The sequence below is a fragment of the Mercenaria mercenaria genome, chromosome 11 (assembly GCF_021730395.1).
Source record: "Mercenaria mercenaria strain notata chromosome 11, MADL_Memer_1, whole genome shotgun sequence".
In the NCBI taxonomy this organism is placed as follows: Eukaryota; Metazoa; Mollusca; class Bivalvia; order Venerida; family Veneridae; genus Mercenaria; species Mercenaria mercenaria.
In genome coordinates, this window is record NC_069371.1 from 62,916,270 (window position 1) to 63,060,448 (window position 144,179).

The 144,179-nt window shown below is 34.2% G+C and overlaps 5 protein-coding genes across 8 annotated transcripts in view; 3 read left to right on the forward strand and 2 right to left on the reverse strand.

The window, feature by feature from the left end:
* LOC123532512 (dentin sialophosphoprotein-like) overlaps window positions 1–4,991 on the reverse strand; it is a 17,543-nt gene extending 12,552 nt beyond the window's left edge. The window contains exon 1 of the mRNA XM_045313968.2: window positions 4,844–4,991. Coding sequence (XP_045169903.2) covers window positions 4,844–4,913 — 70 coding nt within the window. The 5' untranslated portion in view covers window positions 4,914–4,991. The remainder of the gene's footprint in view (window positions 1–4,843) is intronic.
* Window positions 4,992–13,452: 8,461 nt separating this feature from the next.
* On the forward strand, window positions 13,453–52,170 carry LOC123532073 (heat shock 70 kDa protein 12A-like). 4 transcript variants are annotated; one of them, XM_053517566.1, is made up of 6 exons: window positions 13,453–13,689; window positions 42,214–42,319; window positions 42,644–42,863; window positions 44,724–44,942; window positions 45,347–45,506; window positions 46,676–52,170. In XM_053517566.1, the coding sequence occupies exons 2-6, from the start codon at window positions 42,225–42,227 to the stop codon at window positions 46,882–46,884; spliced, it is 903 nt and encodes a 300-aa protein (XP_053373541.1). In that variant the 5' UTR covers window positions 13,453–13,689; window positions 42,214–42,224; the 3' UTR covers window positions 46,885–52,170. The 4 variants fall into 4 exon arrangements, with proteins under 4 accessions (XP_053373541.1, XP_053373540.1, XP_053373542.1 ...); XM_053517565.1 differs by lacking the exon at window positions 13,453–13,689 and adding an exon at window positions 29,867–30,285; XM_053517567.1 differs by lacking the exon at window positions 13,453–13,689 and adding an exon at window positions 32,791–32,924.
* LOC128546795 (uncharacterized) lies at window positions 46,920–47,762 on the forward strand. The gene has a single exon (XM_053518142.1). The coding sequence runs from the start codon at window positions 46,920–46,922 to the stop codon at window positions 47,760–47,762; it is 843 nt and encodes a 280-aa protein (XP_053374117.1).
* A 2,724-nt stretch (window positions 52,171–54,894) lies between the features above and the next one.
* On the forward strand, window positions 54,895–75,485 carry LOC123531033 (uncharacterized). The gene is made up of 6 exons (XM_045311813.2): window positions 54,895–55,266; window positions 56,272–56,466; window positions 56,629–56,904; window positions 72,860–73,249; window positions 73,875–74,069; window positions 74,240–75,485. The coding sequence occupies exons 1-6, from the start codon at window positions 55,093–55,095 to the stop codon at window positions 74,612–74,614; spliced, it is 1,605 nt and encodes a 534-aa protein (XP_045167748.2). The 5' UTR covers window positions 54,895–55,092; the 3' UTR covers window positions 74,615–75,485.
* An 875-nt stretch (window positions 75,486–76,360) lies between these two features.
* LOC123531035 (G-protein coupled receptor GRL101-like) lies at window positions 76,361–96,183 on the reverse strand. Its single transcript, XM_045311815.2, has 17 exons — window positions 96,150–96,183; window positions 94,921–95,085; window positions 93,401–93,511; window positions 91,785–91,901; window positions 91,390–91,572; window positions 90,840–91,018; window positions 90,375–90,490; window positions 88,887–89,038; window positions 85,863–86,012; window positions 85,234–85,350; window positions 83,624–84,175; window positions 81,521–82,568; window positions 80,499–81,028; window positions 79,780–79,907; window positions 78,328–78,376; window positions 77,799–78,034; window positions 76,361–77,269 (listed from the first exon to the last, which is right to left on the reverse strand). Exons 1-17 carry the CDS (start codon window positions 96,181–96,183, stop codon window positions 77,057–77,059), a joined length of 4,080 nt encoding a protein of 1,359 aa, XP_045167750.2. The 3' UTR covers window positions 76,361–77,056.
* Window positions 96,184–144,179: the final 47,996 nt, after the last annotated feature.

Consider the following 144,179-nt stretch of genomic DNA (forward strand, 5'->3'; position numbering starts at 1 on the left):
TTCGCACGCACTAATTTCACGTTTACAAAAAATGCAACAGATACATTCTGTCACTGACAGTGGATGTACAATTTACAAAACTATAAACTGTAATTTTGGACATTTCAAATCTGTTATATTCTAAGATCGAATATTTCAATGACACGTGGTTGAGACAATTTACATTTTTTGACTGTAACAATGACACATGACTGACTTTCACCGAAATACACAGTAATTTTTGACACCATTTTCTTCTCTTTTTTAAAAAATAAAATAAACGATATGTAACGCAAAATGGGATAAAGGCAATATTTTATCTTTTATTTTTAAAACAATCAGCCAAAAAACTTAAGCTTTACAATGGTATCTTATCAGCTAACCGAACATAACTCGGACATTTTGGGCAGAGTGGCTAAAGTGCAATTTTAGCCGTTTTTAAATGCAAATGGAAGCAAGATGCTATTGAATTACTTTGAATATTTTTATATCATCATTTTGTTTGTTTGTTATACTTTCACGTCATAACAGTGATAAAATTTGTTCCAGAGGAGAAACAGTATTAAATGTCTTTTAAAGTAAGCGAAAAACGTGTTTTGCTTGCATTTTATATAGGCTATATAGGGAAATGCTATGGTTGGTTTCAAATGAAATTGGAAGCAAGAAGAAATAGTGTTACATTTATAAAAAATACACCAGTGGAAAGATAAGAAAATGAATTGTATGGTAGGAACAGTGATAAATTTAAATATCAGAACAGGAAATAAGAATGGTGGAAACAAAATTTAATCCTTCTATATTTCAATGTAAAACTTAGGTCTGTCTGATATCGGAATGTCTCTGCGGCGGCTGTTCTCGCACCCCGCTGCGGATGGCTTGATAAGACGCCTAAGAAGAAAAAAGTTGGGTATGCGAAATTCAAAGGACTGACGACCAGAAGCAATCATTTGCACTTGCAAAACCCGAGGTGAAATTACTTTCTGTGGTAGCCCGGAGGCACCGGCTGGCAAAATGGCAATATGTACTATATTGCTTCGGTGTAACTGCAAAAATATATGATTGGCTTTCGCATGGTGGAAAAATGGCAAGAACGCGTGAACTAGGTTAAAATTCAGCCCGGGTGTGAAGGAATATAGTCCTAAAGACTCTTGAAGTGAAAGTGCCATTTTAAAAAATAATTACGTTTCTGTCAAATCACTGCCAGTAATACTTTTTACATACAAAAGTATTCAAAATCATCGGAGTTAACGGATAGTCTATAAATGTTAACATCCGAGTTCAACGACATCACTAGCGGGCGTTTCGACAGTCTTTTTTTCTCGACCATGCCTATTTAAAGCGGCATTATGCACATCTAATACTGCATATAGTGTGTTTTGGTTGAGTGTTCTATAAAAGCAATTTTCGGTTGCTGTGCAATTAGATGTTTTAAATTAACGATAATGCCGCATTAGTATTCGAAGTTGATGCTTTAAAAATAAAGAAATCGAACGGATAAAATAATAGATATTTTTTCAGTCTTCTGCGCAATGATCTCCCTTACCTGAAAATGGAAATTTCTGAAGTAGAAGGGAAGCAACTCCTGCTTGCAGTTTGACGTTTTTTTAAAAAGACTGCCCCAGTCAAAATAAGAAAAGTCATATTTGGAAATTCATTATTTTGTAACAGTAAGAGTTTGGTATGTTAGGTTAAAAGCTATAATTTCCTCCATCCTTTTTACATGCACATCTATTTCAGCTTGATTTTTACTTGAAAAATGCATATAATTCCACTTTAAACAAATGACTGAAATTTAAATAAAACATAAACTTGTTTTACAAGCGAGACAACTCGTCAGATGAAGAGCATTGAACCTGATTTGCTATTACGTAAAGCAATTTGCAGTAGTTTTGCAATGACTTTAGGTGTTATTCAATGTAAAATGTATGCGTGACTAATATTGTTTTCATTTCAATCACATCTTGCCTTATTTTTATCATTTAAATAACAAAAAATTAGTTCCGCACCTAGAGTATTATTGAAATATTGCCCTCGATGAACGTTAAACGTGACGATATGTATACATTGATAATATAAATGCATGGGTATTTATAACTCAATACAGTTAACACCCATATGACGAGCTTTTATACTGAAAAGTAAATAGGTTGTACCACAATTTTTAAAATGAATTGGAAAAGAAAGTAGAACAAAATGACGTCACCAACGATGACACTCATACGATATGAAATTTGCACGTCAATAGGAAAAAACATTGATGACTTGGAATGTAATTGTGATACACTACTTTGATTATTATTATTATACCGGATTTATATAGTGCCCTTTTCATGATAAACACGTTCAAAGGCGTTTTACATATAGCAAACGCAGTCACACAGGGCGCAAAATTTATCCTCTACTAGTACAGACACAGAGCAATCTGACCAGAGAAACAGAGTGAGATAAAGCCCCCCGAAACAGACAGAAATAACAGAGAGAGATACAGGCCTGTTCCGCTAACTTAGCCTAGCTCTTTCTGAAAAGGTAGTCTGGCTCTTTAACGGGCCCGGTGTATAGAACCGATACACGAGAAGCCGTCTTTCCTGGGAAGAACAAGTACAGGCCTCGTAGTCCGGTGGAAGCCACTCAAGAGCATCTCAGAAATTTCCAGTTCCTGGACCGGGATCCGAACCCCGGACCTCTGGATTGGCAGTCAAGTGTACCGCCGGCCCGCCTAACATAATTTTAGCGCAGGCATCTTTACACAGCTTCCCAGCATATTTTGAAATTGAATAAATGTAACACAATACTTTGACAGTTTTCAGAAAAAAAAACAACATTGATTCAGATGGAAACATTTTACTGATTATAGATCATCTGATTTTTTTTCATAGTATTCATGACTTCAAAGAACATATTTTGCTGCTGAAGATGTTCCGTAATTATTAGCAAAGTTGAATGTAAAATCGTCATGTAGGTATTTGAAAATTAATTATCTTCAAACAAGATGCAGTATTATGATATTATCATGGTTATATGTGCAATTCATTAATGCACAGTAAAGTCTTTTCATCTAGCAAAATATTCAAAGCAGAAATGGAAATGATTCACGCCATTAGAAAACCAACATAGTGACTTTGCGACCAGCATGGATCCCGACCAGCCCGCGCATCTGCGCAGTCTGGTCAGGATCCATGCTGTTCGCTAACGGTTTCTCTAATTGCAGTAGGCTTTAAAAGTGAACACCATGGATCCTGACCAGACCGCGCGGACGCGCAGGCAGGTCTGGATCCATGCTGGTCGCAAAGCCACTATGTTGATTTTTCCATGGCACGGCTCATTAATAAAGATAATATTGAGCGCAATTTTCAACTTCTATCAATCTATAATGTAACGAAATATGCTTTCTATTAAACGAGTGATTGAAAAGGAGATAGAATGGTTTAAAAACACGAAAAATATTCTATATCTTCCTGATTATACACTACAATTACAGTTAATCTCATAATTATGACTGTTTAGGTAGCAGGGTACACTTCGAATTTTGGCCCACGTCAGTATTTGTAATAATTAGAACTTCGTGAGTTTGGATGTCTGTAAATTAAGGTGAGAGATAATGATTGTTAATTCTTTAGAAAGTTTATACAGCCGACACATGAAAAATTCTGATGTCAGTTGTAAAACTAACTGCTGGTAGCTTTGTATGAATCAATGAGGCACCTTTTCGCCGAAAATTCAAATCAAGAGAGGGTTCTGTGCTCTTTGATTGATACTCAGGAACATTTTCGCTATTTTGTGAAAACACGAGCTGGATGCTCCTCCTCCCGCTCCCCCTCCCCCACCCCGCCCAGCACATTCCGTTTATATCCTGAAGTTCAGTAAGGACTATTAAATTGAGAAATGAGGACTATTAAATTGAGAAATGCACTAAAATTGGGCATTGTTCTTGCAGCGGGATCATTACAGGCTGTTCATTAAGTGCAAAATTGATGATTCTGGCATGCTATTTTTCATGGATGGTGTAAAACTTTCGTTTTGATAACTTTCTTTATTTCATGTTTCTTTATTCTTGTATGAGAATTCTGATCTTGCCATTAATTAAAAGCACAAACCATGCACGCAACTTATAAAATGGCCACCCTGATTCTGCTCATAAGGGAAGTGCAATATTGCGACTCGCTACATGTAAGACTGTCCGTGCCCAAAATTTTCGAATCTAAAAGTAGCCTGCTACCTTAAATCTTAATATTACTGCCCATACATTACTTTTCTGCTCTTAAGCAAATGTAAGCGTAATTCGAGGTGGTAACATTACATATTTAGTTTAATCATATTTTATTGTACATATATACAGAAACACAAACAACAATCACATACATTAAAAATGTCATATATACAAATGGGTTGGGCCAAAAGTTATTACAACATTATCGAGGGCCCTTCCCAGTATTATATATGCTACGTTGCTGTCTCTGTTAGACCAAAGACTTCGTGTTGTCGGATAGTTTGATAGCAAAGAACACACACAATGTGACTAGAACTTGAGAAACTCGAATAGTTAATTTGTGTTTTACCAGAGGAAAATGCAGACGTACATCCCTTGATGTAAGAATACATAAGTTTAATATGTTTGCACACAGATTTATCCTTATAGATTCTCGGCCCAATTCAAAATACGATTTAAACAACTAAAAAACCAATCATAGTTTGTTTGTTTTTACATGTGTGTCGGTTTCTAACTTTTGAACGTTACTTTTCATTTATAGACAGACACATTTTTATATTTGTCTTTTTTTCTTTTTTTTCCCTTTTATTTAGTTGTTGTTTTTTTTTATATATATCTGAACAAATTTAAATGCAGATTAATAAGGCAAATACTAACCTCTGCTATGAGATTCCTTAAAGAAACACGGAAATATTACAAAAAGTAACCCGATAAATCGAACATCCATTTTCCTCTGCTAACGTTTTAAAATATGTATGATATAAGACTGAGGTTCTGTTAAGTTGAGCGTTTTCGTGTGGGTACTGGGCTTATATATAACGGATGACATAAATCAACAGATACGTGTCAGATGGTCCGTTTACCATAGGCTGATACCCACTCGTGCTTGTCCTATTACTGGGCGTATTTTGATTACGTCAGGTGTTTACTGATTATCAAAATTTTAAATCTTTAAAAGTCGAAATAAATTTTGTATGAAATTTATATATCAAGTAAGGTTTTCTACCAAATTTTCATTAAGGGAGTCTTGCAATACGTTTGAATTCATTCCATCCAGCCTTTTTATTATCAAGTTCTTTATGTTTTAAATATATAATTTCATTTCATTTTATCTTCTATTTTGTAAACCTCTGCAACAAATTAAACGGTATGAGTACATTCAGTAATGCAGTTATGAATTAAAACTATTTAGAGATCCTTTGGATACATAGAATGTAATCAGCCCAGCCTGGTTTGATTGAGTCAGTTAATCTCCATTTCAGACCTTAATTGAGACTTTGAACAAATCTAATACTAGTATGTTATGAAAGTTTAAAGTTAGAAAAAGAGTGTACATAAGACATCATGCTCGACTTTTCTGAATCAGAGCTTTGTCAGTAAAAAGGGGCACAATAGTCAGAAGCTTTGAAAATAACAGAGCTATTGGTCATTATATAAAACTTAAATAAAAATATCCTATGTTAAAAAGAGACATAAATCTGTTTAGAGTCAGATTCAAGAGTATTGGTTTTCCTGGTGTAGGCTTTGACAGTAAATAACTATTCAAGTTTCAAACCTACTTTGATGGCAATTTTCAAGGGGGTAGGGGGGGGGGGGGGGGGGGGGGGGCGTAGGTTCAAGCCCCACTGGGACCAATTTTTCTCTCCATATTTTTCTTTTTTCTAGTAAGTTTTTACTTCTTTCAAGACTTATTATGGATGTATAGTACAAACGTGGGAAATTTTCATTTTTTAAGCAATTTCTTGCTGTTCAAAGTGAATTTACCTCTAAATCAGGAGGGGAAGAGTTAGACATCTTTGAAAATACTGAGTTACATGCAGTAAAAGTTCTCTATTTTGCCTTCATTCTTTAGATGACATATTGTGGAAGAAATGCAAGTAGGTTTTACTTCTGCTCCAAGGTTATTTTTGAATGAAGTGAGCAAAATTCAAAACAGACCCGCAAGGTTTGACCTTAATGTTTCAATGGTGGAGTTAGAATCTGTTTCATTAAATTTGTTTACTTGAGGCACCCTAAAATATGATATTTGCAGTTTTATTTTATGTTTTGTAATTGTTTAACAGTAGTTTGATGTTTCTTTTATCAAAAATTAATGCTGTAATGAATTCTCTGCAAACGTTTTAGATAGTGGCTATCACATTGAAATTCGTTCCTACTTGAGCTTGAGGAAATACCATAAATTATACAAAATTTACAAAAAACGGCACGGTAAAAGTTGTTTAAAATTTGCAACACAGTGCGAAACATGGTCAACTTTAAGAATATACCAAGCAAATGCCATTTTTATAACATTACTATTAGGGGTCCAATACCTTAATAGGTCTAGTAACGTTTACAGAGATATTTAAAACTTTTGTAAAGTCAGCTAAAAATGCTACATTTTCACAGCAGTAAATATTCAAGTCACATATCAATGTGATAAGTATGGTTTAACGTTATGCATTGTTGTTTATTACATATTTTCTATCAGCATTTTCAAAAGCATAAATTATTTGATTACAGTGTACTGTATGCCAGTGTTATTACCTTTTTCACGAGTTTGCTTTATTGTGCATCTGCAAGTCAGATTTTCTCAATCCCTGTGGAATTATTTTTTGATGTAAAGGGGCTATACATTCTATTTTAAGGTTTTTATTAGTCAGTCGAAAGCCAAATGAAAACAAAGATATTTCTTCGCTCTTCGCTCGCTCCTGATTTTCTCAAAAACCAAAAAAAAAAAAAAAAAAAAAAATTAAATAATTTTTCCGCTCGACGCCTCATTTATTTTCAGGAAAAAAAATCAATTAACAGCTTTGCAATTTGGTGTGGCCCAAGTGTATCATCAATCATCTTGTACTGATCAAAATTGAGGAATAAAGATTGACATGCACAAACCCAGTTTTTCCTGTAGATTAAATCTTAGAATTAGAACATCACTATTACAAAATGAAAATTGATCATAAACAGAAATTTAAGACATTCATTATATTCATTATATTCGTTACATTAGAAAACCCCTTTTAAAACCCAATGATGCAAATTATCTTTTAACTTTATAACGCCCTTACTAAGTAATAGGTAGAAAAAAATGATTCATTAAAGGAAACTGGAGCATAATGTGACAAAATTAGTTTGCTATATATTCTATCGCTCTATTGCACATACATTTCCATAATTGGTACAGCGTTTGTACTTAATGTTTTAAAAATACAGTATAGTGTTTGTTTCATCAAGAGAACATGCTGAAGCAATCTAAACAATGTTAGATTGATGGAGATATGAGAAAGAAATTACTACAACTCATATTTTGCAAATAACCTCGGTTTTTTTAACCATGTGTAGGTTTGACATTAAACGGTTGCATATTGTTCTCAAAGTTCTAACTAAAAGTAAACATGACTATTCAAAATGGCAAAATCTATTTTTGACATCGGATCTTTACAGCATTTTTTTTCTTTAATTCTTTAATCTCTGTTCGAATGATACAAATCTTTTTTTAAAACTAAAAGAGTCAATTTCATACAAGCATATTATGGGAAAACGGGGAAATTCTTTGAAATATGGGCAAAGTCTACATACCAAATCTTTATTTTGTCAAGGACTTATTCCTTTGTTTCATCACTGAATTTTTGCTGCCTTTTTATCAGTTTGTTTGTGTTTGTGTGAAACTGTTTTAAGTATCATGAAACAAAACAAATGCAAAAAAAAAGTGAGTGGCAAACGTATGACTTTACTTATGATCTTAATACACACAATGGACCTTGAAATATATATATATATATATATATATATATATATATATATATATATATATATATATATATATATATATATATAATGCCGTACGCTTGAGATAAGATGTCGAGCGCGCGCGGGAGATAAGATGTCGTGCGCGCTCAAGATAAGATGTCGTTAGTACTATATAAGATGTCGTGCGCACGAGATAAGATGCAAAGAGCTCGAGATCGTGCACTCGAGATAAGATGCCGTGTGCACAAGATTAGATGTCGAGCGCTCGAGATAAGATGTCGTGCACTGAAATCAAGATGTCGTGCGCACAAGAGGATTTAATCTTTAAAAAAAAATGAATGCATGTCCTAAATATACCACCGTAAAACATAATTACAGCACAGACATCTTTTACACAGTTATCCAGAGTCTGTGAAATTGGTTTAAACTTTATTTCAGCAAGTTTGACATACATGGTATACAACAATAAATACATGAAATTAATGGATCGGAAAACAAGTTATTTAAAACTTATATAAATTCCTCTCCTCTGAAATTGAATAAACGTACAAAATTAATCTGACAATTTTCAAAAACACATATTGGTACAGATGGAAATATTTTATTGATCATAAATCATCGAATCATCAGCCAAGTTTTAGCAAAATTGAACACATCGTCATGCAGGTATAGATGCTGTATTATGCATTGTCATGATGATAAACGCATTGTTTATGCATAGTGCGATTCATTACATGAAAAAAAATTCATCTGGCAAAATGTTCAATACAGAAATGGATTTAAAAATATAGATCTATCTAGACAGGTCATCGATTAACAATGTTTGACACATTATATTTCTGAGAGGTTTATATATAGCATCTTTTTGAACTTTTCAATGGGAGATAACATCAATTTGTTTTCAGTTTTGACATTTTAATACAAACTTGTTCATACAATATTTTGGCAAATCTAAGGCAACTTAATAATTTATTGTTTTTTAGACTTATTCTTTAGAAGTTTGATAGTTCAGATATCAGCAAAACGTTTCAAAACGTTTTATTTACAACTCATTGTCAAGCTATATTTTGTTGTATATTTGGAAGGCTCTGTTTGTAATCATAGCTTGAGGGTACATGTGTATGGTGATAGAATACAATTAGTTATACGTTTCAAAGGGTGTCGATTGATAATTGTTTTCTAAATTCACAGTCGCGGGCCACTTTTTGTTAGTAAAATTCTGCGTACATTATAACTACTGTAAAAAGGGTATACATTGTTTTCATTACTCGTTGTATAAGAGACATTTAATGTAAAAATGAAATTCGTCACCAAACACATTACAAATACATCATTTTGTATTCAGATTGGTTTATCTCTTATTTTCTAATCTATGCGATGAGTCTTGTAATCTTCTAGACGAAAGCAATATATATAATATGTTGGAAGTCTAATTAATCAGTATTTTTGTAAGTAAAACCCTGCTTGAACCACTTCTTCTACAATGCTCTAATGAAACGTTCAGATAGTCCTTGTTCATTTTCGTATAATAATGATCTATCAAAGTGACGTCAGAGTCATTTATTTGGAAAACATGAAATGCTCGTGTATTCCTTTTTGTCAAGACTAATGTCACCCGTTTGATACCGACAAATTTGGTTCTATCGGCATCCCAGTTTCTTCTTCTTTTAACATAAGGGAAATAAATCATACAAAATAGAAATGAAAAGCGACTATGTTAATTCCCTTGTCTAGCTGTTATTTTGGACTTCCATGACTTTCATGCCATTTCGGTATTTCCTTTTGTCGTAGCAAAACAACAAACAAACGTCGTCATGGCACCTAGCCGGACATGGGTGGGTTCGAGTCCTGGTCAGAGCTTAAATATTTGCATTCTATTACAGCATTATCAGACTACTCCAGATATTCTATATTTTAGCTAACAGTACTATAATGTATAATTGTTAAGCAATCCAGGTCACTGTTGGATGTAAAATGAAATACACCGAAATAGAAAATATTTAACTTCATACCTATGTTCTGAAAACATTATAGTAACGGTTACTATCTTTAAATAACTACTACTAGTATTGTTAATACATGCATTCGTGACATGGGAATTTAACAGTTCCGAGGCTTTGTTTCAGAGGAGTTAAAATAATCAGTTTTAGCGTGCACGCCCGTTGTTGACCAAGTCATTGTACGCTTTATTTTAGCTGAATACAGGACACATTCCCCCAAAAAGAAATAAATCCAGCAGGAAAAGCTAGCGTACCAAAAAAAAACGCTGCAGCCCCAAAGCTAAACCCGCAGCACGCGGACATACTAGTAGTAACCTTTTTATTATGTAGTTCAACGTTTAAACTTTTGTTTCCTATACTTGTACTTTTACTTCTCATTACATAAATAAAAAGTTCATACCCTTCTCGCTGGGATATTTAGTTGATGATCCGAGTTAAAACTATGACTATGCCATTTAAAAGAATTTCAGTTTGTTTAACTTATTCACAGATGTGCGTAAAATCGTGCAGATGATATGTAATGGTACTCAATGTACAACTATTTTCTATCAATTCATTTATTGCGGCAACACTTTAGTTTTATTGGATATAGTTACAAGACTCCAGGTAAAAGTAATTTGTGCAGCTGGGTTAAGTTGGAAAAGCGTTTTAACAAATAATATTACTGTACATACATCCTGTTTTTTTCTCGACAGTTCCAAAAACATGCTTTATGAATTCAGATCCGTCAAATCATAACGTTGTGCTGTCTCCAGGCAATAAATCTGCAAAAGCACAGCAAAATCGGACAGTTCGTTGCGATGTCACAAAAATACAAAAAAAAGTACAATGTCCGCATGAATGTTTTGTTTGTATTAAAGGAGCAGTAGATCATTTTATCATGACTTTTATGCCTTGTAAAAAAAAAGAGACATTTATGTCTATTTCGTAGCTATTTGAAATTGAGTTGTGGTCGTTAAATGCAGTATAGTGTATGACCACTCTGCTTGATTTTATTGAAATTTTGATGTATGATTATTTATGCTCGTTCTAAATGTGGCTAAAACTTTAAACGTATACATGTATTCCTTTTAAAAACATAGGTAAAATATCAAACGTTGCGTTAGGAATCTGTTCAAATCGATACTCAGATAGTTTTCAAGAAATTAGATTTTATGATTTATAATGTCTCCCACCTCACAGTGGTGTGGGATGCATATTGATTCACTCCAGTCTGTGTGTCTGTATGTTTGTCAGTTTGTCTGTCACAAAGCTTTTCCGCACTCTAAGTCGAACATTACTCATCCGATCTTCTCCAAACTTGAACAAAATGTATTTGACCATTAGACATCGGCCAAACTAGCCTAAATCCGCATAGGCACTTTAGAATTATACTTGATTGGATCCACTCGTCCCAGACCATCTAATTGGACCCACTCGTCTAGACCATGCTGAGAAACTAGGCACTTTTGATAGGAACCATTCTTCTGAACAATCCAGACAAACAAGGCAGTTGTCGGAGACATGCGCTTTTCTCAAAAACATCTCTAGTTTATTTTGTTTTCCTGAATTACTTAAACGAAACGGAAAGAGACCGTTTTGTTGAACTAAATACTACTGTGGTAGTCACTACATGACAATATTTTGAAGTATCAAAGACATATGACAATCGTCCATTCATGAACTCGATATCAGGCTCTGGTTATAAATAGTTCCATAGTTCTAGTGGACTATCAAAACAAGGTTGATATCAATTTTTAATGAATTTTTGGTGAATTTTTGTTCTGTAGAATAATCTTTTGTCTTTAAATCCTATTTAAGACAAAATTATAAGATGAATATTTAGAACAGCGTATATCTGCTCTCAGTCTTTGTGTACAAAACGGGGATACTTCAAGACAGAACTGAATTGCAAAATATGTCTGAGTGAAATTTAAGATGAGTTTCATATCTTTAAAATTGACTTTGTTGCCAAAAAAATTTAAATTGCTATGTTTTTTTTTATTTCTTTTGTCATAGTGAAATTGTTGAAAGATTATCTAAGCTTTCTGAAAGAGATATCATTAAAATTGATACGTTAACCAACATAACTGTGCAAGACAATTAAGATTTTCCACATTTACACTTATTATTACATGCACTTTATATACTTTGTTAATTTTGTGTTTAAACTTTACTATATTAAACCAGTAGAAATTACGTAGGTTATTTGTATCTGATAATCCATTAACACCTTTTTAAAAGTATGATTGACTCTATGTTGTCACTATATACCCTAAAGGAGAGATTACAAATAGTAAAGTAAAACATATATACCTTGATGGTGGGTTATAAAACGTTGCCGAAACGTTTCGATGTTTTTTCGAATTTTAAAAAGTCTGAAAAAAATCACTTTTGAAAACAATAAAATCATTCAGCAACATAATTGCTAAACAATTGTATAAACAATTTTGTTTTCATAAGCTGAAACTAAAAACAAATTGACATTGATTCCTAACAAAATGTCATCGAGGGTTTGGTATATAGACCCTTGAAAAAAAAAATCTGGTGTCATATATTGTTAATCAATATCCTGGCCCTTGTAAGGGCTAAGGTAGATTGACAAAATTGGTCGCCCCTTTTCGGCATGGAAGGGGGCGTGCTTCTGACGCGTGTATGTGGTCGCACGGTCAAATTTATTTTGGAAAGTCCTTTTTTAGGTGTGAGAGAGAGGGGGGAGGGACAGGATGAGAGGGAGGAGAGGGACATGGCAGAGGGAGGAGAGGGACATGGCAGAGGGTGAGGTGGAGAGAGAGGGAATGAGAGAAGGAGAGAGAGAGGGGACAGGGGAGGGAGGAGGAGAGAGAGAGGGGAAGGACAGAGGGAGAGAGAGGAGGGACAGAGGGAGAGGGGGAAGAGATAGGGGAGGTGGACGGAGTGAGTGAGGTTGACAGGGGACTGAGGGACAGAGAAATAGCACCCACTGCCACATTGCTTCAACGAAAAAAATCATTCTGTACACTTTAACCACAGTCCTAGCTCATATAGGCGTAAAAAATGTATGTTTCCGGTATCCCGACCTACCCTAAATTTTTGGCCCGACCCTAAATGGTCTTGGAGATTTTTTTTCTCAACTTCTTAACAAAAGTTGCTAAACAGCACTTTTTATGCTTTAAACAAGGCCAGTAATGTTAGAAAGCAACTTACTGATGCTCTTAAGAGATAACTCCCTTGTCTGTATTCATTTTTTGACATAAAAATAATTTCCGAAAAATCTCTCTTAATAAAAAAACTAAAAAAAAAAAAAAAAAAAAAAAAATCCAACCTACCTACTTACACACTATTTTTTTTGAGCATGCTACCGGAAACAAAGACCTTTTAGGCCTAAACGAAGCTTGCAAATTGGGAATGATATTGAAACAAAATTTTAACTGTAGTATAAAATATAACCAAATTTATAATATTATGCTCTAATAAATTTACACAATTTTACGCTTTTATATACGGCCGTAGTATCTATATTTGTCCTCGTATTTACATACAGGTTTAAATGTATATACAAATGGTACACTTTTTTACATAATATGTGTATTTCAAATCTGGAATTTTATGACAGAAAACCGTACCTGTGGCATACTTTCGTTTTCAGGTCATAAATATAATGGTGTAATTCTAAGGCATTGACACAAACCGATTACTTTTATTTCATCTAACAAAAACAACTGATTAGGATTTAAGCTAAATACCCGAAATGTGTGATGTGGACAAAATTGTATTCTATGATTATATAATGCAGGATATCTTATAAGTAGTTTTGTAAGTATCATTTCTTTCATATTACCAAACGTATAACAAAGTTCGATTTTAGCTCACCCGAGGGTGAAGTATTAGTATAGATGACCCCTTTAGGGGCCAGCTAAAAATAGAACAAAACCTTTAAACGACTTCTTATGATCTTCACAAAACTTAGTAAATGCATGGATCTCTCTTGTTCAAATCGTTCTGCTTGTCCTTTTAGGGACCACTGGAGTTCAAAAAAGAGCAATGCTATAAACAATTTATTCTCATGAACCTCTGGATTGACCGTCATAAAATAAGTTCCACGGAAATATTCGGTGACATTCTTTTGAACAAAATGATAATTCATTTTCAAACAATTTAATTCAATATATATGTTAAATATACTGGTATATATTTTTCAGTTACCGCTTATAAATTTTGAAACATTTTCAGTGTGCGTAGGTGTCAGGATACTGGTTATATGACCCAGGGAAGAGCCTACGCCTTTAGTATCTTGAACAATGGTTTGGGTCCAATCGCTAAGGTGACTATGTCTTAGACTAGCTGACAAACGATGTAGATTGTCCTTTGTTAAAACGTAGAGCTGGTGAGACCAAATATCTCAGATATAGAATTTTCCTCTGGCTACCTTGCCTAAATGATTCGTGTACCAATGATTCGTAAATGATTTTAATTTTGAGCTAGACAATTTCAGGATCAGGCAAATCACTAAATGTTTCAAACTAACAATTTTCAATTAGCTCAAACTCCTATAGGCTGGAGACTCTATACTTGACTGGTCTTTTTGCTGAAGTTCCCGTCAGACAATGTCTTTGAATCAACAACATACGAGTCCTATCGCATAGATGCTCGGCCTCTGTCCTCTCAACTCTGTATGAATGCCCTGATTCCTGGATGCTCAGCGCCTATATGCTATCATATGTAGCATTCAACTACCATATAGGTATATACCCGATGCCTTGGCTGTACTTCGCCAATAATGCTGAATCGTCTATAAGCTGGAACCCTCCTACTATCTCAGTAGATTACTAAACTCTGGTCTCTGTCTCAGCTTCCCGATGCTCAGCCTATATATGCTATGGTTCTATAGCATTCAATTACCTTTAAGGTAAAACTCCTATGCGCTGGCCCTATAGCTCGAAAACCTTATCGAAATTCTGCTACTCTTATTTAGTCTAAGAACTTCCAAAGTCTTCTTTTTAATAATTTATCCGCCCTGACAGGGTGACTGCAATAGTCTCCTTCTCAAGGTACTGGGATAAATTATTAGTTGAATCCTCGATGTGTCTTCTTCAACCGCTGGATACTGAATGAGCTCTCTATCATCCATCTACCTATTTATACCCCAGCAGACGTGCTATTTTTAGAACTTGTTTCTGATTGGTCCAAATTTAAACATAACGTTTTACAACGAGTACTTGCTCTGTCAAATATCTGGTTCCCTATAACTTTTGTATATGACATAATGTGTGATGCTGGGATCCGGCTATCTATATAATGAACCCAAATCAGCGACAAATGACCCAAATTCTATTAATTACAGCAATTCAACAATAATTATAGCAATGACAACATGAAAAGGGAGTCAAGCACTATCTGTGCTTATGTGTTACGTTATCAATATATTAAATATACAAATTATTCTGACAAATAGCCCCCTTCTCAAGAAATACTTTCAGTTTTCATAAACATGAAGAATAATTTGTAAACACATCTCTTTTTCTTTTACTATTTCTTGATTGATTTTTTTTTAAAGATCTGTTACACCTAACGTATATAACCCTTTATTGTCTACTTAAATAATCAGCACATACATTTTCTGTTCCTTTGATAGATTCTATCTTGAATCTGTAACACTGCAAAAACAATGCCCATCTCATAATTCTTGAGCTTTCTACTTTACATTTCTGTATGTAACTCAATGGGGCATGATCAGTCTGTAGGATGAACTCACTGCCGTACAAATACTTCTGAAATTTCTTAACACCAAAAACTATTGACAAACATTCCCTTTCAATTACCGAATAGTTCCTCTCTCTTTGGAGCAATTTTTTACTGGCATATGCTATGGGAAATTGTCCATCTTCATACCTCTGAAGAAGTGCTGCTCCAACCCCAGTATCTGAAGCATCACACTGTAATATAAAGGTCGTGAAAAATCTGGTAACCGTAAAATAGGTGCTTGTGTAAGCAAGGTTTTCAAAGTATGAAAAGCTTTGGCATGTTGTTCTTCCCATACTACAGTATTAGGTTTCCTTTCTTGATTAAGTCGGTCAGTGGTGCTGCAACTTCGGAGTATGATGCTATAAATTTTCTATAATAACCAGTTAGGCCGAGGAAACTCCGTACTTGTCTCTTAGTCTTAGGTTCTTCTGCATTCTTTATACGCTCTAATTTATCATCTTCCATCTCCAGCTGATCATTTCCGACCTTATGCCCAGTGAATGAAATATTATCATATCCTATGAGACATTTTGATGGTTTTAGTGTAAGCTTTGCATCTCTAACCCTCTTAAAAATATTTTGTAGCATTGAGACATGTGTGTCCCACGTTATGGTGTGACCTAAAATATCGTCCACATAATTGTCTGCATGTTTGCATCCTATCAATAATTTTCGCATCATTTTATTAAATGTAGCACCAGAATTTATCATACCAAATGGCATTTTTCGGAACTGGAAACATCCCTCAGATGTTGTGAAGGCTGTCAAGTGCCTAGATTGCTTCTCGACAGGAATCTGCCAGTAACCTTTGCTGAGGTCTAATTTTGTGAAGAATTTATCTCCATGAAGTTTTGACCGAATATCTTCATCATTTCCCATAGGCTCCGTATCAAATTTAGTTATAGAATTCAACCGCCTAAAATCAATACAAAATCTGTTTGTATTATCTTTCTTTTTCACCATAACGATAGGGGAGTTGTATGCAGAGGTGGCAGGTTCAATAATTCCAGCATTTAACATGTGTTGAACCTCCTGGTTAACCTCATTACGTTTCGCATATGGTATGGGGTATTGTTTGACTCTAACAGGTTCTGTGGTTGTGAGTTCGACCTTATGTTCTACAAGATTCGTCGTTCCAGGACTTTCTGTAAAAATGTCTTGATATTGTTTTATAAGCGACTTAATTTCAGTAATTTGGCTTTCAGACAAATGAGGATTAATTTGTACATTTTCATATGTTTCTGACCCTCCTATTCTGACCAGGTCGAGCAAATTTTCGTCATCAACTACCCCAGTCTCTGTGCTAACATCGGCTTCGATCACGGCGACACTTCCTGCAAAAATATCTTGTCTTTCTTCGTACCTTTTGAGTAAATTGATATGGTAAAGCCCTATCTTTTCACCGACTTTAACTTTAAAATCCATTTTGTTGACCACATCAACTACTTCATAAGGTCCTTTCCACTGAAGCATTAACTTATTGTGGTTAGTTTGGTAAAGTAACAGCACTTTAATCCCCGACCTTTAAATTTCTGTTTCTGGCACTCTTGTCGTAATGGTGTTTGTACGTTTCTTGTGCTGAATTAAGATTTTCTCTAGCTATTTTACATGTTTCCTCCAGCCTATTCCGTAAGTCTAATACATATTCATATGTGTTTCTTGTTTCTGGTGTTTCAGCTTCAGTCCAAAGTTCTTTAAGTACTTGCATAGGTCCTCTGACTGTCCTGCCATAGAGTAGTTCAAATGGTGAGAATCCTGTACTTGCCTGTGGAACCTCTCGATATGCAAACAATACGGCTGACAAATATCTGTCCCAGTCTTTTGGTTTTTCTTGACACATCTTTTTCAACATACTCTTTAAAATACCATTCATACGCTCACAAAAACCATTGCACTTTGGGTTATACGGAGTTGTGAACATTTGCTTCAGACTGATCAGCCTACAAACTTCTTCCATCAGCTGTGAGGTAAACTGACTTCCTCTGTCACTCAAAATTTCGGATGGAAATCCTACTCTAGAAAATATATCTAGCAGAGCCTCAGCTACCCGTTCTGTCTCAATCCTAGGTAATGCAACTGCCTCAGGATATCTTGTGGCATAGTCGACCACGGTAAGAATATACCGATTTCCTTTTTCTGAAACAGGAGCAATAGGTCCTATTAAATCCACAGCCACCCGATGAAATGGTGTCTCCATTATTGGCATATCTCCTAATGGAACCTTTCTAACTTTTCCTTTTGGAATCATTTTCTGACATATATCACACGACCTACAAAACCTTGTGACATCACTAGTTAACCCTGGCCAGTAAAAACTTGTTTGTATCCTATCAACTGTCTTTCTTATTGATAGGTGTCCTCCAACTATTGATTCATGAGCTAAAGACATAACTCTCTTTCTGAAATGAGTTGGAACTACAATTTGCTTTATTTCTTTGATAATACTGCCTCTCTTTTCTTCGAAGGTTCTATACAATACATCCTTCTTGACTTCGTACATAAATGTATAACCACTCTTTGTCTTCATTTTCTTCTTATCAGAGGCATACGTCCACAGCTTTCCTAAGGTATTGTCCTCCTTCTGAGCTTGTTTTAAAACGTTCGACATTAAGTTCATCCTGTTTAGGTTCTGTGACCTTCAAAGGTGTTATTGACTGTTTTTCTTTCTCAGCCTGTGCTCTCGTTACCACAGCTGCAACAATATTTTCTTTTGATGGAGACTGTTTTCCATCCCTACTACTCCAGTTAATGTCTGGTCTATCAGAAGCCCCTTTGATATTTCCAATAACTAAATCGCAGATTAAAGTTGTCAAAACCATGACTTCAACTTCTCCTGTATAATATGGTGTGTCAACTTGTATCTTTGCTGAAGGAACTATCCTTGTTCGTCCATCAATTGCAACCATAAGATACTTCTTATCTAACATCTGATTCTCTGATACGAAATCTTTCCTAACAGCTGCCAACCACAACCTGTATCTCTCAAAACTTGAACTTCTTTATCCCCTATATATCCTGTCTTCAACACCAAGTTTCTTTCACCGGTTGTTGAATCAATGGTACAGGTGCTTGCTATGACCGAAACAGATTGTCCATCTCCTAACTTAAGCCATCCATCTTTTATGTTGTCTTTTACCTTTCTGTCATCTAATGACACAGCTATGCATGAAGCTGACACTTTCCTGTTTTCATACTGTCTGTCTTTCTGGGCTTGGCCTTCCTTTCTCCAATCTATAGGTGTAGAATCTTGCGTTCCATGCCTATTTCTCTGTCTTTCCTCATAGGATTCCCTACTAGCTAAAGCAGCACCGCTTTTTTTTTCTTGGATAGGTCTCTGCATTCTCTAGCTATATGACCTTCCTTGTGGCATACAAAGCATACAGGCTTTTTAAAAGCTGGCCTTTCTCTTTGTTGGGGCTGAGAGGAAGGTGTCATACTTAGTCGTTTGTGGTGGCCTATTGGATGAGGAATTATTTTTCAAAACCCTGTTCGAGGTTATAGAACCACCATGCGCTTCAATGTACTGTTCTGCTAGCTGCGTGATCTCAGCTCTCGATTTTGCAACTCTTTCCTTTAAGAACAAAGCAAGGTCTGTGGAACATGTTTGGATGAACTGTTCTCTGATCATAAGGTCTTTCAGCATTTCAAACGTATTGTCAACTTCTGCCATCTCTGTCCATCGACTGAAATACCTGTCCAGCTTGCCATAAATTGAAAAACAGTTTCACCACGCTCTGGCTTGCATTCCTGAACTTCAATCTAAAACCTTCTTCTGTTAACTGATAACGCTTCAGAACTGCTTTCTTCAATGCAGTAATAGTCACTTGCTTGGTCTGGAGGCATGCTTGTATATACGTCCAGGCCTTTTCCTGTAAGTAATGAGCTGAGGCTTACAGCCCATGTCTCTTCCTTCCATCCCTGGCTTTTTGCAAACCGTTCAAATCGCTCGAGGTATGCATCCATATCATCTTTACTTTCCTCGAACTTCGGAAGCTTGGCCGCAATGTTTTACTGCTCAAGGGCTCAGCACCTTTATCAGCTCCTAAGGCCCCAGCCTCAGCTTTTATTTTAAGCAATTCCAGCTCATGCTCTTTCAAAGCTAAGTCTTGCTCCTTTAAAGTTCTTTCCTTTTCCAAACGTTCCAACTCAAATAACCTTTTCTTCTCAGACTGTTCAAGCTCAAACAGTCGTTTCTTCTCAGTTTCCTGAGCCTCAAACCTCCGCCTGTCTTCATCTCGTCTCAACATACGTTCCTCTCGTTCAGTATACTCCTTCTCTTTCCTATCCACAAACTCTATGAGCTCTGAGCCTGAGAGACCCATACGTTCTCCCATCGAAACCCATTTATCATAATCCATCTTGAACCCTTAAGCTCGAAGTACCTCTGAAACTCAACTGTATGTAGTTCAGACTACCTGCTGTCACAGCGCCTTCTGGTACACCAACAGAACGTCAAAACCACTAGTCTCTGTACCTCCTTGGATATAGATCCCGGACGAGCCCCCAAATTGTCAGGATACTGGTTATATGACCCAGGGAAGAGCCTACGCCTTTAGTATCTTGAACAATGGTTTGGGTCCAATCGCTAAGGTGACTATGTCTTAGACTAGCTGACAAACGATGTAGATTGTCCTTTGTTAAAACGTAGAGCTGGTGAGACCAAATATCTCAGATATAGAATTTTCCTCTGGCTACCTTGCCTAAATGATTCGTGTACCAATGATTCGTAAATGATTTTAATTTTGAGCTAGACAATTTCAGGGATCAGGCAAATCACTAAATGTTTCAAACTAACAATTTTCAATTAGCTCAAACTCCTATAGGCTGGAGACTCTATACTTGACTGGTCTTTTTGCTGAAGTTCCCGTCAGACAATGTCTTTGAATCAACAACATACGAGTCCTATCGCATAGATGCTCGGCCTCTGTCCTCTCAACTCTATATGAATGCCCTGATTCCTGGATGCTCAGCGCCTATATGCTATCATATGTAGCATTCAACTACCATATAGGTATATACCCGATGCCTTGGCTGTACTTCGCCAATAATGCTGAATCGTCTATAAGCTGGAACCCTCCTACTATCTCAGTAGATTACTAAACTCTGGGTCTCTGTCTCAGCTTCCCGATGCTCAGCCTATATATGCTATGGTCTATAGCATTCAATTACCTTTAAGGTAAAACTCCTATGCGCTGGCCCTATAGCTCGAAACCTTATCGAAATTCTGCTACTCTTATTTAGTCTAAGAACTTCAAAGTCTTCTTTTTAATAATTTATCCGCCCTGACAGGGTGACTGCAATAGTCTCCTTCTCAAGGTACTGGGATAAATTATTAGTTGAATCCTCGATGTGTCTTCTTCAACCACTGGATACTGAATGAGCTCTCTATCATCCATCTACCTATTTATACCCCAGCAGACGTGCTATTTTTAGAACTTGTTTCTGATTGGTCCAAATTTAAACATAACGTTTTACAACGAGTACTTGCTCTGTCAAATATCTGGTTCCCTATAACTTTTGTATATGACATAATGTGTGATGCTGGGATCCGGCTATCTATATAATGAACCCAAATCAGCGACAAATGACCCAAATTCTATTAATTACAGCAATTCAACAATAATTATAGCAATGACAACATGAAAAGGGAGTCAAGCACTATCTGTGCTTATGTGTTACGTTATCAATATATTAAATATACAAATTATTCTGACAGTAGGTCATAAAAGGCTTAAAGAAACTTATCCTTTGGTATGCACATAAAACAGTTTTTGAAGTCGACCAAATATAACGATTTTAATGAAATTAGTCTCGTAATTACTTTCCGGGAGATTACGGTAATACAATGAGCGTAGATGTCAAGTAAAGCTTTATAATACATGTTCCTGAACGAATTGCTAAATGTATGTGTTTTTGTGTGAAAGTCTTAAACCTATCTTAGTTAACTAGGAAAACCAGATGCTATATTTAGATTTTGGGTTTTCGTTTTAATATTGCGCTGCCTATTTGCCACCCACTGTCTATTCGTTGATTGCTGGTGCTGACCCATTATATAAAAAAGCTATCTAATAATCGCTGTCATTACTCTGCTCCTGAGCTCTCGCCGCGTGCACGTCGCGGAGCAGGCATGCGGCTCTACCGGAAGTGGTCATAACTATATTGAGGACAGCCGGTAGAGTCACAACAAAGGGCGAGGGCAGTGGCCCTAAGAAGGATTGTTTTACCACCTCTTTGTATTGTCATCTTCCACGCTGAACGCTGAGATTGGTACTCCGCAAGGACTACGAGGGACAGCATGACAAGACGCCCGCTGACGCTCTAGGATGGACAGTGAAGGCGCGAATATTTTCGCTCATATGGGACTCCCGGCACCGAGTATAAATAAAACTACACAACACGCTGTCATTACGCCTAAGGAAAATCAAGAAGATGTACACGAACATGCCCATTTTCTGTTATAACTAATTTACCCTTAGAGCCATTGCATCCGATAACTTTTAGCTATATGAATTTTCGCGAAAAAAAAACACAAATATTTTTTTACTGTCAATCGTATAATTAGCGATTTTTCTACATGTACACTGCAATGATTATTGAAATTCAGTGACCAATAAGCCGCATTAGGACGGGTATTGATTTGATCCGATTTCTACATAAATTTGTACAGCATCTGTTTATTTTGTACCTGTCACTATAATAAACAATAAGTATTTGATGTGTGACTGAACTCTTTCGTATCTATATATATATGGCATAAAGCTTAACCTTGAATTATGACAAAAAATTTGACAAAGTTCACATTGTGAAGAGTCTACTGAATCATTCACAATCCTTTCAAATTTGTGTCAACATCATGATTATACTAGTTGAATCTATGCCATTCAAATATCTCACGGTCAATAGGCATAGGCAAGTGATCGGTATACTAACCTGTTTACTAACCATTAAAGAGAGTGTTACTTAAACCTTTTGATATAAACACGTCTAGTATCAAATTTTGATATAAGTTTACCAACTGCATCTCAAAAAAATGTTACATTATATTTGCAAGAACGATAATTGCTTTCGTTCGTATCAGTTCTAAATAATATGCTACATTTTCCTACTCGATGTGTATTTCGATTTTAAATGATAAACTTGCTCAACTGCCACATTAGGATTCCTAAATGTATTGCGGTTTTAAATAATTAACTTGCTCTACTGCAGCGTGTTCCTGAATGGTCTGTATTGCGATTTTAAATAATTAACTTGCTCAACTGCCACATTTTTCTCAATTATCTGTATTTCGATTAATAAACTGCCACATGTTCCTGAATGGTCTGTATTTGAAATAATAAACTTGCTCAGCTACCACATTCCCTAAATGATCTGTACTTCGATTTGAAATAACAAACTTGATCAGCTGCCACATTTTCCTTAATGATCTGTACTTCGATTTTAAATAAAAAAACTTCTTGCTCAACTGCCACATTTTCCTAAATGATCTGTACTTCGATTTAAAAACACTTACTCAAATGCCTTATTTTCCATAATGATCTGTACTTCGATTTTAAATAATAAATTTGTACAACTGCCACATTGTCCTAAATAATCTGTACTTCGGTTTTAAATAATAAACTTGCTCAACTGCCTCATTTTCCTAAATGATCTGTACTTCAATCAGTGGGTTATATATTTTGTCTTTTTTCCTTCTTATTGACAATTCAAAAAGATGTTTCGACAAAACAAATTGAGATAAGTTTTCTGAAGTACAGTCGAGATTAAGTAACGTTTATTGTGCGTTCAATGAGTGACAGGTCTTTTGAAATTTGATTTTAAAGAATATATAACACTTGTATGGCAAATGTTTATCGCATTATTTATTTTGTGTAATTATTTATATTATGATATTTTGGATAAAGTGATTTAATACTGTCTTAGGTGTTTCTCCGAGGTAAGCTGTTTTAATGTGAGACCAACTTTAATATAGGCCAGTTGATGAGACACAATGTTAAATGAATTGTTTCGAGTTTCTTTAATTAGCTATTTACTATTTCTGTGAACTTAAGTTGTCTTGAATATGTAATATTTCTTTTCTGTGAGTTTCTGTAAAAACAAGACGCAAAATGACCAATACAGCATAGGTATTACTATTTTGAAAGCTGCAGGTTTCCAGTCTGAGTCCAGCTTTATGTTAAATTTTTTCGAAATTTTGAAAATACCTTCTGTTGTTAGTTATTAGAAAGATATTTTAAGTCGTTCAGTTCGTTTTGTGAACTTGTTATCTCCAATAACACTTTTTTAGTCAATTTAATTTGGGCAAAAAACAAAAACAAAAGTGTTAGTCACGCTATGAAATTTGATATAAAATAGGAGAAATTTAGCTATTTTGGTGTCATTCAGTCACATTAAACTATCTGTTCAAACAATAATTGTTAAACATTTTCGACATTTAATTTCAATTGCGTTCTGCTTAGAAATTACCATTTTTAATGTTGACCTTGGGGTATTTTCCTTTGAAATGTTATTTAAATGTTTGGTATCGGTCGACGGGTATTCATCCAAACTTTCAAACGAAATCGGTCTTGACATACATCTATCGAGCCAGTCTAGTATAAGGGACCTGTATTTCTAGCAGTATTCACCTCCAGCGATACAAAACATACTGATGGTATCATATAAAGTAACGCGGGAAGTTACTTACATTTTAATAAGTTTTATTAAAGATCGGTTTACGTATTCATGATTTTAAAACAGATATTTCGGTTTTCAATTGAATGTTTCGGTTGCATACATCACACGATATGTCTATGCCAGAATATCTCGCTAAAAGTTATACCGGAGATTTTTTTTTTCATAAGGCGTAAAAAATGTTTGTTTCCGGTATCCCGACCTACATTAAATTTTTGGCCCGACCCTAAATGTTTTTATGGCCTTGGAGAATAATTTTTTCAACTGCAAAACTGCACTTTTTATGCTATAAACATGGTAAGTGATGTTAGAAATCAACTTACTGATGCTCTAAAGGCATAACCCCCCTATCTGTATTCATTTTTCCCTTAATAAAAAATAATCAAATATTTTTTTCCGACCTACCTAATTTTTTTCAGCATGTTACCGGAAACAAAGAATATTTTTAGGCCTAAGTAACCATTATACTTGAAAAGTGCAAACATGCATTGTTTATTCCAATAACAAGTGAAACGAACATTACAGATATGAATATAAATATATTTGATCCCTATATGAACTTTACGTGCTTTGATCTTCCACTACAATTTATGATTGTAAAGTATTTTATAGTATCTGAAGATAAAGTAAATATATTAATACACCGAATGTCTATTTTTAGCTCAATTGACATTCTAATGGATTGGGTTACAAAGAGGAATAGTATCGTATGTATATGTAATGTCCTCCTCTGAAAAAGTGGAATCCCGATAGGCCTGGCATGTTTTTTCCCCACAAAAATACGGAAATGCCCGCGTGATTTCCACTTTTGTATACTGGAATTCTGGTACTTGCAACCTCGTTATTTTTACATACTCGTGTTTTGACAGATAGATTATTTGAACCGGCAGATTGAAGAGCACAAATCGGTAACTGCACAAAAAAAGAAAAAGTGACGCATTAATATATTATGTATCGCGGGAACAAAGTGGAATACCGATTCGGGAGGTGGGTTTTCCGCATGAAAACGTAAATAATTATAGGTTATTACCTTTGTATCGGGAAATATGCACGAGTTCTTCAGCGGAAATATTGCGCGACTCTAGGCAATATTCTTCCGCTGATGAACGAGTGCATATTTCCCGATGCAAAGATAATAACCTTTTTATTACATACGCACGGGGGAGGAAGTGTTACACGAAGGATGGAGTTCTTCTGATAACCTGTCATGTTTTCCTCTGATAACTGTTACGGAGTTCCTGGAAAACGTTACAGAGTTCTTCTGATATCTGTATGACAAAACATGGAATCGGTCGGAAAAATGGTAATTATCAATCTTTAAAAAGAGAGAATGTGGTGTAAAACTAAAGTTTGATGATCAAGGTTGCTCATGTTTTGTGCAATGTGTCAGAAAAAACTGTTTAGTCTAATAATCATCGCCACTTTTTTGAAATCAAGACATTTTGAGTAAAATATCGAAATCGTTTGCTTATTCATACATATTAATCTACTCATTCACGTTCTTCATCCTCACCACACGCAATAGCCTAATTTTAGTGCAAAGCTGCAAACATAAACCACTGTCTAACAATTTCATGCCCGATTTTTCTAATGTTACGGAGTTCAGGTGATAACTCTGAAGATGTCACAGTGTTCTTATGATAACTTTTGTTACTGCCAGGGTGTTTCTTGAGCTATGTTAAGATACTTTTTAGCTAATTTTATTATTTAGAAAGGGTGTTAATCATGTTCTAATGTAAGATATTTATCCAAGGCACAGTATTGTGGTTATATGATGTATGGTATGTGTGTTTTTGAGTTCCATTGATAACGTTTCAGTGTTATATTTTTAATTCTAACTAGATATTACTTTTAAAGGGACTGTGTACGCTCATAATGATGATCTATTAACTATTCCTTTTACTTTTCCAACTAAACTCAAAATGTACTCATAATCGTCTTATAGCATTTTGGCAAATGCAAAGGTCGTTTCTGGCGAAGGATTGATATAGACATCACTTTAAAATTCACATTAATATGCATTATGATATTCTTTAAGACAAATAGTATATGCATGTATGAGGATGACAAGCCCCTTTTTGGTACGCAGTATTCAGCGCATTTAAAATTATATGCATTCTGTAAGATGTTATGATAATACCAATTAAGTTTTATCGTAGAATTTACGCCAGTCACATTTAAATTCACTCTCTGTATAATGTCGCATTGTGACTGTATTTTTTTCAGTGTCAAATTTTAAAATTCTACTAAATGAATGATTAGAAGAATTATGATGGTAAAGTTATAATTATATTACTGATAATATATAGCATTATTATTATCATCATTATTACATTCCTTATGAAAATCTATTGATATGAATACAACTGTATACATAGTATGCGAAAGCGTTCGGATTAAGGTTAAATGTTTTGGGTCTATAACTTAATGAAAATGGTCATGCGATAAACATTAACAAAATCACATACACACAATTATCCTTGAAAAATTATATGTATATTCTCATGTACATCTGAAGCTATAATTTTGGTGTGTTTTAGTATAATTTCTTGTCGCCGTTTACGTATATTAATTAGTTTTTGTACGAGTTTTGTTGATTATGGAGTATAATCTAGTGTCGCGTGGCAAATTCTGGTCCCTAATCAACAAATATCATACAATAACAATTTTAATTTAGAATCATTTCCTTCTTGTCATAGCATGGTCACGCATGGTTTAATTTTGTCACACGGCCTCAATGTTGTAATCGCGACTTTTTCAACATGTTCATTTCCACCAAGTTTGGCATAGAATGTATATATATGATACTGAAAAATTATAACGTGGGTGAAAATAAAAGTTAGATATTGGTAAAAATGCATGAATAATTTTAAATTTAAATTAAAAAAATTCTGCATTATTCCTAAAGCGTTGCAACAGTTTACTACCTTCTGCACAATAAATTTGGTTATCTATAAGAATATCTTGCAAGAAGTTTGTACCACTAGTCAACTTCAGAGTACTCACTTTTTATAGATATTTTAGAGAAAATATTTTTCGCCTAAAATTTGTGGGTTGGTCCCTTTAAATTATTTGAAACTGAACTTCAGTTTAAGTGATACAGATTCTTAACTCATAACATTAAAGTCTAGGATAATAGACACGTAATATGTGGCAATTAGCATAAACTATTTCACATTAAGCGTTTGACACTTAGCAATAAGTATATATAGTAAAATAATGGAAGCCGGTACGCCACGATTGATGCTAAATACAAAGTGCCAAATACTTATTTCTAAATGCTAAATAAAATATGCCATATACTTGTAGTTTTATTTTTGCCAGTTTTGCTGGCAATGATTTTTGCAAATACTTACAGCTTCTTACGAGTTTTAAACTACCTGATTTTACTAAACAAAGTTTATAACTCAACTGATATCATCTTATTTTCATAAAGATGTCAAAATGTTTGTAACTGAAAAATTGAAGAGAAAAGAAAAAAGGCCACCTCCGAATAAAATGCTGCTACTATAACACCTGTTTACAAAGATCGCTACTTTCTCTTTCGTTTAGCCATTATTACATGTTGCGTTCATGGAAATATGTTTGGTCAGTATGATAAAAGAGTGCGGGGGTGGCGGAGGGGATGGAGGGCGAGGTGTTTTCTGAGTCACCATATTTCATACTGACCACACATTTCCGTGGAGGTTCACTTACAAAGCCAGCAACTAATTTGACATATCGACCACTTATTTTTAGCCTTACCCAACATGAACATGTACCGTCCCTCCACATATACACAGAGGTCAACATGTGACCACCTTTTAACCAATGAAAGTACTATTGAACCTTGCGGGAGGTAAAACAAAAAAAAAAAAAGGTATCAATTGACATATGTTGAGAACAAAGATCACTTTTTTTCCATTTCTCAGGGGTAGTATTTACAGACAGGATCGGGTGTGTACCGTCCTCACAATTAGTATATTATATACAAATATTCCGACGATGTTTTGTAAATCAATAATTATGCACTTTATAAAACTTTGGCAGTACTTTTCATATTGCTGAAAGTAAATTCATAAAATTTGTTATATCTTGTTAATAAAATCGAGTAACGCATTGATTTTATTTATAACAATAATCATTTTAAGAGTTTAACTTCAAAATGTCACAAAAATACAAAAAAAAAAAAAAAAAAAATGTACAATGCACGCATGAATGTTTTGTTTGTATTAAAGGAGCAGTAGATTTTATTATGACTTTTGTGCCTTGTAAAAAAAGAGACATTTTTGTCTATTTCGTGGCTATTTAAAATTGAGTTGTGGTCGTTAAATGCATAATAGTATATGACCACTCTGCTTGATTTTACTGAAATGTTGATGTATGATTATTTATACTCGTTCTAAATGTGGCTAAAACTTTAAACGTATACATGTATTCCTTTTAAAAACATAGGTCAAATATCAAACGTTGCGTTAGGAATCTGTTCAAATCGATACTCAGGTAGTTTTCAAGAAATTAGATTTATGATTTATTTATTTTGTTTTCCAGAATTACTTTAACGAAACGGAAAGAGAGACCGTTTTGTTGAACTAAATACTACTGTGGTAGTCACTACATGCCAATATTTTGAAGTATCAAAGACATATGACCATCGTCCATTCATGAACTTGATATCAGGTTCTGGTTATAAATAGTTCCATAGTTCTAGTGGACTATCAAAACAAGGTTAATATCAATTTTTAATGAATTTTTAATGAATTTTTGTTCTGTAGAATAATCTTTTGTCTTTAAATCTTATTTAAGACAAAATTATATCATGAATACTTAGAACAGCGTTAAATAAATCACGTATATCTGCTCACCGTCTTTGTGTACAAAACGGGGATACTTCAAGACAGAACTGAATTGCAAAATATGCCTGAATGAAATTTAAGATGAGTTTCATTTATTTAAAATTGACTTTGTAGCCAAAATAAATTCAAATTGCTATGGTTTTATTTAATTTCTTTTGTCATAGTGAAATTATTAAAAGATTATCTATGCTTACCGAAAGAGATATCCCTATCTGGCGGACGGAGAGAGAGAGAGAGAGAGAGAGCGAGAGAGTAGAGTAGGGAGACAGAGTGAGTGAGGTTGACAGGGGACTGAGGGACAGAGAAAGAGCACATACTGCCACATTTCTTCAACGAAGAAAAAAAGTGTCTCTGTACACTTTACCCAGTCTTAGTTCATAAGGCGTAAAAAATTGTTTGTTTCCAGTATCCCGACCTACCCTAAATTTTTGACCCGACCCTAAATGCTTTTATGGCCTTGGGGAATATTTTTTTCAACTTTTTAACAAAAAGTTGCAAAACTGCATTTTTATGCTTTAAACAAGGCCAGTAATGTTAGAAATTAACTTACTGATGCTCTAAACCCCCTTATCTGTATTCATTTTTGACACAAAAATAATTTCCGAAAAGTCTCCTTTAATAATAATAAAAAAAAAAATATCAAAAAAAAAAAAAAAAAAAAAAATCCGAGCTACCTACCCTATTTTTTTTTTTGCATGTTACCGGAAACAAATAATTTTTTTTAGGCCTAAACGAAGCCTGCAAATTGGGAATGATATTGAAACAAAATTTTAACTGTAGTATAAAATATAACCAAATTTGTAATAGTATGCTCTAATAAATTTACACAATTTTACGATTTTATATACGGCCGTATAGTACCTATATTTGTCCTCATATATACACACAGGTTTAAATTTATATACAAATAGTACACTTTTCCACATAATATGTGTATTTTAAATCTGGAATTTTATGAAAGAAAACCGTACCTGTGGCATACTTTCGTGTTCAGGTCATGAATATAATGGTGTAATTCTAAGACATTGACACAAACCGCTTACTTTTTATTTCATCTAACAAAAACAACTGATTAGGATTAAAGCTAAATACCCGAAATGTGCGATATGGACAAAATTGTATTCTATAATCATATAATGCAGGATAACTTATAAGTAGTTTTGTAAGTATCATTTCTTTCATATAACCAAACGTATAACAAAAGTTCGATATTAGCTCACCCGAGGGTGAAGTATTAGTATAGATGACCCTTTAAGGGGTCAGCTAAAAATAGAACAAAACCTTTAAACGACTTCTTATGATCTTCACAAAACTTAGTAAATGTATGGATCTCTCTTGTTCAAATCGTTCTGCTTGTCCTTTTAGGGACCACTGGAGTTCAAAAAAGAGCAATGCTATAAACAATTTATTCTCATGAACCTCTGGATTGACCGTCATAAAATAAGTTCCACGGAAACATTCGGTGACATTCTTTTGAACAAAATGATAATTCATTTTCAAACAATTTAATTCAATATATATGTTAAATATTCTGGTATATATTTTTCAGTTACCGCTTTTAAATTTTGAAACATTTTCAGTGTGCGTAGGTCATAAAAGGCTTAAAGAAACTTATCCTTTGGTATGCACATAAAACAGTTTTTGAAGTCGACCAAATATAACGATTTTAATGAAATTAGTCTCGTAATTACTTTCCGGGAGATTACGGTAATACAATGGGCGTAGATGTCAAGTAAGCTTTATAATACATGTTCCTGAACGAATTGCTAAATGTATGTGTTTTGGTGTGAAAGTCTTAAACCTATCTTAGTTAACTAGGAAAACCAGATGCTATATTTAGATTTTGGGTTTTCGTTTTAATATTGCGCTGCCTATTTGCCACCCACTGTCTATTCGTTGATTGCTGGTGCTGACCCATTATATAAAAAAGCTATCTAATAATCGCTGTCATTACTCTGCTCCTGAGCTCTCGCCGCGTGCACGTCGCGGAGCAGGCATGCGGCTCTACCGGAAGTGGTCATAACTATTTTGAGGACAGCCGGTAGAGTCACAACAAAGGGCGAGGGCAGTGGCCCTAAGAAGGATTGTTTTACCACCTCTTTGTATTGTCATCTTCCACGCTGAACGCTGAGATTGGTACTCCGCAAGGACTACGAGGGACAGCATGACAAGATGCCCGCTGACGCTCTAGGATGGACAGTGAAGGCGCGAATATTCTCGCTCATATGGGACTCCCGGCAGCGAGTATAAATAAAACTACACAACAACACGCTGTCATTACGCCTAAGGAAAATCAAGAAGATGTACACGAACATGCCCATTTTCTGTTATAACTAATTTACCCTTAGAGCCATTGCACCCGATAACTTTTAGCTATATGAATTTTCGCGAAAAAAAAACACAAATATTTTTTTACTGTCAATCGTATAATTAGCGATTTTTCTACATGTACACTGCAATGTTTATTGAAATTCAGTGACCAATAAGCCACATTAGGACGGGTATTGATTTGATCCGATTTCTACATAAATTTGTACAGCATCTGTTTATTTTGTACCTGTCACTATAAACAATAAGTATTTGATGTGTGACTGACCTCTTTCGTATCTATATATATATGGCATAAAGCTTAACCTTGAATTATGACAAAAAATTTGACAAAGTTCACATTGTGAAGAGTCTACTGAATCATTCACAATCCTTTCAAATTTGTGTCAAGATCATGATTATACTAGTTGAATCTATGCCATTCAAATATCTCACGGTCAATAGGCATAGGCAAGTGATCGGTATACTAACCTGTTTACTAACCATTAAAGAGAGTGTTACTTAAACCTTTTGATATAAACACGTCTAGTATCAAATTTTGATATAAGTTTACCAACTGCATCTCAAAAAATGTTACATTATATTTGCAAGAACGATAATTGCTTTCGTTCGTATCAGTTTTAAATAATATGCTACATTTTCCTACTCGATGTGTATTTCGATTTTAAATGATAAACTTGCTCAACTGCCACATTAGGATTCCTAAATGTATTGCGGTTTTAAATAATTAACTTGCTCTACTGCAACTTGTTCCTGAATGGTCTGTATTGCGATTTTAAATAATTAAATTGCTCGACTGCCACATTTTTCTCAATTATCTGTATTTCGATTAATAAACTGCCACATGTTCCTGAATGGTCTGTATTTGAAATAATAAACTTGCTCAGCTACCACATTCCCTAAATGATCTGTACTTCGATTTGAAATAACAAACTTGATCAGCTGCCACATTTTCCTTAATGATCTGTACTTCGATTTTAAATAAAAAAACTTCTTGCTCAACTGCCACATTTTCCTAAATGATCTGTACTTCGATTTAAAAACACTTACTCAAATGCCTTATTTTCCATAATGATCTGTACTTCGATTTTAAATAATAAATTTGTACAACTGCCACATTGTCCTAAATAATCTGTACTTCGGTTTTAAATAATAAATTTGCTCAACTGCCTCATTTTCCTAAATGATCTGTACTTCAATCAGTGGGTTATATATTTTGTCGTTTTTCCTTCTTATTGACAATTCAAAAAGATGTTTCGACAAAACAAATTGAGATAAGTTTTCTGAAGTACAGTCGAGATTAAGTATCGTTTATTGTGCGTTCAATGAGTGACAGGTCTTTTGAAATTTGATTTTAAAGAATATATAACACTTGTATGGCAAATGTTTATCGCATTATTTATTTTGTGTAATTATTTATATTATGATATTTTGGATAAAGTGATTTAATACTGTCTTAGGTGTTTCTCCGAGGTAAGCTGTTTTAATGTGAGACCAACTTTAATATAGGCCAGTTGATGAGACACAATGTTAAATGAATTGTTTCGAGTTTCTTTAATTAGCTATTTACTATTTCTGTGAACTTAAGTTGTCTTGACTATGTAATATTTCTTTTCTGTGAGTTTCTGTAAAAACAAGACGCAAAATGACCAATACAGCATTGGTATTACTATTTTGAAATCTGTAGGTCCCCAGACTGAGTCCAGCTTTATGTTAAATTTTACGAAATTTTGAAAATACCTTCTGTTGTTATTTAGTAGAAAGATATTATAAGTTGTTCAGTTCGTTTTGTTAACTTGTTATCTCCAATAACACCTTTTTAGTCAATAAAATATGGAAAACAAAAACAAAAACAAAAGTGTTAGTCACGCTATGAAAGTTGATATAAAATAGGAGAAATTTAGCTAATTTGGTGTCATTCAGTCACATTAAACTACCTGTTCAAACAATAATTGTTAAACATTTTCGACATTTAATTTCAATTGCGTTCTGCTTAAAAATTATTCATCCAAACTTTCAAACAAAACCGGCCTTGACATACATCTATCGAGCCAGTCTAGTAAAAGAGACCTATATTTCTAGCAGTATTCACCTCCAGCGATACAAAACATACTGATGGTATCATACAAAGTAACGCGGGAAGTAATTTACATTTTATTAAGTTTTATTAAAGATCGGGTTACGTATTCGTGATTTTAAAACAGATATTTCGGTTTTCAATTTAATGTTTCGGTTGCATATACCCATACCGAAGAATATTCGACACGATATGTCTATGCCAGAATATCTCGCTAAAAGTTATACCGGAGATTTTTTTTTTTCATAAGGCGTAAAAAATGTTTGTTTCCGGTATCCCGACCTACCCTAAATTTTTGGCCCGACCCTAAATGTTTTTATGGCCTTGGCTTGGAGAATAATTTTTTCAACTGCAAAACTGCACTTTTTATGCTATAAACATGGTCAGTGATGTTAGAAATCAACTTACTGATGCTCTAAAGGCATAACCCCCCTATCTGTATTCATTTTTCCCTTAATAAAAAAATAATCAAATATTTTTTTCCAACCTACCTAATTTTTTTTCAGCATGTTACCGGAAACAAAGAATATTTTTAGGCCTAAGTAACCATTATACTTGAAAAGTGCAACCATGCATTGTTTATTCCAATTACAAGTAAAACGAACATTACAGATATGAATATAAATATATTTGATCCCTATATGAACTTTACGTGCTTTGATCTTCCACTACAATTTATGATTGTAAAGTATTTTATGGTATCTGAAGATAAAGTAAATATATTAATACACCGAATGTCTATTTTTAGCTCCATTGACATTCTAATGGATTGGGTTACAAAGAGGAATAGTATCGTATGTATATGTAATGTCCTCCTCGGAAAAAGTGGAATCCCGATAGGCCTGGCATGTTTTTTTCCCCACAAAAATACGGAAATGCCCGCGTGATTTCCACTTTTGTATACTGGAATTCTGGTACTTGCAATGTCGTTATTTTTACATACTCATGTGTTTTGACAGATAGATTATTTGAACCGGCAGATTGAAGAGCACAAATCGGTAACTGCACAAAAAAAAAAAAAGTGACGCATTAATATATTATGTATCGCGGGAACAAAGTGGAATACCGATTCGCGAGGTGGGTTTTCCGCACGAAAACGTAAATAATTATAGGTTATTAGCTTTGTATCGGGAAATATGCACGAGTTCTTCAGCGGAAATATTGCGCGACTTCTGATAACCTGTCATGTTTTCTTCTGATAACTGTTACGGAGTGCCCGGAAAACGTTACAGAGTTCTTCTGATATCTGTATGACAAAACAAGGAATCGGTCGGAAAAATGGTAATTATCAACCTTTAAAAAGAGAGAATTGGGTGTAAAACTAAAGTTTGATGATCAAGGTTGCCTCATGTTTTGTGCAATGTGTCAGAAAAAACTGTTTAGTCTAATAATCATCCCCATTTTTTTGAAATCAAGACATTTTGAGTAAAATATCGAAATCGTTTGCTTATTCATACATATTAATCTACTCATTCACGTTCTTCATCCTCACCACACGCAATATCCTAATTTTAGTGCAAAGCTGCAAACACAAACCACTGTCTAACAATTTTATGCCCGATTTTTCTAATGTTACGGAGTTCAGGTGATAACTCTGAAGATGACACAGTGTTCTTATGATAACTTTTGTTACTGCCAGGGTGTTTCTTGAGCTATGTTAAGATACTTCTTAGCTAATTTTATTATTTAGAAAGGGTGTTAATCATGTTCTAATGTAAGATATTTATGCAAGGCACAGTATTGTGGTTTTATGATGTATGGTATGTGTGTTTTTGAGTTCCAATGATAACGTTTCAGTGTTATATTTTTAATTCTAACTAGATATTACTTTTAAAGGGACTGTGTACGCCCATAGTGATGATCTATCAGCTATTCCTTTTACTTTTCCAACTAAACTCAAAATGTACTCATAATCGTCTTATAGCATTTTGGCAAATGCAAAGGTCGTTTCTGGTGAAGGATTGATATAGACAGCACTTTAAAATTCACATTAATATGCATTATGATATTCTTTAAGACAAATAATATATGCATGTATGAGGATGACAAGCCCCTTTTTGGTACGCAGTATTCAGCGCATTTAAAATTATATGCATTCTGTAAGATGTTATGATAATACCAATTAAGTTTTATCGTAGAATTTACGCCAGTCACATTTAAATTCACTCTCTGTATAATGTCGCATTGTGACTGTATTTTTTTCAGTGTCAAATTTTAAAATTCTACTATATGAATGATTAGAAGAATTATGATGGTAAAGTTATAATTATATTACTGATAACATATAGCATTATTATTATCATTATTACATTCTTTATGAAAATCTATTGATATGAATACAACTGTATACATAGTATGCGAAAGCGTTCGGATTAAGGTTAAATGTTTTGGGTCTATAACTTAATGAAAATGGCCATGCGATAAACATTAACAAAATCGCATACACACAATTATCCTTGAAAAATTATATGTATATTCTCATGTACATCTGAAGCTATAATTTTGGTGTGTTTTAGTATAATTTCTTGTCGCCGTTTACGTATATTAATTAGTTTTTGTACGAGTTTTGTTGATTATGGTGTATAATCTAGTGTCGCGTGGCAAATTATGGTCCCTAATCAACAAATATCATACAATAACAATTTTAATTTAGAATCATTTCCTTCTTGTCATAGCATGGTCACGCATGGTTTAATTTTGCCACACGGCCTCAATGTTGTAATCGCGACTTTCCTTTCAGAATGAATATTTACAACATGAGCAACTGCTTCAGACTGTGTCAGGAATGTTTTGTGACAGTATTTACATCTGACTGTCGCATCTGGAAAAAAGGACAATTGAGCCGCGCCATGAGAAAACCAACATAGTGGCTTTGCGACCAGCATGAATCCAGACCAGCCTGCGCATCCGCACAGTCTGGTCAGGGTCCATGCTGTTCGCTAACGATTTCTCTAATTCCAATAGACAATGCTAGTGAACAGCATGGATCCTGACCAGACTGCGCAGATGCGCAGGTTGGTCTGGATCCATGCTGGTCGCTAACGATTTCTCTAATTCCAATAGACAATGAAAGTGAACAGCATGGATACTGACCAGACTGCGCGGATGCGCAGGCTGGTCTGGATCCATGCTGGTCACAAAGCCATTATGTTGGTCTTCCCATGGCACGGCTCAATTATCTAAAGCTTTACCTAGCATATTGGCCTTTTCAACCTACCACATATCAATTCAACGTAAAGGTCATGATATGAATATGCATAACAAGATACGCAATTGAATCGCATGAGATGACAACAGCAGTCGTACATAGTAATGCAAATAAACCACTTCAGAAAAAAAAAAAACAGCTTCTGCATCTTCAGCATTTAGATATACCCTAAATTATGGATAAAGGATTTGATTTTAATTCAGTGATCAATCCAAACGGAATCCACTAAACCGTTGTTCACAAACATTAGCACATCCATTGATAAAACGAACAATACAATTTACTGCATTTTTTACCTATTCGTATTTTACTATATATAATCAGTCATTATACTGCACATAGTTTTAAACTTTACAAAAGATTCATATCATACATTATATAACCACAATACTGTGCCGTGGATAAATATCTTATATTAGAACATGATTAACACCCTCACTAAATAATAAAATTAGCTAAAAAGTATCTTAACATAGCTCAAGAAACACCCTGGCAGTAACAAAAGTTATCATAAGAACTCTGTGACATCTTCAGAGTTATCACCTGAACTCCGTAACATTAGAAAAATCGGGTATAAAATTGTTAGACAGTGGTTTATGTTTGCAGCTTTGCACTAAAATTAGGATATTGCGTGTGGTGAGGATGAAGAACGTGAATGAGTAGATTAATATGTTTGAATAAGCAAACGATTTCGATATTTTACTCAAAATGTCTTGATTTCAAAGAAATGGGGATGATTATTAGACTAAACAGTTTTTTCTGACACATTGCACAAAACATGAGGCAACCTTGATCATCAAACTTTAGTTTTACACCACATTCTCTCTTTTTAAATATTGATAATTACCATTTTTCCGACCGATTCCTTGTTTTTTCATACAGATATCAGAAGAACTCTGTAACGTTTTCAAGGAACTCCGTAACAGTTATCAGAAGAAAACATGACAGGTTATCAGAAGAACTCCATCCTTCGTGTAACACTTCCTCCCCCGTGATACGCATCTTCACGTATAAATATTATGTAAATAGCACAAATATGTGCAATAGCCTGAATAGGATTGACAATACTTAACTAATTTAAAATAGAAACTAGAATGTGTCTGTAGGACACAGGATGTGCCCCCCACTGGTACATTTGTCATAAATGAGGGCCAATAATTCAAATGTTTGCAGTCTTAATGGGGTATAGCCTCAACAATCATTTTATGAAAAGGATTCATTATTCTAGGCCCTTTACTTTTTGAGCTATGAGCATCACAAACAAAAAATCCACTATTTTGGTTATTTCACGGGCCATAACTCTGTAATAAGAGCTAAGATTCTCAAGAGGAATGTCAAGTGTGCAAGTTCACATCACGATAAAGACTCCAGCAAGGTTCCCTGAATTTACATCTGATACTTTTTGAGCTAGGCACATAATTAGGTGAAAAAGTGCATTTTTTTTACTATTTCAGGGGCCATAACTTTAACAATAGGGGGTGGAGCCAGCTAAAAAATTAGAGTTGTGCAAGTTTATATCATGATAAAGACTTACACAAGTTTTCAACCATTTATATTAAATGCTTTTTGAGCTAGGTGCATCAAAAGGTGAAAATGTGTATTTTTGACTATTTAAGGGGCTATAACTCTAAAAATAGGGGGCGGACCCATATGAAAAATAGGAGATGCGCATGTTAATATCATGATTAAGACTCATGCAAGTTTTTCATGAATCTATATCAAATACTTTTTGAGCTAGGCATGTCACAAGGTGAAAATGTGCATTTTTGACTATTTCAGGGGCCATAACTCTGAAAATAGGGGGCCGACCGAAATGAAAAATAGGAGGTGCGCAAGTTCATATCATGATTAAGACTCATGCAAGGTTTCATGAATCTATATCAAACACTTTTTGAGCTAGGCGTGTCACAAGGTGCAAATGTGCATTTTTTACTATTTCAGGGGCCATAACTCTGAAAATAGGGGGCGAAGCCAGATGAACAAGAGCTGTCCGTAAGACAGCGCGCTCGACTTTTCTCAGTGCTTGACTCTGAATTAGAGCTTTGCCATTAAAAAAAATCAAATTTAAAAAGGGACATAACTCTGTCAAAATTCAATCAGGGTTATGGGAATTGTGTCTCCTGGTGTAGACTTTGATAGCAAATAACTGTTTTGAGTTTCAAGTCAAAAGCTTTAATAGTAACAGAGATATTTGACTTTATAAAAAAAAATAACAAAAATTCTATGTTGAAAAGGCGCATAATTCTGTCAAAATTCAAATCAGAGTTATGGGGATTGTTTCCACTGGTGTAGACTTTGATGGTAAATAAGTATTTCAAGTTTTAAGTCAAAAGCTTTGATAGTAACAGAGATATTTGACTTTATCAAAAACTTTAATAAAAAGTTCAAAATGTTAAAAAGTAGCATAATTCTGTCAAAATTCAAATCAGAGTAATGGAAATTGTGTCTCCTGGTGTAGACTTTGATAGTAAATACCTGTTTTGAGTTTCAAGTCAAAAGCTTTAATAATAACAGAGATAATTGACTTTATCAAAAATTTTAACAAAAAATTCTAAGTTAAAAAGGGGCATAATTCTGTCAAAATTCAAATCAAAGTTATGGGGATTGTTTCTCCTGGTATAGACTTTGATAGTAAATAACTATTTTAAGTTTCAAGTCAATAGCTTTGATAGTAACAGAGATATTTGACTTTATCAAAAACTTTAACCAACGGCGACGCCGACGCCGACACCGATGCCGACGCCGGGGCGAGTGCAATAGCTCTACTTTTTCTTCGAAAAGTCGAGCTAAAAATAGGAGGTGTGCAAGTTCATATCATAACCAAGACTCATGCAAGGTTTCATGTATCTAATTCAAATACTTTTTGAGCTAGGCATGTCACAAGGTGAAAATGTGCATTTTTGACTATTTCAGGGGCTATAACTCTAAAAATAGGGGGCGGACCCAAATGAAAAATAGGAGGTGCCCAAGTTCCTATCATGATTAAGACTCCTGCAAGGTTTCATCAATTTATGTCGAATACTTTTTAGCTAGGCGTGTCACAAGGTGAAAATGTGCATTTTTGACTATTTCAGGGGCCATAACTCTGAAAATAGGGGGCGGAGCCTGACGAAAAATAGGAGGTGCGGAAGTTCATATCATGATAAACACTCATGCAAGGTTTCATCAATTTGTATCAAATACTTTTCGAGCTAGGCGCGTCACGAACTTCGGACGGACGGACGGACGCACGGATGCACGGACAAGACCAAATCTATATGTCCCCACCACTCATGGGGGTGGGGGGGGGGGGCACAAAAATAGTGCAACAACACACACTGAATTACGTCACGCACCCGATATGAAATTCAGGCGTCAGTGAATGGAAAAATATTGACGTTTCCGGTACCAGTGTTACTTAACGGGAAATAGAACGAGTATGTAATAACCTCAATAACATTTCAACACATGCCAACTAATTGTGTTTTGATAGATTTGTTTTGCATAATAATCCATTTGATACAGCTCATTGATGTTGCCATTTATTCATCAAATCAGCTTATTATCTCACCTGTCAGAAAGATTGTTTTCTGGTTATAATTTCTTATACTGAAAGGTTCCTTCTAGCACATATGCAATGCTTTGTCTTTTAAGAAAATCTGATTTTAGCATCATACTACAGATATTTAATATAACAGTGATAAAAGTCTGTTAGTTTACTTTTATGTTCAGTATTAAAATCTTCGAAATTCTGTGCAGAAATAGCACTCCCCCGTATGTGTTCGTCACGTGATCAACACATGCGAGCCCCTTCGTATTATATACAATTCATTTACGAAACGCGAGAAAATGATAAGACAGGTTAAAAAATGAAAACCTGAACTACAGCATTTGCAAATTGCACAGATATATCTGAAGCTATAAAACATCGCATTTCATATAAACATGATTATTAGGCAGGAGTCTAATTTTTAATTTTTAGATCATTTATTTCATAACATACTGTAAAATCTGGTAAATAAGCGTATACGCTTATAATAATTTTAGTGACACTTTTATGCGCCAGTTTTTGATATGCGCTTATACTTAAGCCAAAACTATGCGCTTATATTTGATATGCGCTTATAGACAAGCCGTGTGCGTCTATTTTTGATATATTTTAGAAGACTATTGACAGTGCTTACCTTGGTTGAGAAAACGAATGTAAAACATGGTAAAGGTTCAAGTCTCAAGGTTTATTCGACAAATTCGGCATTACACATGCCTTTGGCCATTAACAAATATAATAGGAACATGGAATATCAACAATTGATACAAATACATTTATACATATACAGTTCAAAAAAGTAAAAGTGTATGCATACAATAAACAAACGTATAAATTACAGAAGAAAAAAGAATGTTAGGAAACATCTAAACACACAAAACATATATAATAATCTACGTTACATTATGTAGTATTGTTTTAAGTGTATCAACATGGTCATGGACGTGCGCAGTGAACTACCTCCTTTTATTTCATACATTATAAAGACACAATGAAATCATAATGAATACATATCTGCAAATAATGTTCAATCTCTCGGACCATTCAATAATTGTTCAACACTAAGATTGTAGCATTTTATCTATATTCTTTTCACAGATTTACAAAAGAATGGCAAACAAACAACTTATCTGTTATTCAAACTTCATTTACTGAAACAATTTTCTATTCAAAAAGCATGATTATCGTAAACAATTATCGTTTTATGACACCATAGACGTTAAAATCTTTTAACACCTATCGGCTATTCAACAGGTAAAAACACTTGTCGTCTGTATTTATGATAAACAATTATCACGGTATAATACCGTTAATTACGTCTTTGTGCTGCATCTGTTATTTGTTTACCAGTAATCGGATATGCGTCTACTTTCGAGACAAAATTATGGTAAGGGCCTGACATGCGCTTATTATCCCATACGGAATAACGGTAAGGCCGTATGCGCTTACTTTTGATATGCGCTTATATTCGAATATGCGCTTATTTACCAGATTCTACAGTATGATTATTTGGCAGTTGTCTATTTTTAGATCATTCATATTCATTTATATCAAATCTATTCTTCTGTATCAAATATTCAATGCACGGTTTAGTACTCTATACGAATTACTGTCCCTTGTCAGCCTGCTGTTAATAACGTGCATTTCACAATAGATTTACGTCAAGACGTACGAACATACACTGGCATAGAGGCTATTTGTAATGAATATGTATTAGTCCAAGATGGTGGCGCCCTAGTGGTTTTCGGATGCCTTTAACAGTACCCGTGTATCAATTACATGCTCAGTCAAATGTGAAATGTTGACCTAAATGTTCCTTCTCAAGTGAAGGAACAATAATGTCAGCCTTGTAACTTGATAAGTTGAATTGTTATTAACTATTCAACTTTTATAACCACATGAATAGAATAGTTATATGGTATCTATTACAACACATTGAATATATTTACAGAACAGTAAAACATGGCTGTATCGAAAGAGACGTATCCACCGGGTATAGTTGTATCTGCTGCTATTGATCTTGGAACCACATTCTCTGGTTATGCGTTTGCTTTCAGGTACATGTGTACTATCTTGTATACAGAATAATCAAACACACCATTTGTCAATATTTTCATAGCAAGGATGAGAGTTATCTTCATTTTTTAATCGAAATTATTTCAAATAAATGCAAAAAATACTAGCAAACAATAATACCCTCTCTCTCTTAAAGCGATTTATAATTGTTTACTCTTAAAAAATGGAAGTTTTCAGTTACAAAAACAATCAACCATAATAAACTGGATATATCTTTTAATTGCGCGTACAGTCTTTAAGTTAGATGATCAGAATGTTGTCCTGCTTTTTCTTTTATAATAAACTGTAATTTTCTGTAAATGCAGAGACGAGCCTTATAGAGTTTATGCAAGCACTTGGCATTCGAAAACTACAGCTTACTTGGTAGCTAACAAAGCCCCTACAACAGTGCTCCTTCGCCCAGACAAGCAGTTCTACGCTTTTGGTTTAGACGCAGAGGAAAAGTATTCGGAACTGACAGACGAGGAAGCTCATCAGGGCTGGTACTACTTTCAGAATTTCAAAATGGAGCTGTATCGTCATGAGGTAATTTCTTTTATTTTTTTTCATGTATTGGATTGTTTTTTGTTCCTTCACAGTTGCCGGACTGGGTGTGTTTGTCATCTCTTAACTTTAGTCACAATTAATACCTCTTTGTTGAATTAAAGTATATGTAAAAATCACTGGCACCAGATCAGAAAGAAAATGCCCCTGTACATGTTATACCCTACCGCTAGGTATACTACATGGGCGTAGGAGCGAGTTTAACTTTGGGGGGGGGGGGGGGGCAAACCTTTTCGACCGGCGGTTTGTGGGTGGGGGGGGGGGGGGGGGTTAGCGGCAAGGTATCCTCAGTGCATTATTCATGACAAAGCCTCAAAGCCTTGTACAGGGATTAATTGGGCCATAGGCCCCTCAAACCTTTATGTTTTAGCAATCATTGAGTTATTCTGATGATACACATACGACTAGGCACTGAACTGTCATAATCAGTCATATTATGTATTGTTCTAATTAAGTGTGCCATTTTTTTACATTTTTTAAACAGGCTTAATAGTTAGGCCTACATTGATTTTGCAGACGCTCAAACCGGAACTGTAGTGATTGCGCTCAATGATGTATTATTTTTATAAAATGTAAACGATTCTTGGCGTGGCGCGTACAGATTTCAGTACTCACACTACGGAAAGAGACATTTTTAGTCAGAATACAAGGGAAGGCCAAATGCAAATCAGAAATCAGGTTGAAAAGAATTATATGGGTGCTAAGTAATTGTTATATTAGACTGCAATTATATCTCTTTTCCAAATATTCGGGGGGCCAAACTATACTTTGGCCCCCCCCCCCTCTCCTAGCTTTGGCGGGGCCTGGCCCCCGCTGCCCCCCCCCCTGCTCCTACGCCTATGTACTATAAGAACCATGGTCATGAACGGGAAAATATATATTTCATACCTTAAACGCGCAGTTCGGTAAAAGTGTAATATGGATATTGAACAAGTGGTAATTTATCTTCCATTGTGTACAGGTCTTAATTCTTCAACATTTCTTATCTTAGAAAAACAACGCGTAGTTTATAGTTTTTTTCAACTTTGCACAAAAAACTTGGTTGAACTTCCCTAGTGAAGTTCCGATCTAGATTACAAAACAATTCTGATTGGCTGGTGTGAAAATGTATGTCAGCCGTCGTTTAACTGCACGTGAACGCTAAAATGTGTATATGCAGCATAAATGTGCAATATGAATTAAATAAACAGTACAGATGTATATCAATGTATGGCTTTAAATTCAAAATCATATATCTAAGATGAATTACATTCATCATCTCCAGTTTTATTGTAAAACTGTGAATATTTTGCATTCTGTTTTTTGTTTGTTTACATTTCACCTAAACATGTGCACACTGCTGTGACCTCTAGACCGGATGTTCATTAGGGAAGTTTACGCACGTTTTTACTGTAACGTTGGCGAAAACATTAAATATGTGGAGTATCTCTGCAATATGAAATATTGAGACAATGTGACTGGGGCACGATGGAAGATAAATTACCTCTTGTTCAATATGCTTGCTACCCATTCACCGAACTGCACGTTTTAGGTGAGAAATGTACGATTGAAATGGGTTAGTATATTTTCCCGTTCATGACCATGGTTCTTATAGTATACCTAGGGGTAGGTTATAACATGTATAGAGCCATTTTCTTTCTGATCTGGTGCCATTGGTAAAAATAACCCTTTATATTTGCTATGTATATAAAATGCATGCTTATGGAAATTGATAAGCTACTCAACCCACTGTCAATTTATGTGCCAATTATAATAATAAGTAAATAATATACATATGTCTAAAGATATTTTGGAAGCATTCCTTTGAGAATTTGTATTGACACTGAAATTTGACTTTTACAGAAACTGTCACGTGAAGCTAAGCTTAAGGACATTGAAGGGAAGGAAATGTCAGCAATGACGATATTTACCTTGGTTATAAAATATCTTCGAGATAAATTGATTGAGCAAGTACGGCGCAGCAAGACTGGTATTGAAGAGCACGAGATTTTCTGGGTGTTAACAGTTCCCGCTATTTGGTCGGACGCTGCAAAGCAATTTATGAGAGAAGCGGCTACAAAGGTATACATATGAAATTACTAGAGTGATATCAGTCCAAGTGTGCGATGTTCCATAGTTTAAGAAAATTACAAAAAAAAAACAATTATGGGTACAGAATAATATGTCATTAATAGAACAACCACCTACTTCGTAAATTACTTACCAAAAATTACGTGTTATCACGCTGGACACTATTGATTCTGCCTTTGCGACCAGTGTAGACCATGATCAGCCTGCACATGCGTGCAGTCTGATCATGATCTGCACTGTTGGCCATTCAGTCAGTATCTTTTTGGTATGCACCCCTTAACAGTTAATGGTGCTGTCCAAACTGAAAGTTGAACAAGTTCAATATAGAATTTTAGCAAGGTAAGGGTTAAGAAGCATCGTCACACACAACTGAAAGAAAAATAATGTTATTACAGGCGGGTATAAACAATACACAGCTGAAGCTTGTTCTTGAACCGGAAGCAGCTAGTTTATTTGGCCAGGCCAACTATACACAGCGAGATGTTCAAGCTGGTGGTATTGCCGAGCTAAAACACTTCCGCGCTGGTCAAAAATATATAATTGCAGATCTTGGAGGTATGTATTTTACATCTGGTTACTTCGTATTTGATAATTTATTAATACAATACGTATTGTAACAAATAGTTTTGCTAGAGATAAACGTCATTCTTCAAACACTGTTAGAGGATATTTTAACTTACCGGTGTCAAATGTTTTATATATGTTATTAGTAATAGGTCGTCGACACTTTACTTTAAACAACCAATAGATAGAACTTCACCAAACTTGGTCTGCAGTGTCCTTACGTCAACAGTTCTATTGTTATGATCTGCTGTTAACTGATTGTCTGCAGAGCTGAAATCAGCGAAAACTCTCGACTTCCATGTACCGCTCGATGAGTTGCCGCCAAACTTGGTTGTCAAGCAGCATTTATGCGTTTTAAATGTGTAATACATGTACATTGTTTGTATTATTCCGCTCCATTCTCATAAAAGTTGCGAACACAGAAAAAACATTTTTAAGATTTTATCGGGTAAACTGATGGATGGATCTTCAAAATTTTGTAATACAGCATTGTAACATGGACACTGACAAATGTTGTGGAATTCCATCGTTTTATTGTAGACATGGGTGGCCAAAATTATAACAACTTGTCTTTTATGGGCTCCGTCTAATGATCAACAGGAGCTACCTTTAAACTTCTTACTCTAGTGAACAACGTCATAAATCTTCACAAAACTTAGTTCGTAGTTTCCTGATTGACTTTACTTTCATTGATTTAATCGGTTCCGCTTCACTGCTCATGTTATCAATTAAGTTAAGTGAGCACTTCTTTCTCATGTTATAACAAATATTCCAATCCATTCATTCTTTAAACAGTACTGTAGCCCGCCCGCTTAGCTCAAAAGGTAGAACACAGATCTATGGATTGCGGGGTCGTAAGTTTGATTCCCGAGCAAGGCGTATGTTCTTCGTGACGATTTGATAAAAGACATTTTATCTGAAGTCACTCGTCGTCCACCTCTGATTCACGTAGGGAAGTTGACAGTTACTGGCGTAGAACAGGTTTGTACTGGTACTGAATCCAGGAACACTGGTTAGGATAACTGCCCGCTATTACATAACTAAAATACTGTTGAAATACGGCGTTAAACCCAAACAAACATAAAACAAACATTAAACAGTACTGTACTAAATCAAAGAAAATTATATGATAAAGATTCAGCTTTTATGGTTGATTTCAGGTGGAACAGCAGACATAGCTACCCACGAAGTTCTTCCGGACGGAACTCTAAGAGAGATATATCGTGCAACAGGGGACGAATTAGGTGGTAACAGAGTGAATTTGGCTTTTCTGAGATTCCTAGATAATCTAGTTTCAAAAGAAGTTATGGACTACTTCAGACATTCCGCAAGGGGACACTATTTAGAATTTATGAGAGAATTGAAATGAAAAAGGGAAGGGTAAGTGCAAATGAGCCTTCATCTATGGTTTTGAAATGCCCAGCCACATTTGAAGAATGTCTTAAGGAGAAAAGAAATAAGACGTTACAGGAGTGTGTAAGAGAAGAAAGATTATCCAACGTCGTCGAGGTTAAAAGAGGCAATATCAGGCTTCGCCCCGAGCTTGTGAGAATATTCTTCAACGAACCAGTTGAAGAAATTATAAAAAAGTTACGAGAGATAATTCAAAGCGGGAAATTTGAAATAGACAAGCTGTTATTAGTTGGAGGTTTCTCCGATTCTCCATACGTTCGAGAATCAGTGATAAGAGAACTCAAGAGAGAATTTGAGAGGCTTGATATCGTCAAGCCTGAGGAAGCATGTTTACATGTGTTAAAAGGTGCTGTATTGACTATTTGTAGACCAAGCCATATCAGCGAGAGAATTTCAAAATACAGTTATGGATTTAGAGTAGCAGTTCCTTTTAATGCCGAGGTGCATCCAGCTAAATTGAGGGAGAGGCGTCAGTCTGGTGAAGAATATTGTTCTGACATATTTCATAAATGTATTGAAGTTGGACAATGCTTGAAGTATGGTGAAAAGATAAGGATCGAGTTTGCCGGGAACAGGCATGACGTAAGAAGTAAATTTGAAGCATGCAGTACGGAGTTATACCGGTCCTCGGAAGCAGAGCCAAAGTATTGCACCGTAGAAGAAAGCTGCGAACGGGTTGGAAAAATGATTCATTATCCGCCGAGGGAAGGATGGGGCAATATAGTCATGTTTACGGCAGAAATAGAGATCGGTGAAGCAGAATTCAAAATTTCTGTAATAAATGCAACTACACAGGAAATATTCGAGACTACAGTTGACTTTCTAGATGATTAGATCTTCAATGAAGAAAACGAAGCAGACATTACACTTTAGATAATGTGACTAATCAATCATATTTTGTTTAGATACTGATACTATTAGAAAAAGGATAGGGCGAGGAGATTTCTGTCTAAGACATACAAAGTCATATAACATGTTACACGTTTGTACTCAGAACATTTGTTTACAGATGTGCTGTTTGTGATGATTCAATAGTTTTTTCTTTCTATTTCAAACTTTGTTTGATAGTTGGATGAACGAAAAACCATGGCTTAATCCAAGAGAAAATCGTTGTTACTTATATTCTAACATGATATCCAGTATTTATATCTACATTCTTGACAACGTCCACTAAATCTTAGACTGTTTTGTGTCGTATTCATTTCATACATTTATATGATCTAATAATTTTGACGAACCGATGATGATTTAATTCTATTATGTTTGTCTTTGTTGAAACACGCTTATAATAGAATGACGCCACGTTAACGTGCGGTGACGTCAAAGTTTTTGTTGCGACCAAGAAAGAGCGCTACTTTATTTTATCTACTGTTTTAAATTTAAGGCATATTAGAATTGGAATAATGTATAGCAAAACTGTTTTTAGCACTATTTATACACTCGGGTGGTAAGACGTCGTACAAATAATTTCACTCGGGCTGCGCCCTCGTGAAATTTTTTCGTCCGACGTATAACCGCCCGACGTATAACCGCATAAATAGTGTTAAAGCACTCTTTTGCTATAAATTTTTTCTTAATTTAACAAATAATTTATTGCAAAACTGTGTTTTAACACTGTTTACACACGTTGGGCGTATCTCGTACGACGTATAATCGCCCGAGTGTGTAAATAGTGTCCAAACACGGTTTTACTATATACTATTTCGATTATTGTAAAATTTAGATCAAGTAAGATAGAATTGTTTATTGCGCATTTTTGGCGCTAAATGGTAGAACGTTACGCTCCTTTGTTTGTACACATCAGAACCGGAAATGGAAATTCTTCTTGCGGAATAATTCCATTAGGGCGTGAACGATGGCGCATTATTCTGACAAACTAATAACCAACTCCGTGTGTGTGTGTGTTGTGTAAATTAATTAAGACAGTTATGCTATGTTACATTTCGTTTTAAACATATTTATAAGTAAAATATTTGATAAAATTTGATCGCGCTATTTCTCGATGCGTAAATGGCGCTAAATATCACGTCGACGTGACGTCAACATAATATCGTTGTGATGATTTAAGCATTGCTAGTTAGATTAGAATGAATATTCTAACACGACTTGATTCATTCAACAAAGAAGGCTGAAAGTTGTGTGTTATTTTACAACAATATACTGTTCTGACGTCACAATTATTACGTTATAGAGTAAAATGGCATAGCGGCGCGTTGGAAAAGAAACCAACAAACTATTTAATGGACGTCGTCAAAGATATACTTAAAACAACCTTGGTAACGTGTTAGAATCGAAATAATATATATCATTTAGCGATTGCTCTTGAATAAGCTGCGCCCTCAAGATATAATTCCTTCGCAACTGAACTCCAAACAATGATTTTATTCAACGATGAGATATATTATTTCTTAAATAACGTCACAGTTACGGCTTTCTTTGTTACAGGCTAACAAATAGGATAGTGTTAGAGTATTTTTGATGTGCAGCTATATTCATATTTCAACATCAGTGTATGATAATTTTAACATTGATTTCTAGAACTACCTCAAAATTGGCCACCTTATTTTACAAAAGTATATGATCATCCATTCAAGTTCAGTCACTTATCAAATTATAATTGATGTTCTTATCAATGATAAAGCGGTCAGCATCTTATTCACTTGACCGCTGTCTCATCTTCGTAAAGGACAAATTATTTTATTAAAGTTCATCCCTTATTTACCAAAACATGTTATTTTAAGTCTGAAATCATGCTCAATTGTTGTTCATCATACCGTATTTTGAGATTATGTGCAACTCGTTCCAATATTGGAAGAAAACGCTTAGAATTATGCAATAACTTATGCACAGAGAAAATGAAGTAAGGAATAATAAGTGATAATTAAAATAGATATATATCTGCGAAACTCCTTTTGGTCTTGAAAATAGGAATTCATACCATAAAGTGATATTTCATATACAAATGGTATTTGTAAGAAAGAACATTATATAATAATCCGTATACTATCTTATTTTCAAAATTTGTGAACGAGTCTTTAAAAATGTTTTGACCAATAAATGTTTCTATTTTTTCGTAGTTGCAATATGGTTATTCAGGTGAACTCTAATTCTAATAATTTCTTTTAATTATCAATGGAGTGTTCATTCGTGCATTTTAAGCTTTTCTAGCGTATATGTTTCTCTATGTAAACACCTTTTAATGCATAATTATGACATTATTAGTGTTTATGCTAATTTCATGGAAATGATCCAGCTGTTTTTGTAGTTAAAGACTCAGGATAAAAGCAAACGTATTCTTTATTGTTTCAGTGGTGGTAATTATGCATGATTTGCTTAGGAAATAGATAAAAACAATTATTCACAACTAAAGTAGAAGCCAATTTAGTATTTGTACTAAATTAAAAGTCAACGTGATAAAAAGATTTAAAGCCCTATCTGGCTGATAAAGTTGCAAAAATGAAATAACTAAACTGAATGGAACGTTCTCGTCACATAATGGCATCGCCGCAGCATAGCCATTTTACAAAGACCAAGAAGAAATGTATGTAGTCCTCAGTATTAAATCATTTGCCAATGGGCCATCTTCTGAGAAAATCACTTTTCGTAAAATAATCTTGACAATATATATTTACTGTATAATGATAATTGTATTTTGTTATTTATCATATTTTGTGTTAGTGATGTTTTACCTACTTTATTTTTTATACTTATTTTTTCTTCAGTGACCATACTTTTTCTTTTATCTCAAACATATATTTCTATAATTGTTTTGTCGAATGGACAACTCATATATTTTTGAAGTAGGGAAAACACCATAAAAGATTCTCTGAATAGGGTGTTTCATCGACGTAATATTTTACAAGTTTAGCTCAGTATAGTAAACTTACTATGCAATATAATTATGCTCAAACACTATTATCGTACTTAAGGTTCTTTTGCACGCTCTGATCATTTTTTTTCTACAATGTTGAATATGATTACATCCTGATTTTTCGCAACTTCAGAATACGTTAAGGGAATTCGGCAGATAAAAATGATAGCATCGTGTGCTTGCTGTTTTAATTTTGCCTGACGGGTTTGAAAAAAATAATTGGAACTTACACATGTTTTCACCATGAAAGTCTGTTGGCAAATCATAATTTTGATATCATTTTCCAAAACAGAACTTTGTCTACAATTATGACTTAAATGAAACTTCTCACTGTTGTAAAGAAACATAATGGTTCATAATATGGTTAAATGAAATGAATAGGTCTTCTGGTTATTTTTGCGATATTTGCTCTCAATAACGAGATCCGCACATTTCAAGCTGGTTTTAAGATGGTATTTGGAATTATTTTATGTGTGACATGTTTTAATATCAAATTTTATCTTAAAAGTATAGTAAAGTTGCCGTTATGATAAATTTACTCACGGGTTGCCATTAATTCATAAAATGATATTCGTTTCCGTATTCCGAGTCCAGGGGTCGTATTCATAAAGCATCTTAAGTATAAGTATAAGATATTGATTATTTACTTAAGTATTACTTAAGTAATGAATTTGTTTTACTTAAGTATATTTGTTATTCATAAAACAACTTAATAAGTAATTCTTGGCTTTTATTGTGGTCGAAAACATTTTAAAAAACATCATTAATTTCAGACAGATACAAGATACACAATTATGTTTAAAGTGCTTTTATCTGAAAAACAACACTTTAATCGTACCCACGGCGCCATTTTGTTTTCTGACTTAAGTCATTTCTTACGTATCTTAAGTTTAAGCTGTTTTTTTGAATAGAACTTATGTTTTTACATAGACTTAAGCTGAAATCACCACAAACTTAAGTAAAATTTTCAACTTAAGTCAAAACTTATACTTAAGATGCTTTATGAATACGGCCCCAGGCTTTATTCTACGTTATCCTGATAAATGACGTTGCACTAGTACTTCCGATTTATCAAACGTGCAGGACTGCGTTACAGTAAATAACTGTCTTTCTCCTATAATTTTTGCACTATTTCAACTTGCGTTTTATTAAAAATTGTGCTAATCTATATTTTATAATTGCAAAAATTCTACTTGCATTCTGAGAGAAAATAACATTTATTTTACAAATTGTCGAAATGACATTTACTCGAAAACCAAAAAAGAAAAAAAAATGATAGAGTAGGATAATTAATACTCAGAAATGGTTAAAAGTCAAAATGTTTATATATGTAACACACGAGTATTTTGATAAATAAATTGTGTAACACTCGCTCAATCTTCCTTTTTACTGTTTATTTTACAATAACTTTGATATACATGTGAAGAATTGTCCCTTTAAATCTGTGTCTACAAGGAGGTTTGAAACGTGTTCGATCATACATTCTGATATAGTAAAATCTCCAGCTTGGCTTGTTGGTGGCTTCTGTTTACAGGATGCAAGAAGCCATCAACAAGCTTTCAGCTTGGGCTGAAGATTGGTGTGTATCGATCAATACAGAGAAATCGCCCACCACACTTTTCTCCCTGTCGTCAAAGCAGAGGGCGGGTAAAATCAAGATGGGAAATACTTCGTTAATTGAAGCAGACGAGGCAAAATACCTCGGAGGGACCTTTGACAAACGACTAACCTGGAAGCCCCACATTAGTCAAGCAGAAGGGAAGGCCCGTAGGAAGCTTGCCATGATGCGCAAACTTGCTGGAACAACGTGGGGAGCAAATACTCAAGACAGTATATCAGGGAACAGTGAGACCCCATTTAGAGTATAGCTCAACTGCCTGGTCCACTACTGCCAAAACTAACCAACATGCTTTAGACAAGGTTCAGAACCAAGCATTGCGGATCATGACAGGTGCTACAAAGTCTACACCAATCTCCTTCATGGAGAAGCTAACAGGCACACAGCCGTTACAACACAGAATACATGCAAAGGTTCTGCTTCAATCAGAGAAGTTTAGGTCTTTTCAAGACCATCTCATGAAAGCCAAGCTAGATGGCTACACAAAGAATCGGCTCAAACGTAGCAGCTTCGTACATGAGGCAAAGAAACTCAACAGAGAGTTCAAAACTGAGCTGAGCATACCAACGACTCCCCTAGGTAGTGAAAACATTATAAACCCACTAGCGAATGATCTGTCCTCAGTGACTGTGAGACTTGCTGTTCCTCGTCTTGACCGCGGGAAGCAAGAGGATGAAGGCATTCGGAAGAGCCTCACACTTGCTATGATCAATGACGACTATCCTCCGGAATCATTGACTCATGTCTATACAGACGGAGCAGCCACATGCGCCGTCAAAGATGGAGGAGCAGGAGTTTTCATTCAATACACATCCGGCAAGAGAGAAACACTACATGCAGCCACAGGAAAACACTGCAACAATTACAAGGCAGAGACTGAAGCACTCATGAAGGTCGTCTCAATGGTTGAAGACTCGGCAGAAGAAAGCTCCTCAGTCGTCTTTCTCACAGATGCACTGTCTGTCATGGAAGTTCTGATCAACAATAAAGCTCCTCAGCTAGCCAGGAGAATGCAGAGCCTGAGTATAACCTGCAAAAAAGCACTTCAGTGGATTCCATCACATTGTGGACTTGCAGGCAATGAAGAGGCAGACAAACTGGCTAAGCTAGGAGCTCAGTCAGAAACCAACAGAACCTGTTAGTTACAAGGAGAAAGTCCCCATCATCAAGGCACTAACGAGACCAAGGATGGAGGAAGATGCTTTTCATCTCCTTGATCGGTCTGAACAAGTGATGATGGTGAGGCTCCGCTCAGGGCACAACAAGCTCAATGCTCACATGTACAAGAAATACAGACTGACATCATCGCCAACTTGTCCATGTGGTGAAGAAGATCAGACTGCGGAGCATATACTTCAGAAATGTAAAAGGCATGACCAGGACCGAGCGGCGACTTGGTCGATAGATACCTCAATCCATCAGAAACTGTATGGAGTCATTGAGGATCTGCGGCAAACCACAAGTTTCATCGAGGCTACTGGTCTGACAGTGTAGTCGCGAACGACAAGAAGAAGAAGAAATCTCCAGAATCTTATTTTGTTGACAAACAATAACAGCCGCCTATATAATAATAATGTATAAGGTCAGTTAATGAAAGTGGTCGTATTTAGCACATCTCAAAAAAACTGTGGATTGCTGTTATCATGAACGTGCAGCTGCGGTTATCAAGCATAACTTAGTGTGTTTCATGTATACCTTCTATTTGTCAATCGATAAACCATTACTTCGTTCAGTTTTGCCAGCTGAGCGTTTAACATAAACTAATGAAGCAAAAACTGACTACAGAGTGTTTAGAAAGTATGTTGTAGACATTTTGAAAATAAAAGCAAACTTATAGCGTAATAGCAGCGTTACATAGGCAATAACAATGGCAGTTGTATTTGCAAGCGGAGTTTGCTTGAAAATATGTCAAGTGTTAAGATACGCCATAAACTTTGAATGTGAACAAAGAAATCTTGAAAGCCGAGTGAAAAACGTATTTAAGAAAGAAAAGATAGAAGTGTGTGATAGTGTTTCCCGAGATACAAATCCGAAGGACAATCTGCCAAGTATTTCCACCCGCTAGTCTAATTATAGACCGCATTATACCAAGATCATAAAAATGGAGCATGCTTAGCACTAAAAGGTATACTGTCATCTTGCCCCATACCCTCATAGCGTTGGTTTCATCTGAAATGAGGTGTAGGGAGCAATTCATTTAAGTTGTAGAATTTATTTCACAATTTTTCATAAGCTATATCTTTACCAGAATCTCCCGTAAAAGTCCCATAAACTCCATTATGACCTGTCTACATTTAATTTTGCAATTTTCCAGGCAGAGTGTTTGGTAAACGCTTTCATTGTGTCTTGAAAGGCTTGATGTATTTCTATATTTTATCAATGAACTGGTAGTTTACGAACATTTCTAACACCCTGTGCATTAATTTTCATCCACCAATAAGTTTATACTGATCATTTTACATGCAACGTTCAAAAAGGATTACAGGAAAAACCATGAGGTTTAAAATCATTTACCAAAAATGTGTATATTTATTACCGTGTGTGTTATTATGGGTTTTGTATTATTCATTGCATTATTCTTCAGACCAGAAGAAGACACTTGTCTTACCTGAAACGAATGAGCTTGTGTCAAATCTCACAATATACAGGACATTAATTTTGACTACAAAAACGCAATGGCGAGTTTAAATGCAGCGAAAGTTGAAGCCGACAACTCAAAACTAATTGAAATAATACGGAATCATTTCATTGACGCTCCGTCTCGCCTTCCGTATGGATTAAATCATCCTGAAGTCAGAGATCCTTCTCAGGGTCAGTCAGCATTTGTTGATAAAATATTGAATCAATCGGTAAGATTTTATTTCATTTATAATTCTAAAGGAAATATATTTTTTACTATTTGAAGCTTATCTTAAGAAACTAGAGCTATCACTAAAGGTGGATATTTTTCATGAATTTTCCCCTGGCTCTGTTTGTGGTGCTCTGTGCTTCTGGAAAATCTACAATAACCTTTTGATTTTTTTTTTCAATATTGCAAGATCATGATATTGGGTATCGTACTTCAGTTTAAAAGCTATTCTTGCATAAAACGGCTGTTCGTTTGTCACTTTTCTCGAGGGTGGGTGTGGGGGCATGTTAACAAGAAAGAAAACGTGTGTTAACAGAGAGAATCTCCCGCTAATGTACTGTAAAACACCTTTTTATATATGCGCTTTCCGTCGCATTGCTTAAACGTATTACGTCCCCAAAACGGATAATTCAAAAGGAAATAGCGTCAAAGTAATAAAGCAACTCAGACATTCCCGTGCATTTCATGAAAATGTAATGACGTTGAGTGTCGGGCACAAACTAATCCCTCAGGATTCTGCAAATGTTATAAAACAAAAATTAAAACATGCATTATTCCTACATTCGAGTCGGTAATTCCTCAGTATGACTGATGATATATAAATTGTATTATCATGGAGAGTTAAGGAGAACCCATTTTAAACAGTGGAAAATAAAAAAAACCAGCAGCAGAAGTTGTTGTTTCATAAACTGAAACAACTCCTAGGGAGTGTTTGTCATCATCTCAATATGTTTTTTCGACATTATGACTTCCTATAGAATCATATATAAAACGCATTCAATATTGATGTGCAGTCGTTAGAAACGGTTATCAATAATGTTATAACCGTTTTTATAAATGACGTTCACAGTTAAAAAGGGTTGTAAAGGGACAAACCTCTGGAGTTTAGGGTTGTAAAAGGACAAACCTCCCTCTCGAATTCATACATTCAGGGCATAACTATTTGTTCAATTAATGCAATCGTACTGATATACATTGCTGTAATGCATATTATATTGTTTTACAGGGAGGTGGATTTTTTGTAGACTGTGGCGCCCACGCCGGAGAGACATTCTCAAACACTTTGTTTCTTGAAAGGTTTCGTAACTGGACAGGCATATTAATAGAAGCCAACCCGACAGTCTACAAGGAACTAAAGACGAAAAACAGAAAAGCATTTACCTTGAACGCATGTCTTTATGGGAAGTCTTATCCATCCGTGGTAATGTTTTAGCTTTTTCGAAATAGTTGAATAATAAACATTAACCAGATACTGTATTTAATAAATAAATAAATAGTAATAATTTTTAATTGCTACATGGAACGATGCATACCCAAAGAGTCATCACAAGTAAAATAGGTATTAATAAATATTGTTTTTCAGGTGTCATTTTTGGAAAACTCCTGGTGGGGAAAAATTTTTGAGGGAAATTACTCAAAGGCATACAGAGGAATAGGCGGCAAAGGTCGTTACGTTCATGTCCAGTGCTTCCCTTTGTATTCCATTCTTCTAGCGTTAAATCAAACCAGAGTTGATTACTTCAGTTTGGACGTTGAAGGTGCGGAAGAAGACGTGCTCGATAGCATACCATGGGACAAAGTTGATATCAGGATGATGTCTATTGAATATGATAAATGGCCTGGAGGAAATTGTCTGCTTTGAAATTGTACATGGAGAAAAGAGGATACAAATATATGACCGACATAAAGGCAAGGGCTGCAGCTGATATCATAGTGTTAAAAGATGATCAAAGACTTTAAAACTCGTTTGAAATTTTGTTTATACCATTAATTTATTCTAATTTAGTTTGTGTTGATTGTTGATTATATTAATCACCCTCGACGGAATCTAGCGCCACTAGAGAAGTAAAGTAATTTTCCTTTTCAATGCTGAGCGCAAAGTAAGGGAACTACTGGTACCATTTTCACGTCTTTGGTATGATGCGGCTGAGGATCAAACCTACGACCTCCTGTACTGGAAGCGGAAGCTTAAGCCCGAGGTTATCGGGGCGGTATTAAAATCATTCATTCTACATTCACGGCATCATTTGAAAATAATGTTTTTTCTAAAGAGGTCATATTCAAGCTGCAATTTTTAGAATAAAATTAACTTATGATTAATGCTGATAAAGTTTATATGATAGCATTTTCATTCTCCGAGAATATATTCGATCGTTTTTTTTTTTAATTATTTTTGCAAGTTAAAAAGAAAAATGGATGTCTAAACATAAATAAAATACACATTGCATTGTTTTCCCAGGAACATTGGCATTAATGGATGTGTATGGAACATAAAAGAATCAAACCATTCAAATCAATATATAAAGAAAATTAAAGGTCCGATCATTTTAATGCTACGAATCTTGCGATTTATTTGCTGAAATTCGTACAAGTAAGTTTTATTAAATGAGGCTTTTCAATGGCAATTCATTAACCTTGTTTGGGCAGCTTAAGAATAAATTTACTTGCTGTACTTATTTACTCTGAAATGACGAAAGCAGCAGGTATTGATGAAAGATGTAGTGACGAAAATGCTTTGTTGCAGCTGTCATTTTTCATCGCAACGCATTAAATGTTAAAATAGATGAAAACGTACTTTATTTAAACCCGTGACTCATTCGTTTATTAACATAACAAATTATGCAGGTCTTAAATTGACCTGAAACAGACTGCTGTAGTCTGGATAATTATTTAGCGGCGCAAAGGGAGCTGTACATTATTCACCTGAGTAGGATTGACTTGCAAATTCGATTTGAAGCATATAATAAATGATCTGAACGGCACTTGGGGATTACATTGAGAAAACAACATGCGCCCGTGCTACAGCAAAGAGAAGGTGTTGACCACCATGGATATTATAGCGTTAAAATGCTATATTTAAGCATTTTGTAACTTCATCACAGGCCGAAATTTAATGTGTACGTTATTCATCATCCCCATCTTTTTCACACCAGTGACATAGAACACGAACAGTTTAAACAATTCTGTCTATTCAGATTTTTTTACAGAAACGTTTTGAAACCATGGATTCGCATCAAAATAATTTTAATGAATTTACTGAGGAATCATGCAATCATTACGTCATTAAGAACAAATCTAATTTATCTTTAAATTTAATAATATCAAGAATATAGTTGCAAATGTTTGCAGCTAAAAGTAATTCTGCTATTTACCAACAAACAAAATATATAAAGAACAGTTTATTTTATGGTTTTGGAAACGACAAAAAGAAAATCACAAAGTCAAAGTCAAATGTTTTATTGGCATTAACACAGTCATATAATGTTCATCTCCATGTACACAACGTGGCCGTTTGACATAATGGTATAGTGCACAGTCAGAAAAGCATGATATTTCTTACGAATAGTAATTTCATACCGCGTGTACATACAACATTCAATTCTTAAATAGTAAAAACATCTTTACCAGTGTATACAAATTAAAAATATATGTAATACATGAGAATTTAAAAGAATGTATGATTAAATATTGACACGGTAGTGTTATGCCTTTTAAAAATGGAAGCATTGTGTAAAACAAATTAACATGATTATGGTGATACTGTAAATTTAATATCTGAGCACTTTCTATTCTATTTCGGTGCTTCATAAATATTTGTCTAAGGTCTATATTAATGTTCGATACATTCTTATTTATTTCAGTATTCATGTACATTTGTAAACAATTATATATAATGTGCAATGTATTTCAAATGATCTAAAACAAATTTTCACAAAAAACATATGTACATTCATTTCCTTGTAGTCTATTTTCATGCATACATACTGTGTAAAAAGTATGTTAACAACTTATTTACTGTCCTTTGCACAATTTCCATGCTTTCAGTGCATAAAAGTTCATTTAGTTCAATGTATATGTATAATATAACTGTTATAAATCTGAATATAGGCTATTAATATAACTGACTCTTTAAAGAGTTTTGAACGCCCCTCACCGATGTGGATTCGAGGCTCGGGTCAGTGAATTCTTCATGTAAGCAAGCTTTCCAGCTGGCTTACAGTAGGTTAGTAGTTCTACCCAGGTGCTCGCCCGTGATGAAACAATGCTCACAGTGTACCTGGGGTCTTCCTCCAAAATCCATTAAAAGCTGGAAAGTAACCATATGACCTATAATTATGTCGATGTGACGTTTAACCAAACAAAAACAAAATATAGAGTTTAGATTAAGAACCTGTCTATTGTAGATAGCCGTCAGTGTGTACATGAAAGGGTTCAAAGCGGAATTAATGGGTAAGACAAACACTGCAGTCCAAGCATACACTTCTCCTGGTATTGTGTAGCCTGACAACGCTAAAATACCTATAAAAATCCAAAAGGAATATTTGTAAATTGTTCTTTTTTATAGTATAAAAAGCGTGGACATTATGCAATTCCATATTATAGCTATGACCGTGCAGTTATATCAAAACGCTGTACATGGTACGTAGCTCACATTCATTCTAAACAAATTTAAACTCGTGTAATAAAATGAATAACAACCAGAAAAGATACCTTTAGATGTTTGTATAGCTATGTAAACGTTAACTAAGGAAATATCTTATACTTTAAAGTCTTTGAGAGATTAGGTTTCAAAAAGGTTACCCTAAATATTTATCAAGTACTCTCAGTCAAGACGTTACAGAGAGATACATTATACTACAATTGATAAAGAAGTCCATTTAATAAAAAACAAAGACAAATATCAAACAGGGAACGCCACGCACCAAAAACGCAGCCTCCTCAAAACGAAACCCCCAGCACGCAGACGCGTGCACCACACACACACACACAAGGACAAAAAGAACAAACCATGGAACACGCAGACGCGTGCACCACACACACACACACACGCACACACACGCGCGCACACACACACACATACAAAGCCAACACATAAGGACAAAACAAACAAACAATGGAACACAGCGCGGCAGTTTTGTTACTTAACCTCAAAAAGAAATTTTCATATAAATCATTTTCTTTAATTTTTAACTTCAACAAAGCAAAGTTTAGTGTTCAACCACATATTTATGTAAGGCTGCATGTAGTAGAAGTCAGCAATTGTGTCTAGGTTTGGGACAGAGTGCTAAGGTTGTCCAAGAGTCAATGATAATCCAACTCTTTTACTTACCCATTGTGCCAATCAGAAACCAATACAAGAAGTCTGTCCTCACTACAAGCAGTAGATTTCTTGGGACTTTCAAATCGTTTGTGCGTGTCACATTAAGTTATTTCTGCATTGATGTGTGCTTTTAAATTTCTGCATAGATGAGTAATTGACCGACAGCAATTAAGATGAAGGTAATCATATTGAATCCTATGAAGAGTAAGATTGAATAAAGCCATCATGGTGGGCGATCACATGTCAGAGGCAAAGCTAGACAAACCCCAGATTTGCTGTAAAACTTGCCCTCAAAGTAGTCTGTATAAATCAATGGCACAAGTGATATTATAAAAACAAATAGCCAGGTTCCAGTTACAGCATATATGGCAGACTTAACTGTGATGCGCACCTGTCCGAAAGGCACAAGAAAGACTGGCTTCAGAAGACACCGTTGATAAAACTCCAGCCAGTTGGCACCATACACTGTTTTTCCAGTAGTCATCTATTTCAATGTATCTGCAATATAAATCCTTACATCTCTCAATTTATATTATATTTCTATAGAATTATGAACATTCATCTACAATCAACTATTTCTCTTTAAGCCGTACTCTATCAATTTGCATTTGCAAAAAAGTCTATCTCAATCGAACAGAAGAATACCACTGCAATCCTGTTGAGCGGAACATAATAAGAAAAGAAAAACAAAAAACGCAAGCCAAGCTATTACAAATAAACTTAAGTTAAAACTACCTTTAAATTTTTCTATAAATATTGATTTTATATCTATGCGCTACGCTCAGTCTTTAAAGCTCATTTTTTCTAAATTTCAATGTTACAAAACAAATGACAAAAACTGTTAATATTTCGTTATGCAAGCAAATGAGAAGATTTACCTGTTTCAAAAGATTTTATTAGCTATAGCAATTATCAGCATGTAGACTTCCATAAGTAGATCAGCTATTGCCAAGTTGGTAACAAATATACCATAACCAAGTTTCAATCTTTTCCTGTCATATAAAAGCCTAAAAAAGATATCATATTTCCAATCAGAGCTAAGATCCCAATGACCCACATTTGAAATTGAAGAGTAGAATTTCTCATCAAATCTGCGTAAGATGAAAACTGGAAGGCAGTCGTCTTCAGGAAAAGAGTATGGTCGTATGCAGCAATATTTGAAGGCAGGGGTCTTAAGTTTCTTAACACCAGTAACACCAGCGAACATGTTTTTTGTAAACTATTTTATAGGATTTCCCCGTATGTCAATGGAATCTGTCGTTACATGATTAAAAGCCATATTGTTTACTAACAGAATGCGACTATACGATAAATCAAGATTGTTCAAATGAAGTCCTTTTAAAGAATTTGTTGATAATGTTCTTACTGAAGTATAACTAAGGTCAAAGAATTTATTAAAATACCATTGAATGCTTCTGGTTCTAACTCTTTCAGCTGCTGATTTCCGTGTATATTCAGATAACGTAAAGCTTTCAAGTCGTTGAAACCAGTTTCCGGAATCTTTCTAAATTTATTGAAAGTGATGTCAAGAACCCGAATATAGCTCAAATACGTAAATGAAGAGTTTGACAGAAACCTAATATCACACCTGGACATATTAAGGGAAATCAATAATGAAAACATTCGTCTTGTCTCTGCATTTTCAAGAAGATCTCTACAAATTAAGGTGGAATTGCTTATGTCTAAAACGCGTGTGGGGGAAGATGCGCTAAAGTTAACATTAGCGTTATAAATATTAGAACAATCAATAACTAATGGACGACAAGAGCAATTTGCAAGGCATTCGAAGTCATAATGGTGTTCGTCGTCTCCGTGTGGACATTGTTTTCTGCTGTCGCATAACTCTTTGAATGGTATGCAAACTTTACTGGAAATAGATCGATATCTGCCATTGCAAGACAACATATTCCCTGAAAAACACACTGGCGCCACACCAGAAAGAAAATGCCTCTGCACATGTTATACCCTACCCCTAGGTATTCGATAAGAACCATGGTCATGAAGGGGAAAATATACTAACCCGTTTCAATCGCGCATTTCATACCTAAGCACGCAGTTCGGTAAATGTGTACTATGGATATCAAACAAGTGGTAACTTACCTTCCATTGTGTACCGGTCACATTTCTTCAATACTTCTTATCTTACAAAAACAACGCGTAGTTTATAGTTTTTTTTCAACGTTACACAAAAAAACTTGCTTGACCTTCCCTAGTGAAGTTCCGTTCAAAATTACAAAACAATTCTGATTGGCTCTTGTGAAAATGTCCGTCAATCGTCATTTTGCTACACGTGTTCGCTAATATGTGAAAATGCAGCATAAATGTGCAAAATGAATAAAATAAACAGAACAGATGTAGACCAATGTATGATTTCAAATTAAAAATCATAAACAAGATGAATTTCATACATCATTTCGAGTTTTAGTGTAAAATTGTGATTTTTTTTAAAATTCTGTTTTTGTCTGTTTACGTTTCGCCTAACATGTGCACACTGCTGTGACCTCTAGACCGGATGTTCATTAGGGAAAGTCGCGCAAGTTGTTTCTGTAACGTTGACGAAAGCATAAAATATGTTGATAATCTCAGCAATATGGAATATTGAAACAATATGACTGGTGCACGTTGGAAGATGAATTATCGCTTGTTCAATATACTAGGTACCCATTCACCGAACTGCGCGTTTATACCACAGTCACACATACGGCGCAAATAGCTACGTCGAGCTACGGATAGAAACGTAGTAACCCGTATCGATCCGTTCCTGAACCGTACGAATTGGTACGAATTGATACGGCTTACTACATTAAGGTACGTCTCAGGTACGTTTCAATACGGGTCGATACGGATTACTACGTTTTTATCCGTGGCTAGACGTGGCTTTCCGCGCCGTATGTGTGACTGGGGTATTAAGTTGAGAAATGTACGATTGAAACGCGTTAGTATATTTTCTCGTTCATGACCATGGTTCTTATAGAATACCTAGGGGTAGGGTATAACATGTACAGATGCATTTTCTTTCTGGTCTGGCGCCAGTGGAAAAACATATAAAATTATAAAAGTCTTTATAATCTGAAAACGCATGTAAACGTTCTAAATCGTGCTCGAATTGTGAAACGTTTTGCAGGCTATGCCTTGAGTTACATATAATAAGCCGTTTTTATATGAATGTAGGATTTTGCATGAAAGAATTTGTTTCGTCTAACCTCAATATAACATTGACTCCTTGCATATTAAAACTGAACTCACAGTAAGTGTAAATAAATTGTTTTTGAAATAGAAACATGTCGCCCAACACGACATAAACGAAAATGTTGCAGGCTCGGTTTTAGTCCATCCTTTCCGTATAGTTTTTTGATTAACGCTAATTTAAAAACAAAATTCCATATCAGAAAAAGTTTTCATTGCGAATGAGGTTTCATTTTTTTAAACGTATCAAGTTTGATCATGTCAATGTATTCAGGTATATTTTAACCGAAAAACAACTGATGTCTTGTTTATTTCTACATGTACTTGTACTTTCCAAATCAGATTAGGACAGTTTAGGTACTTAATAATTCGTTTAAAGTAATTCATTGGCATATACTGCATTGTTCCTTTGGTCACCACTCTCATCCATTATCGTTTTATTCATAAGAAATTAAGCGAAATAAAAACTTTATTAATATGTTACCTATGTGTGTTTTTCCTTTTTTGAACACTAGTGCATCGTCGACCTGAAAATAAATTAGTCGTTAGAAATCTTACCTGTACACACTTTTGGAAAAAGCTGTGCTCCAATCGTTCCAAGGATTTCAGAATTTCTTACTTTTATTTCTTGTAGAGAAGACTTAGCATTCACTAACAATTCTGTTTGCAAGTGTTTCTCAATTTCTAAACGATATTTAATGAATACATTAGATGAGTTATTCTCGATACGTTCAAGCTTAGAAAAGATAAAGTATTCTGAACCAGTGTGCTAGCCTGAGTTTGATAACCAAATTATACCAAATTGTTGGAATGTTCCATTAAACATATCTTCAAAGAAATTTTTGTTTTCGTATAAATTAAGATAATATCTTTTATACGCTTTATTTAAAAGTTCACTGTGTGACAAAACATCAGTGATCTCCATTATTACTTCGATTCTAATTCCCGATTGTGGTAATCAACACCTAATATCTGTACTGTGTTTTTATCCGAAAAGAGGAATCCTGCGAGTCGGGTCGAAATTTCATAACGTTTCTTGGAGTCTTCAGAACTTCCGACGGACAACCAAGGAAGCATGATAATAATTTTGTTCTGTATGGGTTCACAGCCTAAAATGAATAAATATATAACACCAAAAACGAGAGATGGTAATTTCATTTCAAACTAAAATGACCCAGCAAAAACGTATCATGCTTTTGTCACTTCAGCATTCAATATTTAAAGCTATTTACAGCATACCATAGTTTTTTATCTACTCTCTCTTTATATAAGGCAAGTTGATTGGTGTCAAGACTGACACGGTTTTTATATTGCAATTATATATACCGATATTTTTAATGGACAAACGCCAAACGGGCTACTTGAGAGTGATTGAGATGGTCACAACATATTCTATAACCTGAAGTAATTAAGACAGGAAATGCTCCAAATTAAGGAATCTTCCAGATTTATTCAAAGTTTTAAAACAAATAAAGAAGTACTACACACGAATTAAAAAAATAACTGCAGACTTTTAATACAATATATATCACGGGTATTTCCTACACATAAACATCCTGTACAATAACAGTTACACTACGAATATTTCCTACACAATTTTTACTCTTCAAGATGCAAAACCAATACAGTTATTTATATACTATGCATACTTCCTACATATTTTTACTTCAACAAAATAATTTTACATACAGTGCATATTTCATACCAATTTGCACTCTTCAAAATGCAAGTCTAATATAATACATGCTACGAATATTTCCTACATAACCTTTACTCTCCGCGATGCAAGTCCAATACAATAATTTATATACTGCGCATATTTTCTATTTTCACTTTTCAAGTGCAAGTCAAATGAAATAATTTATATTCAACGCATATTTCTTCAAATTCACAGTCTTCAAAATGCAATTCCAATGTAATATATACTGACACATTTTTTTTCTACAAAAGTTTCCCTCTTGAAATGAAGTCCAACAAAATAATATATACTACGCATATTTCCTACACAATATACTCTTCATAATTATGCAAATGTACAGTTCCTATTGACTTTCCAGTCAAATTACTTTGAATTCTGATCATCGCTTTTACAGAAGTTTTGTGCAGGTTTTCAAGGTACAAAGCCCCATCTACTTGGTTGAGGGATCAATGTCACCAGACAATAATTCCTTAGTAATTGTTTTCTATTTTGATTTCAATTACTGATTTGGTGTTTCAAGCGTTAATTCATTGTGCATAGTTTAATGTTAAGGAGTATATCATCAAAACACAGAAATATTCGATAAACGATCGACATCTTTACCAACAATCTACCTGACTATTACATGTTCTGCCGTACTGTCACGTTCGACGGTTACTTAAGATATTCTGAAAAAAAATTGTCCCTCTTCAAATGAATACCATTTGTAAAGAAATAGAAATGAATAATTGCTGGAATCTTTATTCTCCCTAGTTATGTGAAATTTCGGCGTTATTGCAAATGCATCAAAACGAACAGTTCTGTGAAAATAGTGAGTTTTCAAAGGCACTGAACTGTCCAAAAGTGTGGCCTTATTACTCAGTCCTTTTCCAAAAATCATTAAACAATATACAGACAACTGATTTATAGGTTAATTTACATGTTTTATATGCTGTTCATTTTTCATGTGAAACAACCCTTTCTTTCTATGATTTGGAGTTGTTGTTTTTTCAAGTTTTCATGTTAGGCTAAGCGTTAATGTTTCAAGCAGTTATTCATAGTGCATCTATACACTTTCCTGATTAGGCTTTTACACATGTTCTACTTAATAGTGTATAAGAAGATATTTATGGATACGCTTTACGGATTCAGAGTTTCATTCATTAGATAACAGTCGAAAAGTTATCACTGATTCGTAGTTTATGCAGTAGTTTACTGTGGATAATAAAATATTTACGAGCACAAGTCAATGATTTAGTGTTTGAAACGGAAGTTCACAATGAATTTCTTTCTGTTTTTTTATTCGGGTGTTACTTACAGGAGTTGCTACGGCATTCGACATGACCAATTTTACTCTGTTTTCAAAAGAGTCAAAATGTTTAAAGCGTAGCAAGATAGAAGTTGTCAAAAGCAGAGCTATCTGCATTGCTGAACGGAGTCTTTTCTAGCTGGAATGATCCCTGGTATTTGCTGAAAATACAAAATAGCATTCGCATTTTGTGGTGAAATACCGCAGTTACATAAATAGCAATTTAAAGATTGTAGCTATTACCGTCTTAGGTGATTATGCGAGTCTATTTACCCCTTCGATTTAAGTATTATAAAAGTGAACAGAAAAAATCACAATGCTTTACACAGAAAAGTAAATAGTAATACAAAGCGGGAAAAATACATCAAACTATTGTAAAGAACTTAATGATATTCATCTTCTGTTTCATTACCTAAAACAAGTTTACATTATTATATAGTTTCTGTCTACTTAGAAACGTACATTTCATATTTTGTTGCCACATACAGTCATGATTAATTGAATACTTTTACTTTCACGATACCATGACGTGCGTGCTCATTTTTTTCATGACATTATCTGTTTCTGATCTAGGCAAAATATCACCGGCAACTTTCTAAATAATGATGTGTCTTTTTACTTTTTAGCACCTTTCACATCTAGGAATGTAGGCCATTTGTTACGATCTGCGTTTATTGATTTGTGAGCAAAGTGACACAGATTTCGGGATGAATTCGAAATGTAACGGTTTTGTGAAGTGTAGTTTTGACTTATGCAAACAAAATCTTGCGTTTATAGTAAATTTGTTTTGAATGTATTATTTCGCAGGCGACGCCTCAAATTCCGATAAACGCCAAACAGCTATCTTTGTAACTGCCTAACGTTTGAGTGTGTGTTCGAGTTTAGCGTCTTTTTTCAACAATGTTTCAGCCAGCAAGCGCAATGTCAACTTTATAGTGCTGCCTCCCTCACTGTAATATCAAGCCATTGACACGTGACATCATACCCTACCCAGTCACATCATACTGACAATGGGCTGACCGGTCCTAGTTCTATCCTTTTAATGCTGAGGGCCTACCAAGCGATGCAGCTACATTATTTTAATATCATTGTACAAATATCTGATACGATGCGGCCATGGAGCGAACTTGCTAAGTAGGATCTCCTGCAGTCGAAACTGGCAGTCTACCATTACCAAGGCCGTTATCATACGTTTTTGAAAAATACGAATAATTACTTGATAAAACTTGTTTTAGACTTCACATGATGCTTCACATTACCTATACTAAAACATTATAATATGTATTATTACTATAACAGAAATGATTGCAACTTCAAGATGTATCGGATTTCAGAACAAAGTGTAATCGATATTGAGTCGCGTGTGAACAGCGAGCTTATCTAAAATACGGTATCAATATGAGAATATAACCCTAAATACTTATGCAAATGCTATCGCGCAACATACTTAAAACACAGTATCTCGACCCTGTATCTCAAAACTAGATCTCAAACGCCTCGGTAGCCTAGTGGTAGAGCGTCCGCTTCGAGTGCGGGAGGTCGTGGGTTCGATCCCCGGCCGCGTCATACCAAAGACGTAAAAATGGTACTAGTAGTTTCCTTGCTTGGCACACAGCATTAAGAGGGTAGTGCTAGGACTGGTCAGCCCGGTGTCAGTATAATGTGACTGGGTGGGGTATCATGTCACGTGTCTAAGGCGTGATATTCCAGTGAGGCAGTACTATAAAATTGGGCACTGTGCTCACTGCTACAAGTAGACACCGTCGTTTATATGACTGAAAACTTGTTGAAAAAGACGTTAAACCCAAACACACACACAAAACTAGATCTCAAAACAACTTCGCAGTCTGACTGCACGTCATAAAGATATCTGAAAACCTTATCTCTGTCAGAACTTTATTTCAAAACCTTGTCTCTTGCTTCCTTGCGGTTTTTTTTAGCATTTTCTGAGCTTCCGTACTTTTTAAAGTCGCGAACATTTCTGTAACTACAAAGTAACCTAATGTCAAACTTCATATAGGACTAAAAAAAGTATCCGGATTCAGTTTTGATCAATTAATGCCCTAGATTTTTTTTGTAATTTAATTTACCTTTTGAGTGCATATATCATATCTGCTATCGAATACAACGTTGGAAATTCCAATAGTTTCAATACCAAACTTATTCTGCACAAGGTATTTTGGACAAAACGTGTAATCGAATTGTTTGACATCTCGACTGTATTTGAAGTAGGGAAAACACCATAAAAGTTTCTTTGAATTGAGCGTTTCTTACAAGTTTAGCTCACTAAGCATACTATACTAGTAAATATAATTATACCCAAATACTATAATCGTTTTTAAGGTTTTTCTGCATGCTCGGAACGACTTTTTTTCTAAAATGTAGAACTTGATTAAACCCTGAGTTTTCTAAACTTCGGAATACATTAAGGGAAATCAGCAAATAAAAAGAAAGGATCGTGCGCTTTCTGTTTCTTTCCTTTTGTTTGCCTGACTAATTTGAAAAGAATTGGAACTCTCACCGTCGGAGACTAATTGAAACTTACAATTTTGATATCATTTTTCAAACAGAAATTTCTCCGCAGATTTTAATGTAGCGTCTCGATATTGTAAACAAACATATGGTTTATAATATGGAGAAATGAAATGAATAGGTTTTCTGGTTATTTTTGAGATAATTGCTGCTCTAATTAGCGATATAAGCTGGTTTTAAGGTAGTATTTGGAATTATTTCAAGTGTGATATGTTTTAATTATATCAAATTTTATCTTAAAAGTATAGTAAAGTTGTTGTTTTAATAAATTCATTACGGGCCGCCATGAACTTATAAACCGATTTTCATTTCCATATTCCGAGCCCAGGCTTTATTCTTAGTTATAAGATAAACTTCTTTTCGCCACTACTCTCGGTTTATGAAACGTGCAGAACTACCCTACAGTTATTAAATGTCTTCCTTTACTTTTCACTATTTCAACATGCGTTTTATTAAAGATTGTGCTAACCTATATTTGATAAATGCCAAACTAAATTCTACCCGCATTCTGAGAGAAAATAGCATTTATTTTACAAAAAGTCGAGATTTACTCGAAAACCAAAAAAGAAAAAAAGGAAGGAGTAAGATAATTAACACTCAGAAATGGTTTAAAGTCACAATATTTATATATGTACATGAAACACACACCAGTATTTTGATAAATAAATTGTGTAGAACTCATTCAATTTTCTTTTTTTTACCGTTTATGCTACTGTAACTAAGTGGTGAAAGCACTTTTGATATAAAGCAAAATTTAATATACCTGTGACGACATGTCCCTTTATCTCTGTGTCTACAAGGAGGTTTGAAACGTGTTTGATCATGCATTCTGATAGAGTAAAATTTCAATAACTTTATTTTGTTGACAAACAATAACAGCCGCCTATATATATCATAATAATGAAAAGGGTCAATAAATGAAAGTGATGGTATTTTTACATTTACATACAGCACTTCTAAAAAAACTGTGAATTGCTTTTATCATTCATGTACGTGAACCACTGTTATCGGGATATAGCATACCTGGATATGCTTCATATATACCTTCTATTTGCCAATCAATAAACAATAAAACCTGGCACCATGACTTCGTTACGTTTTGTCAGCTTAGCGTTTAAAATAAAACTGACTACAGGGTGTAAAGAAAGTATGTTTTAGACATGTTGAAAATAAAAGCCAAATTTTAGCGTAATAGCAGCGTAACGTAGGCAATAACAATGGTAGCTGTATTGGCAAGCGGAGTTCGCTTGAAAATCTGCCAAGTGTTAAGATACGCCATAATCCTTGAAAGTAAGTAAATAGAGACTTTTGTTTGCTGAGTGAAAAACGCGTAACAGAAAGGAAAGATATGAGTGTGAGATATTAAAGCGAACTTGGTATCAAAATGGTTTCAATGAGGAGAAATTAAAAGATTGACTATCAAATACAAGGCAGATGAATCCATCCTGAAATAAATGCGGAATGTGCTAACATTGATATAATTTCACGTATCTTAGTTCATTTATACATTGAAATATATATGAACCGTTTTCAAGTGTAAGCAAAGCACCGTTTTCTAGAGACCGTACCATAGCTCTTCGCATACTTTGATTTTTCAAACTAAAGTGATTTTTACAAGTGCGCCGGTTACGATAAAAATGTAAACAACGGACTCTGTCTATGAAACTTTGAAATGAATGAATGACAGTCGATCTCAGTCATAATACCGATTGACAGTGAATGCTAATGACTCCATGTGTTGCAGAAAGGTATTTAGTTTGTAACTTTAATTTCCCATCAATTGAAATCCTCTCAAAACTGGTAAAATAATTACTTATATTTGGACAAATCTCATCGTCTTTGCCGTTCGGCAGCTGCAAAAAGGGCAAATATAAAAGATTCAGTGTAAGTAATATTCCACTGGTACTGCCAGTTAGTAAGTTCATACTCTGAACAACACGTCAGAGAAATTTGGGCAGATTTGACCAATTATGACGTTGGCAGCATTAGATTATATTTTTTCTTTACACAAAAATTGCCGTTAGGTAACAAAGCGAATACGCCGATAATCCGGAGTTCACCGATTATTGTTCCAGTTCACGCAATGTAATCCAGCAATTAAACTGCATAGCTATTAGCTACTGCTGTTATAGGGAAGTGGTAGAGTGTCTGCCTTAGGGGTGAGAGGTCCTGGGTTCAAGTCCCAGTTAGAGCTTAACTCTATTTAGATTCTGCTAAAGCATAGTTTTGCTGTTAATAGACTGTTCCAGATGTTCTAAATTTTTAGCACACAGTATCATCGATCAGTATTAAGCAATCCAGATCAAAGTTGAATGTTAAATCAAATGCACCCAATTAGAAAATATTGACTATATTATGTCCCTTTGATGTTTATGCTCTCCATGTTCAAGAAGAGTTACATTTCCTTGATCACAAAATTTTCGTTATCATGAAAATATTAAATGCTCATAACTCCGCACTTCTGGTTAAAATATTGTCTATATTTCTGTTTTTGAGAAATATATGGACATTTCTCTTCATTTCAAAGCTTTTTAACTTCAAACCTATGATTTGAAAAACTTAGGTACTATCTCTACGTTTTCTTCAAATTCAACGCCAAAGAGGAAGCAACTTACATTCGCACAAATGTATGGTTGCGTTTGTGCTCATTATTCTCGTATAAATCGAGGATATTACATGAGTGTCTTTTCGTACTGAATTTATCTAACGAGTTGAAACAAATATATCAATTGTATTCAACGACATTAACAAATTCAATGTGGAAAATGACAAATGTAATATTCTTTTTTATCACATGCTAGCTTTTCCTGCCAAAACATAAAAATCTATTTTCTTCAACTATTACAAAGATGTCAATTTGACCAACGTTACCGATACTTTAAACGACGTCGACGTCAAAGCTTTTATTACACTAGAGTATATAGAATGGCATTATTTTACACATGCGATTAATGTATAAAAATGTTCTTCTTATGTAACAGTGCGGGGTTCTCCAAATGCGAAAAGTACTACCCCTACTACCAGTAAACAGGGCTAATAATATCATATCGGTTATAATGGGCACGTATGGTCTAGCAATCTTATACATGTACGTTGTACAATGAAAGTTTCAAAAACTACTAAAGCCAGCTCTTGAAATACATTGTTAATATTGATTAAACAAGACCTGCTCTACATCAGCAAGAAGTTGCTTTTTGAGTTGGCCATTGTACCTCAAAGGAATTACATGATTGGCCTGAAATGGACAATTCAAACTTGGACAGTTGGACAAGTGTTTCTCGCGACAAGAATCAGCTGGACAATCTGCCGAGTATTTTTGACCCGCTAGCATTTTTAGAGCGTTTGCTTGGGTCTACGAAGGGACTGTCAAAGTCATAAAAATGGAGCTAGTAGCTCCCTAGCTTCGCACTCAGCATTAAAAAGTAAACAAGCCCAATTTCTTATACCCCCATATGTATTGAGGTATCGAAGACAAATGATAGCTGTAGAACTTGTTCCACGATTGATCTAAAGGAATTTGTTATTAGTTATATTTTCATCATGGACATTTACGAAGATCATATATCAGCTCCATTATGAACAGTCTGCATCGAAGTTGGACTGTCTGGCAAACACTTGCATATCTTTTTAACAGCTGAAGTATTGAAAGGCTTGGTGCATTTCTGTATATTATTGGATAAATTGGTAGTTTACAAGTATTTTTAACACCCTGTACTTCGTCGATTCTTTATCTAAACTTTCAACAATCAATAAGCTTTACTAATCATTTACTTGAATCGTTGAAAAAGGACTACAGTAAAAAAAAAAAAGACATCATGAAGTTTAACATTATTTACCAGAAATTTATATATTTATTGCCGTGTGTATTATTATGGGTTCTGTATCATTCATTACATTATTATTCTTCAAGTGAGAAGATGACACTTGTCGTACCTGAAACGAAGAAGACAGTTGTAAAATCCAGGAATATACAGAAGGATATTCATTTTGACTACAAAAACGCAATGGCGAGTTTAAATGCAGCACAAGTTGAAGTAGACAACTCAAAACTTATTGAAATGATTAGGAATCATTTCATTGACGATCCGTCTCGCCTTCCGTATAAATTAAATCATCCTGAAGTCAGAGATCCTTCTCAGGGTCAAACGGCATTTGTTGATAAAACATTGAATCAAGCGGTAAGATTTCGTTTTATTTATAATTCTGAAGGAAATATTAATAGGCATTTTCACTATTTGAGGCTTAAGAAACTACAGTTATCACTTAAGGTGGATATTTTTCGCAATTTTCTCCCTAGCTGTGTTAGGGTTGCGCTGTTGTTCCGGGAAATGTACTCTTACTTTTTGATATTTTAAGATCATGAAATCAGATACCGTGTTTCATTTCAAAAATATTCAAGTTAGAAATTCTTCAAAATGATATATATGCTATGAATTGTAATACCATCAATTCAAAGCGAGTAAAGGGCCACATTTACGAAAATGGAGAATCAGAAAGTGAAAATTGACAACTAGCAGCATTAGTTGTTGTTTTATAGACTAAACAACAGCTCCTAGGGATTAGGATTATTTGTCATCATTCCAATACGTTTTCCGTCATCATATCTTGCTATTAGAATCAGATTTAAACGCCGTCAGTATTGATGGAGTCTTTCAATAATGTTATTACCGTTTCACAAAAGACGTTCACATACATAATTGAAAGGGTTTTAAAAGGACAAACCTCCCTCTGGAATTCATACATTCAATCAATACATCAGTACAAGTATAGATTGCTGTCATGCATATTACATTGATTTTACAGGAAGGTGGATTTTTTATAGACTGTGGCGCTCACGCAGGAGAGACATTCTCCAATACTTTGTTTCTTGAAAGGTATCGAAACTGGACAGGCATATTAATAGAAACCAACCCGACTGTCTACAAGCAACTAAAGATGAAAAACAGAAAAGCTTTTACCCTGAACTCGTGTCTTCATGGGAAGTCTTATCCATCTATGGTATTGCTTCAGCTTTTTACCGAAATAATTAAATACTAAACGTCAACCAGATACTGTATTTAAGAAATAAATCAAATGAATGCTAATAATTTCAGATTGCTACATTGAACAATGCATACAGAAAGGAGTCATAACACATAAAATAACGACAAATAAATGCTGTTTTCCAGGTGTCATTTTTGGAAGACTCTTGGTGGGGAAAAGTTTTTGAGGGAAATTTCTCAAAGGCATACAGAGGAATAGGCGGCAAAGGTCGTTACGTTCATATCCAGTGTTTTCCTTTGTATTCCATTCTTCTAGCGTTAAATCAAACCAGAGTTGATTACTTCAGTTTGGACGTTGAAGGTGCGGAAGAAGGCGTGCTCGATAGTATACCCTGGGACAAAGTTGATATCAGGATGATGTCTATTGAATATAATAAATGGCCAGGAGGAAAATCTGCTTTAAAATCTTACATGGAGAAAAGAGGATACAAATACATGACCGACATAAAGGCAATGGCTGCAGCTGATATCATAGTGTTAAAAGATGATCAAAGACTTTAAAACTCATCTGAATTTTTGTTTATATCATTAATTTATTCTAATTTGGTTTGTGTTGAATGTTGATTATATTAATCACCCTCGACGGACTCAATCGCAACGATGGTATGAGAGAAGTAAAGTAAGTTTCCCTTTCAATGCTGGGCGCAAAGCAAGGGAACTACTGGTACCATTTGGTCTTTGGTATGATGCGGCCGTGTATCAAACATACGACCTCCTGCACTCAAAGCGGAAGCTTTAGCTCGAAAATATCGGGGCGGTATTAAAATAACTTATTCTATATTCACGGCATCATTATTTTGAAAACAATGTTTTTCATTTTCTGACAATATGTCCGTCCGTTTTCATTATTTTTGTAACTTAAAAAATGACTGTTTAAATGTAAATGAAATACACATTACAATGTTTTCTTTCGAACATTGGCATTAATGCATGTGTGTGGAACATAAAAGAATAAAACATTCAAATCAATATACCGATATCAAGAAAATTAAAGGTGTGATCATTTTAACATACCTTATCTAAACCCGTTGGCTCATCCGTTTATTACCATAACAAATTATGCAGGTCTTGAATTGACTGCTTTAGCCCGAATAATGATGTAGCTGCGCAAAGGGTGCTGAAAAAATATCCAACTGAGTAGGACAGACTTGCAAATTCGGTTTGAAGCATATAATAAATGATCTGAACTGCACTGGGGGATTACATTGTGAAAACAGCATATGATCGTGCTACAAAAAAGGTGTTGAACACCATGGACATTATAGCGTTAAAATGCTTCATTCAAACATTTTGAAACTCCATCACAGGCCGAAATTCGATGTGTACGTTATTCATCTTCCTCATCTTTTTCACACCAATGACCTAGAAGAGGTTAAACAATTTTATCCGATCACATTTTTTACAGAAACGTTATGAAACCAAGGAGTCGCATTTAAATAATTTTAATGAATCATGCAATCATTACATCAATTGTAAAGCAGCGACAATGCTGATTAGATGCTTAAGAAAACAATCAAATTTATCTTTTAATGATATCAAGAATATACAATTGCAAATGTTTGCAACTACAAGTTATACTGCTATTTACTAACAAACAAAATATATAAAGAACAGTTTATTTTATGGTTTTGGAAACGGCAAAAAAGAAATTCACAAAATCAAAGTAAAGTCAAAGTCAAATGTTTTATTGACATAAACATATATATAATTGTCCATCGCCATGTAGACAACATGGCGGTTCGAAACACAGAAAAGCATGATTAATCGTTCGAATAGTAATTTCATACCGTTTGTGCATACAACGATTAAAAATAAAATTAAGACATAATATACAGTTTGCAATTTCATGATTTCAAGGCAAATTAAGAGTTACGTCCAGTTTCTCATTCGCATTGCTTCATATATGAATTTGGCTAACTAAAGATAACATTTTTCATCTGTCCTGATTTGAGCAGAATTTTGCATTGGTTAATGTTGGCAATATAAATAAAACTGAAGTAGAAGTTCTTTTTGAAGATCGGTATAATAAATATATATACAAGTAAAAAAGTGATATTCGGACTATATACTTGATGCATACTAAAGTGTGTACACAATCGTTGGCTTCTATATTTCCCCTCTTCAATCACTAATTTACTAATTTAGTTAGAATATCTCATACGTGATAAAGCTTTTCTATACTTTTTATTTTCTTTGACACATGCTTACACGATCTGAATAATTTTTCTCCTAATTTTATGCATTTTTCTGACGTCACGATTATTATGTCATAGCGTCAAACGGCATAGCAGAAAAGCGGCAAATATTTGACAGATATATCATTTAGTGATTTGCTCTTAAATTATTTCTTTCAGATGCGTATTATTATGATTATAATTCCTTAGTATTGTTAAAAAAGAAGACAACTCAAGTGATTGACAAGAATATTTTATCATTGATATACCTTTGAAATATTGTAGTCATTGATTTATTAGTGAACGAAATTCCTGATTGTTTACAGACTGGTTAATTATACCCGCTTTACTCAATTACTTAATCTTGTATTATGATGGTTTACTGTCAGCTTAATATACATATTGCATAAAATGAATCAATCCGTTTATCAATGACGAAATTATTATAAAATGGAAAAATTTAGTATTCACAACATAAATAATGTCTAAACAAAAATAATGGTACACGGTCGCACCAACAAAATAATTAATTTGTTTTAGTATATTTATTAACCCGGTGAAAACCTATTTTAAAATTTTGAAAGTGACATCTCTGTTTTAAATTAATATTCATGATGATGTATGCTATAATATGATATTCGTAAAATTAGAATTATTTTCATTTATTCTGGGCTGTAATTAATACTTCATTCATGATGTTCATGCATTTTAGAGTCTTAAAAGACATTGACATAGCATTTTCACAACTCCGTGTGGAACAGTGTGCATATTATACACCAGTATCCTGCGTAATGGGTTCTGTAAGACTCTGTTCATCGATCGCTGCAGTTTCGTCGTTTAATCTTCCATCTGTGTGTGTAGTCGTTTTCTTTAGAACCCTATCTATTAGGCCTCCAAAATGACAAATATCACCAGCCGGACTGGATTTCTTTGATGCCAGTTCAAGGTGTCTTTTTACATCAATCTGTATCTTCCGCTGAATCTGAAACAGGTAAATAACGTCAAGTTTGGATTCCATTCAATTCTATATATGTATTATCTTCTGCACTTTACTTTTATTGAGCATATTCAGGCATTATATGAATAAATTACGTGAAATAAACTTATGTGTTTTCTATAAGTCGAAACATTTTCATGCATGATAATGCACTTTTGAATAGACTGTTTCATGATTTACAGATACATACACAACAAATTGTCTAATGTCTACAATACTCTAGTTAAATTCATTTTTTTTACGTTAACAAAGTTTAGAATCTTCTTGAAAATGAATATTCCTATCTCATCAAATGATACACTGACATTTTATTGAGAAACACTGGTTGGTATATTTTCATTACTTCAAATAAATAATGAAACTGATTACGGAACATATCATAAACGTTATTAAAACAATCTTTTGAAAGAAAAGATCTGTAACAGTTACTTTTTTGAAAACCGATATCTATAACATAATAGCATTTTAAATATTTCCTTGGTAAATATCAGCTGGGTGTTCTGTTAACACTCACATGTCCATTATTTGACAGAGAAATGAAAATGTCATTTTCTGTGAGTCTTCCAAGAACAAGGTCACTGTCATGTATAACTTCCAAGAACTTTACGATTCGGCGGGTCAGATGCAAAATCTCCTGTTTCGTGAGGTTTCGATCCTTCGTTAAATCATGCAGAGAGACGGTTTTACATTTTCTTTTCTGTTTATGTGTTGGAATGTAGGGATACAGTTTCAAAATTGCCATTCCCATTTCTAAAATGATACAAAGATAATGAACATCATATGAAGAGAAATATCTATTAAGGTATTGCAAAGAAAAGACAATTTTAAAGTCCATATAAACTGCTAATTTACCAAATAAAAAGTAATAATTAAAAAAAATGTTACAGATTTACAATGACGTTTTTAGTGAAAATTGTTACCAGATTCATTAAATCTTTCCGAATTTGTAAGAAATTTATATTTGCATATAACAAAATGTGTAAAGGCTTTTAATTGCACGAAATACACGCGACCATATACCACGTTGTAAGGTAAGTGCATACCTGTATTTAATGCAGTCCTCGACTGTTCGTCTACACTTGGATTAAAGTTCTAAAATGATTTAAATATTTATTATAATATAATATATAGTTTATATATAATAACATTTGCATATTCCACGATTGTTTAATTTGATAAATACAGTAACCCCTACAGTTTTTATATTGAACAGATCTGGTAGTTTTCCAAGGTAAATGCCAACCATTTTTGACACATGTTTTCTTTTACAAACAGTCAATCTTGACTTCATCTGTGAATGCCCGTCCGCTTAGCTCAGTAGGTAGAGCGTCGGTCTTCGGATCGCGGGGTCGTGAGTTCGATCCTCGGGCGGGGCGTGTGTTCTCCGTGGCTATTTGATAAACGACATTGTGTCTGAAATCATTAGTCCTCCACCTCTGATTCATGTGGGGAAGTTGGAAGTTACTTACAGATAACAGGTTTGTACCGGTACAGAATCCAGGAACACTGGTTAGGTTAACTGCCCGCCGTTACATGAGTGAAATACTGTTGAAAAATGGCATTAATCCCCCCCCCCCCAAAAAAAACAAAATCATCTATGAATTTTTTTTATGATATTCAGCTTGCATGAAAGCGACATTCCCATGCAAAATATATAAAAATTAGTAATTGGTATATGCTGCATTTTTACGATAGAAAAGTGACATGATTAAAGATATCGTGATCATTTAAAATGATCATTCTGCAACACTTATAGAAATTAAGTATGTCCTATATGTTATGCTTTACTCTTGCAAAATAAAGCTGCAAGTCAGGAAAACAAACCCTGTTACATATTACGTGGATCAATCAGTATCTACATGTATGTTGTACACAAAAGCAAATCTCCGAGATTTAATGTTAACTGGTAATAATGTCATTTTATAGGTTTACATATTTTGCAAATTAAAATATATATAAAACATGAGAATACAAACGAATGATGTGATTAAATATTTACGCGATAGTGTTATGCCTTTTGAAAAACGAAGTTTTGTATAAAACAAACTAACACGATACTGTAAATCTGAGCACTTTCTATTCTATTTCGTAGGTTCTTAGGTCAATATTATTGTTCAATACATTCGTATTTATTTCAGTATTCATGCACATTTAAAAACAATTATAATTATAATGTACAATGTATTTCTAAGAATCTAAAAACATTTTTTAAGAAAGCATATGTACATTCATTTCCTTGTAGTCTAATTGTAGTCTAATTTCATGCATACTGCGATGTAAAGAAAAGTATGTGAGCAAGCCATCCAGCTGGCTTACAGTAGGTCGGTGGATCTAGGTGCTCGCCATTTATGAAACAATGCTCACAGGGTACCTGGGATATTCCTCCAAAATCCATTAACAGCTAGAAAGTGACCATATGACCTACAATTAAACTAAACGTTTAACTAAGCAAAAACAAAATATAGAGTTTAGAAACATAATTGTAAATCAAGAACCTGTCTATTGTAGATAGCCGTCAGCGTGTACATGAAAGGGTTCAGAGCGGAATTAATGGGTAAGACAAACACTGCAGTCCAAGCATACACTTCTCCGGGTATAGTGTGGCCTGACAACGCTAAAATACCTACAAAAATCCAGAAGGAATATTTGTTAATTCTTCTTTTTATAGTATAAAAAGCGTCGACATTATGCAATTCTATATTATAGCTATGACCATGCAGTTATATTAAAAACCTTTACACGTTCACATCCATTCTAATTAAATTTAAACTCGTATGATTAAATGATTAACAAGCAGAAAAGCATACATACAGATATTTGTATAGCTATGTAAAAGTTAACTAAGAAAGTATTTATTGATTTAAAGTCTTTGACATATTAAGTTTCAAAGACTTACCCTTAACCTTAATGTCTATCAAATACTATCAGTCAAGACCTTTGTACAGAGATATTTTCTTTACAACCATTACTCGCGAGGATCAATAACTTTTACTTTAGATCAGGAAGTCATTCAATAAAGTTTTGCTAATTTACCTCAAAAAGAAATTTTAATATCAATAATTTTCTTTGATTTTTAATTTCAACAAGCAAAGTTTTGTGTTGAACCACAGATTTATGTAAGGCTGTAGGTAATAAAAGTCAGTAATAGTTTCTGGCTTTGGGACAGAGTACTAAGGTTTCCAAGAGTCAATATAAATCATACTCTTTTACTTACCCATCGTGCCTATCGGAAACCAACACAGGAAATCTGTCGTCACAACAAGCAGTAGATTTCTTGCGACTTTCAAATCGTTTGTGCGTGTCACATTCAGTGATTTCTGCATTGATGTGTGCTTTTTAATTTCTGCATAGATGAGTAATTGACCGACAGCAATTAAGATGAAGGTAATCATATTGAATCCTATGAAGAGTAAGATGGAATAAAGCCATCCTGGTGGACGATCACGTGTCAGAGGTAAAGCTAGACAAACCCCAGATTTGCTGTAAAACTTGCCTTCAAAGTAGTCTGTGTAAAACACTGGCACAAGTGATATTATAAAAACAAATAGCCAGGTTGCAGAAACAGCACATATGGCAGACTTAACTGTGATGCGCACATGTCCGAAAGGATATTTTATTACAAGAATTCTGTCAATGGTGATTAGGCACATGAAAAGGACACTGGCTTCAGAAGACACCGTAGATAAAACTCCAGCCAGTTGACACCATGCGCTGTTTCTCCAGTAGTCATCTACTTCAATGTATCTGCAATATAAATCATTACATTTGCGCATATATTTATAGAATTATAAACATTCATCTGCGATTAACTGTTTTTCTTTAAGTCGTACTTTATCACTTTGCATTTCAAAATATATTTATGTAATCAAACAGAAGAATACTACTGCAATCCTGTTTTTTATTTAGTGGAACAAAATTTAAAAAAAAAAAAAGAATAAAAACACAAGACGATCTTTAATTTGCGAGATTCTAAATTACGTATTAACTTAAATATTTTATTAACAGAATGTAAACACAAGACGTTATCACCCCGTATACACATCTGTCACTGAAATGATATTGTTCAGCTAAGTTAGAATGACCGTTTCCTTGAACTTTTCTATAAATATCTATTTAATTTTATGCGAAATGCTCATTTTTCATTTTTCTATATTCTAATGTTACAAAATAGTATTTAATTTTCGGACATGACAAAACTTTTAATACTTCGTTATGCAAACAAAGCAAACCATTTACCTGTTTCTAAAGATTTTATCAGCTATGGCAATTATCAGCATGTAAACTCCCATAAGTAGATCAGCTAATGCCAAGTTGGTAACAAATATACCGTAACCAAGTTTCAATCTTTTCCTGTCATATAAAAGCCTATAAACAAGTGATATTATATTTCCAATCAGAGCCAGGATCCCAATAACCCACATTAGAGCTTGAAGAGTAGAATTTCTCATCAAATCTGCGCAAGATGAAAACTCGTCTTTGTGTGGAAGGCAGTCGTCTTCAGCAACAGAGTATGGTCGTATGCAGCAATATTTGAATGCAGGGGTCTTAAGTTTCTTAACACCAGTAACACCAGCGAACATGTTTTTTGTAAATTCTTTAATAGGATTTCCCCGTATGTCAATGGAATCGGTCGTTAGATGATTAAAAGCCATATCGTTTACTGAAAGAATGTTACTATACGATAAATCAAGATGGCTCAAATGAAGTCCTTTGAAAGAATTTGTTGATAATGTTCTAATTGACGTATAACTAAGTGTCAGAGAGTTTATCAAAATACCGTTGAATGCTCCTGGTTCTAACTCTTTAAGCTGCCGATTTCCGTGTATATTCAGGTAACGTAAAGCTTTCAAGTCGTTGAAAGCATTTTTCGGAAGCTTTCTAAATTTATTGAAAGTAATGTCAAGAACCCGAAGATTGCTCAAATACGTAAATGAAGAGTTTGACAAGAAACTAATATCGCACCTAGAAATATTCAGGAAAATCAATAATGAAAACATTCGTCTTGTATCTGCATTTTCAAGAAGATCTTTACAAATTAAGGTAGAATTGCTTATGTCTAATACGCGTGTGGGGGAAGATGCGCTAAAGTTAACATTAGCTTCTTCAATATTAGAACAATCAATAACTAATGGACCACAAGAGCAATTTGCAGGACATTTGAAGTCACAATGGTGTTCGTCGTCTCCGTGCGGACATTGCTTTCTGCTGTCGCATAACTGTTTGAAAGGTATGCAAACTTTACTGGAAATACATCGATATCTGCCCTTGCAAGACAACATCTTCTCTGAAAAACATGTAAGAATGTAACAGTCTTTATAATCTGAAAATGCATGTAAACGTACTACAGCTTGTTCAAATTGTGAAACTTTTTTTGCAGGCTTTGCCTTGAGTTACCTAAAGTAAGCCGTTATTGTATAAATTAAGATTTTGCATGAAAGAATTTCTTTCGTCTGACCTCACTAATTATAACATTGACGCCTTGAATAGTAAAACTGAACTCACAATAGGTGTAAATAAGTTGTTTTTGAAATAGAAAGAGATTACACTCCACAGATCATCAAACAGGACATAAACTAAAATGTCGCAGGCTCGGTTTAAGTTCATCTTAACCGTATATTTTTTGATTAACGCTGAAACAAAGTTCTACGTCAGAAACAGTTTTTATTGCGAAGGAGGTTTTGTTTTATTTAAACGTAACATGTTTGATCGTGTCAATAAATTCAGGTTATTTTCAACCGAAAACAGCCGATTTCTTGTTTATTTCTACATGTTCAAATAAAACAAGGACATTTAAGTTTCGTTTTAATTCGTTTAAAATAGATCATTGCCATATACTGCATTGTCGCTCTCATCAATTATCGTTTGATCCATCGGAAATAAAGCGACATGAAAAATTTACTAATATATATATTATTTATGTATTTCTTATAATCACGCAAGTTTATATATTATACACACAGGGCGATACAGTAGACAAGGAGTACAAAGCCCCACGACAGAGAGATCAGAAATCAGATACAGTCTTGTCCGGCTAACTTAGACTAGCTCGTTGCGAATAGACAGCCTGGTTCTTTAACGTGCCCAGTCTATAGCACTGATACACGCAAGGATTGCCTGGGTTCCTGACCAGTACTCCTCTAGTTAGGTGGGAAACACTGAAAAGCGTTTCTGAAAATTCCCGAGTAGCTGCCGGGGATCGAACCCCCGACCTCAGGATTGGAAAGCCTGTGTGCAAACCACTGAGCTATCCGTCCACCTTAATATGCTATATTTGTGTTTCCTTTTTGAACAATAATGCATCGTACAACCTGAAAATAAATTAGTCATTAGAAATCTTACCTGTGCAAACTTCTGGAAAAAGCTGAGCTCCAATCGTTCCAAGGATTTCAGAATTTCTTACTTTTATTTGTTTGAAGGAAGTCTTAGCATTCACTAATATTTCTGTTCTTAAATTTTTATCAATTTCTAAACGATATTTCATGAATACATTAGACGAGTTATTCTCGATACGTTCAAGCTCAGAAAAGATAAAGTGTTCTGAATCAGTGTGCTCGGCTGAGTTTGATAACCAAATTATACCAAATTGTTTGTAAGTTCCATTAAACATGTCTTCAAAGAAAGTTTTGTTTTCGTATGAAATAAGATGGTATCTTTTATACGCTTTATTGAAAAGTTCACTGTGTGACAAAACATCAGTGCTCTCCATTATTACTTCAGGTTCTATTTCCTGATTGTGGTAATCAACACCTAATATCTGTACTGTGTTTTTATCCGAAAACAGTAATCCTCCGAGTCGGGTTGACATCTCATAAAGTTTCTTTGAGTCTTCAGAACTTCCGACGGACTGCCAGGGAAGCATGATAATAATTTTGTTCTGTATTGGTTCACAGCCTAAAATGAATGAATATAGAACACGAAAACGAAAGATGGTAATTTTATCACAAATTAACCAGCAAAAACGCATCATGCTTTTGTCACTTCAACACTGAATATTTAAAGTTATTTACTGCATAGCACCGGACATTCCATAATTCACCTTCTCTATCGCTATATATAAGGCACGTTCATTGGTGTCATGACTGACACGGTTTTAAAATTGAAATGATAACGATATTTTAATGGATAAACACCAAACGGACTACTTGAGAGTGATTCAAATGATAACATATTCTATAACATGAGATAATTGAAGCACCAAATACTTCAGATTGATTTATAAAATAGTTTTAAAACAAATAAAGGTGTACTACAAACAAATGAAAAAAAATAACTGCAGATTTTTAATACAATATATATCGCGAGTATTTCCCACACATAAGTATCCTGTACAATAATTGTACACACTACGGATATTTCCTACACAATTTTCACTCTTCAAGATGCAATACATGTACCAATTCAATTATTTATATATTATGCAAACTTCCTACATGTTATTACTTCAATAAAGTAATTTCATATACTCTGAATATTTCCTACAAATTAACACTCTTCAAAATGAAAGTCCAATATAATATATGTTACGAATATTTCTCAACTAATTTTTATCCTCCGCGATGCAAGTACAATTCAGTTGTGCATATACAATGCATGTTTCTTCAAATTTATGGTCTTCAAAATGGAAGTCCAGTGTAGTATATCCTTGCACATTTCTTTCTACAAATGCTTCCCTCTTGAAATGAAGTCCAATTTAATGTATTCTACTCATATTTCCTACACAATATACTCTTCACAACTACGAAAATTCAAATGTACATTTTCTATTGACTTTCCTGTCTAAATATGTGCTATGCATTTTACTTACAATGCAAGTTAATACATACATATTGGGCTGATTTTATATTATTTTAGAATTAAAACTGAACACATTTGTTTGAATAAGTAACTTCTTGTGCAAATCATTAACCCTATTTGAACTAAAACAAAACATGGAGGAATTTTCTTCTTACCACATATCTTTTCATCATATCCGTCTGGACAATCTATTTTTCCATTACACACATACATTAAAGGTATACAGAAGCTACCAGGACACTTCATGTAGTCTTGTGGGCAATCAAAATTTTCTGAAAAACAAAGTTTATCAATAAATGAGAAAAAGATTTAATGCAAACCTTGACAAGACAGGTGTCCAAATATTTGTCAACTTTATTTTTAAGAATTTAGCTCTTAGAAATATATCGTTCATAATAACACTGAATTATGTTTTTTTTATCTAAGAATCTGTATAAAGTTCGATATTGCAATCTACTTGCCCGTTAAAAGAAAAAAGACAGTTGTAAACGGTTAATAATTCAGAGAATATAAATACCTTAGCAATACCAAAACATAAAATGCTGAAATTCGTTTCAGTTGTGGTTTTCATACGAATTATGCAACAGCATTTCTACGTCAAACTTTATCTGTTGTACATGGACTATAACATTCAATAAATCATCACACTTAAATAACGAACAAATACCGCTGATTCTTTTGATCAAGAACACCAAGTGGCAAATGCGCTAGGAACCTAAGTTTCATTAAAATTTGTAATAGTAAATTTTAAGGCTAAACATCAATGAAGCTATTGTGAACTTACTACAGTTTTGAAGATGTGCTAGTGATCGACATCCATCTGTAATACCATTATGGTCTTTGTTATACAAACAACGCTTAGATTCATTCACTGGCCTAACTCCGTACCGGCAAAAAAGTGGTGGACTTCTAAACTTCTCCGTGTCTGACAGGGCTTTTTAACAAAATCAGAAAGAATTATTGAATACGTTTAAAATAACGTCTAATAAGAAAACCTGTAGGAGGTTTTAAACAAAAATAGTTGACCTGCATGTGTCTCAGATACCATATGTACACTAAATTACAGTGGAATAAGAAGCCAAAGTTATGAAAATTCCAGTAGTTAGGTACTGAAATATACACGTGTATTGTATTTACTGTCTGCTGTAAAACAAACGAAAGACAGGAGCCAACGGAGGCTGAGAATCGAGTGTGTATTAGGGGGTTATAGTTTTCTTCCATTCTGGAAGTGAATATTTCAAAGACATAAAACCCATGCAATGTTGTCTACATAGAGATCCCAGAAGGCCGAAGACCGGAATGTTTTGGTTATGGCCGCATCCAAATAACCACCATATGATTACTGAAATAAAAATATTTTGAATTCTGATAATCGGTTTTACAGTTTTTAAGTTAGAAAACCCCATCTAGTTGGTTAAGGGATCAATTTCACCATCATTATTCAAAAAAATAATTTCAGATGAGAAACCTAGAAAAAAATAAGCCAAAAGGACGTGATACATGTATTTTTGATGGGCCAATTTCATTTCAAAGAGACAAGGTGATCATTCCTATGATTTACAACGGTTTCGGAGAAGGATATTTTTGAATTTTTCTCTTTATGTAAACATAATACACAATTTCCGGCCATTTCGACCGTGAAGCAATAGTTACGATATAAAAATGACAGGCTGGGGAGAAATAATTTAGTTTTTTTTCTATATTTATTTATCATGGCGTCAATATTTGGTATAATTAGTATAAAGTTGTTTTAGCGATTTCAGTTTCAGTTTCAACAGTTTCAGATTTATTGGCATATCGGCATATACAATATACCTTTGGCCATTTACAGAAATAAAAAGGATGGCCAAGATATCACAAAATATACAGTAAAAAACAACTATAGGTTCTAAATATATATATTAATCATTAAGAAGCAGCAATATCTGTAAGTTTTTCCTTTCTTAATTGCATAGCATAATATATATATTTGGCTGTATTTCTTAAATTTTTATTATTACTTGAAGATAATGTCCTTGTAAATGTATTTATACATGGAAATGACTGAACAATACCATACTTTTGACGAAGATTTCTATAAATTGGACAGCATAACAGAAAATGATATTCAGATTCTACATTTTGTGTACAAAGTTTACAAACACGAAAGTTTCTTTCAACTCCAGAAAATCTTCCACTTTCAATTTCAAGATTATGAGAACAAAGCCTAAAACGAGACATTTCTTTTCTATGTAAATCGTTACCTACTACATCTAAATATTTTTCAAATTTGTACACCGTTTTAAACTTTCTATAATAAAACAATTTGGACTGGTTACTTATCACATCATTCCAATCTTGTACATACTGGTCACGTAATCTTTGTTTTAACATTGGCATATAATTAATATCATAGTTCTGATTATTCCACAAATAACTATATCCTAAGATATCCAGTTGTCTTTTAACAGCTGAAGCCCAAGTAGATTCAATATTGTTATTTAACAAATCACACTGTTCTATAAAAATTTTGTGTACAAGTGACTGGGGAGTTTTCATTATATTTAACCAATACTTTACAGATCGCTCTTTTTACATATAACAGAAAGAGGGAAACGACCAAGCTCACCAAGAACAGCCGCATTGGAAGTCTGAGGACGAACTCCTAGAATGATTTTACAGAACCTGAGATGAATTTTGTCGATTTCTTTGTAGTTATATATTCCCCATACTTCTGAACCATACAGAATTATTGGAGTTACAAGAGAATCGAACAAAGACAATTTTGTTTTAATGTCCATCTTAATTCGATTAAATACTGACAACAAGTTATTATATGCTTTAAGAGCCTGGTCATTTAGCGTTTTAACAGCATTTAACATAGTACCTGTGTAATTAAATTTCACTCCAAGATAGCAAAAAGAATCTACAATTTCGACATGTTCTCCATTTATATTTCTATTTCAGTAAAGGGTACATTACTATTTCAATAAGTAATTCAGAAAGCATAGCAAGATACTCGTGAACCACTGAATATAACAAGCGATATTTCCCTGTGCAAGTGGAGACATTCGAAAACACGTAATACTGATTTAGTGTTTCAAGCGTTAATTATTTGTGCATAGTTTAAGGTTTAGGTATATACATTGTATAATCAAAACACAGAAATGTTCGATAAACGATCAACATCTTTAACAACAATCTATCTGACCATTAGATGTTCTGCCGTACTGTCACGTACGATGGATACTTAAAATATTCTGAAAAAGTTATCCCTCTTACAATGAATACCATTTGTAAAGAAATAGAAATAAATAATTGCTTAAAACTACATTCTCCCTAGTTATGTGAAATTTCAGTGTCATTAAAAATGCATCAAAATGAACAGTTCTTTGAAAATAGTGAGTTTTCAAAGGCACTGAACTGTCCAAAAGTGTGGCCTCAATATGTTGTCCTTTTCCAAAATTCAATTTACATATCAATATAGAGATAATTGATTTGTAGGGTAATTTACATGTTTTATATGCTGTTTAATTTTCATGTAAATACAATTTTTTCTTTGTTGTTGTTGTTTTTCAAGGTTTTATGTTAGGCTAAGCGTTAACGGTTCAAGCAGTTATTCACAGTGCATCTTATTATAAGATATTATAGAATATGCTGCTTCCCAGATCTAGTCTTCCATGTACTACATTAAAGTAGTTATCTACTAGTTTGTAGTTTTATACAGTATTTTACTGGGGATAATGAGATACTTACGGGCAAACGTTATTTATTTAGTGTTTCAAACGGAAGTTCACAATATTTTTTTTTTCATTCCGGTGTTACTTACATGAGTTGCCACGGCATTCGACATGACCAATTTTTACTCTGTTTTCAAAAGAGTTAAAACTTTTAAGCGTAGCAAGATAGAAGTTGTCAAAATTAGAGCTATCTGCATTGCTGAACGGAATCTTTTCAAGCTGGAATGATCCCTGATATTTGCTGAAAATACAAAATAACATTCGCATTTGGTGGTTAACATATCGCCGTTACATAAATAGCAATTTACAGATTGTAGATATTAGGTCTAAGGTGTTTATCTAGGTCTATTTACCCTTTCAATTTAAGTATAAGTGTACAGAAAAATAATCACAATGCCTTCCATTTTCATGATACCATGTCGTGAGTACTCATTTTTTTCATGACATTAACTGTTACTGATCAAAGCAAGATTTGACCGGCAAGTTTCTAAATAATGTTATAACACTGGTGTCTTTTTTCCTTTTTCCTTTTTCTGCACATTTCACATCTAGTGGTGTAGGTTACTTGTAACGATCTGTGTTAACTGATTTGTGAGCAGAGTGGCACAGATTTTGGGACGAATTCGAAATGTAACGAATGTGTGAAGTGTAGTTTTGATTCATGCAAACAAAGTCTTGTCTATATAGTAAACTTGCATTAATAGCTAAAGCTTTCAATATTATTTTTTAATGTATTTTGTCGCAGGTGACGCCGTAAATTCCCATAAACGCCAAACTGTTATCTTTGTAACTGTCAAACGTTTGAGTGTGTGTTCGAGGTTAGCGTTTTTTCAACAATTTTTCAGCCATATAAATGACGATGTTTACAGCCAATGCAATGTTAGCTTTATAGTGCTGCCTCCCTCACTGGAAGATCAAGTCATAGACACCTGACATGATACACTATCCAATCACATCATACTGACAATGGGCTCACCGGTCCTAGTTCTAGTCTTTTAATGCTGAGGGCTAAGCGATGAAGCTATTAATATCATTATTCACATATTTGGTATGACGCAGTCGGGGAGTGAACCTAGAATGTCCTGCACTCCAAACTGACACTCTATCTTTACCAAGGCTGTCATCAAACGTTTTAAAAATAGGAATAATTTCTTGATAAAACTTGTTTCAGACTTCGCATGATGCTTTACATTACCTATTATAAGAGAATACTAAAAAACATTATAATATATACTATTACTGTACCGGATTTCAGAACAAAGCGTTACAGTAACTGATATTATTCAGTCGCTTGCAAACAGCAATTTATGCTAATATTATGTCACAAAATACCTCAAACCTCTATCTAAAAACTAGATCTCTAAACTTTCTAATGCTGACTTCACATCAAAAATATATCTGAAAACGTTAGTTCTGTCAGAACTTTATTTCAAAACCGTATCTCTAAACGATTTCTTAAAAATGCTTTACGACAACCACCGTTCAGCAAAGTAATCCGTTTCAAGAAAATGATCAAAATATGAGTTTTAACTAACGACCACTGTTAATTCATGAAAAATGCATATTCAATTACTTACACTGTCGTTGTAGCGGACAAAATTTCATCATACGAAAGTTCTACATCTTCTGATGGAACTGTTTTATTGTCTAGCTGCATTGCGTCGAGTCTTTCTCTGTGTGGTATCATAGAAAACTATAAATGAAAAAAAAACAGAATTGGAATGTACCTTCTACCTCTTAAAAGCAATGCAAGTTTTACGGATAAGAATACCACCTCTTTTCTTTGAAAATACCAAACGTAAAAACAATACACTTTATCATTTTTAGATACGAACCCCAATATGTTATTCAAAAGCGTTTACTCTAGAAAGTTTCTATTACTTAAAAGCCGCGAACATTTCTGTGATTACAATCAGCCTAAACTTCATAAATGACTCCCAGTGATAAAGTCCCCGGATTCTGTTTTCATAAACGACTTACTGTGATAAAGTCTCCGAATTCTTTTTTGATCGTACAATGCTTTAGATTTATTTTGTAATTACCTTTTGAGTGCATATATCATATCTGCTATTGTATACAACTTTGGAAATTCCAACGGTTTCAATACCAAACTTGTTTTCAGAAACCTGCTGCCAGTCTGTGTTGAGAAGTGTCATCTTCATTACACTATTTTGCCTGTAGTTATCAAAGTCGCAGTATATGGTGTAAGTTTGCTCTTCACCTGACAAATTGAAACATCTCTAGATGATACAAATGACGTTAAGTTTTACTGTATAAATTTGCGATCGATTACACTTATTTTCGTACAAACTGTACATGTACTTTATCATTTAAAGAAGACTCAGATACAGCCACGTTAGTTATAAATGCAAAGTTCTAACTTCAGAGAATACTTCTAACATGTGGTAATTAATGCAACACAATATCTGTACTCCAACAAAAATGTAGAAAGAAAAGTCATTGCTCAATTGATTGAATGCTAAAATGAAGTTGCGTCAAGTATTGTCAGGACATTTGGTTTGAAGTACTTTGTGTACAAAAAAGAAGGTTTGAAGTCTTTCCAGGACAAATAAAGATGGTTTGAATCATTACCTATTTCGTAGTATCCATTTTGGGTATACCCGTCGTTGTACAAGTCGTGACACGTGCTGTATGTATGGTCACATGACATTTCATCAGCGCCATCTGGGCAATCAACGTGCATGTCACATACCAGACGCTTGGATATACACAGTCTATCACCGCATTTGAAAGCTGTACTCGAGTTGCATTTAACTGGAATATAAATATTATATTCACGTTCCGATAAGGAAATAAATAGTTCGAGTATATCATTATTAAGAGACTGACAATCTGTGACAAATAAAATATGCAAAAATTGGTATTACTCTGTTATCATTTAAATATTTATCGAGACAAGTTAACAAATGATATATAACTGGTTAATTAAGGGAGGACACTCAAATCTTTATAACCACCAGACTTACCGCAGTTTATCTCATCGCTTCCATCTAAACAGTTTTTAACTGAATCGCACCGTTCACTTGATGAGATACATTGTCCATTTGAGCAAGTGAACTGTTCATTGCTGCAGCTAGGAAACTCTGTATTCAACAATTTAAACAATGATTAAATAATGACAAATAACGACGTTTTTACAATCCTGTTAAAACACATAGTATCTAACAAGAAAATTTCAGTCTATGCTTTCTTTTAGGAGTTCACATATATGTAAAATGATAGGAAGCTTTAGAATTTATATGATATACTTTTTAAGGTATTAGACCCGTATAATGCGCCTCCTTTTTGAAAAGTATTCAATTCCTACCATAAGCAACTTCATGGGACCTTAAATTCAAGCCTCATTGGGACCATTTTTTCCCTTATTTTCCTTTTTTCTGGTACGTTTTAACTTCTTTCAAGACTTATTGATTCATTGTACAATAGTGGAAACATTCATTTGATAAGCGATTTCTTGCTGTTCAAAGTGAATTCACCTTTAAAACACAAGGGGTAGAGTTAGATATTTTGAAACATACTGAGTTACATGCGGTAAAATTTCTCTATTTTGCCTTCACTCTTTAGAATACATATTGTGGAAGAAATGTAGGTAGGTTTTACTTCTGTCCCAAGGTTATTTTTGAATGAAGTGAGCAAAAATCAAAACAGACCCGCAGGATCCGACCTTATTTTTCAATGTTGGAGTTAGAATTCTGTCTCAATAAATCCGTTTACTTGAGGCACACCAAAAAAATAAAATTGACAGTTTTATTTTGTTTTATAATTGTTTACCAATAGTTTAGTGTTTCTTTTATCAAAATTAATGGTAAAATAAATTATCTGCAAACTTTTTTGATTGTCACCATCACTTTGGAATTTGTCTCTACTCGAACTTGAGGAAATACCATAAATTATATAAAATTTATAAAAAAAAAAATAAAAATAAAAAAAAAGGCACGGTAAAAGTTGTTTAAAAATTGCAACACAGTGCGAAACACAGTCAATTTTAAGAACATACCAAGCAAATGCCATTTTTTCAACATCACTATTAGGGGTCTAATACCTTAGCCATATATTTGTGTTAAGTACAGATTCGAATTTCAATTAAATAAAGGAAATATATCGTATTTGTAACTGTCGCTAATGCTTTTAATAAAATTCTACTTAAAAAGAAACAAAATTAAAATCAGTTAAAATGTTAAATATTGCGACCTTACACTCGTACCCGCCAAAAGTATGGTCAATGTAAAAATGCGTTTAGATTTACATAGCTCCGAAATGTTTTCCCTTTCATTTTAGTTCATTTCATTGTTCGAAATACATAGACTTAAGGAATATAAGTTTTAGAATAGAAAAAAGTGGAAACTTCACAGGTCGCTCAACACGGCAGGTTAGGTCTAAGACTTGTTGAAGAAAACTTTGACAGGTTCATGTGTAAATTAAGATATATTTACGTAACAAACATGACCACTAAATTTCTTTTAATTGGCTTTTACTATTGATTTGAGTTTGATAGTATTTCTTTTTAAATTGACAATATCCATCCAGATTTATATCCATTCAGATTTGAACATTTGTCGTATAATTCAAAACTTTTAAGTACCACAGAATTCATCCGCACCATCTACACAATCATTTACAAAGTCACAAACTTGACTTATATGGACACATCTGCCGTCTGGACATGTGAATTCTGCCTGTGAACATTTCTCACCTACACAAAAAAAACAACACATTGCTATAAATACACAGTAGGTAATAAGAATATTAGACGGAATTCAATAATGTATTAATGCAATGAAAAATATCAAATATATTTTTCATTGGTACGAAATTAAACGAAATGTGTAAAATATAGTTAAAACCTTATCTAAAAGGAAAGTGTGTTTGTTTTACAGCTATAATCGATTTTCACTTGCAAATACCATACCCTATCTCTTTACCCGTGGCTCGCCAAGTATAATACAGTATTAATAAAGTACAATATTACGTATGGTATTCAATCAGTGAAAGATATTTCGATTTATGCCCCGAAACAAACAAATATCTACAATTTGTTGTATTATTGTTTTTTTTCTTCTTTTTTTTTACATAACATCAAACAGATAGTGAACACTGAGGTAATTTACATATAAATATATGCTCGAAAGAAGGTGTAAACCGTTTATGTTATGGAAATGCGATACACCTGTCGCACTCTGGTACAAATATCGTGTCATGTATTCATAATAATTGTAATATATTACCTTAAATTTCTATTAGGTATGCCGTCGAATTGGAAAAGTATATCGCACAAATTTGGCAAATTTTGTTTAAAGAATGTCTCGAAATTGTATTAATTTTGTTAAGTATGTCGTTGAACTGGGTCACCTTTATGCTCTGGAAGGAGCTACTTAAAGTAAGTACTGTGCTCATGTGAAATTATTATGTTTAATAACTCAGTGTTTAATTCTCGGTGCAAAGCTTATAATCTCATCATAACATATTGTACAGGGACTTTGGATGGATGAGTTTTCATCTCCACTATGTTTGCGGTTTAATAAAACCAGCAAATTCATTCAAAATCCATGATCAACATCTGTACTGTACAGTATATCACACAATATAATATTGTCACAAGCTGGTTTGGATCCATGCTGGTCGCAAAGCCACTATGTTGGTTTTCCTATGGTGCAGCTCATATCATTATGATAATTACCAAGCATCTCGTGTCAGTTCCAATCGTTAACGCGAAATTTTGCGCTAAATATTTTCAGGAAATGAATAAAAATATCTAGAAAATATTATTTATTGCTGAAATGTTTTCAGAAAAAATACACACAATTATTGGAATGTTTACAAATTATCGTGATAGCTACTTAGCTATCTCGTGGCAGAAATAAATTATGCCACTATACAAATGGTGCTCGTAATTTACGTTCAAATATAACAGGTACATCCGTACACACGGCTTCCTTTTGACCTGTATTACTTAGAACCTTCAAATTGCTGCTCATATTGCTTAGACACAGTTCCTTTAAAACCAGTATATATATATATATATATATATATATATATAAATATAAAGATATTGCTTATTAAATGTAGATCAAACAATAAAATTATAACTCGTACTATAAATACCTTGACTGCTACAATACATTTCATCTGAGGCATCTACACACTCGACGATACCGTTACACTGTGCACGACTCGATGTCCATTCTCCACTTGTACAATGGAACATAGTTACACGATCTCTTTCCTCAAATAAACGGTCTTCCCTGTAATCTGTATCTAGTGAGAGACCTGACAAAACAAATATTACACAGGTTTGTGACTCTATATATACTCAGCGTCACTGAAAAGTTACCACCCTAATGACCCTTATATTTTAAAAATCGCATTGGACTGTGTTAAATGCATAACACGACTACATTTTTGACGCAGCTGAAACGTCACTGGTGTAAAGATTTGTCAAATTCGATTAACTCCGTTTGAGGCACGGGCTGCACGTGCAAAATGACTTTTTCCAGCAATGTCGACATGTACGAATTTTCTTTCGCAAATAATTCATCGCGCTTGAAAGTTAGTCGAAAGACTAAAAGAAGTACGTTAAAAACGGAATATTCTTGCTAAGAATGCCACGTTTAAGGCACGATCAAAGGCATCAGGCCATTAGCATGGTTGACGCGGAACTTTCATGTCGCGAAATTGCACGTAGTATGTGCTGTTCTCACCTGACAGTCATTAAAATGGGTTAGGAGACATGATCAGACAGGGTCTACGAGTAATAGAGCACGCACATGCCATGAAAAAGTGATGTCGATATTGTATAAAATAGTAAAGAGGTATATATTAAATGGTAACTTTTCAGTGACTCTGAGTATACAAATAAAAACATAATAGCGTTAAACTAGACTAGCTCCTAAACTATGATATATCTTTTTTACATTTTTATGATTAAATGTAGTGAACTGAGCCAGTCTATATTCTATGTCCAATATCATATGATGTGAAAATTTCTAAAATAGACTGGCTTTTGTCTCTATGAAATTAGAATTATCAAAAAGGAAAAATGTAGAAATATATTATCAGTCTAGTGGCTAGTCTAGCGTGAAATTGCAAGTACATTTTCACTCTAGAACAAAAACGTTTGAACATACTACTACCTACATAAACATTTAACACTGATTAAATACTGCATATGAATTTGCTTCACTTTGATTCTTAACATTCATGTACTATCAATATCAAAATATTTTGTTAAAAAGGACAATATATAATCGGTGTTCAAGTTGCTGCACTAAAGCTACTAAATCCATTTACAAAATGCGGTTAAAAATATCCTTTTCAAGAAAAGACAGACAAACCTTCCATTATTGTTACTGAAGCCTCAGATTTCATCGCTTTTTCGCATACGGCATACAAATATATACCATTATGAAAATTACTGAAGTCACATGCAACTGTTTTCCAGGTATCGTTTTTGTTTGCATCTTGTATTCCCATCATTGTACATTGATCCAATAATGTGTTAGATGGTTCTCCATGATCCCTACATAAAATGAAACTGTCATTACAGTGAATTCAAATCTCCGTTGAAATTCCTATTTTAAAAGCAAGTTGCCGTACTGTTTAACAGTTGTGTTTCAGTCACAGACGAAATGAAATTCTTCATGATAAAAAACACATCAAAATGTAGTTACATCATTCAAACGTTTTGAATAAATCTTTAAAGCCACTCTAAACAGTTGTTTGGTTTCTCTTAGCTCTTTTATAAGAGCACCTATCTGCATAAGTTAAAGTAAGTGATTTTATATCAAACATTAATGATCAATTTCATATTTTCAGAAAAGAGCAAGAAAATATACCATGCTGTGAAAGCCAAAGGTGTTCCATCTGTCCAGTGCTCGTGCAGTACACCATGTGAATCAACATATCGGCTTAGTCCTTAAAAACACAGGAGGAATTTGTTTAACTATAATCATTATTCGAATAGGAAAACATGCATTAGGTATTTGTATAATTGGATACTGGTACTGATGATAAACCCGAACAGAAAAATGAGTTTGTTTTACCTGTAACTTTTTTTATTTCTGCAATTTGTAATCAATGGTTGGTATCAAAATAAAGCTTAACATTTGTTTAAAACTTTACATAATTCAAATTTGTATTAAGTTGGCAAACTCACATGAAGTGAGGCCCTGAAAGGGGTCAGTAAAATGGAGACTGTAAGCAGGTTGACTGATGATAAATTCGAACACTTTGTCATTTACAAAATTTTCTTCGTAGTTTTATATAGAAGCTTTCCCCAAAAAGCTGCAAAAGTCATTCCTGATCAAGTAATAAAACGTGACCCAATGTCAGGCCTTCATATGGCGACAGTGAGCATACGCAAAAAAACATCCTCTTCCCCATTAATTTTGGATTGATAATTTTTATACAGATAAATATAAGTCATTTATTTATACAGAATCTTTACCAAATTTTAATTTTGTTTTTATTTACACCAGTTGGTGTTGTAAATGGAAACTATTAGATGGTGTATTCAATTTTATAAATGACTGATTGCGATAAAATATTTCCAAGGTGGTCGACTTTATCATCTGTCCGGGTTTATCATCCGTACCAGTATACAATAAAGGCAAAAGTCCAAAGTATTATTATTGTTATTTATTTAAAGACTTACATGTTTGATAGGCTGACAATATTTCGCGAATACTTTTCCAGGTGTGTCATTTTCAATTCTAAATAAAAAGAACATAAAGCCTGGCGACAATATCTGGGTTAACAGAAAATAAATCACACCATGGAATACTTGTCTCCATAATTATCGCTAACATATTTGCAGACAAATTCAAAGATACGATCTTGGTAAAGTCGGACTTAAGTCAAGTCATCATTTTGTCAAAATCTTCCTAACAATTGGTATGGTTCTTTCCTTTTTATGCCACTTTATTAATAAATATTTTTCTATTTATATAATACTAGTCAGTGTTAAACCACATATGCTTGTACAATCCATGCTAACAGAGAGTACAAAGGGGATATTGTCGGTTATTTCAAAGAAATATTTAATTGCACATGCACAATCACCATCAATTTAATTGACACATACTCGGCAAGTAATACATATGGTGATACAACGTTATTAGAGGCTCTTTTAATCTTCAGTATAAAAATGAATCGTTTCACATTCCAAACCATACAATATTACATGTGGGTTTAAGTAATGTAAAATTAGCGGACTTTAGCTACTTAATGGTATATATGGAAGCGTCCTGGTGCCAGCAGAGAGATTTAAATTTGTCTTACGTACGACTTACTATCTCCTACGTAGGAGTTAGTATCTCCTACGTAGGACTTAATATCTCCTACGTAGGACATAGTATCTCCTACGTAGTACTTAGTATCTCCTACGTAGGACATAGTATCTCCTACGTAGTACTTAATATCTCCTACGTAGGACATAGTATCTCCTACGTAGGACTTAGTATCTCCTACGTATCTCCTACGTAGGACTTAGTATCTCCTACGTAGGACTTAGTATCTCCTACGTAGGAGATATTAAGTACTACGTAGGAGTTATTATCTCCTACGTAGGACTTAGTATCTCCTACGTAGTACTTAATATCTCCTACGTAGGACATAGTATCTCCTACGTAGGACTTAGTAGCTCCTACGTAGGACATAGTATCTCCTACGTAGGACTTAGTAACTCATACGTAAGGGTTCCTATTTTGGGGCGCTACAGCGTTCTGTGGTCCTACTCGCGTTTCCGGTACATGTGTTAATTGAACATTGCTGGTTGACTTTTTAATTCTGTGCTGATAAATGGCATTTATTGCAATATTTGATTTATTTTCTAAACTGTTTACATTCTTGTATTTTATGCGTTGTCTTGAGAAGGTGCTTAAATAAATAACCTTTCATTGCAATCAGTGAAATTATCTCTTAACCACTGTTTCTAACCAATAACAAAGAATGAATTTATATAGACCTGATTGCTTGACATGATTATCAATGTTCTATAACATTTCGTTAGTTGCAACTAGTCAATTATTCTTTTATCTAGTCACTCTGATAAAACAAAATTGTAAATGTTATTTCGCATGAAATTAGCTCTTATATTAAAAAAAATAGCCTCTACTGTGAAGAGCGATAAAGGGGAATAAATCATGTTTACCAAGTTACTCGTCCTTAATTTCTTCTCTCTAGGCATACACTTAACAAAACAAAGGATAACCAGATTTAAAGACTGAAACCTACAAATTCCGTGATATTCGGTAATTAAAAGATTTTACTGTCAAAAAATGCTTCACTTTATTTAAATACTACATTTGTATTCTATTCTTCCTCTTTTTCACAACATATACATTATATAGAAGATACACACACCATGTAAAAGAAAGCAAAACCGTCGGACCACAAGTTGATTTGACATTAGTTTTTCGGAACACTACAGACTCGCATCAGTCGTTAGAGTCATTAAATGTAAATCACTTTCCTCTCTGATACCACCTTCTGAAATAAAATTAATACCTCTTACCTCTGACTCTAACGACTGGACAAATGCGATCTGAGCTAGGCAGTTTTCATCCCAGCTATAATCATTAGAGATCATTGCAAATGTGTTCATGATGTAACATAACCCTTGATTGACTCCAGTGCCCTGGATCATAGAATATCCTTTATGACCTTCACAGTCTGTATAATGAAGTACCTTTTATAGAGATAGTACCTAAGTTTTTCAAATCATAGGTTTGAAGTTAAAAAGCTTTGAAATGAAGAGAAATGTCCATATATTTCTCAAAAACAGAAATATAGACAATATTTTAACCAGAAGTGCGGAGTTATGAGCATTTAATATTTTCATGATAACGAAAATTTTGTGATCAAGGAAATGTAACTCTTCTTGAACATGGAGAGCATAAACATCAAAGGGACATAATATAGTCAATATTTTCTAATTGGGTGCATTTGATTTAACATTCAACTTTGATCTGGATTGCTTAATACTGATCGATGATACTGTGTGCTAAAAATTTAGAACATCTGGAACAGTCTATTAACAGCAAAACTATGCTTTAGCAGAATCTAAATAGAGTTAAGCTCTAACTGGGACTTGAACCCAGGACCTCTCACCCCTAAGGCAGACACTCTACCACTTCCCTATAACAGCAGTAGCTAATAGCTATGCAGTTTAATTGCTGGATTACATTGCGTGAACTGGAACAATAATCGGTGAACTCCGGATTATCGGCGTATTCGCTTTGTTACCTAACGGCAATTTTTGTGTAAAGAAAAAATATAATCTAATGCTGCCAACGTCATAATTGGTCAAATCTGCCCAAATTTCTCTGACGTGTTGTTCAGAGTATGAACTTACTAACTGGCAGTACCAGTGGAATATTACTTACACTGAATCTTTTATATTTGCCCTTTTTGCAGCTGCCGAACGGCAAAGACGATGAGATTTGTCCAAATATAAGTAATTATTTTACCAGTTTTGAGAGGATTTCAATTGATGGGAAATTAAAGTTACAAACTAAATACCTTTCTGCAACACATGGAGTCATTAGCATTCACTGTCAATCGGTATTATGACTGAGATCGACTGTCATTCATTCATTTCAAAGTTTCATAGACAGAGTCCGTTGTTTACATTTTTATCGTAACCGGCGCACTTGTAAAAATCACTTTAGTTTGAAAAATCAAAGTATGCGAAGAGCTATGGTACGGTCTCTACCTTTTATTACCAGATGAATGGGAGAGGTGTTAATGAACTTTGTATCTTGATAAACTTCATAAATGTATCATCTTTAATATGCAAATAAAGTAGAAATGAGTGTTTGAAACAAAAAAGTATCAATAGTTTATTATCATGTTAAATCATGCTTTAGATGCAGTTACAGTAATTTCCTGTAACTAGTTAATGCTTGACCTGAATGTAGAAAAAGAAAATTGAGCCGTGCCATGAGAAAACCAACATAGTGGCTTTGTGACCAACATGGATCCAGACCAGCCTGTGCATCCGCACAGTCTGGTCAGGATCCATGCTGTCCACTAATGGTCTCTCTAATTGCAATAGGCTTTAAAAGCGAACGGCGTGGATCCTGACCAGACTGCGCGGATGCTCAGGCTGGTCTGGATCCATGCTGGTCGCAAAGCCACTATGTTGGTTTTCTCATGGCGCAGCTCAAATGATGATAACACCTAATAAATATTGATTACTAAAGGCACTGTCTTTGAGATCATACGACAACAGAAAAAAAGAGAAATTTTAGGTACCAGTATCAAGAAATTAATGCTAATACCGCTTAAGAAAGCTTTGAATAAATTACTGACAGATTATATGTTGTTGAAACACATGAGAACTAGTTGTCTTGACTATCTTTTAACTGGAAATTGAAAAGCGTTTGTAACGTTTTACTGAGGTAAACTGCCTAATTATTAAATATCTACATTCAAGGGTCATTGTATACATATTCCTCCGTGGTGTATATTGTTAAAGACAGCAGGAAAATTTTCATTGCCGTGGCGGCCCGGGTTCGATTCCCGGCTCTGGCATCTGTTTTCCTTGATTGAGTAGATTAAGGATAGTTTAGAAATAAAAACTTGAATTTTAATGTCCATAGTATGTATGACCGAACTTCAATTTTAAAGAAAGACCATTTTTAGCCAAAATTTGTAGGTCAGTGCCTTTATTGAGAGAAAGTTTATTAATCAAATCACACAATCGGTCAAAACAATAACTTGCGATAATTATATTTAGTAACTTTCATGATATACTTTAATCATACTTTTGAACTCTCTACATAATTTCAAGAGAAGCCTCTATAGCCGAATGGTAAAGGTTCGAAACCTCACATGACATGTTTAATTCTTCATGCTCATATACTGCCCGGTTGGCTTATGGAATGTCGGCGGTTGTAACCTGATATCTGCCCATGCCTGGAGCAATACCTAGAAGTGCACCTTGTGGGTAGCGCAGTGTGACTATACCCAAACTACATAGCCCCCCCCCCCCCCAAAAAAAATACAAAAAAAAAACAACAACAACAAAAAAAACAACAAGAAACAACAACAACAAAATAAGATGTTCAAAAATATCCATTAAAACAAATTTGTTGACTACTTCATCTGACAAATTCAGAACTTGGTCAAATGTGTCTTTAATTCATACTTACGAAGTTTGTGTGAGACATTGAAAGAAGGGAGATGTTTAATTATTTACAAATATGTAATCTACCGGTATCAGATAATCAGATAATCCTTACTAAATAATAGTACACAAGAGTATATTGTTCTACTGCGCATGCTTGAGTGTCTTTTAGTCAGTGACATATGTACGAGTTACTAACTCCTACGTAAGAGATACTAAGTACTACGTAGGAGATACTAACTCCTACGTAGGAGATACTAAGTCCTACGTAGTACTTAATATGTCCTACGTAGGAGATACTATGTCCTACGTAGGAGATACTAAGTCCTACGTAGGAGATATTAAGTCCTACGTAGGAGATACTATGTCCTACGTAGGAGATACTAACTCCTACGTAGGAGATACTATGTCCTACGTAGGAGATACTAACTCCTACGTAGGAGATACTATGTCCTACGTAGGAGATACTAACTCCTACGTAGGAGATACTAACTCCTACGTAGGAGATACTATGTCCTACGTAGGAGATACTAACTCCTACGTAGGAGATATTAAGTACTACGTAGGAGATACTATGTCCTACGTAGGAGATACTAACTCCTACGTAGGAGATATTAAGTCCTACGTAGGAGATACTAAGTCCTACGTAGGAGATACTATGTCCTACGTAGGAGATAGTAAGTCGTACGTATGACAAATTTAAATCTCTCTGCTGGCACCAGGACGCTTCCATAGGTATATACCATACACGCAATAACGATATAATTGGAAAAGCGCATCGAAATCGAATACTTGGCCGATGGGAAAACATGGCCGGAAGTAAAACATGGTATAAAAAAGACAAGGCCGAAAGGAAAGCTTTGCCAATGAAGAACCATGAAAAATGGGAAGACAATGGTCATTTATTCTAGTTTATTAGATTTATTTGCGACTACCATTAAACTGGATTTTTGGGCGTACATAAAAACACGTTTTGTATATTTTAAATGTGAAGGCATTTTCACACAGAGCTAAACAGCTGATGATAATTAACTTACCTATTGAACTTGTCGAACCACATGTTTTACAAATGTGCAATAAAATTATTTGGAACAAACAATGAATAATATAAATATTTTAAGAGCTTTTATGTACCCTTTCAAAATATAGAAACACGGCCGGTGAAACGTTATACAATTTATTTACCTATGAAAATATAATTCGTCTGGTATGATCCCCGGCCATTGAAATGCTTTATAAGGATATTTTGAATCAGGTACATCTCCTCTCGCGTTTTGATATTGACCATTGATGAATCTGACTGATGACACATTTTCTGCACACCTTCCCATGAATATTCCCATTTACCGTATATTTCCGTGATAGTGTAACACTTCTGCTGCTCTCTAGCGCAAACTGAAGCGATTGTTGAAAAGATGTAAATATCAGAAACATAAGGTAGAAATCAATGTGTTTATACGACAAAATTATAGAATGGACAGGTTCGTAATGTGTTTATTACATTTCTTTTTAAAAGACTAGCGCTCACTATAACCATGTATATCATAAATAAGTAAGAGTGTACGCTTGTTTGACAATACCCCATATTAGAAAATTATAGAAAAAAAAGAAAATGTGTTTTTGTCATATTTTCCGTTCGAGAGTTACATGTTTGAAATATAGTTCAAAAGCACAAAATGTGATCAATAAATGACAATGTCATGGGTAAAGTACAAGAGATCAATCAGTGACAAAAATAATATTCCTACCATGCATTTGTCTTACACACCTGTTTGACACAAGTTAGAAGGATCAATGAAGCAAACGAATGGTTAAAAGCTTGATGATAACTCATCTAATTGTAATATTAATTTTCATGGTATTCCTTTCTTGTATTAATATGACGTTTGATATGGTACAAAATAATGTTATGTCTAAAGTTCTGCTAAAATAGTTGATCTAATTTTATTTTATCAGACTTAAAACATTTTCTCTTGTCATACAATATGCATATATCTGACAGAGTTTTACGTCTCTTCCTACAATAATCCAGTTATAATTGGGGATAAAATGTTTATAAATGGCTTGATAAGTAGGACTATCTGCAAGTACATTTTAATTAATTATAAATAGTATCATTATTATGGAGGTTCCTAAATAATATGGTATAAAATGTCCAAATCGATACTTATACTGCTATTATACATGTTCTTAAATGTTATATTTAAGCATTTAAGCAAACTGCATTCAACTTCTGTCATTTTTTCATAATTTAAAATTTTTGGTACTATTTCTAAATGTCAAGTCTGTCTAAATGAATTATAATCCGCCTCAGGTGATTTATTAAGTGCAAAGTTCACGACGGCCCCTAAGGTTGAGTAGAGACCGACTCTATAATCGATAACCCACTTGAACGGTGTAAGTTAGTAAAACAATCGTACCTTTTTTGCTGAAGAGCTGAACTCCTCAAACTCCGCTACGAGGCAGGCTTTACTGGTTCCTTTATTTTCTTCACAGCGCTCAATGTGAAGGGAATTTTTTTAACATATTTCCAGGGCCTAGTTTTTGACTGGTCAGATACTTTACAGTTGGGGGTAATTAGTATTTACACAACAGCCTACCATCCTCTAGAGCTCCGAACTGAACTTAGCCAAGATGAGATATCTCGAGTACTTCTCTCTCAATATAACAAATTAATATAGGAAATTCATTCGTTACTGAATTGAGAGAACGCCATTGTGTAGGGAATTAATAAAGATTTATGATTCTGATAAAGGCCTTAAAGCCGACACGTTAATGGTATAAAACAGGATGAAAACTATACAGTCCTTGAACATTCGGCACCCCTTTTGGTGAAAACTATGATACACTGACTTAATTTTGTTCAAAAAAAAAAATGGTCGGAGAACATAACACATTAAATATTAATAATTTAATATAGGAATGCAAAACAACTGTCAATGTCTTTACAAAATCTTTGTTTTGTTTTGTTGGGTCTTACATGTACGTCTTGTCAATAAAACTATATGTAATATATGAAATTATCATAATTACGCACAGGAACTAAGAACCACCGACCTTCTGTCAGCCAGCTAGATAGCTCCATGTAAAGTAAAGCGAAGTTTCGGTCCTACAGCGACGAGAAGCAAGTGGATCAAAATCAGTGCCGTGACATCATCCACATTTCACGGTTATACAGAAAAAAAACGACTTATTGAGTATTTAAATGGTCATAATGCCTTTGATTAAAATTTGACTGCCACATTTTTGTTATGAGATATAGTATTTTCTTGTAAAATCCAATTCTGATAGCTTTTTTCTCATTTTTTTATCAGAAGTTTGTCTATTTTATCTGTTGATTAACATGGTAGATATTACAATAAAATAATTTCATGTTTTCATTGAAAGTAGCATATTCTAACTATTCAACTATGTGTAGTTTCTGGACAGCAGCATCATCTGTTTTTAATATAAAATTTAGAGCCTTTTTGGATCGTTAATGGTGAAATGTTTCATCCATTTCATCCCTAAGGAATGTCGTCATTTTTCATAAACTTCCCATTTCTTCATGAGGGTGAATATATTTCTATCCACATGCCATTGTAACAGCTGATGTTAAACTACAACATTCAGCTAAAGATATCATTGACACATCTGTGTTATCAACCAAGCATATATGTTAACCTTTAGTCTCCTTGCGGCAATCGGTAAGGCGTTAGCGACCAGCGCAGACCAAGATCAGCCTGCACATCACTTTAGGCTGATCATGGTCTGCACTGTTCGCTATTCAGTCAGTAAATTTTCAGTGAACACCTCTTTGATTAATAAGTGGTGCTGACCAAACTGAATAATGGAAAAGATCATTATAGAAATTTAGCATGAAAAGTGTTGAAATAATACGTACCATATCCTCTTGCAATATCGTTATATGCGCTATCTGCAAAATAAATGAATTTTCATTAACATAAAACTGTTGCATTTGTAAATGAAGTTGTTGAGAACATGCATCATTCACCATCCAATAAATAAAGATATGCCTTCTTTATTGTGTGTGATCACAGATCATCAGAGGTTTAATTAAAATTACTTGATATATAATCCATGTACATTTTTATTAAAAAGCGTTACTATTTTTGTTCCTGGCGGTATCCGCTTTTTTCCATATGTATTAGCAGTGTATCCATTTAGATTTCAGTAACAAGTATTATTGTGTGTGTGTGTGTGTGTGTGTGTGTGTGTGTCTGTCTGTCTGTGTGCGTGCGTGTGTGCGTGCGTGTGTGCGTGCGTGCGTGCGTGTGTATGTGTGTGTTTTATTACATTATGATGGAGCACCTGTAATAACAATGTTTAGGTAAAAGCGTTCTAAATTAAATTTAGACGGCTTTTACCTAAACAGAGCTATAGCATGAGCCGCGCCATGAGAAAACCAACATAGTGCGTTTGCGACCAGCATGGATCCAGACTAGCCTGCGCATCCGCGCAGTCTGGTCAGGATACATGCTGTTCGCTTTCAAAGCATATTGGAATTAAAGAAACCGTTAGCGAATAGCATGGATCCTGACCAGTCTTCACAGATGCGCATGCTGGTCTCGATCTATGCTGGTCGCAAAGCCATTATAATGTTGTTGTTTTTTTCTCATGGCGCGGCTCATTTGATGAGTCATTAAACTACACAAATCCCAGCTTGTGCACAGATATCAGGTACTGGTGTGTAGAAACGTCCAAGATTCTATGAATAAGAAATAGTTTATCCCAAGCAATTGAATATATCACAAAAGTTCGTAACATTTATGAAATCCTGATTTGTAGTCATTTGAATAGCGCCAGATTTTAAGTACGCTTATATTTCAAAGTCTGATAAACAATTTTTATAATTCATTGAATTAGAAACTCGAGGTAAATAACTGATCCATTTGATCTCACCTTCATCCACAAAAAGGCTTCTAGGTAAGGTCTGGCGTAATGGGATACTTCTATACGCTAAACGAAATCCCTCCGGTAATACTTGATCAAACCCGGATTGCATGAAGTTTGGTCTGTAGTAGATCATTAACCAACTTATAACTGTATAGTATTTTCCAAAAGGTCTGTTTTTGTTACAAAATATCCGTTTCTTGTAGTAGATACCATATATTTCAAATTTTGATCCTGAAGTATAAATGTTTAGAATGAAATAGCAAAATACATGTATAATGTTGACATCATCGGTTGAAAAGTTTCGAAATATGAACAACATTAAACTGAATCAGTGCTGGGGCATCAAAACTTGAAATGAGCCGCGCCATGGGAAAACCAACATAGTGCGGTTGCGACCAGCATGCATCCAGACCAGCCTGCGCATCCTCATCAAATTCTGTGAACTCTAAAGTCAAAATGTTTACCAGAGGAACAGCTTATGTCAAATTCTGTGAACTCTAAAGTCAAAATGTTTACCAGATGAACAGCTTATGTCAAATTTTGTGAACTCTAAAGTCAAAATGTTTGCCAGAGGAACAGCTTATGTCAAATTCTGTGAACTCTAAAGTCAAAATGTTTACCAGAGGAACAGCTTATGTCAAATTCTGTGAAATCTTATGTCAAAATGTTTACCAGAGGAACAGCTTATGTCAAATTCTGTGAACTCTAATGTCATAATGTCTGCCTCATCAGCTGTGTACCCAAGCACTGATAAATATTCTGGATATAATGCCCACGAGTATGAAGACGGTCTGTGATTATATTCACCAGTCCAAGCTTTTAAATTTTCAAATTGTCCTAGAAATTTTGGTGATATAACATCCATGTCCGGCAAAAGACAATCCTGATCTCTTTCTTCAAATTGGCAAAATGGCTGTTCTGAAAACAAAACAAAAATATCAACCACCTTAAACCTACATCCGCTTCGTAATGCATAATAAAGGTCTAAATTAAAATGACGTTGTTTAATACGTTACGAAATATCACACCCCGATTCATGAAAACTGGTTTAAAAGTAGTGAAACTGTTAGCTTAGATTGAGAAAAAAATGATGCACCGCTTTCTTAAAATTATCAACGGTCCGTTATAATAAGACCTATGCGGTCATGATAATAATAACTGAAAAATAAATGATATTGGCTAGAATTGTACACATGATTAAACTCGAAAAAAATTAAGTAACCTTTGTTTGATTAATTTTATGTAATTTCTCATAAATCTTTCCATACCGACAAAACATTCGTGCACAAAAGGGTTCTTAATGGGTTCTTAATTACTTTTCTTAAAACACTGGAAGATCGTAAATGAACATGTTCAAGTTTGATAAATTAAATACATGTATGTAAATGACTGCATTAGTGAGACAACAAAGTTTTGTCTTCGATCAATCCTTACTCAGTGCGCTTGCTACAGCTATACCCTGACTGAAAGAAACGTAATTATATACGTAATCATTACTTATTACATTATATATATACTAGTTTCTATCCCCCCACCCCACAAAAGTTACAACTGTACCGGAAACGACACTACTTTCTATACACTGGCGCCTGAATTTCATATCTGGTACGTGAATTAATTTAATGTATGTCATTGCATTAATTCTTTTATTTGGTTCTGTAATGTCAGTTTTATTCAGGCTGTTTAGAAGATCATAATGTGAGCCGTGCCATGAGAAAACCAACATAGTGGCTTTGCGACCAGCATGGATCCAGACCAGACTGCGCATCCGCGCAGTCTGGTCAGGGTCCATGCTGTTCGCCAACAGTTTCTCTAATTCCAATAGGCTTTGAAAGCGAACAGCATGGATCCTGACCAGACTGCGCGGATGCGCAGGCTGGTCTGGATCCATGCTTGTCGCAAACGCACTATGTTTGTTTTCTCATGACACGGCTCATATTTACATTACATTTATACGATGTAGATAGGTATGTAATAAAAAGGTTACTATCTTTGCATCGGGCAATATGCACTCACTCTTTAGCAGGAGAATAATGCGCTCTGAAGGTATTATATCACTAATAGAGAACCTCCTTTTTGAAGAGTATTCAATTCCTACCATAAACATACCTTTACTGCAATTCTTAGGGGGCGTAGGTTCAAGCCCTACTGGGACCAAATTTTTTTTTCCTTATTTTCCTTTTTTCTAGTAAGTTTTTACTTGTTTCAAGTCTTATTTTTGATTTCTTGTACAAGAATGGAAAAAAGATGAATCTTATAAGCGATTGCTTGGTGTTCAAAGTGAATTTACTACTTAAACAGAAGGGGTAGAGTTACACATCTTTAAAAATATTGAGTTACACGCGGTGAAAGTTCTCTATTTTGCTTTTACTCTTAGATTATATATTGTGGAAGAAATTTAGGTAGGTTTTACGTCTGTCCTAAGGTTATTTTTAAATGGAGTAAGCAAAATTCAAAACAGAAACATAGCATTCAACCTTATTTTTTCAATGTTGAAGTATGAATTCTGTCTCATTAAATCCGTTTTACTTGAGGCACCATAGAAAAAATGATATTGACATTTTCATTTTGTGTTTTATAATTGTTTACCATTAGTTTGATGTTTCTTTTATTAAAATAAATGGTTAAATGAGTTCTCTGCAAACGTTTTGGATAGTGGCTATCACTTTGAAATTTGTCTGTACTTGAGCTTGAGGAGATACTATAAGTTATACAAAATTTATAAAATAACGGCACGGTAAAAGTTGTTTAAAAATTACAAAATAGTGCAAAACACGGTTACCTTTCAGAATATATCAAGCAAATATGGCAAGCCAATTGTTCAATAATTACGTGAACCCCGGTTCACGGTCGAAAAACTAGGATTAACGATCGATAAACTAGGTTTTTCGAACGTAAAACTAGGTTTTTCAAATACTAACCTATATTTCCGCATGTAACTCAGTATTTTTAAAGATGTCTAACTCTACCCCGCCTGATTCAGAGGTAAATTCACTTTGAACAGCAAAAAATCGCTTATAAAATGAAAATTTTCTCCTTTTGTACAATACATCCAGTTTTGAAAGAAGTAAAAACTTACTAGAAAAAAGGAAAATCTGGAGAAAAAACTTTTGGTCCCAGCGGGGCTTGAACCTACGTCCCCTGGAAATTGCAGTCAAAATAGGTTGATGGTAGGAATTGAATACTCTTCAAAAAGGAGGTAATCTATTACGGATCCAATACCTTAATACTGTATTCTTGCATAAATTTTTTTTTCACTAGATCCGCCCATGTATTCACGGAAGAAAAATCGTGTGCAAACTAGGCAATTCAAGTACTGTGAATACATGATTTTTATCTTGGAAATGCTTTCCCAGGTACGTACATGCATTTCTCCGCAGATTGACATCTGGTATCTGCGTCTTGTTTCTTCCATAATAACATCTTTTTGTAGCATAAAAGATGCAATCTAAACCATAGAATGTTTTGTTGTATCAGTTACCAACGCCAAATGCACTGCCCCCAACAATGTTCGTACTCGCTTCTTTCCTTGTTTACTCCCCTTTTAGAACTCAGAGTCGTTTCAGTTTTTGTAGATACCCGTGAATATTTAAGAATCGCGTGTAACTTGTGCCATTGTTTGTTTTCAGGAATCATATCTATGATTTTGGTAAGAATCAGTCGGTATGTTTGTATCTAATTTCTGGAAGAATTTATTTAAACAGCTTGAAAGCTTGACACTACGTCCGTACTCATCCGTACTCAAAATGTGTCCGTACTCAATAAAACTCGAATGAAAAGTTATTATTCTTGAAATTGTGCTCCGGTTTACCAAATTGTGAAGTTATATGATGAATTATTTGTAATTTCATGTTTGTAATAACGAGAGATAAAAAAGTCGTTTAAAGACCTTCAAGGTATGCTTTTGGTAGTGTTGTTTATTATGGACCCTAGAAACGGATATTTAAAACATGTTTACCGTTTCCAAGAACAACAGAATGGTAATTAAAAAGTATACCGGAATCGTAAATTCATCACATATGGAAACAATACATTTAGCCGTTGTGTAATATTTTCTATGCAAGAAAAGCGATAATACAAGTTTGTTTTGTGTATTAACGCCTGCAGATGTCCTTGGGATATGTTTGTGACCTTCGGTCTCGGTCAAAAACAATCCCACGGGCTTCTGCAGACGTTGATACATAACAAAAAAAAACGTGTATTACCCTACAGTAAGCTGTGTTAACTATCAGCATTATTTATTTAAAACGGCGTTAGCTAACTGAACTGCTGTAAATGGTGTCATACACAAATTAAAAATTACCTGTCCCTGTAACATGGACACGAAATCCTCTTCCCGGTGACAGCAGATTTCCGGCAGAGCATGCGTAAAACACCAGGAAATAAGAATATCCAAATATTTCACGTCTCCAATTTGCGATAGAAAATCTGGGCATTTTACCATTGTAATCGCTGTTCATGCTCATGTATTCTGTACCATTGCGCTCTGAGAGTTTGCGAAATGGACCCCACCTGTAGATCTCATTTATTGTCATCACGATAATGGAATCTCGGCATATTATGTTATTGAGAAATGTTCGCTGGTGTTCCTACGCACGAGAATTGTGTATTTAGTAAATTTTAAGGTAGTAAACTGAATAAAAACACATTAAACAATATCATAAACAGAACAAAAGTAAGTGTTTTGACAAATTTTTGAAATTCTGGAAAACAGTATTATTTCATGAAAGTCACACTAGTTAAGCCTTATGTAAGGCCTAGACGGAGCATAAAACAATACATAATTTACACTGCTCTACGAAACAAAATAAACAGTTACTGCAGTACCCTTTAATTCGTTTGAACATTAACACTGATAGGCGTCCATTTATATACGCGTACACTTCCATTTATTTGCGTACATTTGCTTTGATGGGTGTACATTTATATTTGGAGGCGTATATTCACATTTAAATGCGTATATTTTTATTTTAAACTTACATCGAAACTAATACATAAGCATATATCAACATTTATAGACACATGCATATGCATTGTGCAATGCATTGTTGAAGTATGAAAGACCTGATGCACATACTTCTGCAGTGACACAAGTGATCTACATACTGACAGGAACCGGCACTCTACTGCTTGTAAAACAGTATCCAATTCTTTATGAAGGTATCAGACCAAAGAAAATACTAGTCTCACTTGTTAAGATTCGTTGTTTATGAATTATTAGCCAATACATAACCACAGATACGCTAAAATATCAATAAACCTGTTCGTATTTGAAATACCTTGAGCACACGTAATGAGATGTTAGAAAAATCAGTAAACCTGTTCATATCTGAAATACCTCTAACACACATGTTCGAAAAATCAATAAACCTGTTCGTATTTAAAATCCCTCGAATACACATAATGTTAGAAAAATCAATAAACCTGTTCATATCTGAAATACCTCAAACACACAAAATGTTAAAAAATAATCAATAAACCTGTCCATATTTCAAATACCTCGAACACACGTAGAGAAATGTCCATAAACTGCAGTGTAACATATTTCGAGGGCAGATCCAGTTTCCATCTGTAGACCATGTTGTACTCATAAGTCAATGGATAGCCAATATTTGTCAAAAATCCGTCTTGTGTAACAGTCATTTCCTTATACAAATTGTTCCAGCTGTATTCCAAATCTTAAACAAACCAAAAAAAAAAAAAAAAAAAAAAAGAAAGAAAGAAATGCGTTATGAGATTGATGAAATCATCCATTTTTCAATGTACAACTAAATTAAATGTAAGCTGTTGTCTGGCCAACGACTTATTAATGTCTTGACAACTTTGGTATATGATATTAACACTTGTTGAGAATGGACTAAGAACTAACTTAACATTACCATGTACATTGGCCAACCGATTTTAAAAGGAATATCTATTATGTAACCTGAACAGAATGTCGAAGGTTTAAATCGCACTAGAAGCGTTTCCGATGTGGTCGATTGGTTGCCAATATGCATTCTTGATTTAAGCATACGATTGGGGCGATAGAAGTGTATAAGGCAACGGCGTTCCATAAATCGAAACGGTTTGCCCTTTAAATGACATTAATATTTCTTCATCGTGTAACTGAAGTGGGTAGAAAATGCACAATTACTTGATTTTCTTATATGTTAATTTAAATATCAAAGCTTTTTTATATGAGAAGTATGAAATAAATAGTTTTTACACCACATGCCATAGACATTTTTACAGTCTCAAACACTCAAGTCTGATTAGGCTTGTAGCAAACATATTAAACAGGTGGGTTTAAAATGTTTACTTTACAGTTCACAGTTGTTTAGGGGAAAGTGAAGTGTTTAAATTCTGATCGACGGTTTTCCTTACTTTTCAAACAACCTGTAGATATTTTGGCCGTTTAGGTGGAATAATTTCAAAGCCTCACTATTGGCTTTTTTTTCAAGGTATTCAATCAAATAAGAAAAGTTATCCTGCTCACACTGATGCCCTATCGCACTATTATGAGCACGGGCTTTGGGAACAATCATAACACATAAGATAACAAAATATAAAAACATTTCTAAAATATCTTATTTATGTTTGTTATACAAACCTTTTTGACAGATAGCCATTGCTGAAACTTCATTGCCATCGGGCATCTTATTTGTCACATAGTTCTTATTTTCATCCGCCTTATGCAATACACACGAACCATCGTCTTGGTACTGTGTTGATATGCATTCTGTTACGTTATTCAAACATTTCGCTTCGCACTCCAATCTCGACAAGTTTGAATATAAATTTGGATTCTCGATGAAAGGACTAACGATCTTTTCTGCACTTGAAATTACTGTGTCTGCTCTGTTTTCACATTCTATCGATACCAAATCTACAAAATAATAACTCATTAGGTAAGAGCGTTGGTCTACGGATCTCGGGGTCGCGAGTTCGATCCTCGGGCGGGGCATATGTTCTCCGTGACTATTTGATAAAACGACATTGTGTCTGATATCATTAGTCCTCCACCTCTGACTCATGTGGGGAAGTTGGCAGTTACTTGCGGAGAACAGGTTTTTACTGGTACAGAATACAGGAACACTGGTTAGGTTAACTGCCCGCCGTTACATGACTGAAATACTGTTGAAAAACGGCGTTAAAACCAAATCAAATCAAACAAACAAAATAATGACTGCAAAGCATACAAGCGAGCAAAATGAACATGAGGACAGAACAAATTCAAAAAGTTCCTCAAACCATTTTTTTTTTTTTGAAAAGTAAAAGCAACAAATTTTGTAATAATACATCAGTTACTTTACTGTATATCATGACAGAGGTTAAATCATGAAGGTAAAATTTATGAAAACAGAAAATATATTGTATTTGCGAAAACTGTCTGTTTGTTTTGTAAACAACAATTTTAAATATCTATATTCCATTATTTATTACTTTCATTTATTTCGAATCGTTCGAGCCTGATCAGTGTCGAAGTTTCCCTGTTTGTAAGCTATCACACTTGTTTGTGGAAGCCATTTTATTCCCCCCTATATTCGGGATCATACCATAGCTATTGCTGCAGTTCCTCTTAGCGTTATCTATCAATATTCCAAGTTATAATGAAATATCTTCAGTACCAAAAGAAAGATGCTTTGGACAAGAAAACCTTACTGAAAAGGGAAGATAATGTGAAAACCGTTTAACGAAGAGTTATATTTCTTGTGTTCTGCACTCCCTCTGATATCTGTCCCGTTATCGATGTATTTCAATACTTTTTAAACTGATAGACACACTGACTAACATACGAGACAAACTATAAGATCACATCTCATGGAGCATATTAAAATGTTTACCTGATTTTCTACAGCCCAGAATTTCAAACTTCATACACGTAAAATTCGTTCCAGGGAAAGCGGTTGGATACATTCGAAGATACCTTGTCAGAAACGGGTCACTGAAAATGAACGTCTGAGGCTCCCCTAACGCTTGCGATGCATCGTAAATAAGATCCTGTTGATATGAAAGCAAAATATTTTTTCTGAATATTCTTTACATTCAAAAGAATTTAAATGCACATTCGTTTCTTTATTTTACGAATCTTGTATTTCAGAGACATTATACATGTCATACACGTTATTAGATGTACTTAATTGAGACTAAACTTACAACAAACTTGATTGTTTCTCAAATGCTTTGTTGTTGTAAGTGTACTCTTATAGGCTACGTTGAAAATTTAAGTTAAATAACATTTTTTTTGTGCTTTATGGAGTTTTAATTTTTATATTCACAATTTTCGTATCGTATGTTTTTAGTCATAATTTTGCAATACATACATGAGTCTGTCGGACCGCCAGGTAGCTGGGCCGCTAGCCCACCAGACCTCTAACTCCAAAACTCAAGACCGCCAACATCAGGCCCCATGCAAGTCAGGTTAAATATTATTGTAATATACCACATAAGACAGTTTGCCGCACTCAAAAATAATGTTTGGTTTGTAAACAGTAAAACAAGGAAATAATAACGCACAAAAAAATTCAAGTGACGCGTGATGTTTTCCTTTCCATTCAGATCATTCCTTTAGTAGTATCTTTTTTACTAATTAAAGGTAAGTATTTTGTATTCTTTAACTTTCATATAAGATACATCTATATGGGGCAATTGACATTACATCCTTCCATTGCCGAACGTAAGACAAACCTACAGAGGTTACCTTAATCAAACTAGATGTTTACGGAATACACTATTTTCCTATTGTGCATGACTAAGCTAATTTTCTCGTAGAAAGTTTAGTACTATAGAATCTTTTGACTCAGTGGCGTTTTCTGGTCTTTGAGATTATAAAGTTCATTCATTCTTACTATTATAATAGAATTCCGCTTGCTGGGATGGGGATGGAGAAGGGGGGGGGGGGGGGGGAGATGTGAGGCGGGAGAGGTGTGAGGGGTGTTATTTCATTACCTGTCATGAACAGAATCAGTAAAACTGAGTCTGCCATTACGGTTGCTTGATTACATTCTATACGTCCAAATAATCTTTTCCCAGATTTTGTTTTCATGATATGGTACCGCTTAAATTATGCATGTATTTCGTCTGCAAGCGAAAGTATCAGCTATTGCCTCCGTGGGAGAGTGGTTAAGGTCGCTGACTTCAAATCACTTGCCCCTCATCGATGTGGGTTCAAGCCTCACTCGGGGCGTTGAATTCTTCATGTGAGGAAGCCATCCAGCTGGCTTACGGAAGGTCGGTGGTTCTACCCAGGTGCCCGCTCGTGATGAAATAATGCACGGAGGGGCACCTGGGGTCTTCCTCCACCATTAAAGCTGGAAAGTCGCCATATGACCTATCATATGTCCGTGCGACGTTAAATCCAACATAAAATATTAATTAAGACATGTGTTATAAACATACCCTTGTGCCATTCATTCTTTCTGTGTTAAATCCATAATACAGTTTGACAGAGAATGCTCCAAGTATGACTAAATCCTTCGCGTAGACGTTATTGACGTAAGATTTGACAATCTTGTACCCGTTGGTTAAAACTATGCCATCAACAATTGTTATGAAGACCAAATCAATCTGGAAACAACGCATGTCGTTTTGAACATATGAATTGTTACATGGTATTTGCTTGTATAAATCCAGATTTTAAACAAACACATCCAAAAAAAAAAGAGAAGATATCTACGTATTTACCAAGAAAGTAAATATCAAGTTCGTAAGTTTTAAACATAATTGCTGACGATTTTTGGCAGAAACTTATATGTATTAGAAAGGCAATTCAATGCTTTTCTTCTAGTACTTTAAGACTTTGATAATTTAAGCTCTTGATACAAGCCACTCTATCAAACTGAAAACAATCATTCGGCAACAAAACTGATTCTTAGTAAGATATTATTTATATTAAGTAAATAATTATGAAAACATATTTATATGACCTGTATATAAGGTTCAACATCCGAACTCTCCGCGCACCAGCCGGAATACTGGGGACGAGCTTGACTTGGTGGATGTTGAGGTTGCCATGACGACGCAGCAATCTGAGTATTCCAAATTCCAAAGTCTTGCATACCCATCTCTTGCTGGCATCTTTTTGGTATTGAGTCTGCATGAACAGTATGATATTTAAGAAATGATTTATAGCAAAATAGTGTTTTAACACTTATTCTTGCATAAAAACTACTTTTTTCACTGGATCCGCCCATGTATTAACGGGAGAAAAATCGTGTGCAAACAAGGCAATTCACGTGCTGTTAATACCCGGTTTTTATTTTTGAAATGCTTTCCCAGGGACGTATATGTAATTCTGCGCAGATTGACATCTGGTATCTGCGTCTTTTTTCTTTAAAAAAAAAAAGCTCTTCTTGAAGCATTAAAGATGCAATCTAAACCATAGAATGTTTTACTGTAATCAGTAACTAACGCCAAATGCGCTGCCCCCAACATTGTTCGTACTCGTTTCTTTCCTTGTTTACTCCCCTTTTAGAACTCTGCGTCAATTCAGATTTTGTAGACAACCGTGAATGTTAAAGAATCGCGTGTTTACCTGTGCGATTCTTTGTTTTTAGGTATCATATTTATGATTTTGGTAAGTATAAGTCAGTATGTTTTTATCTAATTTTTCGAAGAATTTATATAAACAGCTTGGAAACTTGACACTACGTTCGTACTCATCCGTACTCCAACTGCGTGTCCGTACTCAATACAACTCGAATGTAAAGTTATTATTCTTGAAATTGTGATAGAGTCCACCAAATTGTGAAATGATATGAACAAGTATTGGTAATTTTATGTTTGTTATAATGAGAGATAAAAAAGCGCTTAAAAACCTTCAGGATATGCTTTTGATAGTGTTGTTTATTTTCGGGCCCTGGATACGGATATTTAAAACATGTTTACCGTTTCCAAGAACTGGAATGGTAAATAAAAAATGTACCGGAATCGTCAAGTCATCACATATGAAAACAATACATAAATCGTCGTGAAATATATTTTTATGCAAGAATAGCGACAATACACGTTTGTTTTGTGTATTAACGTCTGCCGAAGCCCTTGGGATATGTTTGTGACCTCGACCTTCGGCTTTCTGCAGACGTTAATACACAAAAAAAACCAACGTGTATTATCCCTACATTTATGCACGATGGGCGGTTATACGTCGGGCGTAATAACTTCGGGAGGGCGCAGCACGAGTGAAATTATGTCTGACGTATTACCGCAAGAGTGTATAAATAGTGTTTAAATACGGTTCTGGTATAAATTATTCAGATTCTAATATATCCTTAATTTGAAACAGTAGAAACAGTTAAGTAGCGCTCTTTCTTGGTTTCAACAAAAACATTGACGTCACCGTAAGTTAACGTGACGTCATTCTAGCGTAAGAGTGTTTTAATATATAAAAGCTTATTAGAATTTTATATAATTACTTACTCTCGGATATGTCAAAAATGTAAAATTGTAGCATCGTTGGTTACGCTAAAAATCTGTATATACTGGGTCACATGTTTCAGACAACAGGTTTACAAAGATTTCCGATTACATCATTGATGGAAAGTGCATTTTTCTTTACAAATGAGCAAAATATTTACCTTCTGTAGCTCCCTTGCGTAAAATGGATATATACGGCTGTGAGAAAGTCCACTGTCCATAAGTCCCATTGAATGAATATGGATCAATTACCAGAGTAACAAATCTTCCGAGATGAGGCCTTTAAAAACAAAAAGATTAATGAGTTTAAAAGATGAAGCACTCAATTTATGCAGTTTCAAATATTAATACAGTTTGTATAGATTAAGTGTAACATTGGTCTGTGATACCGTTTTAATTCTTTTACATGTATATAAAGTTGTAGATCAAATGTGGTGGCACTCTTTCTCCTAACCAGTATGTCGCCAAATTCTATGTCAACGTGACGTCAAATTTCCTTGCCATATTAGAATTTCTGTTTACGCTGTGCAGAACACGTCACTGATACAATGAACTAGATTAACTGAAATATTAGTTTTGTTAATGATTTAAAAGGCCGTGAAGCGGCAATAATTACTTATGCACCGCGTTCAATTCTAATATCATTATGGAGTCAAAAATCGCACGCGCATGCTATAACGACAAATAATCGATGGACATATTTCTCAAATGTAGTCATAATACACTAATTTCCCGTAAGTTAGGTACATATCATTTATAGGCTCCGAGTGACATGGAAATTCCAAAGAGCCAAGAAAAATCCAAAACGAGGTTCAACTTGATAATTTCCTGTTTGCTGTCTGATTCTGTAATAGCTACTATGACCAGCATCTCTTCACGACGGGACGAAAAGAGTATTGTGTATTATTCTTTTGCTTTATATACATTTTGATTTTACATGACAGAAAATAAAAAGAAACTGCCACTACATCAACTCCACTAAAAGACTCTGGAAATAATGCCAATAAACAGAAATAAACCTTTCTTTTCTCCATTCTTTACACAGAGGTTTACAAAAACAGGCTTACTTGATACAGATGTCAAGAGCCATTCCGTAGTAAATTATTCGTTTGTGTGTACACAGCATAGCTCCGTCGTGCATAAAATTCCGTCGTTGATTGGCAACATAAATATGGGAGAATTCAACTGAAAGATTGATTAGAAAAATGCACATTCAATTCGTGTGTTACATCTACGACATGTACACGTCATAAATTATAATAGCAGCACTATGTCAAAGGGTAGACAACATTTTACCACCACTGCTAGGTTGTGTTAAACATCAATAGCCTTCTACCGAACTGATAAATCATTAATAAATCTAAGTAAAACCAAGGAGACTTCCTTGTGTTGAGAATAAGATACGACCTACAGAATTCACGCCAAATTTCGGGTATAAAGCCCACTGTCAGTTTTAAAAACATTTTTACCAAATTCTTCCTGATCTTCATTTGACATGCTAACCATCTTCACCATTGAAACGGGAAATGTTTTTCTTGCATCAATCATGAGCCATGTTGGAAACGTTTCACATATAAATACTTGGGGCCCTGAAAATAAAATAGAAAAAAGAATTAGAAATACATATATGAATGCTATCTGTTATTTTTATGACTTCTTTGGTATGACCAAAGAGGTATTACCCTCTCTCCCTGCATATATATTAGTTCAAAGACTAAGGCACCGCCACAGTCACAACTCAATATCAGTTCATACTTTCAGGCCGAGTATATTTCTCTTGAAAACTGCACTAAAGCCTTAACAGTTGGTCAAATTATCATCTTCATAGAATCATGATAATGAATTATAGTATTTACGCCGCTTGTAAAATGTTCGAGTCTCGTTGAGAAAGAAAGTTTACCCCCAATATATTCAAATCTTACACACATTCAAACTCCATTTTAACATACGAGGAGTGTTCGATATATGAATTGCTTATTGTCCTCTAGCTCAATATCCACGTGGGGCACGATAAAAACCAATACCTACCTGTACAGGGTTATTCAATACCTACACAACGGTGTATAAATGTACATGTTAGACTAAGTGTAAGACATAAAATTTGCCATTTGAATACACGCAATCATTGACCACTGTAGTAAAAATGGTTGGTAGAAGCGTCGACAAGAAAGATGAAATACGGGCTTACATCAAAGCTCGCTCAAAACTTGGTTGTTCTTTGAAGCAGCTGATGACTGAACTTTCTACTGCTTATGGACCTTCTTGTGTGTCTTATGACACAGTTCGGCGGTGGAAAAAGAAATTTGAGTCTGGTGTAGAGTCCATCAAAAATGCACCGAAATCAGGTAGGCCAAAATCTGCATCTCGTAAAGAAATCGTTTCCAAAATAAAGGAAATCATTGAAGGAGATGCCAGATTTACAGTTCGTGATATTGCACGAAAGGTAGGCATATCACTATCAACGGTTCACTTTATTTTGAAGAAGCATTTGAAAGTCAGAAAGATTTCTGCTAGATGGGTGCCACATCTGTTGACTGATGAGCAAAAGAGGCAACGGGTTAAAGTGGCCAAAAAGCTGCTTCTAATGTGGCCAAAATATGACAAAAAGCAGTTTGTCAATGTCGTCACAGGTGATGAAACCTGGGTCCATTATTTTGAGCCCGTCAGAAAGGTTAGCAATAAGATCTGGGCCACTAAACACAGCAAACGCCCAATAATTGCCAAACGTTCTTTGAGTGCAAAGAAGGTTTTGTATGCAATCTTCTTCTCTGGTGAAGGAGTCGCAATAAAAGTGCCGGTGAAAAAGGGCAAAAGCATCACCGGAAAGTACTACAAAGACCTAGTACTGAAGAAACTGAAAAAGTTTTATCAGAAACGACGCCCTGCCACTGGTTTTAAACATGTCCGTCTTCTACATGACAATGCCCCCGCTCATACCTCCGCAACATCCCTCGTATATTACAAAGGCAAAATTTACAGTACCTTCTTTTTAAAGTACAATATGTTTACTGCAAAATCTAACGGAATTTTTGTCGAAATTTTTCCTGTTATTGCATTAGACACAAAAAGACAACCCCATTTAAATTTAATTTAAAATGTTATTTGTACATGCATTACTGACCACAGCTAGACCAGTAAACAAACTATAATATCACCAGTTATATACATATAACTTATGTGTGAACAGATCAGTTCGAAATACAAATGGTGTTATAATATGGCTTCAATTAAAGGATATCCTAAAACAAACTGGATAAATTGATGGTGTTTGGATTTTTTATGTATAATTCAGTAACCAGGTAAAATTTTAAAAAGACTTTGTTCTTCACGGCCTGCTTTACCATTGGCTGTAATTATTTTCTCCATATATTGAATTTATATTGAGTTTGACTAAACGTGAAGTTGCAAAATTTTGTCATTTTGGCCAGAGAAAAATATCGAATAAAGGCATAATACATGCATGTAGTGACATGTACATCCTTTTACTGGAATATGTTCACCATTAATGACTTTATTTTTGCCAATAAGCCATCTTTTAATTTTATGAAAAATTGCCTGTAAGTTTTTCAGTAAAATGGCCGCCACTGTAGCGATGCCTTAATTTTAAAACAGATCTCTGTCAGTGTTCTGTAGCATTGTTCCCTCTAGCAGGGAATAATGGGTAAAATGCAGTTTCCGGTACAGAAGGTTAGCTGCAAGCCTTGGTGAAAAGATAATAATGGAAAAATCATTTTGCCCCCTTTCCACGCAGTGAACAATAGTATGGTGTGGTGTATTTAACATAATCATACGTTTAATAAAAATCATTTTTTATAACCTACCTCTTGTAAAGTGTTCACACTGGTTCGTTTGCGCTTCGATGTCAGCAAATTCCGTGGTATATCTAATGTATTGGTTGCTGTAATAAATGTGAATTATCTGTAACATAATATTTAATAAGCTGTATATTATGAACACTTGCTGAAGCGCATTTCTTCGCTCGAGTCATTGTTCATAATTACTTTAAATACAATAGACTAATTGTAGTGACGATTACAGTTAAAAGTAAATTAACAATGCTTGTTACAGTTAAAGTAATTAAGATATCAAATAATATCTATGTCAACTAGCAGATAGGACAAACTTGTAGAAATGTACTTCACGATCTTATAATATAGCATTCAGGGATGTATATCAAAATGCGTATGTCTATATATAACAGCTGAAATACATGTAACTGTTTGGTAAATCGCTGAATCCAAATCACTTTCCCCTCACCGGTGTGGGTTCGAGTCTCGCTTGTGGCGTTTAATTCTTCATGTTAGGAAGCCATCCAGCTGGCTTACGGAAAGTCGGTGGTTCTATTAACTGGTGAACTACAATTGTGTCAACTGACGTTGAACCCAACAAAAAAAAGGAACAATATCTTTGATAATATGTAATAGTTTCAAAAATTAAATTTTAAGAATTCTGAATCATTGAATTAAACAAATTAAACATACCTTATCCGTCTCTTAATCACAACAGACTTCATGTCAGAAATAAAAAAAAAACAGTTGTATCAAACATTATTTACTTACTGTACCACAGCTCTGAAAGTAAATAAATAGGAATGTGTTATTATACAGTTATTGACTCATGTTGAGGTCAATATGTGTTTTTACAGACCTGGAGAAATGATATTGACCTCGGACCGCAAAATGATATTGACCGTGGACGCAGTCCGAGGTCTGAATCTATTTTTTCCAGGTCCGTAAAAACACATATTGACCGAAACATAAGTCTGTAATTGTTATATTATACGCCTTTCTCAAATGCATTCATTTGACTGGCCCATATTTCATACATATAAGAAGTGATATCTCAAGAGTCATTATCACTTTTGCAGGTCAATATTGCTATTTGCGGATCCGCGCGTGCGACCAATCAAATGAGCGCATTTGAGAAGAGTATTATTATATTTATTATTATTAAATCTGTATAATCCTATTATATACAGGTATGGAGTGTACGGATGTTCTTTCGCGTTATAACATCTGCAGAATGCTGAGGGACTGGTTGGTGCTCGAGCCCGGTTCCCCATATCATGCTGAAGTATTACAACACGAATTGAACATGCGTTAACGCTGTTCTAGCATAAAATGCGTATTAAACTAATAAACAAATAAATTATCTTTCAACGTCATAAAATTTCCATGAAATGTGCAGGAATTTCTGTGTTCTTTTTCACGTTAACGTCATTACCTTTTGAATTATCCATTTTAGGGCCGTAATGGATTAAGCCTTCCCACGGATCGCGCATATATAAAAAGGCGCTTTAATGTGCTGAGAATCTCTCTGTTAACACATGTTTTCTCTCCTGTTAAAGGTCCACTACTAGAACCCGAACGAGTATTATACGAAAATCAAAGTTTGAAGCCGCTGCGAGTGAAACTCCCTATTTACTGAAAATATAACCCACTGCATCGGATCTGACCAAATAGTCATGAATATCTTCAAGAATACCCAACAAATAAACAAAAAAAAAAATCCTATTTCAAACCGAAAGTATGTTTTCCGACTGCTTACGAACCCGTCGCGCATCTTCGGATTTTTTTCGGAAGAATCCTCCGAAAAGAGGCTATAATTTATAAATAGATGCAAAATATATTATAACGTGATTTTTACAATCTTAGCATAGGGAATTCAACATTTTTGTAACTCACAAAAACTTCATGAAAATCATTCTTATAATACAGGTAATATACAGCTATACTACAAGTTTTCGGGAGGACAATTCAGGCCCTCCCCGAATAAAAGTGTTTTCACAACTTCGTCTGCAAACGTTTTCAGGTTATCTCTTTTCCGCATAGTTTTAAGAATATAAATGAATAACTACCTTACACTGCAGAAACAAAATGTGATTGAAATTTACCCAAATACACTGATTTATGTACATACGGCTACATTAATTTAATAAGATTTTAGACATAAAACACATCGTCTTGGCCTAATATATGTCACTGTCAATTTGAAACTAAAATTTTGTACATCTCATATTTTTCGTGCAAATCGTGTACATTTATAATTACCATCATGGAAATACAGTTATTTTGTCGCGCTTTTTTATGATAGAATGCCTTGGGGGACAATACAATAGGGTTATTATAACAATAGATTGATCTGGGATGCAGTATTCGGCTCGAGTGGATTTTGCCAGATCGGATCTCACGAGGCGCACAAGCGCCGAGTGTCATGGATCCGATCTTGCAAAATCCACGAGATTATAATGACCCTTTTATTATATACCTTTACCATTTTGACTCTTGTTTGTTCTTGAACGAAATCTTTAATGTTTATCGATATTAAATGGAACTTAGTGAAGTTTTTATGTGCGCTATTTATAGAAATGTGTCGGGTCATGCATATTTACGAAAATAGTCCGGCAGCATACAATATATGTTTCTTAGATGATATGCTTTCAATATCCAAAGTTTGAAGAAATTATGTTACTAGTAAATATTTCTTCAATCTCATGTACAGAAACTGTAGCGAAACGCCTATAAAAATGTTTAACATTTCTGTAACAGCACAGCGTTATTGATTTTTCGACAAAACCAGGCGATCTGTTTTCAAAATCCTCAATGACTAATTGTGAATACTATGTTTTACTGGTGTTTTATAATTCTTACATGTCTATAAGTTTGATAAATGTATTATTTTTAATCAATGTATTTCGATAGGACGCTATTCATATATGACTGGGTGAGCATTTTTCATATCACCCTCTCTTAAAATGCAATGTTCATAACATACATTGTCATAAAGCAGAATGTGTAACTTGAGTAAACATTTGTTTCGTATAGCTGTTTTAATTACATTTAATCAGAATAATATCTTATAAGCAGTAGCTTTCTCAGCTTTGCTGACAATCTATAAGTGATATTTGATGTTGCTAAATTTTTTGAAGTATACCCACCTTCGACGTGGTAATAAGTAAATTGATAACTGTCCGGAGTACAATGGCAATAACTAAGCTGGAAATATGTGGAACTATTTTCTGTTGTTGTTGCATTAAGAGCACGGATCCTTGCAGGCATCGGTATAGGAAACTCTTCGACAGACATTTTACAACCATCTTTGTTAGGACATTCATTTGTAGGCGTCTCCGGGTCCTGAAATGACAAGTTTAACAGTCTTGTGTTCAGATGGCTGCATAAACTGAAGAGTAGCTTCATATGTAATAGTTAATGGTCTTTTTTTTCAAAAGTAGCAATACAGATTTTTAATATATTGTATATTATTACAAGTCTCTGTTAATCTAACATTCTAGAAAATGTCGAAATAACATTAGTAAGTTAGTAGATCATATGTGAAATAAAGGACAGCCGGATTTAGTTGTTACAATAACGACCTGCGCAGACAGCTGCGCAAAGATACTAATACACAAATTGCCATTTAGTCTATATAACTAATTAATGCTAAAAATTGCCTAAGTATAAAATTAAAGGAACGAGAAAGCGTCGATAGATATCTTATTTCTTTGTACATACCTTAATCGTCAAATATGGATTATCAGAATGGATTGATTCAGAATCGTTTTCTGTCTGCGTCGGCTCCTGTTTACAGTATTGCAACCTAAGCTCTGTAAATGAAAGTCAATGTTTCACTACCCGTTTACAAAGGACAAGCGTAATTCTTAAAGTAAGTTTCAGAAGTAAAAGTCAGTCTAAACTTGTAATACACAACTTTCGTGCTAAACATTTCTTGAATGTGTATGTAACAATTGTAAATGGCTTTTAAATCTGTTCTCAAATATCTTCGTGTTTACGTCATCATGAAAGCGTGAAATAACATATAAACCTAACTGTTACTGAATGTATCGAAGATGAATTCTGACCCCTGTAATAGTCACAAGAAACCTGTTTGATTTCAGAACCAAGTTAATTTCAACATTATTTTTCATTATAAGAGAGACATAATACATTCTATAAACACAAATGGGTGGTATTGTTAAAGTTAGTGAATGTATCATCAACAATTCGGTAAAATTTGCCGCCTAATCGGTAAAATTACCCCCTTGAAATCACCTGGCTGTGCGATATCGATTTTTATCTGGTTGATATTTTCCAATAGAAACAAAGAAGGAAAAAAGGTTTGAACAAATATTGTTTTTATTAGAATGAACACACAATATTTATTATCCTATTGAAGTGTTCGTCATTCTTTTCTCTTTACAAAGATATAAAAATTATATATCTAAAAGAAGAATTAATGCTTCCCTTGGCGATTAAAAACACCACTATCAGTCTCAGTTTACGGCATATAGTTACTGAATAAAATAAGCAAAAACCTGTGATACGTATCTTATTCTTTCCCCTGTAGCCACTTTATTCATAATTTGAGAATATTTATTATCCTATTGAAGTATTCTACAGACAAAAAAATTTTTATATATGTTTTTATTTTGAAATTATTTAAATGTCTTCTTGCTTCCCTGGACGTTTAAAAGTTGGTGATTTTTTGTAAAATTTCTTTATTGCTCGTGTCCGTGGTATTTCCGAACGCGCGCGGAAACTCACGAACTCGACCGAAGTGCCTATGATACAGAGAGCTGATGGTTACAAAAGAGTACAAGGGAATTTATTGATGCAAGCATCAAAGACGCCGCCAAGTGTTGTGTCTGAAGTACATTTATTGCAATATGAGAAATCACCTAATCATTACTTTATTAGTCTGACTGACTACAAGTTATCAACATTAGCACATAAAACAATATATGTTATAAACTGTTTAAACATGAAGAATAAAACATAATAGAAAGTTATACCATGCAATACAAATCCTCTACCTGCAATGACATTAACATTGCGAGTAGGTGGTCCCTTTACATACAAAATTAAAGTATTATTTCACTAACTAAGGTCACCTCCTGTGAAAAGTTGTGGCTCACAGAAACCATTATTTTTATTATCATGTAATGTAATGAGTGTTTTCTATTTACTGATGAAGTTTTATGGACTTAGTCACCTACATTATAGATTTCAGAATGCAGATTATACACAGCAATTTACTGTTTCCGTTGCCAAAAACAACCAAAAATTTTGTCCAGAAAAGAATGAATATAACATAAATAATCTCTATATTGCCCCTATTCACAAAGCATGATCTTTCTTATATACTTTTGAATATCATAGAATTCTTTTTTTTTTCGGACGAACGATAAACTTGAAGTCCTCGTTGAACTGTAAGGTTACTAAGAGTATGTTAGTGTCTAGATTCAAATCTAATATTACAAGAAATTTAGCAAGCATAATAACCATGCCAAAGTGTAGAAAATATTTCAATGAAAATGTTTTTTTATTTTATTTTTATTTTTTTTTTGTCAGGAATGGGACAAATACAAAAACTATCTATTAAATTAAAAAACAAAAAAGAAAAAAGAAGCAAGTAACAAGATACAATAAAACCAGAGCAACTGACTAGTCATATAGATCAATGAACATATAAATTCAACAAGGAATTTATTTTAAAGTCACTGGTGCTTTGATAAGTTATGGTCCATGGCTTTGATATTTCGATTAACCACATTTAAAGAAGTATTAACTTGTCACTGACAAATTCAGCCAATGCTCTTTAGCCTTATTGCACACCTTAGTTGACAGTGTATATCTGTAAACAATGAGTAGATCTATATCTTTGTATACGGCTGGGCTCCCTCACGGGGACATATGGGACTCTATATGACACATAAGCAAAAAAAAAAAAAGAAAGAAAAAACAAAAAAAAAAAAAAAAAATAGAAATAGGAATTTGCAAAAGTGTGCGCATTCTGAAATTACATCACTGTACCTATCAACAAACTGAAAATAAGACAAAATGTTAAAAATAAGTTAACAGCGGCACTTCCTTCGTTCATTTCAACATATCTATGCTTATTGATTCCTGTATTTACTTTGTAAATACGTATTTTTTTCCAAGGAATTTTATGCAGGCAAATTGTAATTTTCCATATTTTTTTAAGGTATTAGGCCCATAATAGAGTACCTCCTTTTTGAAGAGTATTCAATTCCTACCATAAACCTACTTTGACAGCAATTTTCAGGGGGGCGTAGGTTCAAGCCCTACTGGGACCAAATTTTTTTTTCCTTGTTTTTCTTTTTTTTCTAGTAAGTTTGTACTTCTTTTAAGACTTGTTATTGATTTATTGTACTAAAATGGAAAAAAATTCATTTGATATGCGATTTCTTGCTGTTTTTACCTGTAAAACAAAAGGGGTAGAGTTAGACATCTTTAAAAATACTGAGTTACATGCGGTAAAAGTTCTCTATTTTGTCTTCATTCTTTAGATTACATATTGTGGAAGAAATGTAGGTAGGTTTTACTTCTGCCCAAGGTTATTTTGAATGAAGTGAGCAAAATTCAAAACAGACCCGCAGGATTCGACCATAATTTTTCAATATTGGAGTTGGAATTCTTGTCTGATTAAATCCGTTTACTTGAGGCACCTAGAAAAATGATATTGACAGTTTTTATTTTAAGTTTTACGATTGTTTACCATATAGTTAGATGTTTCTTCATAAAAAATAATGGAATAATAAATTCTCTGAAAACGTTTTGGATAAAGGCCACAACTTTGAAATTTGTCTCTACTTGAGCTTTAGGAAATACCATAAATTACACAAAATTTATACAAAACGGCACGGTAAAAGTTTTTAAAAAATTGCAAATAAGTGCGAAGCACGGTCAACTGTAAGAATATACCCAGCAAATGCCATTTTTTAAACATTACTATTAGGGGCCTAATACCTTAATATTCTCTTCGAAGTTTACTGCAAGATTATTGTAAAATACACGAACGCTCCCTTGTCCAGGCGATTCAAGCGTTAGTATGGTATATCTGCGGTGTGTTCTATTTATAGAAAATGAGATAGGTAAGTAGGTCATGCTAAGAATAGAAATAGAAAACTTGACTTACAGAGTAACCTCCCTTATCAATAAATCGGATCAACATTTTTGACGAAACTGTAAATAAAAAAATATGTTCTGCTCTACAAATAAGGAGAGGAAAGACAGATAGCATTGTTTTAAATCACATAATAAGTTGCATTACATACATTTTTTATGTTTTCTTTTTGCCATTTTTTTGTTTATTCCCTAAAATGTATTGTGCAATATCGTTGATCCTTTTACAAACTATTCACTGTGTTCAGTTTATCACTCCGAAACTATTTATTACCATCTTTACAGGGTCCGAAATAAAAAGGTGGCAGGGGAGCGGTTTCGTAGTTTGGCCCCGGTCGATTTTCTGTATAAACAGGACAGGGTAGATATAAAGGCATATCTATCTTACTGGTTATTTATCATTATTAATTCTTTAATATATCTGGGGAATGAGGAAACGGTTATGATTCTACATGGCGGGTGTTTTAAAAATTCCTAGCTCCGTACTTCGGTTGAGGCTAAAACATAAACATCAGAACAAAAAGTCGACAGACGCTCGGCTGTTATCCATCCACTTTTTTTCAAGTGAAAATTAGGGAAATAAAAGTGCCGGTTGGGAGACACTTTCACACACCTGGGTATGCATCTATGTTCGCACTATACATATATGCTACGAAATTGGATTTAAAAATACAAAATGGATGAATGGCAGAGTTCAAAGTGAGGCCCGGTTAGGCTAATTTTGGTCTATAAAATTTGGGTGATTTGGCCAATTTTCACTACATCTGGCATGGAAAGCGACAGGTGCATAGGACCGGAGAGTCGTCTTTATGTAGTCTATAGTATCTGCAATAGTCCATAGTAGTTTCAAAGAAAAATAAGCAAAAACGAGATTTCTATGGATATTTCAACACTGGTACCCACACGTCAATGTGGAATTCGCAAATCTGCACTCCCCTGCCACACCTTAAAGTGTATCCCATATACTCGACGCCGCCCTGAAATACTCGACACCGCCTTCAGGGCGGCGTCGAATTATTATTGATAGGTGTTCAATCTTTTATATCTATTATATAGTCTGTAGTTACCGACATATATCCTTGACGAAATAAGGAAATATTGTACTGTATTGTTGTATTGGTAATTCTTACTGCATGCATCAATATAAAAGAAAAAAAGAAAGAAAGGTAGAGAGAGAGAGAAGAAAGGAAAATCATAACAATTTCATGAGTGAAATTTACACAATTAGAAAAGAAGCTAGAGTATATAAATGATCTATATTTTACTGCTTGCTAAAAATTCAGAAGACAATATGCACTTTGCAACTAAATATATTTCTTTCTAAAAAGGATATAGCCACTGTCTCGTATTTTAAAGATTCGCATAATTATATTTATACCCCTCAGATTAAGTTTTAACCACATATATGTTACAAAGAATTGATATAATGCAACATTTTCAGTAAATTGATTTCGGAGCCTCTGAAACAATCATATTAAAGCACTTTTTGATAGTTGTTTATTACCAATTAACAGCTTTTTGCAAGTTTATTGCGTATCAACACCTTTTTATTAGGGGACTAGGGGTGATCAGGTCTTTTTATTACACAGATAATAATCTTCTCGGTGATTGCGTCTATATTAAGAGCATTTTGAAAATTGTAACATGTTTAATGAACGACACTTAAATACACTATAAATATATATATTTTTTTCATTTTCTAATCAACAACAAATGATGAAAGATATATAGGATAATGTGACAGTGATTTAGTATTTACTTGTATTTGATTTATAGTATTTTTTCCTGAATACAGGTTAATTGTTCGATACTTAAGTATAGAAACATAGATCACATGTTAAAGGTTCGCCTTAGAGCGAAAATATTATAAGTTTTCCGACAACATTGTGAAAAATTGTCGTTTATTGACATATTAGTTTACTGTCTCTTCTGAAAATTAATATGTACTCTTAGTGCTCCATACTTTCACTTGCTATAAGTATTGCATTTATAAGCTTTATGCAATAAATCGAAATTGAATAGAATTGAATGTACGCACAGATAATCTCAAGCAGATATAGCACGCGCTAATTTTTAAGAAATGAAAAATATGTAATTCCTAGTTCATATAGTAATAATATACGTGATAATAATTATGAATAACCTTTCTACTACATCAGTGTCACATTATCTTAAATCTTTCTTAAAAGACTTTAAAAATCTGACATTTATTAAATCAGTCAGTCAGTAACCTTTGAGAAACTTTGGGAAGTCATAATTCGCACATACTTTATTACGTAATGACTGGCTCGGGGGCAAATAGGCCACACTTCCTATTAAACAGGATTTTCAAGAGAGATTCAAGATTCTTTATTAAGTAACGTAAACATATGTACGTTTCTTGTTACATGATACAATAATTTGCTAAACGTAACATGAGTGTATATCATTAAACAGGCCCTGGTGTCATAAATAGATACCTTTTACATTGTAAAGTATATTTGTTAGTTTGTTTTCCTGGTTTTTATTTTATTAGTGTATGACAATATGTTTTTCAAATGTTCATTACATAGCAAAATTAGTTTTGGCACATTAAATAGGATTAAATACAAATAATTGATTAATTAGTTAAATTTTCATTTCAATTAAAATTCCATTGAATGTAACAAAAGAAGAAAAAAAACGTATTTCACATTTATTTATAATAATTGAAAATGATTGATCATATTTTTTGATATACCATGCAAAATAAAAGAATAAAATAACGTAATGTCTCCTATTTTTCCGTTCTGTATTTTACATTAATGAAAAACAGAATTAAACCAAATTGTTATATAGTATGTAACCTTGTAAATATAAAGATGACTATATTTGTTGTTGTTGTTTTACCGGTACTTAAAACTGGTGTAAAATAAATTCCCCCTTCCAACGTTTTTACAGTATCCTAGTTATTTATGATCGGCACCTCCCGTGATATGATAAGCGGAGATAGCCGAACCATAACGGTTTGCAACACTCGCTAAAATGTCTGATAGTGATCGATATTCAGCTAGACAATCTAAGAGAGACAACTATGTATAGTGTTGATCTCGATAAACAAGGAAAGATAATAGAATCGATTTTTACCCAATTCTTCAGTATGCGTTTTGAAAGATTTTGGGTAAAAATATTACAAATAAAGCTGCTGAATATATTTATCGCATTGTCTCAGGGAAAAGTACGGTGGCATAATAGGGACATAGGAAATATTTTATTTATCACGTGCGCACGTGTTAGCTAACACGTGCGAACGTGTTAATTAACGCGTGCGCACGTGATAACTATCACGTTTGCACGTGTTAACTATCACGTTCGCACTTGATAGCTATCACGTTCGCATAGGAAATATTTTATTTATCACGTTCGCACGTGATAGCTATCACGTTCACATAGAAAATATTTTATTTATCACGTGCGCACGTGGTAGTTAACAAGTGCGAACGTGATAGTTATCACGTGCGCACGTGTTAATTAACACGTTCGCACGTGTTAGCTAACACGTGATAAATAAAATATTTCCTATGTCCCCTCTATGCCACCGTAGAAAAGTAAACTGTAAGAGTAACTGTTTTTGAGCTACAATCTACGAATCAATTTAATGTAGTGGCAATTATATACAAATTTTCAGACGTTTTAAAATTAAGAGAAGGAATTTTAGCGAATTATAATACACGGAATTTACTCAACATCACAGTTTGTTATATATGCAGCATTAAAACAATTTCAGTCGTCAGAATAGTTTCAATGATTTTAAGAAAATTTTTGGAACTTCAGAGATTTGCGGAAATAGCTAGACCCTCAAAAATATTCGACAATTTACGTTATTTCCGTATGTTATTTCGACATTCTCCGGAATTTACGGAAAGCCGTGTGCACGTTCAGCTACATCCAGGACCGAAGAATGCCGAATGGATTAATGTGATTACGTAATTATCCAGAAATTGTCGACTGCCAGTGCAGGTCAACTACCTTAAATCATACATACCTGAACCGTTCTCTGTTTCACGTATATCATTGTATGGTACATGCCCATCGGTGCTGAAGCGTAACACAGGTGGCAAACATAGAGTTAACGCATGCGCTGACAATCCTGTAACATATACGCAGAAACCAAAGTTTTAAACGCTATAGATTTTATGACAAATTTTATTATCAACAATAATGATATCGAGTAGGTAAGGCATTTCATCATCCACGTAAGACGGTTCTTTGATAATCTGAAAATGAGATAGAATTCTAACCAAATTGCATTCAGACGACCCTACATATATGTATATAACGTCCGAGTTTCTTAATTATGATCCGTATATGAATTATATAGTACATGTATTATATATTATTTTGATGTATGCTGTTTATAGATGTACGATGAAAACACTGTAGTAAAGAATGTAGTTTTATGTTATGTATTTCAGTAACAGTGCCATGCGCTTAAAAACAAAGGACGTATTGTGAAGCCGTACCGTCAGCACCAGTTATATGTTCTTTAGTCGGTTATGTATTTTTCATCGGAATATATATCTCAACATTACAGACTTTCGGTATCATCCTATATTTCTCATTCTCACAATTTAGCGGATGCCATCTTTATCTGTCTACACGCATTCAATAATATATCAATAATCAATATCCTTAATATGCATATAATATATGAAAATGACTAATCAATATTGGCAATGGTCGAAATAATTGTACTTTGTTTCATAACCGATCATTAATATTCTATTACATATGGTATAAATAATTAAACCTACCTTCCGGACATCCTTCACTTGTGCCGAAAACTCCATAACTCCCCTTAGGCCAACTTCCATTTGCACCTTTATATCCAATTTTCTTGAAACAAAAGTTCAGTTGTAATGTATATTGGTCAAACGGCCCTAAAATATCTGTAGTAGGGGTTCCATTTTGGACACTAAATTGTGTCATTAAATTATTTACAAATTTCTGACAGCTGTTCGGATATGACTTCGGATCGTACATCGAGAGTGTTGTGGTGATGTTTATATAACCGACTCCCCAGCCGTTTGACGGTCCTTCCGGGCAGCCATCTTTTGACATAGGCATTGCATAAGGCCCTGCCGGAAATACACTTTCCTGCACATCTGAAAATAATTCTGGCATTATATTTTCAATTATCTTTCTCTTCACGTTGAATTAAAATATATATGTATTCTTTTTGTATTTCCATTATGGTAATTATACACGATTTGCATGAAAAGAGAGAAATATAATAATCAAGATACAAACTAAAAGTGACATGTTAGGCCAAGACAATGTGTTTAATATCTGAACAGTTTGATTCGAAGTTTAGGTGTATGCACAGTACCTGGTGTATTAAGTTAAGATCAAAATACACTTTGGTCTTCATTATAAGGCAGTTATTTAAACGTATACTGAAACAAGAAATATCTTTAAAAAAGATGGTCGGCGTGATGTAACTGAAACACAAGTTATATATGGGCAGAAACCTGTATTTTAAATCTTTTGGCAATGTTGAAAGTGGCCTCTGTGAAGTTTTGTATAAATGAGGACAGTAGTTCTGAAGAAGACTGTGTTTAGAAATTGTGGAAGGACACACGACGGACACCAAACAATCACAAAAGCTCACTTTGAGCCTTCAGTGCTTAAAAGATGGTAACAGTAAGCAAACAATGTTGAAATACGTTCTATACTTTATTTCTGGAATTGTTGGAAGCAACATGAACCCTTACCCTACTTCAGCTTATTATCAAATTTGTCTGTCATTCAGAATATGTACAGTACTGTTTCCACCAGAAAGATTAATTAAAAATTTACTATAATAGAGTCTAAAATTTAACAGTATCGGACATGTTGTTGCAGGTTAGTAATGATTTGCACTGGTTAGAAATTGTTGCTGTAATGCAGGGTAAGAGTTAATGACTGTATAAAACAAATAGCCTTTTTGTAAAAATAAAACTTAAGGAAAGGAAACTTAACAAAACAGAAATAACTTAACAAGAAAAGTTAACAATTTAGAAATATGTTGGGATGAGCAGATGAATATTTGGTTACGCACACCTGTTCAAGTGGTACGCATACAACCCGATGGTGCTGTACTTATAGAGGTTATAGATGACGAACGCGTTGTCATTTCACTCAGTGTCACACATGACTCAGAGTGAAGCATTTTCAGCCTTTACTCCAATCAGCGCCACTCTTACAAAATCTCTCATTATGGCTGAAAATACCGAGAATACCTTACCAAGCAATCCGACTGGTACATTATTCAGGCAGCATAAGGTCATACGAGGTCATAAAATCGGGCTTATACGGCACGCCGAAAAATATCTGAGTAAGGTTACGGATTAAGTTGTGAAAAAGCATTTATTCAGAGATGGCCTAAATTTTACACCTGTCATCTTGTATTAAAATACCTCTCTTTTGTCTACGATAATAAAATCCCATTACCCGGGAAAGACATGTGACTAAGCGAAAGTGACTGTCAGGTCATGTGAACGCGCTGATAGTTTAAATGTCATAAAAGGGCAATTAACTGCCAAAATTTTTAGCCATATGATTACCTCTCTTGTACACATATAGTAGTGACGTCACTATTCAATGTGTACATAGGCGATTACCGCGCTAAGGATGAAACGGTTAAATTTAATGAATTAAAACATTTTAAAACATTTTTATGTACTAAATTTTGTTCGGTATAATAAAATAACTATCATATGGAACGTGTGTAACACTGATATTGTCAACCCTCGAAACAGAATGTCACCACTCGGCTTTCGTCTCGGGTGACATTCTGCCCTCGGGTTGACAAAATCAATGTCACACACGCTATTATATGATATTTATATAGTATAGCTGTATTTTACAGGTATCATCATAATGGTTTTCATGAAATTCAAGTGGGAGAAAAATGTAGGTCACTGTTTTTTATCTGATTTGTTTTTTATCTGATTTATTTAACATAAGACAATACTATTTATGCTAAATACGTCTCTCTAAAGAACCTCAAATGTGATAAAAAGAACTTTATAAACTCACATAACATCTTTTTTCGTCTTCGGTTTGTCTTCAATAAATGGAAAAGTCAGGATAAAAGCAATGTTCACGTGTAAACATGTTAACTTTCAATATTTACTTCCTCAAAGGTTTTTAATGACCAGAATTTTATACAGATAAATTCATTTTGACTCATGAAATATCTTAGATAAAGTTTCTTTAATAAAATTTCTAAAAAAGTTAAAAAAAAAAAAAAAAGGTACTAGTTTCACTTCTGAATGTATAATTTGCACTCTCGACCTTGCAAAATAAAAACCAAATTCACGAAACTGCTATTGATTCGTAAGATCATACAATCAAGATTGTTTCAAATTATGGGGTAAACCTGTCGGTTTTAATGAATACGTGTTAACAAAGAGCGCAGGTGCTGGTAAAACAACGTTTTATACGAGCAATCCATGGCATAAACGACCTAAGACCCAGGAACGCATAATAAAATCAAAGTTTGATAGAAAACGACATTTAGCTTATTAGAGTAGCGATCACGCATTTCCCTTTTATGAGTTCTTCAGAATCCGTCGGAATACACTTGAGTTTTCACTCCTTTCTGGACTCGGGTGCCAATCAATCCCTCGGGATTCTGCATAATAGTTTTACATGAATATTTAAAAACATACTTTAAGTATCCCGACATTACTGTTGGGATATGTTGCCTTGTCAAAAAATGAAGAATCAGCCCTTCGTGTATCGAACTCGTTTCTATACAACGAGACTAAGCTTTCGACACATCCGTAATTATTTTGCTTTATACTTTTCCGACCTTTTTCATAATCTATATTGTTCATTAACTACATTCTAAAAATTTTAAACTGTTAAATATAATACTCACCATAGTCACAAAGAAGACCTGTAACTTCTGGTGGACATTGACAATAACAGCTATCACCGTCGGGAGAAGAAATGACTGTTCCTCCATTTTCACATACCAAACCCGTGCAAGGTGAGCCTAAAGTCGGATATAATAGCTTACGAAATTAAATAGTAATGAACAAGTAAATGCTTAAGCGATCATGCAATGAACAATTTCGTGAGGCAAGCATTTTCTTATGTGATGCCAAACGTGTTCAACCTGCAGTGATCTCTTACATGCTACATGCCATATTGCAACATGTCAGTTATATACAGCGATAAGTTTACCAAAATGACAAATGTGCAAATGCTTTTTTTTCCTTTTTCGCTAGTTTGAGAATTCTAGATTTTTTTCGTGTATTTTTGATTTTTTTCAAATATGGGTTGAAATCGTAAACTGAGCGAATTTATAAGACAGTATAATTTGATTTCTCTTTTTTTTCTAATTTTGAGAAGTTATCAACAACATATTGTTCTATAGCTAAGCGTAGACTAAATTTCAAAATTCAACGTTCAGTAACTTTTAAAATACTGGAAACATAACAAATAGCGGGTTAGATGTTTTGGTCAGTATAGTTGATATGAGCCGCGCCATGAGATAACGAACTTTCTGGCTTTGCGACCAGCATGGATCCAGACCAGCCTACGCATCCGCGCAGTCTGGTCAGGATCCATGCTGTTCGCTTTCAAAGCCTATTGCAATTAGAGAAACCGTTAGCGAACAGCATGGATCCTGACCAGTCTGTGCGGATGCGCAGGCTGGTCTGGATCCATGCTGATCGCAAAGCCACTATGTTGGTTTTCCAATGGCGCGGCTCAATTATATTGTCGTGCTGACATCATATTGAACATTCATTCTTACACAGCACGATCTATTTTCCTGTTAAACAGAGAAGACTTAAAATATCATAGCATTGTGCGTGACGTGACAGTTATTACGTCATAGGCCCCATCCCCTGAAAAAAGAACAACGCATAGAAAAGGCAAACATTTGGCGGATATATTCAAGGATGTGGACAAATTCCTTGATTTTGTGTTAAAATCGAAAAAAAAAAAATACAGCTCCTACAGAGACTTTTTTTTAATAAAATCATTTTCATTCAGATGCGTTTTATTGAATCACTTAAGCTGTGCGTTCGTATTATAATTTCTTCGCATCTAAACCTTAAACAAAGCTTTTATTTAATGATAAATCACTGTTGAGCTTATTATTTTTCTTAAACAATGACCGTCTGTACGTGATCCAAAATAGAGGCGAAATAAGGATTTAAACAATAACAGTAGACGTCGAAGTTAATCATTTTCAATTATTAATAAACATTATTAACATAATTTCTTCCATAATTATAAAAGCACTTACCCAGACCATAGCAAAGTACTAAATGCGATATAATCAGTAATATAATGTTCTGCAAAAGTTTTGTTATAAAGCAGCTTATTTTTGGAAATATTTTCAGATTTTCCATTTCTTCAGAAGCATATCCTGACTAGTGTGTAGCCAATAAAATCCACATTTATTCTGAAGACTATATAGAAAGTAATTTATGGCTTTTCTAATTCGCAGGTCTCGTGTCCTTTGATCAGTAATTGTTAGAAATTGTCATTAATGTGTGAAACTGCCGTTATCTAATTTGTTACATCAGCAATTACATCTCACATACTGGCCACACTTTCAATACACACGCAACCCCTCAGGTGTTTCTCTTTCGTTCATGGCACCTGCATGACACCTACAAATGTTCCGTGAAAAACATGCCTTGTATTTCACAAATAAACACGGATTGACAGATTGTTTGCCTCGTGTGTTAAAATTAATATCCAAGTCAAATACAATATCCCGGATCAAGCTACTATTCAATAAGTCAGACTCTATTATCGTGTCGAAAGAATACATTGACGCCTGTACTGCCCATTAACTTAAGACTAAGTAACTTAGACACTGTAGTAGACAGGAAGAATCAGAACTACATTTTTAATTGAGTCGGGATTTGAATGATACACATGCATAATGCTGATAAGAAAAATCAGAAACTTAAAAACTTGATTCATAATCAAATTATTTCTTTCCATTGGTTTAAATGGAAAACTGATTTTAATGTTAAATGCAACAAAATGTTTGAAAATTATGATATAATCTTGTTAATAAATGGGAAGGAACTATAATGTAAATATAAGAAATGGAACTTTTTTTCCGGTGTTCATACGAAATAAAAGACAGAACAGGATCGGCAAAATTAAACATGAATCGTTATTTATGGATTTGCCGATCCTATTATGTCGTTCATTTCGCATGAACACCGAAAGAAATTCATTTCTCAATTAAAATCAGCTTACCGACCATTCTGTTCACCAGTCGGAATAACTGCGGCATCATCTAAGGAACGTTTTCCATGAGTATACGCAGAGGTCGTCCAAGCAGCAGGTCTGTTATAACTAAGCAGCATTGACGTAACTTTCACTACTTTCCTTCATATGAAATGAACGTCATAATTTTCAATTGAAAAGAATAGAGCGAATGTAATTATAACAGTATAACAAACCATTGTTCGTTTATCATTAGGAACTGAATGCATTTAATTTTTACTTTTTGTTTACACCGGGGTGTTTGGCACTTTGTTGCTGGCGCCTCGTTCTGAGTAGCAAGAGTAGCTGCCGTGCCCTGTCCAGACCGTACTGCAACCGCCCACATTGCTTCTCTTATTCATAGTAATCTGCATTCATGGGATACTTGAGGAATTGTTGGAAAGTTGGCCAGCTGTTGATCACTACTTGCAGTCTCTTTAGTTGAAATTATTACTTGCCACTGCCTCTGGATATCAGGGAACACTGATAAAGATACTTTCTGCTGAATGGGACCATTAAGCTTATATACGTAAAGGAATGAATGAATTCCTCTCTTCTGGAATGTGCATTGACTTTTTTCCAATATCTGTAAATAATAAATCTTTTCATTAACTTTTTGAGGCTGTTTATTTTCCTAAATTAAGTATTTTCACGTAACGTAATTAAGTTACAGTGTATTGATGGTTGCTATAGATAACACATATATATATATATATCACTATTTCTGTGAGATAATGCCGGTAATATGATAAAATATAATGAATAAAAATATATAAACGTATTAAACTTATTACATAATTTTCATAATTTGAAGCTGCAATCGTTAGACATTTAGGACATAATTATGTGCATGTGTTCCTGATGGCGAAGCGCGACACCGAGATGCCGAAGCATAATAATTATATATCATTCTTTTTTTTTATGGTAAAATTTGTCCTGTTATATCCTCCTTTGCCAAATGTTTTCAAACATACATATCGAAACAAGAAACATCTTTTTTTTTTTTAAAAAAAAAAAGATTGCTATGGCAGTGAAGTTTGATAATAAGTTATGTATGAATCTGGTAAATGTTTGCCCTTGAATAACAATACTTTTAAGATGTGTTATTGTGAAAAGGATTCGTGTAGAAATGAGAACGTCGTATCAAAAACTGGGATATGTCAGGGATGTTTGTAAATCAAGGTAGACTAGTTGTGAATACATCAATGCGAAAGACCTCTGACAATAAGCAAGACTGTTATATATAATATAAAACATCTTCCGTATAAGCAAAATCACTGTAATACAATATCAAGAAATCTGATTGGCTAACTTGGTCACGTGCCATAGGTCACTATAGGTCATGAAAACGGGCTTGATAAGGCTACGCTGAAAAAGATAGAAGCAAACGTTAAGATGATAGATATGTTTAAATTAGCTTTATTTCGGAAGTGATAAAACAGAAAGTGGTGTTGTTTCCGGCAAACCTTGTGCAAATATTAAATAGATTAATGGGAAGTACAGACGACAAAAGCATGAAACTGGTAGATCAAATATTTCCCCGACACCTTAAGGCTATAGAGTTATCAGACAATAGCTTTATCCGGATTATTGTATTCAACTTGGACATTGATCTCACGAGGCACGCTATCTTTAAAATACTCGACATTTTGTTCACAGAATATTTGTAGGTATCATAAATTATTAACAGGTAAGTGATATACATCGGAAAATGGAATTTCTATTACACCCAAGGGGTTGCGTGTGCATTGAACATATGGTCAGAATACGAGATTTGATAGCTGTTATACCAAGCGGCAGCTTCACTTGTAACAATTATTGATCAATGGACACGAGACCTACAAAGTAGAATGACCACAAATATGATATGTATGATTAATGTAGACTCCATATAGTACATATTATTATTATGTGTAACGATAACCTTCTGAAGAAATGTGAAAAATAAAGCTTTATTTTCGCAGAGCGTTATAGTCAATATCGCATTTAGTACTTTGCTATGGTCTATGTAATTCCTTTAATTATTGTTCACCAATATGTTAAGTGTTAATTATATTTATCAATGATTGAAAATAATCTGCTTTGAAGTTAACAGTGATTGTTGAAACTTACTTTGGCTCAATTGCTGATTTTCACTAGACGACGAACAATTTTTATGAATTAGAATCAGCCCAACAGAAATTTTTCGTTGAATATAATCATTGCTTGGAGTTCTGATGCGAAATGCGAAAAAATACAAAATTTAACTCGAGGGCACAGCTTAAGTGATATAATAATACGCATCTGAAAGACAATAATTTTATTCAAAAGAATGTCTCAGAGTTGTATTTGTTCGATTTTAGCAATTTATCAAGGGATTCTGTCTTCATCTTTTAAGACACCCACCAAATATTTGCCTGTTTTATGTTGTTTCAGTGTTTATATGGTTTTAATTTATAGGAGCGGTAGGACGCCATGACGTAAGAACTGTCACACCACATCATGTGACAGTGTTATGTGTTGCATTAGAACAGACAGCTTAAGCATTTTCTGTTTAACAGGAAAATAGTACGAGCTGTGGCAGAATGAATGTTCAATATGTTGCCAGCAAGAAATGCCAGTAATTTAAAAGTTATTGAACGTACAGTTTCGAAATTTAGTCTACGAGCCTAGAATAATATAAGTTTTCACTATTAAGAAAAATCATAGTAGATCTTTGCAGTCATATCAATTCGCTAATCATTACGACTTCAACCCATTTATGAAAAGTCACATAACTAAACGAAAACACCTAGAACTTTCAACTATCGAAAATGTTATGAGGAAAGAAAATGATAACAAAAACAAAATTATTTGAAAACGGGCTTTGGTAGTAAAGTGAATAAAAGTTATTTTTGCGTAATCTAATAAAATTGAAACTTTGACATGTTGATATTAGAAGATCGGTCTAACTGTCCCCCTAAATAAATGCATGTTCAGTCGTTGCAAAATAGCACAATGGCGGTTAGCTCTTCGGTTCAGTACATTTTGTTCAAGCATTAATACTTTCCCCCTCTCTTAAATGAAAATTTTCCCCGGCTTGTAAATCATAAAATATGGCTGAACATTGCAAACTTTAGCAAAGACTTAAGATAATACATTTCTTAAAGAACAATACCAGAAGATAATTTTTGTCTAGGTTCAACACCCGAATCAGTCAACCATGAAAGCTTGAGCAAACTGTTTTATGACGTCATCTTTAGGACATTTGAATTTTCACAAATAATTTGGTCATGTTCAGCAACGTAAAAAAATACCATCCTTTTCTAAATTTCTTATTATCTGGTGACAAAAGAATTGGGCTATGTAGAGTAATATTTTTTGGTTACATTTATAAATCCTTTCCAAATACTTTATTAAAAATTCATGAATGGCGAAAGTTAGTTCAAAGTTTCAGTTAATGCATAGGATAATTGTCTTACTGAATCTGGATCGCGAGCAGTAAACCAGTGATAAACAGGGACCAGTGGCCTGCTCCCTCAGCACCATTTACGGATAATTAGTTCACTCTGACCTGTCCAGCAGTGAACTAGTCCGTGACCGGAAGTCGTCACAGTTCTGAGGAAGGTCGGTGATATCGACCGAAACTGTCAACCAGGTAAATAATTTTCTCGATATGTCATTATAAACGTTTACATAAACTACATCTACTATCCCGAAGAACCTCTTTAACGATGGTCCGGGACAAGTTAAATGTGTATAATGATTCGTTATTAGATGTTTCATGAGTCGTAAACTAACCAATTTTGATGTATCGATGTTTTATACAAGAGAAATTTATGCAGGATGTTTTTTTTAAAAAACACAGTGAGAATAAACCGCAGAAAAAATGTACAGCCAAATATGTCTATTATTGTAGACAACTACGAAACAAACAAAATGCAATCGGTTGAATTTTTCGCGCGAAAACCTGATGATTAAAATCAGAAATATCTCAAAAGTAACATTTTGTATCTTGGTTCTTCGTTAAAGAGTGATATTTTTTCACACTTTTATAGATTTAAAATGATAATGAATGTGTATTGCAAATCCGGCATAGAAATGGACACTGACTTATTATAACTGCAGTACTAAGACTGTCTACGAAACCATGGATCACAAGTTCTTCATCTGAAAATTACGAACATTGGGATCAGTATCCAGTATACACCTGAAAATAATAGACTTGCTATTTGCCGAGTGCACACTTGTTTTCTATCGTCGTTGATATAGATTTTGAAATATTCGGACACATACATAATCTCATAAATACTTCTTTAATGTATGTTCTCTGAAATTAAGAAATAACTGGCTCGACCGAGACACCATACTTTAAAGTAAATTCAGTTTATTCACCACGAGGTTCAAAATGCACGGGAGTCTCGTGATAGTACATGCCTTTAATTTCACATGGTTGACCTGTAAACAAATAGTTAAAATTGCTTCGTTTTATTTTTCACGGAAAAGATCGGACGGTTTTTGATATTGGAATAACTGTAGAACATATATGCATTAAAAGTTGCAAGTTTGTTGTATTCTACAGGATGTAAAACTGAAACAAGTAAGCACTTGTACTTTTTCGGCAAATTCACTCAGGTGAACTTTGACATTGTTTACAAAGAGAAATCAGTTTTGTGTCATCTTGAAATGCATTATTCGGCTGAAACGTATAGTTCACGGAAAAGTTCTAAAATGGTTTATTTTTGGAATTTTTGTTTTATTTATATGTTCAACACAATGTGAAATATTTCCAGTTTTTGGAAATGATTAAAATT

Excerpts from the sequence above, each read along its gene's own strand:
- LOC123532073 (XM_053517566.1), top strand. The coding sequence starts at position 42,225 with ATGGCTGTATCGAAAGAGACGTATCCACCGGGTATAGTTGTATCTGCT. Across the intron at positions 44,943-45,346 it reads TGAGAGAAGCGGCTACAAAG|GCGGGTATAAACAATACACA; the intron begins GTATACATATGA and ends ATGTTATTACAG. Across the intron at positions 45,507-46,675 it reads TATAATTGCAGATCTTGGAG|GTGGAACAGCAGACATAGCT; the intron begins GTATGTATTTTA and ends GGTTGATTTCAG.
- LOC128546795 (XM_053518142.1), top strand. The coding sequence starts at position 46,920 with ATGGTTTTGAAATGCCCAGCCACATTTGAAGAATGTCTTAAGGAGAAA.
- LOC123531033 (XM_045311813.2), top strand. The coding sequence starts at position 55,093 with ATGGCGAGTTTAAATGCAGCGAAAGTTGAAGCCGACAACTCAAAACTA. Across the intron at positions 55,267-56,271 it reads ATAAAATATTGAATCAATCG|GGAGGTGGATTTTTTGTAGA; the intron begins GTAAGATTTTAT and ends ATTGTTTTACAG. Across the intron at positions 74,070-74,239 it reads GGAAGTCTTATCCATCTATG|GTGTCATTTTTGGAAGACTC; the intron begins GTATTGCTTCAG and ends GCTGTTTTCCAG.
- LOC123531035 (XM_045311815.2), bottom strand. The coding sequence starts at position 96,183 with ATGAAATCTGAGGCTTCAGTAACAATAATGGAAG. Across the intron at positions 90,491-90,839 it reads ATGATATATGCACTCAAAAG|TTTTCTATGATACCACACAG; the intron begins GTAATTACAAAA and ends TTTCATTTATAG. Across the intron at positions 81,029-81,520 it reads GATAAAATCTTTAGAAACAG|ATACATTGAAGTAGATGACT; the intron begins GTAAATGGTTTG and ends TTTATATTGCAG.